This window comes from Triturus cristatus, chromosome 9 (assembly GCF_964204655.1).
Source record: "Triturus cristatus chromosome 9, aTriCri1.1, whole genome shotgun sequence".
Classification (NCBI taxonomy): domain Eukaryota; kingdom Metazoa; phylum Chordata; class Amphibia; order Caudata; family Salamandridae; genus Triturus; species Triturus cristatus.
In genome coordinates, this window is record NC_140592.1 from 1116288990 (window position 1) to 1116433168 (window position 144179).

Consider the following 144179-nt stretch of genomic DNA (forward strand, 5'->3'; position numbering starts at 1 on the left):
ATTATTATATTTCAAAATATACTTACATGTATCTTATTTTGTTTTTCTTGTTGGATATTTTTTGATGTTTGTGGTTAATTCACTGGTTTCTTTTTTCTGTTGCTTATAAAGGAAAATGTTATTTTTATTGAAGTGTTACATTTAGGGGCTGATTACGATCTCACTCAGAAGGGCTCCGAACATGATCCGGCCGTAAAAAGTGCGAGCCATCTGCATGTTTACCGACCGACTCGTACAGCTGTACGGACGAGCAAGTACGATGCGAGAAACGCGAAATCGCCGACCGACTCGTTTCCGGGTCCGAACCGCTCTATACGCTTCATCCGTAAGCAAGCGAATTCCGACCAAGCCAGTACAATGCACGCATCGGACAGCCGGATCGAGCCGAAGTCTCGGGCTCGCAAAACATCCATTAAACTGCCTTTGGCGGTCCGCTTGTGCAGAACCGGCCCAGAAGCAGTGTTTTCCCCTGACACCTCCGCGCCAGGCCACAAAAGGCAGGCCAATGGGGGTGTGGATACAAGGGCCTTCATTCCACCTCGTACCTCAAATGGAGAGTGCTAATACCAGGTCCCCCCGTCACCCGCAGCCTAATGACTCGGACACAGGGGGAGACCCAAGGGTGTCTCCAACACAGGCATGTACGGTACGGATGGCACTGACGCATACCCACTGTAGGGGGCGTCTTGTGCGAGACGTACCCATTCAGTCAATGAGAGCCCATGTATGCATCGTACGACTGGCTCCTATTGACTTCTATGGGAGTCCGGCTGAACCGAGTCTGGCAGCATGCGGCCACATCCTACTCGCTCGGTCGGACTGCAGGAGTCCGGCTCGGTTGGAAAACACTCCGGATCCAGCTCGGTCGGAGACCTTTCCGACCCAGATCAGAATCAGTCCCTTAGTTTGTTTATTTTGTTTGTTTAGTGTCTATTTGTATTTAGTTGTTAAAAAACTACTTACTATTTTTAGTTGATGTAGTATAATTCGTTGATGTTGTTATTTTGTTGAAGTCTGTAGAAGCTATTAAAATAAAAGTATTTGTAAAGTTAGGTTTAGCTTTTTAAATACATTTTTTAGTTTTCATCAGTTAACTCTATTTGTTGGTTAAAATATATAGTAGTAGTTGTAGTTGTATTTATTCTGGAAGTAAATCTTTTTTTGAATTTTCTAGGTGGACTTTTAGTGAAGTTTAGTCTGTGAAATATAAAGGGAAACATAGAGGGGTCGAGTAGGATGGCGATGGGATTTTAGTCCTGCCGCCACCCTAGCGGTAAAAGGACCGCCCGCCTGCCAAGCTGCGGTCCTGCCTCCCCAATTTTGATGCGACCGCCACCACGGCGTTCGCATCTGGCATTTTATCGTTGCGGCAGGTGCTGCTGGCTGAAGCACCTGCCGCAATGGTAAAATGCCATGTTGTGCATTGCCATGCACAATGTGGTAGGCACCGCACGGTGCCTGCCACCTTGTGCATGGTAATGTAGGGAAGTGCAGCCCACCACCCCCCTGGGAGCCCGCAACGGGCCCCCAAAGCAAATTCCCGCCAGTCCTTCCATGGCAGCATCGCCGCCATGGAAAGGCCTGCAAATGCTCTACATCCTAATATGGATGGCGGTGCCTGCTAGGAACCGCCACCATATATTGTACCCCTGCACCACCCGGCCGGCAATCGTAACGAGTGCCAACCGGCAGAAAAGTGGCAAATGGGCTTTCCGTCCACTGCGATACCCACCGCCATCGTAATATGGCGGTGGGTAATTCAGGTTACGATGGCGTGACGGTCGCCACCGCCGGCACTGCGGTGGCGAACGTTACTCCATCGTAATCAGCCCCATAGTTTTAGTTCATTTGTTTATAATTTTTTCCTTTTAAGCTAATTTTCTTTTTTTATTTAAAAAGTTTTGTTCTTACCTTTAATGAGAGTTTTTCTGATTAGTTGTTTGTGTAGATCTTTTCTATTCTGTTTTCCGTCTTGCAAACTTTCATGCTTCTTGAGTGTTTTTCGTTTTACGTAAAATTTTGTGTTAATTAATTAATTGCTTTTATAGTGTTTATTTAATTAGTTAGAGTTTACTATTGGTTTGTGTTGGTGTAGTTTAAATTCATTAATTGAGATCGCTTTTATTGAATTTTTAGGCAGTTATAATCTAATTTGTTTAATGTTGATTATGTTTATTTAATGATTGTTTTTATTTTGTTTAGTAATTTACTTAAAATGTATGCGTAAATAAATATTATATTTTTTTATATATGTAATAAATATATGTTTGTTAATTTTTGATAGTTGTGATATTTTTTATAATTTATTGTTTATTTATTTGTATTTGATTTTGAAGTGTATTTATTTTTGCTTTAGTTACATTAATTTTGTATTTTTTTGTGTGTTTTTAATGATTGATATATGTTCTGTATTTATATTATTAAAAGTAGTTTATATTTATGTTTACATGTTATTTTTCAGTATAGTTTATAGATACTTTATCGATGTTTGTGTTGTCGATATTATGTATATCAATGTTTTTGTTGGGATATCTGTTATTTTAATTTTATCGATATTTTTGTATTCTTTTTTTGTTGGCGATATTTTTGTCATCGAAATGTTTTACTATTTTCTTTAAATGATTAAAATGCTACCTCAATTCCCCCCTTTGATGGTTACACAAATTCTTTCACAAATGAAGCTTTAGATTCAACTCTCATATTCAGTTGAGTCTTTCTCTAATTTTTCAGTATGAAAATAATATTTACACAAGGTCAATATGCAAAGCCCTACAATTACTATTGACAATAGGATTTTCCTAATAATTCCCTTTCCATCTTTTGCAAACCAATTGCCAATAACAGAACCCCCGTTCCTAAACTGTCTAACATCCCAGGAGTTTCTAAAGAGTCTAATTCAGATTTCAGAGAAGAAATGTTCTTCATGAATTTTAGAATGTTCTTACTTTTGTCAGTTATGTATGCACAGCAATGCTGAGCTATAAGCATCTTGCAACTCTGCCTTAGTTTGCAAGCAAAATATCTAATACTAAACAATTTTGTAAAACCATATAGTTACTAATTCTGTATTTACAACTAATAAAGCTCCAGAAGTACTGGTTTCCAACTTGTCCATACCCGTGGAAAGCTTTCTAATGTTTTCATAATTTTAAAATACCACCTGCTGGTGGCATGATTGCTCCAAAAATATCTCCAACTAATTATGTTCTATCACCTATGCTGTGTGTGTCTGTGTGAAGTCATTGTTAAAGCATCTATGCTATATACTTGATACATCTTAATAAACAGCAAAGCTAATAAACGAATGCCCTCCCAATCAGCTGGCAATTGGAAATAAGCATCCTGTCCACAAATAAAATAAACTTGTGGTATGACTGTTTCTTCTCCGTGTAACATTTGCCATGTATCCTCCATCATTTTGAAAGTGTATATGCAACTACTCACCCCTATATGCCTATTTCTATTCTGGTTACTTCTTTTTTAAATACATATTTTCCCCTTTTCTCTTTTAATTTTGGATGGATAATTTTTGCTTGCATTCAACTTCTTTCTTTTAAACTTGTTCTCTTCTGTCTACTTTTAATTTTAGATAGATCCTTTTCTTTTTGTATTCAACTTAAGTTCTAAGCTAAGTTCTTGCTTCTTTTCAGAAATATTTTTCAAACAGCTTTGTCTCAGTTTCTTTCTAGTGATATGTCATGGGGACTCAAAAGGTTTGGATCTCAGATGAAGCAAGTCTTCCACCAATACATTTAACACCTGATATGTGTAATACTTTCATTCAGGGACAGAATACCTTTTTGGATTAACAAAGATAGAGCCCAGAAAACACACAACAGTAGCAATGCATTTCCTAGTGGAGAGGACAGACAACACGGAAGGCAGGGTGCATTCAATGGACTGAAAAGGAATCACAGTGGTACAGGTTTCTGGCTCCGGCTGAAGAGAGGTGCAAAAACAGGGTAATACCTGTGGAGGAGGAGCGGCGTCTCATTGAGCGAGCAAGCGACGCGCTGAGTATTGGCAGATGAGGAGAGAGGGAGCAGAGTGGTGCCAAGTAAAGTCAAGAAACCAAAACCCCTTGCATAAAGTGTATTTTTTAGACTAAATGAGTTCCTTGTGAACACTGTTTTCGGTTTGATTAGCAATACCCAGTTCGCAAGGAAATACGGGTTGCTCTTGTTTTTTGACAGAGGTATAAGTGATCCCTTACTAACACCTAGGGACGAGGCGAACCCAGTTCCATGCCCACGGTCAGGCTAACCCTTACTAACACCCAGGGATGAGGCGTACCTTGTGCTCACGCCTAAGGTCAAGTAGCTACCTTTGTCTTCTTCCAGTGTGCTGACTAGGGGGAAAACAAAAGTGATCTACACGTTTGTCCTAGTTTGCCATAAGCCACATGATGGGCCTAAGGATCAGATGTAGTCTCTTGCCCTATGGCCGCTGTCTCCAGATGGACCTCTGCCCCATGGATTTATCAGAACTTCTAATCAATTATGGCATCTGATCACCAATCTTTTTCCACAGATGTGATTTGATTTGGGCTGGGGTCCTCCTTCAACAGCAGTCGGGTTTGATGAACCAGTCTCTCCTATCTGATTGCTAAAATGTTTCTCGGATATGAGTTTACGTTGAACAAATGCAAAGACAAGTAACATTTGGCAAAAGAGGAGCAAGTTGCTTAAATTAAACGCTGAAGCCAGGAGAGCCTAGACAGAGGGTGTTTACTCAAAGTCTCTTGGTGTACAAAGTTTTGTCCGTTGTTATCTAAAGTTCATGAGGTACCATAATGTAATTTTCTACATTCCAAAAAGCATCTCAGTCTTAAATAAACCTGGGCGTAGTTCGCGTAGTAGCGCTACGCATAGCTACCCGTAGTACACTTTGCACTACGTGAGATACGGGTAGCGCTATGCGAATTTCGTAGTTCGCTGTTCGCGATGATTGCACAGTGCCGGATGCTTGTCCACACTGTTCAATCATTGCAAACGGCATCTTGCACAGTGAAAGCGGTCGTTTTCTGCCGCTCGAGTAGATTTTTACTCAAGCGGCAGCTTTCTCAACATGGACTGGTAGTTTCTCATCGCGAGCGGTCACGAGCATACGCGACCACTCGCAATGAGAAACCTGACCTCCCCGCATTGAGAATCTTGCCGGGAGGTTTATTTTCCACGCTTGCGATCGGCAACTTGATGTTGCTGATTGCGAACGAGTAAAAAGTCTCGCCGGGATGTCATTTTACTCACTCGCGGTCGCCAACTTGACGTTGAGGACTGCGAGCGAGCAAAAAATGCCAGCTACGCTATGTTACGTGATTTTGCACTGTGCTATGTGCAATTCGCGTAGCGCGAAGTAGCACAAACTACGCAAACTTCACGAGTGTAGCGTAGTTGTCCGCCCAGGGTTAGTCATAGATCAATAAATGCGAGCATCTGAGAAAGAAACAGATAGCTCTCGACCTCTTAGAGAGCTATTGTGGGCCATTGTGTATGTTTCTAGATGTCCGGCATGAGGAACACATGATGTTATGTTATGTTATTTTAATTTATTCAGCGCACAGCTACTCGGAAGTGTCCCGGCACTATAGACCGCTGGGGAACCCGTCCTGGCTATCCCTGTGAGATGGTCCCTTTCTGGGTATCTCCAAGGTGAAACCAGGCATCCCCGGCATCTGTGGGGGTCCATTGTAGAGATGAGGCAAGCTTAATGCCCAGAGTTGCCGAGTGTGTTCCTGGTTAGAGTAGGTACTGAGGCGAGAATGATCAAGTCTGTTTTGACCCTGGTCCACGACCCTGCCGCGTCGGGAATTGAACCCTGGTCCCTGGCCAATTCTCTGCTTACGGGTCTGCCGCCTCTAACCAGTGAGCCACACCTCTCCACATGATCACTGCTTATGGTGTCCATGTCGTGTCCTGATTGGTTGAGTGTTTCTATTTACATGGGGTATCTAGTTTTGTGTTTTTTTGGGGAACGTGAGCCCTTGCCCAAATGTGTTTTGTTGGTGTCAATTACCTCAGACCTGTTTATGGTGGAACTATCTATCTCTGGGATCCATCAGTGTTTTCCATCGGTGTACGTTTGTCTTTAGGTTCAGAGAGACCTCACCTGTGATCAGGCATGGGTGTGGATCATAGGACTTGTCTAACCACTCTGGGTTGATGGAGAGGTCCCTTAGGTTAATCCGACAGCAATGATACAAGTTCATTGGAACTCCTTAAAAAATATGGCAGTCACTGGTATGGTTTTTATTGACATCCTTAGCACTGTATATTCAGGTGTCATAGCATACATTGACATTGTTCTCACTGATATTGACACGGTTAAGTTTGCTTAAGTCATAACGTACCTTGACATTCTTGTTACAAGTAACAGTATTGTCATTTGAGCATGGATTATGAAATACATTAACATTGCATTGAAGGGTACTGGCGTGGTTGTGCAGGTACAGGTTATGGCATATATTAGTATTGCATTTTTTGGTATTGCCGTTGTCAGGCCTGCACATGTCACGGCAATCATTGACATCGGATTCACCCATTCCAGCAATCAAAACTCCCATTTCACACTCCACATGCCCAAGTGCATCTGAATTAGGCCTAATAAAACATAGCTGGGCTATTTAAAGTGCCTTCCTTAAATCCTTAAAATGTGTCACATGTTCCATCAGGCCCACCCCAACACAGTGTTTGCCCGGGTCTGACAAGAAATAGACACACCCAACTCTAAGTCGGGACACAACAACCTCCTCAAAGATGCAATTCAATCCCTTCACATAGTAAATCTGTGGAGCCTGCAAACAGCATGTAATGAGTTTAAAAAACACGTCAACCAAACTGCAAAATCTCTTTCTTTACAGGAGGATAAAGCGATCCTGGCTAAAAGGCATATGCCTGGCAAGTAATTAACTCTTTCAAACACCTAAAACCTCAGTCATAGCTTTATAATGGATACCCATTGCATCTGAAAAAAACATTCATCCATCTTCCCCTTGGAGTACATCCAACTCTGGACTGGATTCCATCTTGGTCCAGATCCGCTGAAATGTCATAAGTGCCGGCTCTGTTGGAAGGGTATGGAGAAAATGACCCACATACCTTGTGTTTATCTGGTGCTACTTCTGGTAAAAAGGAAATTGCTTAGTTGCCCATTTAGCCAAACTCGAATAAGAACCTGTAGACAAGCAATTATACAGGGATGCAACACTAAGCATACACACCTGAACATATGGGGCATTAAATTTGTGCCATTATTTGCGGCCAAAATGGGTGCTCACATTCAGTGAATAGAAGACTGAATAAAAAAATTAAATTAAGTAACCTGATGCCGGTTATTGGACATTCTACATAACAATTACATTTATATTGTTATTCAGTGACTGTATTTAAACTTTTTAAATTGCTGTTGGAAAATAACCCTTTCTGAAGGCTCACCCCAAACGTATTGCCTTCCTCCTCCTCTTTGTCTGACCTTTTTGTTGGCTGTAGGACTCTAGGCACTTTACCACTTCTAAAGTGCATGTGCTCTCTCCTCTAAACATGGTATAATCAGTTTACACCTGTTTGGCAGATTTGATTTACTTGTAAGCCCCTTGTAAAGCAGTATAACTTATACCCAGGGCCTGTAAATTAAATGCTACTAGTGGACCTGCAGCACTAATTGTGGAACCCACAGAAGTAGCCTTTTAAACCTGTCTCAGGCCTACCATTGGGGAGACTGAGCATGCAGTTTTTCTGCCATGTCGACTTGGCGTTTAAAACTACTTGCCAAGCCTTAAACTCCCCTTTTATTACACATACGTCACCCCTACGGTAGGCCCTATGTAGCCCATAGTGCAGGGTGCTGTGTAAGTAAAAGGTAGGACATGTACTGTTACGTTTTACCAGTCCTAGTAGTGGCAAGCACAGACATTCATTTTCCTGTTAGACCTACTCCTCTTATAGGTTATCAGTGGAAATTACATAATATACTTCTAAGTTGTAGTTCCTGATCAGAGAAGAAGAGCATTTTCATGTTTCATATGTTGGGAATGGTAATGATAAATACTTTTTAGTGACAAAGTTGGATTTAACATTACTGTTTTAGAAATGCAACTTTTAGAAAGTGACATTTCTCTGTCCTTATAACTCTGTGTGCTTTGCAGCTTGTCACCAAAACATGTCTGGGATGGGTGACAGCTACACTTTGTGCATTTCCTGTAGACAGCCACAACACAGGAGGATATGTGTGCCTGAGTACCCATCTACATAAATCTGCAGACTGCTGCCTTTCCTGGGCAGGATGGAAGGGAGGGGCTAACACTTCACTTGGATAGGCTATGTCCTATTCCCACCCAAAGGACTGATTATCTCCCATAGAGGGCTGCTTTGAAATCACCCCTTACATCAAAGGCACACTTGTGGGTAAGTACTGGGTGTCCGCCCCCGTAAAATCAGACACTTTTAGATCTTGAACTGAACCTCTGTCAGAAGGACTGCTGTGCTGCTTAAAGGACTCATCTTTAGATTGCGGACTTTGAAGGCCTGCTTTTCTCTTGCGCTGCCCAGCTGCCTGCTGCTCTTTAACTCTGCTGAATGAGAGCTGGACTAGGCCTTCCCTCCAAGTGATCACCAAGGGCTTGTTGGCTTAAGACTCAGGGATATCGAAGTCTCTACCCCTGTGCATGGCTCAATAGAAGTGACCCAGCTACTTGCAACATGAATTTTGATGCTATTTCTTTCTGTGTGTAGCCAAACCGGCGCATTGACCCGCATGCAGGAGTAACATCAGCGCACTGCATTTGAACCAGAGCTTTGCCTCCAGAGATTGATGCATCGGACAGTGTATTGTCACTTCTGCACCTTAGTGAAATTGCTGCATCACCACAACTGCATGGCAGAATCCAGTGCACCGCTCAATGCCTCTTGACTCCGGCACCCGTCTTCGGAACTGACACATTGTCCTCCCTGTGTAGAGAAGATTAAAGCATCTAGTGGCTTGTGATGAGGAAAGTTACTTTGTTAACCGGGGCCTGTGTGGGTCCTGTCCAGGCCTGAGCTTCCTCAAGGTTGGCCTGAACTTTGACTATGCCCTGATCCAGCATGACCTAAAGGAACACTTTTAGTGCTATTTGCTTCTAAGCGCTGTACTGCATTTATTTCTTTAAACTTCAATATCTCAACTGCTAAACATTGGATTTTTATTGTTTTAGTCTTGTTTTGTTTATAATATAATAATCTATTCTTATAAACCTGTGTGGAGTATTAAAGGTATGAGTTCAGACATTTAAGATTTTATGTATTTTAAATTTTGATGGTAGCTGGAATAAAAATAGTTATATAAAGTTACCGGTGGAGCGTAAATTATACATTTAAGGGACAACTATAACTGAATAATTTCTAATGTTTGTGTATGTTAAATTCATTTTGTAAATAAAGAGTAAATAAAGTTGTCAAACCTATACCAATGGCTTAACCTTTTCAATTTCAATGGTTTTTCATTTTTATAGAAACATGTTTTGAAATTGTAGAGTTTACTGTCATTAGATGGAGTATGTTATACTAGAGTGGAGGAAAGTTTTGAAAAGTGTACTGTTTTAGACTATCATGTCGTAGAGTGGATTAGAGTGGAATGTGGTCCAGTGGAGTAGGATAGAGTGGAATAGCATACAGTGGAATTGTGTAAAGTGGAGTGGCGCAAAGTGGAGTGTTGTACTGTGCAGTTTGGAACAGTGGAGTGGTTTATGGTGGAGTGGCATAGAGTGGAATAGCGTAGAGTGTAATGTTACAGAGTGGCAAAAAGTAGAATAGCGTACAGTTGAGTGGGGAAAAGTGGAGGGGAGTGGTGGAGAGTGCAGTGTGGTAGAGTGTAATAGCATACAGTGGAGTAGAATAGAGTGCAGTTGGGTAGAGTGAAGCAGCATATAGTGGGGTAACCTACAGTGTAGCAGCGTAGAGTGGAGTGTCACTCAGTGGAATGGTATAGAGTGGAATACTGTATACTGGAGTGTCAAACAGTGTAGTGTTGTAGAGTGTAGTGGTATAAGCCAGAGTGGATTGGCACAGAGTGGAGTGGCCTAGAGTGGAGGAGAGAAAATTGGAATAGCATAGAGTGGAGTAGCCTAGAGGGGACTAGCGTAGAGTGCAGTGGCATAGACTGGAATTGTGTACAGTGGAGTGGCATAGAGTGGGATAGCATAGAGTACAGTGCCGTACAGTGGAGTTGTGCACAGTGGGATAGTGTAAGGTGGATTAGGGTATAGTGTAGTAGTGTACAGTGCAGTGACATACAATAGAGTGTGTTAAATTGGATTAGTATACAGTGGAAAAGCATAGGGTGCAGTGGCTTATGGTGGAGGGGCATACAGTGGAGTGGCGTACAGTGGAGTGTTGTAAAGTTGACTGGCATAGAGTGGAGTGAGGTACAGTGTGGAGATGTACAGTGGAATAGCGTACTGTGGTGTTGCATAGAGTGGCATGGGTTAGTGTGGAGTGGCACACAGGGGAATGGAGAAGAGTGCAGTGGCATAAAGTAGAGTAACATACAGAGGAGTAGCATACGGTGAAATAATGTAGAATGGAATAACATTGAGTGTTACTGGTGTAAAGTTTTAGTGACATAGAGTAGAATAGCGTACAGTAGAGTGGCATAGAATTAACTTCTCAACACCCGCTCTGCCCACAAACACGCTGTCGAACTCTGGAACCTTCTCGACTCCACCTCCCCAGACGTCGCCTTCCTGACAGAGACCTGGATGAACCCCTCCTCGGCACCCGACATCGCCATAGCCATCCCTGACGGCTACAAGATCACCCGCAGGGACCTCACCAACAGCACAGGAGGAGGAATCGCCATCGTCCACAGAAACACCCTAAGAATCTCGACCAGCACCGATGACACGCTTATCATGGCAGAACACCTGCATTTCCAGATCCACACCGACCCCAACACCACCCTCGGAGGAACCCTCATCGACAGACCACCCGGCCCCTAGCTGCAGTTCAGCGACTCCATCGCCGACCTCGTCAGCATGCACGCCCTTGCGTCCATGGACCACATCCTTCTCGGAGACCTGAACTTCCACCTCGAGAACACCAACAACAGCAACTCCACCACCCTGCTCGACAACCTTGCCAATGTCACGACTCCCACCCAATCCACCGGACACACGCTTGACCTCATCTTCTCAGCCAGCAACCACGTCACCTGCAGCCACACCACTGAACTCCACTGAACCGACCACCGCTGCATCCACTTCACCTTCGAGAAACCCACCACTACCACTGCACACAACGGGCCCCCCACAGCAGCTGGAGCAAAGTCACCGAAGACCAGCTAGTCACCACCCTCGCCCAAAACCCACCAACGGACACTACCAACACCGACACTGCCACCCTGAACCTCAGGCAATGGTTAGACGACTGCGCCAACAATCTCGCCCTGATCAAGAAACCCTCAAACAGACGCACCGACAGAAAGCCATTTGGTTCACTGCCGACCTCCAGGCATCCAAGCAGGCCTGCCCTAGGCTCGAGAAGAAGTGGCATCTCAAACAAACACCAGACAGCAACACAGCCTACAAGAGCGCCATCTGCAGACACCACCAACTCATCCAAACCGCCAAAAGGACCTCCTTCAATGAACGCATTGACAACAACACACACAACAGCAAAGAGCTCTTCAACATCGTGAAGGAACTCTCCAACCCCAGCTCCAACTCCAACGATATCCGGCCATCACAAGACCACAGCGACTCCCTAGCCACCTTCTTCCACCGCAAGATCACAGACATCCACGACAGCTTCAGCAACCAGGCCCCCCGACAGACACAGACACCTCAGACTCACCGCCCCCCAGCCCCATCGACATCGACCCCCTGCTGTCCTGGACCCACGTCAATGACGAAGACACCATCAAAACCATGAACAGCATCCACTCTGTTTCACTGACCCCTGCCCGCACCACATCTTCAACAAAGCAAGCTCCACCATCGCACCCCCTCTCCACAAGATCATCAACAGTTCCTTCGAGACCGCCACCTTCCCGGAGAACTGGAAACACGCCGAGATCAACGCCCTACTCAAGAAACCCAAAGCTGACCCCAAGGACCTCAAGAACTTCTGGCCCATCTCCCTCCTCCCGTTCCTGGCGAAAGTCATCGAGGAGATCGTCAACAAGCAACTGACCTCCTTCCTCGAAAAGAACAACATCATAGACCCGTCCCAATCGGGATTCCGCAGCAACCACAGCACCGAAACAGCCCTCATCGCTGCAACCGACGACATCAGGGCCATGATGGACAACGGAGAAACCACGGCCCTCATCCTCCTGGATCTCTCGGCGGCCACCACACCCTCCACAACGCAGGGATCTGCAACAGAGCACTGGACTGGACCACCCCCTTCCTCACCAGCAGAACCCAGAGTGTCCGCCTCCCTCCTTTCCATTCTAAAGACACCAAGATCATCTGCGGCGTACCCCAAGGATCGTCCCTCAGCCTGACACTCTTCAACATCTACATGGCACCGCTCGCTAACATTGCCAGATCGCACAACCTCAACATCGTCTCATACGCCGACGACACCCAGCTGATCCTCTCCCTCACCAAGGCCCCCATCGCCGCCAAATCTAACCTCCACAAAGGAATGAAGGCCATCGCCGAATGGATGACGCTCAGCTGCCTGAAACTGAACTCGGACAAGACAGAGGTCCACCATCCCACGCATCCGTTGAGCGACCGCTGGTGGCAGATCATTCTCTCACCTCACCGCAAAAACCCTGGAACGCCCTCCCCATCAGCTTACGACAGACCCAGGACCTGCTGGCCTTCAGGAGACTCCTCAAGACCTGGCTGTTCAAGCAGTAGCAGCACCCCCCCCCTAGCGCCTTGAGACCTTCACGGGTAAGTTGTGCACTCTACAAATGTATTAATTGATTGATTGATTGATTGATTTTATTGATTGATTGATTGATTGAAACAGGGTTGAGTGAGTAGAGTGGATTGAAGTAGAGTGGCGTATAGTGAGTGGTGGAAAATAGAGTGATAAACAGTGTAATAGCATACAGTGGATTGTCGTAGAGTGGAGTGGCGTATATTGCAGTGGTGTACAGTGGAGTGGCATACAGTGGAGTAGTGTACAGTCAAGTAGTATATATTACAGTGGTTTAGAGTGGTGTGGCAGATTGTGGAATAGAGTGTAGTGTTGTATAGTGGAGTTGCATACATTGGAATGGTGTAGAGTGTATTGGCATATAGTGTAGTAGCGTAGAGTGGAGTGGCATAACGTGGGATGTCATACAGTTGAGCAGCATGTAATGGAATAGTGTCCAGTGGAGTGGTGTACAATGCAGTGCAGTATTCTGGATTGTGTTAGAGTGGAGTGGCATACAGTGGAATAGTCTAGAGTAGAGTGGAGAAGAGTGGAGTGTCATAGAGTAGAGTGGCTTTCAATGGAATGGTGTAAAGTGAACTGGCATAGAATGGAGTGAGGTAAAGTGTTGTGACATACATTGGAATAGCTCAGAGTGGGATGGAGTAGAGTAGAATGGCATACTCTAGAGTGACATGCACTGGAATAGTGTACACTGGAGTGGGGTAAGTGGACTGGCATAGATCAATGAGGTGTAGAATGTAACCACGTAGGGTGGAATAGTGTAAAGTGGAGTAGTGTACAGTGGAGTAGAATACATTTGAGTGATGTAAATTGGATTGAGGTACTTTGCAGTGGTTTACAGTGGAATAGCATAGACTGGAGTAGCGCACAGTGGTGTGGCATACAGTGTAGTGGTGTAATGTGAAGTGTTGCAGATTGGAATACCGTAGAGTGGAGAGTTGTAGAGTGGAGTGGGGCACAGTGTAGTGAGGTAGAGTGAAGTGGTATACAGTTTAATAGAGTACTGTAGAGTGGCGTAGAGTGGAGTATTGTAGAGTGTTGGTCAGTGAACTCTGCTCTCTCCTTGGGCAGCTCCGTCATTGCACCGCTGCCCCCAGCACCTCTCCATTCTCTTGTAGGTGTTTGAGACCGTCCTCCACCCGCGGGCTTCTGCCTACGCCTCATCCCTGGTGGCCCAGTGGGAGAGCCTTGCTCTTCTGCTGGTCCACTCAGCCTGCCCTCTGTTGCTCTGTTTGTCATTTTTTGTTCTCTGTTTTGTTCTCTGTCTATTTGTCTATGTGTGTCTTTCTGTTTTGCCTTTTTGTTTTTGTGCCTTCTTGTATTGTTTCTTTTGTTGCTGCTTTTCGGTTTTCCCTTCTGCTCCCTTTCCTGTGCCACTGCTGCCCCCGTGGCCCCTCCCCCCTGCCAGTTCCCACTCCCACCTCCCAGCTGCGTTTCCTCCCCTGTTCCCTATTTAATGGCGGCCGCTGTGCAGCCGCGCCGCTGGTGCGCCAAGCCCGTCTGCGCCTGTCTGTGACCCGACCGTGCCCAGCGCCAGGAATCCTGTTCCTCCGACCACCCACCCCTATGACGCAGCTACCCTCCAAGCACTCACCCCTGGGAGAAACAAAAACTGCCAGCTGTCGACGCTGAACACCACCCACAGCCAGTTTTCCTGCAGACACTGTTGCTGAACCCTCTCCATCTTCCACACCCACATGGTCACTGCCCTCCCTCCAGATGCAAGAGCACCTGAACCCCTGAAGTGCATCTTCCTCAATGTATGGTCCCTGCAGAGACACACAGTAGAGCTTTGGGACCTCCTCATCACCCTTTCTCCAAACGTCGCCTTCCTGGACCATCTCCGTCTCTGCCCCCGACATCGCCACCACCATCCCCAACTGATAGAAGATCTAGAGGAAGGCACGCCCCAACCACCCAGCAGGAGGGCTCGCCATGGTGCACAAGAACATGCTCCTACTCACAATCTCCAGCACAAACGACTCCTTGTCCGCCACGGAACACCTTCATTTCCTGATCCAGCCAGCCCCAGAACAACCCTACATGGCACCCTCACCTACAGACCTCCTGGACCATGAACCATGTTCACCACAACCATCACGGACCTCATTGCGCCCCACGCCAATGCCTCCTTGGACTACATATTGCTCGGAGACCTGAACGTCCACCTCGACAACCTCAGTGACTCCACCTCCAACCCCCTCCTGTACAACCACGCCAGCATTGGACTGAAGCAGCACATTACCACACCTACCCACAAGGCAGGATACACCCTTGACCCCATCTTCACAGGAGGAAACAGCATTTGCTTCAGCCATAAAGGCCCCCTGGATGGCCCACCACAGTGTACATTTCTCCTTCGAAAGAAATACTGCTCACAAACATATACCACGCCCTCCACTAAGGAATTGGAGCAAGGTCACCGAGGAGCACTTCAGCTCCACCCTCAACCACAATCCCCCTCTCACCATGACCAACATCAACCCTGCAACCAGCGAACCCCAGATGGATCACCAACTGTGCAGAGAAGCTCACCCCCCTCTGTAACTCCATTAGACAGCACCCCATGAAAGTCACCTGGTACACCACTGACCTCCGAGATTCCAGATGCACCTTCAGATGTCTCGAGAAAGTATGGAGAAATACCAAAACCCCAGAAGCTCAGACGACCTACAAGAACGCCCTGATAGAATACCACCAATGCATCAGATCCACCAAAAAGACCTTCATCCAGGACAAAATCCTCACCAACTCCCGCAACTCGAAGGAACTCTTCAGCATCATTCAGGAATTCACCAAATCCCCTAGGGAAGCCACGGACGTCACACCTTCCCATGACCTCTGCAACAAACTCGGATACAACTTCCATCTTAAGATCAAGTCCCACTACGACAATTTCAACAAACAGACACCCGATGCCGAAACCGCACCCATCCCCAGCAATGCCAGCCAGCCAACCGCCTCAACCTGGACCCTAGTCACCACCAAATACACTGCCTTGACCATGAGGAGCATTCACTCAGGAGCCCCCATGGACCCCTGCCCGCTGCACATCTTCCATAGAGCTGCCGCCACCATAGCTCCCGAGCTATGACGCACCATCAATGCCTCCTTCGAATCGGGTACTTTCCCTGACAACTGGAAACACGCAGAAGTGAAGCCCCTATTCAAGAAGCCCTCCGCAGACCCCACGGACCTCAAAAACTACAGACCCATCTCTCTCCTCCCTTTCGCAGCTAAAGTCTCCAAGAAGATCGTAAATAGCCAACTCACAAATTTCATGGAAGCCAACTCCTTCCTCAACTCTTCCCAAACCAGATTCCGCAGTAACCAGAGCACCGAGACCGCCCTTCTCGCCACCACAGGCGACATCATCACCCTCCTCGACCAGAGCCACATGGCAGCCCTCATCTTACTTGACAACTCTGCAGCCTTTGACACTATCTTCCACTACACTCTTACCTCCAGACTCCATGATGCCAGCATACAGGGAACTGCCGTCAACTGGATCTGATCTTTCCTCACCGGCCAAACCCAAAGAATCAGATTCCTGCCCTTCCTCTCCGCACCCACAGAGATCAACTGTAGAGTACCCCAAGGATCGTCACTCAGCCCAATGCTCTTCAACATCTACATCCCCCCTCGCCGACATCTTCAGAAAACATGGACTCAGCAAAGTATCCTACGCTAATGACACCCAGCTCATCCTCTCCCTCACAAGGCAACCGGATATCACCAGACTCAGCCTCCAGGAAGGAATGAAAGGCGTTGCATCCTGGATGAACAGCAGCAGTCCAAAGCTCAACTCGGAGAACACAGAAGTCCTCATCTTCGGACCCACTCCCTCAGCATGGGACAACACCTGGTGGCCCTCCGCTGTCGGCATCCCCCCTCTCCCATGGACCACGCTTGCAAACTCGGTATCATACTCAACTCCTCCCTCAAAATGCCCAGACCGATCAACGCTGTCTATTCCTTGTGCTACAACACCCTCTTCATCTTTCGCAAGACCTTCAATTGGATCCCCGCCGAATCCAGAAAGACCATCACCCACTCATTACCAGCAGACTGGACTACAGAAACGGCCTCCACACCAGAATCCAGAAGGACCATCACCCACTTATTACCAGCAGACTAGACTACAGAAACGGCCTCTACACCAGAATCAACAAATCCCTGCTCTGGAAACTCCAGAATATCGCTGCCAGGCCCGTCCTCGGCATCCCACAACATGGACACATCACCCAGCACCTTCAACACCTACACTGGCTCCCTTTTGAGAAGAGAGAAACCTTCAAGCTACTCACTCACACCTACAAATCCCTCCACAACACTGTACCCCAATACATCAATGTAAGAGTCTCCTTTCACGCACCCAAGAGAAACCTCCACTCCGCCGACCTCGCCAAAACACCACACATACGCAGAGCCAGAACGGGTGGAAGAGCCTACTCCTACATCGCAACAAAGACCTGGAACAAACTTCCGCTCAACATCAAAAGTTTCCACACTCTGCACACATCAAGGAAGAACCTCAAGACCTGGCTCTTAGGTTGAATCAAAGAGGCACAACCTCCCCCACGCAGCGCCTTGAGACCCTCACAGGTGAGTAGCACGCTTCAAAAATCCCTGATTGATTGATCGATTGAATAGAAGAGAGGGTAGTGGTGTAGAGTGGACTAGCATACAGTGGAGTAGAGTACAATGGAGTGGTGTACAGTGGAATAACATTGAGTGTTACTGATGTACAGTGAAGTGACGTACTGTGGAGTGGCATATAGTGGAATAGAGTAGAGTGGGGTGGTGTAGAGTGTAGTATAGTGTAGTACATTGGAATTGCATAGAGTGCAGTACAGTGGTAGAGCGGATAGGCATATTTTCTAGTGGCTTGGAGTGTAGTTCCATGAAATTGAAAAAGTGTACAGAGGAACAGCATACAGTGCAAGTGGCATAGAGTGAAATAGCATAAAGTGTAATGTTGTAGGGTGGAGTTACATACAGTGAATTAGAGTAAAGTGAAGTAGCATACAGTGGAAGGGCATACAGTGTATTGGCGTACACTGAAGTGTCATAAACTTGAGCGCCATAGGGTGTGATAGTATACAGTGCAGCCGTGTATAATGGAGTGGCGTACAGTGGATTAGCGTAGTGTGGAGTGGCGTATAGTGGAGTAATGTAAAGTGAAGTGGCATATTGTGAAGTGTAATAATTAAAGCGTGAACAGGTAGAGATATGTATTGTACATTTTCTATATATTTTTACAGCAATTTAGGGAAAACAGTGCATTTAAGAACAAAAAAAGTTAAGTAGCGCATTCATTTGTAAGTATTACAGGAGTGGCCTTTAGACATTTTAATGAAGATTTAAATAGGCTAAAAATGGATGATACACTGCAGTACACTCTAGTTGTAAAATATATGGTCCTACCGTGTATTTATAAATTTTGTAGCTATTTACAATATGTATTTCCATGAGGCCATTATTCCACCATGGCACCATTTAAATGCTAATTTCTAACTATAACATGCCTGAAACCTATGATTTTTTCAGTGAATTTCAAAGGTTTTTTAAATGCCAATTTCTAACTATAATGTGCCTGAAACCTATGGTTTTTTCAGTGAATTTCTAAGGTTTTTTAAATGCTAGTTTCTAACAATGCCTACAGAAGTATGACATGTGAAGAAAGAAGAAAAAACGCGCAGAAAGAAGCAAAAGAAATGTAGAAAGAAACAACAGAAGTCCACAAAGAAGAAGAAAAATGCAGGAAGAAGCAAGACGTGCAGAAAGAACTAACAGAGGAGCAGAAAGAGGCCTTGTTGCAAAATCATCCTGTGCCCACAACTTTTTCAGACGGGTACTGGTGGTAACTGACTCTTACTAACCAGGCCTAGAGCCAGTGCAATGCTATAAGACACTTAGAATACAGTGAAAACATGTACATACACTAGGGAACACTGTGTGTTGGGGTACCTCCGTGATTAGCATGACCTCCTCTGTAAGTCCCTAGTACATAATAGGGCAGGGGGATTAAAACTACCTCTCAAAACGCGCCACGGGGCGCGTTTGCACAGTGGTGAAGGGATGGAGGACCTGAGGTGACATGTGTGCAAACATGCCCTGTGGCTGTTTTAAGTTGGGAGATTAAGTCCCCTTGAATCCTGATGGTCCATGGGGTCCAACTAGCCCACTAAGTACCTCCAGTAAGCGCCACAGAGCTGCGTTGCACAGAGGTGTAAAAAGGGGCATGGCCTGGACCACCTATCTGCAATGCAGGCCTGTGGCGCTTACTGGTGGTACCTGGTGGCCTAGTTGGCCCCCAGGGGCCCTCAGGATTGAATGGGGCTTAATTACCCAACTTAAATCACCACGGCGTGTTTGCACTTGTCACCTCTGGCCCCGCCCCCTCCCTTTACCACTGTGAAAAAGGCGCTCTGTGGCACGTTTTAAGTTGGGGGTTAATTACCCAACTTAAAACGCGCCACAGGGTGCGTTTGCACACTTGTGACATAGGGCCATGACCCCTCCCTGCACCACTGCGCAAACGCACCCCCTGGTGTATTGTAAATTGGGGGATTACATCCCCTTGAGTCCTGAGGGCCCCGGGGGGCCAACTAGCCCACCACTTACCTCCAGTAAGCACCACAGAGCTACGTTGCAGGGTGGTGTAAAAAGGGGCATGGCCTGGGCCACATCCCTGCAACGCAGTGCAGTGGCGCTTACTGGAGGTAAGTGGTGGGCTAGTTGGCCCACAGGGACCCTCAGGATTGAAGAGAAATTAATTCCCCAATTTAAAACGCTCCACAGGGTGTGTTTGCACACATGTCACCTCAGGCCCCGCCCCCTCCCTTCACCACTGAGCAAAAACGCACCCGGGGCGTGTTTTGGGTTGGGAAATAAAGTCCCCTTGAATCCTGATGGTCCCTGGGATCCAACTAGCTCACCAGGTACCTCCAGTAAGCGCCACAGAGCTGTGTTGCAGAGGGGTGTAAAAAGGGGCGTGGCTTCTGAACACCTCTCTGCAACGCAGCTCCCTGGTGCATCCTGGAGGTACCTGGTAGGCTAGTTGCCCCCTAGGGACCCTCAGTATTCAAGGGGAATTAATTCCCCAACTTACAACTCACCAGGGGGCACATTTGCACAGTGGTGAAGGAAGGGGGCGGGGCCTGAGGTGACATGTGTGCAAACACACCCTGTCACGCATTTTAAGTTGGGGAATTAATTCCTCTTCAATCCTGAGGGTCCCTGAGGGCCAACTAGCCCACCAGGTACCTCCAGTATGCACCAGGGAGCTGCGTTGTAGACTGGTGTTCAGAGGCCACGCCCCTTTTTACACCTCTCTGCAACGCAGCTCTGTGGCACTTACTGGAGGTACCCGGTGGGCTAGTTGGCCCCCAGGGACCCTCAGGATTGAAGAGGAATTAATTCCCCAACTTCAAATGCGCCACAGGGCATGTTTGCACACATGTCACCTCAGGCCCCTCCCCCTCCCTTCACCACTGTGCAAACACACCCCGTGGCACGTTTTAAGTTGGGGGATTAAGCCCCTTTGAATCCTGAGGGTCCCTGGGGTCCAACAAGTAGAGTGGTACAGGGAGGGGGCGGGTCCTCCGGCGCGATGATTGTCTTTTTTTATTCATTTATTTTTTAAAGAAGGGGGCTGTGTGGCCCCCCTTTCTTTTATATTTTATGGGCCCTAGGCACCCCATCCCCCAGGGCCTGACCCCCATTTAAAAAAAATATATATAAATATTCCGGGAAGGCGGCCGCGTGGGCCCCCCTCCTGTGGCCAATTCTGGCCCCAGGGACCCCATCCCCCAGGGCATGGCCAAATATTTTTTTTTTTATTATGGAGGGGGCTGTGTGGCCCCCCTCCTAATGCCTCTATTGGCCCTGGGGCTGGCCATTATTTATTTATTATTATTTTTTTCTTTGGGAGGGGGGCTGCTTGGCCCCCCTCCCGGACCACTTCTGGCTCCGGGGACCCTATACCCCGGGGCCAGGCCATTGTTTTTTTTGTTTTGTTTTTTCAGAGGGGGGCCGCGTGGCCCCCTTCCTCAGGCCCAATATGGCCCCGGGGACCCCATCTCCCGGGGCCTGGCCTCTGCTTTTTTTTTTTTTAAATGCACAGGGTAGGGGGGCCGTGTGGCCCCCTTCCCGAGCCACTCCTAGCCCCGGGGACCCCATCCCCCAGGGCTGGCCCTCTCCTTTGGGGACCGTGGGGGGCCCCAATGCCCCCACAGTCCCTGCCTGCTCCCTGCGTCCTGCGGGAGCCGGAATTGCTTTTCCACAAGGGGAGCAGCTAACATGCAGCTCCCCATGTGGAAAAGCAATCTGCTTTGCTTCATTGAAGCGAGAACAGGTTTCCCTGCTCTTGCTTCAATGAAGCAAAGCAGTTTACAATGACAGGACGGGAGCCGCGAGGCTCCCGCCCTGTCATTGCAAACAGCAGTGTCAAGCAGTGTCCCCTTTTTTCTCGGCCCCCGCTTAACGAATCACCCCCAAACTTTCAGGCTAGGAGCTGACTGGAGCGCCCCACCAGTTTTGAAAATTTCAAGGCGATTCGTCTTCCGGCGCCAAAGTTAAATGGAAAGGAATGTTACGAATTTCCTATTAATAATAATTACTAACTATAACTACCTACTGGCAACCGCCAGTAGGTAATATACATATATATATAACCATTTTGCTACTGTTTAGCAATCATTGACAACCTACCTGCTTGTGCTATTTATTAAATGTAATAGCAACAAGGAGTTTGGCCCTAGGTGGCTGGACAGGGACATAGTAAACTAAGAGAATGGGGGGGTTTGTCCTAGCTGTCACATTCAAATGTTGCTAAACCAATTTAACAGACTAAAGGCCATCAATTCAATTGATATGGACTATAAGCATTTATTTGCTACTTTGTTCTGTGCACTTTACTCCACATTTAATCATGGGTCAGGTAAGTGCGGGTACGTTTCAATCAAGAACAAATTATACATATTAAGGCAACAAATTAAACAAAAACATGCAAACTTTGTGATGAAACAATATGATGTAAGAAACAATACATGAAGCATGATACATTTATCTAAACATTATAACACCAGTCTTAATTCACAAACGGAACAGCTACTGGGACAACCTTTAGTATCCACATTGTGTAGCAAATTCAAGGAGCTGCTCCCCACAGGAAAAAGAGAAACATTAGGCCCAGTAGTGAGACACTTCCGATTACATTTCTACTGAGGGAAACTTAATTAAAAGCGAAAGTCCCCGCGATGTGTAATGCGCGACAACAAGAAAAGATGGGCATGATAATGTTCCCGAAACATTCTCACCACACCCATAAAATCAAAAAGCAACATCATCTACAACAAATAGAAACCAGGTAAAATCATTTGTTGTCAAGCTCAATGTATAAAGGCTCCCTGATATCATTATCAAATGCTAGCAATGAAGATGGGTGTGCGTGCTGATATCTACCAAAGCACGGCAAGCACAGAGGGTGTTAGCTGCCTGTAAAGTAAATGACAGTTCAAAGACAGCTTATCAAATAAAGTGACAAACTTTATTTCAACACTGTCACAAAATCAAATTGAAAGTGAACAATCACCCAATAGTTTCCATCATAGACACTGGAGAGTCGATTAACATCATGCCAATAGAAAGGTTTAACATTGTATGCCTGTGCCTGGCCTTATACCATCAGGCACAAAGATGTATACCCGGGCCCTTTCTGAGCCACTACAAAGCCAAGGGCTGTTCACAGTGACAATGAGACACAAAAAGACATTGGTGTGAGACACTAATCATGTTCAACAGAGACTTTGTTGAGTGCCTGGTTGCTCCACTGCTGACATGGGTTTGATATCCCTTAACTACAACCTCTTAGATCAGGAGCCGATTCGCGTCGTTGTTCCATGCCCTGGGAAAACTCAAGAAAATGAAAGTACAGCTTCATATCAATCAAGACATTCACCCTGTTGCTCAGCACCGTAGAGTTGCTTTTCATCTACAAGAAGCTGCAGAGAAAGAGTTGGAAGCACTCTTTAAACATAACATCATTGAACGCTTCACAGGGCCCACGCCACGGGTTTCACCCATAGTAGTAGTACCAAAAAAGGACAATAGCAGAGCGGTGTGCATTTGCGTTGATATGCACCAGGCAAACAAAGACATTGAGAGGGAGTGACACCCTGGCCCGCACATAGCGGAAATGATCATGCAATCAAATGGCGCTAAAGTGTTTTCCTGTCTTGACCTGAATAAAGGATACCTTTAACTCAAGCGGGAGGAGAACTGCAGTTCCATTACTACCTTTATGACTCATGTTGGTTTGTTCAGATATAAGAGACTGAGTTTTGGAGTGTCTTTGGCTGCTGAGATAGTTCAGGATGTTATTCGCCGAATAATCCAACCTGTTATGCATGCTTTCAATTACAATGATGACATACTGATTTGTGGGAAAACACAGAGAGAACATAACAAAGCCCTTACCCAAGTGTGCCAGTTACGTGCTGATGCAGGTTTCACTCTAAACGTTGCGAAGTGTGAGTTTCACGAAACGAAACTCAAGTTTTTGGTGCACATTTTCTCTGATGGGAAAAGGACCTCGATTAGGTGGAAGCACTGCCATCCACTTGCCTTCCCCAGAATGTTACCATACTGGGATCCTTTCTAGGCATTGCCAGTTATATTGTTCAAGGTAATTCACAACTTTGCTACAGTGAGTAGCCCATTGACAGACTTGACAAAGCGAAATATACTATTTTAGTGGTCTCTGGAACATGATCAGAATTTGATAGACATGTCACATATGATTGAGAATGCAACTGAAATGGCCAACTTTGACCCCAAATTACATACCAGTGCCTGTCTGTGGAACAGATCATTGCTGCCACCAATGCAGAGAAAGACATGACCATAATCATAGAACTTACTATCACACAATAATAGAGAAGTACCAGGACCCTTGCCATTGATATTGAATTCTAAACGTTCAAAAAGGTAGAGGATGAGTTATCAGTCACCTAAGAAGGTGTAATACTGCGAGGCTTGAGAATTGTCCTACCTGAAAGCCTAAGACAGCGGGTCATTGAGCTGCCCCATGAAGGACACCATGGTATCGTAACCACCAAAAGTGCCTTAAGAGATCAAGTGTGGTTCCCTCAGCTAAATGAGTGAGTCGAGAAAGAGTTGAGAATGTGCCACATTTGCAAATGTTTGTCCCTCAAGGTTAGGCAGCACCCAGTGACAAAGTCTGAACTTCCTGCTTGGGAGAGGTTTGCAGTTTACTTATTTGGGCCTCTAGGAAATGGACACCATCTCAAGGTAGCCTAGAAGAATATTCACATTTTCCTTTGGCGGGAGACCTATCTGTGACAACCCATGACAGTCATAGAACAGCTTGGTGACATCTTTAATTACAACATGCCCCCCCCAAAAAAGAAAAATCCTCAAATTTGATAATGGCCTGCCCTTTAACAGCAAAGAGTTCAAAGAATGTCTTATCCAACTCAATGTAAAACTTCAAAAGAGTACACCCATCTGGCCCCGGGCCAATGGTGTAGTTGAACGATTCACGGGCACCCTCAAGAGGATCATTCAAAGAGCATCCATGGAGGGAATTGATCTAAAATAAGCCCTGTGCCAACCCCACCGGACCTATCAATCAACTCCTCAGTGCATAAATGGTGAGGGTTCAGCCACCTTGCTGTATGAGAGAGCCATCAGAACAAAAATATCTGAATGGACCCCTGATCAATCAGTGAACTTTGCCAAGGTTCAACACACCGACCCGACTCGGAAAAGAAAAATGGAAGTGTGTACAGATCAGTGTTCCCATGCCAAGGAGACAATCTTTGACAAAGGAGACTGGGTGCTGGTTAAGCAGAGACAAAGAGAGTGAATGGACACTTCTTTTGCCGCTGATCGATTGCAGGTAGTGACATGTAAGGGACATATGGTGACAGCACAAGATCATTGAGAATAGAAAACATTTGGGACACATCACATTTTAAACAACTACCACACCATTTGTCGAGTCCTGAAACCATACGTGAGGGGACCCCGCCAGCAGGTCCAGCTCAAGCGCCAGAGCCTATGTCACCGTTAATCAATCAGGGTGGACCTTGATCATCTTGGATGACCCAAGCCAGCAGATAAGTGTAAGCACCCTGACAAATAATTGAGGAAATGTAATTTCAGTGATGTCTGTCACTTTTTATCTAACAAAGGGGGAGATGTAGCATATTGATGTTATGCGTTCTAGGACCCTCGTGGTTCTGGGTGGTCTTTGAAGGTGAAACATGTAATATGCGAGGAGGAGTCAGGGTGTAGTTAACGTGAAGTATTATGTAATGCACAGTGTGTGAGTCTATGCTGAGGAATAAAGTAATGCGTGATAGCAGCTCCTGTCCTGTGCGGTATAATTCATCTGCATGATCCTGGGCTGGGGAAGGCGCGACAATAGTCCCAAGCGAGCTATGCAAATAAAAGGAAGCAAACCTCGAAACCCTTTTTGAGAACTGACATTTTTTTTCTAGAAATCAATTTAGGATTAACAGTTTATGAAAACTAAGGGTATACCTGATGCAAAAACTACAGTTTATCAAGAATCAATCAAAAGTAAATGTATCAGAAACGAAAAGGCTACTAAAAATTAAATAGAGCCGCATGAAACAATGCTGGTAAAATGCACGACAGATAACGAATATTTTGAGTTTGTAGGCTCTACCTGCTAAAGGCTGTTTATTGAAAAAAGCATTTATATGCATTCTTAAATGTGATTGTGTGTATTGTGCGGAAATGAAGAAGCTCGGAGATGTTCTTGTTCACAGATGACCATAGCTCACAATATCCCCAGGTCAGCAATATCAAAGCGTGCAACCTAATTGTGAGAAAAGACCTACACGTAGGATAACATGCTGCTCTTTTCAGGCTGATCAATTCCTTCTACTCTTCGTTGTTCATTTCTTGAGGGCTCTAAATGCTGCCAGAGGAAAATGGTGTCCTTGAAGAGTAATAATGTTTTTATGGGATAATTATAGCCAGACCTAACAATGATCATCATAGGTACCTTGGGAAATAAAAAGCTTTAATGGAGCCCCGTTAATGTATTTTGCTTACACTAACAACGATTTGAGGATGTCAGCTTTACATCTCACCATTTTTACAGCAGTTAAACACATGCTGCGCGCTCACAAAAGGAAAGTGCAGGAAGTGTGGTTATTTGGCAACAGGGCGCAATAGGGAATCAGATATATCTGGTTATTTGGTGGGTGATCCATTACATGGCAACAACGTTTCAGTGACCGCTCTTTACATTAACTGTGTATCGCTCACATTGGGCCAACAGATGCTGCCAAATTGCTGTATTACAATTTAAAGGATGCATTTCTATACATGTGCACTTGCTTGTTAGAGGAATGTCTAAATCTCAAGGTCCTTTTCAAAGCCGAAGGAATGCATTTGTGCCTCGTCCTATTGCTCACTGACACCGAGGAGATTTAGGCCCTCACCTCACAGGTCCCTCATCCCACTCACGTGGTCCACACCCACACTCCCAGCACAAGCGTAAGGAAAGTTGAGGGGGCCCCCCCTTCAGGGTACATAAAGGGGCCCCCACTCTGTATTTACAATGGAACTCTCAGGACTGTGTACGGTGCGGAGGGGGCCCCTGCAGCTCGGAGCCCCCCTCCCGCACCGCGGGGGCTGCGGGGGCCTGTGTTATGCTCCTGACTCCCAGTGCCCCCCTTTACAGGGCTGCCAGATGCCAGCAAATGACTTCCTCTGACTGGCACAGTTCCTAGCCTGCACAGCCCGAACCTAAACCCGAGGATTTCTATATTTCCCATTCTGCTCGCTCACCTCTGGTAACTGATATTAGGCGTCCAAGGCATGATGGCTGCCATACACTGACCTTCATATGGTCACCACACATCGCCATGCATGGTACACCAGCACTCCTTGTGCAGTCAACAACATACGGTCGAGCCCACCAGTGAACATGTGACCACCTTGAGGGGTCTTGAACGGCCTCGTGTACCAGATCACTATCGTAGCTCAACCACAAACAAATTATCACTACCCAGTATTAATTTAGATTATTTGTAAAGCGCTAAAATGCCCCACGGCCACTTCGCAGCTCTGGATAAGCAGATGAAGGTTGAGTCTCGGATTCAGCAAGAGATATATAGGACTCTTCAATGGACAAAGACGCTTGGCCCTCAAACATACCCAGAGCACGAGGAATTAAATGGCAAAAGACAGAGGGGCATATTTACAATAACTGGCGCATCCCTGCATATCAGCAAAATACAGAGTATCCCTGAAATGTACTCAGAGACATATTGCCCAAAGACACAATAACTTTATATTGCCAAGAGAGACAGCCACAGAGACACAAGATATCCTAAATGACAATCAAACATAAATGACAAAAAGCACGCAGTCGGCCAATACACCGTTATCACCGATGACTCATATTTTGCCTAATGACCAAGAATAGCGTTTTCAGGTGACTGAGACATAGAGCATCATTTACAGTACAGCGAAACCCTTGAAACACAATAAATTGAGCGATCACTTGCCCCATCAGACTTGCGGTGCTGGGCCCTGATTAAAGGGTGGAAGAACTACAGGGAAATCAAACAATGTATCACTCAATCAACCAATCAAATCAAAACAATCAAGGACTTCACAAACTCCATGCATGTCCGGCCATTGTTTGTTTGTTTTCAATAAACAACTCCTTTCTTTGATAAACAAAAGGGGCATATTTACAAGCCCCCATTGCCACAGGAACCTCACTTTTATATGGGCTTCTCCTTAGTCACAAGGCAGCTTACAAGGTGGCTTAACGCTGCCTTGTAAGTCAGGCACCCTTACACGCTATACTTAGCATGAAAGGGGTGGGCAATGGGTGTTGTGATTGGTGTTCCACAGCAACATCCATTGATTCTGATGCTGCCCCATATTTACAAGGGTGGCATAAATATGGGCAGCGCAAAAATTAAGACCAGGGAAAACCTGTTTTTACCCTGGCAAAACGAGGAGAAATGCTTTATTTCTCCTCGTTTTTCTATGCAGCACACATAGAAACCACAAAATGCCTTTGATTGTTTATATGCAGGAAGGTATCCCTTCCTGCACATAAACAATCACTTAAAAAATGACGAGTTGCAACTTCTATGTGTGAGGCACAAAGCAGTAGAAGTTATAAAACGCCATTTCAGATTGCTTATGTAAATAATCCTTCTCCTCTACGCAGGCACTCTTGGCCTAGCCTGCATTGGCACTAGGCTGCTAAATTTAGCACAGTGCAGGGAGAAACATAGGGCTGCACTGTATTCTTATAAATACAGTGCAGCCCTGCATTTCAGAAGCGGCGGAGCCCAGCATTAAGCCAACAAGGCTAACGCTGCGCTCCGTCACTTCTTTTGTAAATATGCCCCAAAGTTTGCTGAGCTGGGCCCAAACAACATGGCACCCACTCAGCAAGCTCTTCTACTTTCAGAGCAATCACTGCATCAGCTGTTTCTCTGAAGTTGTTGACATTTCTGAGAGAAAGGTAGCAATAGGGTGGCCAGCCAAAGTCTCTGCTGACATGGGGGGCGGGTCGCCCAACTTTAAATTAACTCTCATGTCTTTGAACCTCAATACAGACTCACTGTGAAAATTTGCAAACTGTTTCAACAATATGCATCTCTAGAGGTTCACTCCAAATTACTGACCTTGGTGTGACCTGCAATCCAGATGTACCACAGCAAACATTACAAAATGAAACGGTGCCAATATGTGTGACCTCACACTTACACCTGTCAAAAAAAATAACACTGCTTGACAACACCCATTTCTACCTCTTGATCCACCCAAAATAGTGGACGCCATGAGGGTTATGTTGCTCATATTTCACAACAGATACAGCATCTTGACCAAGCTGGAATGGCATGGTGAGCAACAAAATGACGGATTTAGGCCCAGATCTCTGTACTGGGGTGAATGTATGACATTGTTCTGCATTCTGTCCATCAATTGTTCTTTTTTCATTTGTCACCCCGAGTGGGACGGGTATGCTCAGACGTGAGTCCCGTGCTCTCCATGCCACTGGAGTCAAGCTATGCTGGCTGATGAGGGCTGAAAGCCCGAAACCGGTCCTAGGATGCTTGTTTCCAGTCCAGGGAGGACATGGCTTGGCAGTTCGGGCTGGACTGTTCCCATTGGGCGCAGGGTCAAGACTAATTTGCATATGGCTGGGTCCAAACTGGAATGGCATGGTGAGCAAAAAAACGATGGATTTAGGCCCAGATCTCTGTACTGGGGTGAATGAATGACATTGTTCTGCATTCTGTCCATCAATTGTTCTTTGTGCAGTGGCCCCTTTTGCAGGGTCATTGTTTGCCTTCCTCCTAGCCTTTTTTCTGACATAGTGTTGGTGGTTTTAGGATTCTGGGCACTTTAGCACTGCTGTCCAGTGTGAAGTACGTGTGCTCTGTGGTGCTCTCTGTGGTAAACATTGTAAGATTGGCCTAGACCTGTTTGGCGTATTTAATTTACCTGTCATTCCCTTGTAAAGTGGTATCTAAGATACCCAGGGCCAGTAAATTAAATGCTACTGGTGGGCTTGCAGCGCTGATTGCGCCACCCACCAAAGTAGCCTTTCAAACCTGTCTCAGGCCTCTGCCATTGCAGGGCCTCTGCGCGCAGTGTTACTGCCGCTGTGATGTGACACCTAAAGTGTGTGCCACGTCTGTGACTCCCCTTTTACTGCATGTCAGTCCCCTCTAAGATAGGCCCTTGCTAGCCCTATGGGCAGGGTGCATTGTAGGTAAAAGGTAGGACATGTACCTTAAGTGCGTGACATGTCCTGGTAGTGACAAACAGCCATGTTGGTTTCTCACTGCTGTGAGGCTGCCCTCTCATAGGAATTCATTGGCGATTTCCTGATAATTGTTTCAGTGGTAATTCCTGATATGAGAGGAGCAACGTGGTCAAGTTGGGTATGTTTAGAATAGTGATAATAAATTGCTACGCAATGGTGTGCGCAGATTTATTATCACTATTTTAGAAATGCCACTTTTAGAAGTTGGCATTTCTGTGTGCTATGTGTCTACTTGCCTGATGTGTATTACATGTCTGGCTCTCGAGTGACAGGGGCTGGTGAGGTGTGTGGCTCCAGGGAGGGCAGGGTGAGTTAGCACTAGGCTGAATGGAAGGTCTGCATTTGGAGTATTGAAAGGAGTAGTCCCCTGACCCTGAATAGGTCTGTGCCTGTCTAGGTGAATGCTGGCTCCGCCCCCCTGTGGTGTGTCTTATGACCAAGCCCAATCTGGTACAGGAGGGTGGAAGCCTGGTATACAGATTACTTTAACACCCCCCAGAACCAGTTGAGACGGGTTCCCCCAAGCCCTGTGCCAGGGCAGACAAAGAGAAATGCTGTGTATATACTGGGGCTGTGACCCCATGAAAGTGTGCTTCCTTGTGCTGTTTTTGAGGTGTTGCTTGCTGGGCCCCAGGAAGAACTGCCACGAGGGACTGCCCCTCTGCTATAGGGCCCTGTGAGCTGGCCTGCCTGGGCCCAGCAGTGCTCCTCTAAACCTTTGGGACTGAGCACCTCGTGAGCTCTATATCTTCTCCAAGGACAGGGAGAGTGCAGCGCGAGGGGAGCCTATCCCGCATTTTTGTTGTGCTTCCCAGAAGGAGCGGGAGCCCACCCCGCATTTTGGTGCAGCAGGAGTTCACCCTGCGTTTATGCTCCTTTTGAGGCAGGAGCCTACCCGGCACTGTGGCCAAGCGGGAGCCCACCCCACATTGTGGTGGAGCGGAAATCCACCCCACATTGCTGCTTTTCTTTCGTGCCAAGAGGCCGCCACACCAAGAGCAGCGACCCGGAAGCCAGGCGGCTGTGCCTGGTTGGGGCCATGGCCGGCCGGCAGGAAGGAAGTCGCCGGAAGCCAGTCCGGGTGTCCCTGGAGGAAGGAGGGGCCCCCATGTGTGCCGGTGGAAGCGCCACCTGTGTCAAAAGAATCGGAGCCTTGCGGGTTCCATTCCATGAAGCAGAAGCCAGGCGGGAGTCTACCCCATGCTGGCGATCGGCCAAGAGACGGCAGAGACCTCACCCCATGAGTAGAGGGCCGGGGGTGGAGCACCGTTGGTGCCTACGAAGGCATATCCACCAATTCTATGTGTCAAAATTTCATCTCGTCACCGTAGTCTGACACCGGCGTGCTCCAAGTATATTCTTGTAGGATGGCGTTGTTAGACTACGGTGATGAGATGAAATCTTGACACATAGAATTGGTGGATATGCCCCTACACTTTCTATCAGATCGAGACACTAACAACACAATAGGAACTTTGATGTATGGATAATATCCCAATATTGGATAGACTGCTTTTGCAAGATGCTTTTGAACGCTATGTGTATTTTGCCCTGAGGTATTTTGTGGCTCACACCACATAGAGACGAAACACGTGTTGGTGGCTAGGACTTTTTATGAAGGAATATGAAAGAATAAAGAAGACTAAGAAGATCCTCTGTGTCCACACTTATTTAAGAACTGTGCTTGATTATTGTGAATTTTTGCTCAGGACATATCCCTCTTTGTTGTGTTCAATGGAATAGACTCGGTTTACATTGCTGGTAATTGGTGGATGGCCAATACCTTATCCTTGGAGCAAACAAATATATTCAAATAGATTTTACCACAACTTTGCGCAACTGATACCCAACCATCCTTTCTCTTTGTTGTATTCTTTACCACTTCAATGGGTTAGGAGCCGATTTTTTTGGCGAATTTAAAGAGAGCCCCAATATTTTTTTTCCATCTGTAAACCCCTATGAGAAACCATGCTTCGCCAATTATTATGTCGATCAAACATGACCTCCAAATAGTTAAGAGTCCACAACAGCTAGCTTCCCCCCTACAATATGAATTTGTGACTGTTTCCGTTGTTTTGGGCCTGCAACAAGAACAAAAGACTTAGAATAATTGATTTTCATGTCCAGATTATTCATCAAAATTTGTATATTTCGTTACCAGTCGGTGCAGCTCTATACTAATATGTGCCAAAATCACTGTGTCGTTTGCGTAAAGGAGTATCTGTACTTGTGTTGAATTAATGTAGGGGACATCTGGAGTGGATCCTAATAAGGCAGATTCTACACCATTTGTGTATAGTGCAAATAAAAAGTGGGCAAGGACACACCCCTGCCTCACACCTCTAGTAATTTTAAAGTGCCTAGTGCATTCTCCTCCCTTGCCAAAGCGAACACAGGCAGTAGCGCCAGTATAAAGGTCACGGATTATATTACTAATCTGTATATCAATCCCCATTACCTCCATGATCTGCCACAGTCTAGACTGTGCCACGCAGTCAAAGGCTGACGACAGATCCATGAAGGCAAGGTATAGGTGACCGTTCTTAGCTGCTGTATATTCGGCCATTATTAGATTCAGATTCAAGCACTGATCCACTGTGCCTTTTCCTTTTCTAAAACCATATTGACATGGAATCATATGGTTCTTTTCCAAAGCCCATTCCTCAAGCCTGTTCAAAAGTAGCCAGCCCATTCATTTAGTGGTAGAATCTATCAGAGATATGGGCCTATAGTTTTTTGGAATTGATCTATCCCCCTTTTTATAAATAGGCACAATTACAGTTGTCTTCCATGAGGGAGGAACACCTATTTGAGTTATTTAATACAAAACATTTGTTAGAAGCGGGGCTCAGAGATCTTGGTTATCTAGGAAAAGATCAATTGGGACACCGTTGGGTCCAGGTGCCTTCCCTCTTTTACACTGGTTAATGGCGTATTTTATATCTTCTAGTGTAAACAGTACATTACTTCCTGTATCAGCTAGACTTGGTTACCTCCTCGGTAATTCCAAATAGGCCTTCAAAGTGTGTAACTCATGCCTCCTGATCTACGTGACTGTCTGTTGTCAACCTCTGCTCATCCCTTAAAAATGGTGCATTGATTAATGACCAAAACATCTGTGAGCTATTTAAAAAGGCAGCCTTTTCCAGGCTTTCCCACCAGTCTTCTTTTAGAGGTTTTAGCCTTGATAACCTTGCTTTCTTGTAAAGCTGACGTAAATACTTGACCAAAATTTGGTCTCGAGGTTTGGACTTTAGGGCCATATCAAACCACGTGGGCTTCTTTTGATACCCATTACGTATAAAACATATTAAATTATTTTTAATTTCCACTAGGATTAGCTCAAACGTTGTAATTATGCCATCATCAAATTTTGGATCTAAACATGTCATTATCTGTGAGGTTCCTTTGGGGACTATGTTACACAGAAACTTCACAAAATCAACTCTCTCCCACTTCAAGGCAATCCCATTCTCCCTTGCAATCACTGGATTAATATGGAGTTTAACAGGACATTCCCTTTTTGGTAGAGAATGGATAAGAAACGTGATTGCAGCATGATCGCTAAAAGCATAGAAGTTAATCTTTAATTGCGATAAAAACTTCCTTATAGGGTCAGAGACCAAAACATAACCAAGCGTCGAGGAGTGGTAGCGACTAGAAAATGTAATGCTTAATTGGCCAGGTAAGGTTTCAAAAGTATTTAAGAATACAAGATTATTTATAATGAATAGCCTATTTAATCCATTACCATAGTCATTATGGCTGAAATGGGGAACAGAATCCCCATCATCGTCTACTATCCCACACGCTAGTGTTTTAATCATATTGCATGGATGAGCGTTGAAATCCCCGAGCCAGATTATATCGCAGGGTTTGTTACATGCTTTCTCCAAGTCAGTGATATCTCTTCCCAGAGGGCCCAGAATCGCTGGTTGATTACTACCAAATATGTTATTATAAAAATGTGTAAGTATTTATCGCTATGAAACTCTAAAAGGATGATATGATAGTATGGAGATGTGCTTAAAAAGATTTCACCTTCAAGTGAAAAGTATTGAAAAGTAATGTCAATAGACCACTGTTAGAAATGGGGGTCTCTATTTGGCAGAGGTAGGTAACTTTGTCCAAGTAGGGGCCCTTGCTTCTAGTCAGGGTAAGGGGGATACAATCCTAAAATAATCCCTGCTTACCCCCCTTGGTAGCTTGGCACGAGCAGACCGGCTTATCTCAGAGGCAGTGTGTAAAGAATTTGTGAACACATCATACAGTAACACAGTGAAGCCACTACAAATGGACACCACACTTGTTTAGAAAAATAAGTAATCTTTATCTAAACAAGACCAAACAACAAAAATCCACAATACATTATTAAAAATAAGGCTTTCAAAATGGTAGAAATAGTTCAGTTCAATGCAAGTTGTAAATGCAACACTTTTCCAACAAAGTACCTTAGATGCGTCACGCAAAACAAACAAGGGTCGCAGGGAAGGTGATGCGTCAGTTCCTTGCTTCCGGGGAGGTGATGCGTCGGTTCCTTAGTGCAGCGCAGGGGAGGTGATGTGTGGGTTCCTTACAGGAGAGGAGGGGACGCATCTGTTTCTTACTGCGTTCTGGGCACGATGCGACAAGATGGTGCCTCGATATGTGGCGACAATCCGGTGCGACAAAATGGCGGCTTGATGTCAAACGATGGTTCAGTATGATGCGTGATCTTTGGCAGTCGCATGGCAGGTGCTGCAATGGTCTTCTCGGTGATGCGTCGGGACCCGGTGTAGATGCGGCGCACTTCTTCCTGGTTGCTCAGCGAGGCGTCGGAACCAAGTGCGGATGCGGCACGCTTCTTCCCCGTGGCTCAGCGATGCGTCGGGAATCGGCGCGGATGCAACATGCTTCTTTTCATTGAGTCGATCTTCCAGCTCCCGGCGACAAGCAGTCTCTAGAGGTCCTAAACAGCAGCAGGCTCCTCTTTGCAGGTTAGAACTCCCAGCAAGGAAATTCAGGGGAGCAGGTGGCGAAGTCTTTGTGTCCCTGAGACTTCAGACAGGAGGCAAGCTCAGTTTCAAGCCCTTGGAGATCATTTCTTCAAGCAGGTGACAAAGTAAACAGCAAAGTCCTTATTTTCCTTTCCTTGGCAGCAAGTAGCCACTGCAGGCCAACTCCAGACAGCAAACAGCACAGGGGCAGTATTACTCCTCATCTTATCCGGTTCTTCTCCTTGGCAAAGGTTTTCTCTTGATTTCCCAAAAGTGATCTAAAGTTCTGGGGTCTGGGTCCCCCTTTTTATACACACAAATTCTTTGTTCTCTGAAGGCAGATAGTGTCTATACCTAGCCAAAACCAGTTGTGTCCTCACTGGTGCAGCTTCCTGGCAGGAGGTGGAGACAGCATTGTTGAAAGCAGACCTGGCCCAGGCAGGTGAAAAGAAATCTCCTCCCTCTACTCTAAATTCAATCCAGGTCCCATTCAACCCAGCCCTGACTCATCAGACTGCCAGAGCCACAGCCCTCACCCAGCTCCAGTCACTCACAAGCCAGACATGCAATACACAAACCTAGCAGAGGCACACTGGATGGTTAGCAAGTAAATACCTACTTTATAAAAGTGCTATTTTCAAACACAGAATGTAAAAATCACCCACACTGAAAGATGCACTTTACCATTCTGAGCTCAAGCATACTAAACTTTATTATCCTATCTTGTTCCTAGGGCAAGTTATGTTTATAAGATTCTATAAACTAACTGCCCATTCTGGCCCATGGGAACAGATAGCCTTGCAATCGTGAAAAACAAAATTGGCAGTATTTCACTATCAGGACATGCCACACACATCAGGGCATGTCCTACCTTTCACATAAAATGAACCCTGCCCACAGGGGTACCTTGGGCCTACCTTAGGGGTGACTAACATGTAGAAAAGTGAAGGTTTAGGGACTGGCAAGAGTGTGCACTTGCCAAGTCAATACAGCAGTCCCAGACTGCACACAGGCTCTGTAATGGCAGGCCTGAGCCACATTTTACAAGCTGTTTCTGTGGGTGGCACAATCAGTGCTGCAAGCCCACCAGCAGCATTTGATTTACAGGCCCTGGGAACACATGGTGCACTGTACTAGGGTCTGACAAGTAACTCAAATCAGCCAATCATGGAATCCCTAATCCAATACATCAATTTACAAAAGAGAGCACTTGCACTTTGGCACTGAACAGCAGTGTCAAAGTGCCCAAAGCACCTAGACCAGCAAAAACAGATGAGGCAACAGGAAAAAATGGAAGGGAGACCCACGCCAATGGTGCCAAGTCTAACAACCACCTTTTGCACGACCATCTGGTGAGAGTATAGCAGGCGTGTGAAATGAACGATACCCATTCAGGTGGATCGAGTCAACCTCCCATGTCTCCTAAAGGCACAATATGTCATTAGCCATTAACAAGACAACAACTCCAAGTTGGACTTTTTTTTATCAGAACCAGCGATGTTCCAAGAAATCACTAAAACAGACTCTGGGGTTCTCTCTAAAAGTATCGAGCACTGAGGCAAGGTTGAGCCACCTGTCTGCCGACTTAGATTTTGTTGAGAGTTTACAGGGGGAAGACACAACAGGAGACACATTATGAGAAGCAGAATATATAGGCGGTGGAACACAAGCAATGTCAGTTACCGGAGGAGCAGAGGGGTGTAAAGCTGAGGGATAACATGAGGAGAGGCATGTGTTCAAGGTGATGTTAGCTGATTATCTTAATGAATTGGCTGGGGCACCTAGGTCTGTTTGGTTCATAATCTGATGCTGATTAGATAAATGGATCTCGTCCTATTGGGAGATTTTTGACCATAGCCCACCGAGTGAGCGGACAACCCTACTACCTGTTGGAAAACATGGGGAACAAAGGGTCCCGTATCGTCAGTTGACTGGAGAGCTACCCCATCTGGCTGAGGAAACATCCTAACTTCCTCATTTAGATGGGCTATATTTGGAGGAGTTTGGTTCATTGAGCACAGGGTCTCCATAGATATTAACCTTTCTTCAATTTGGGATACTTTATGCAAAACGAGATTTAAAAGCACAGTCACCATAGTTTCTATCCTCTTTAAGATGTCAGAGTCATGATCAGTTTCCAAATTGGTTTGTATGATAGTGTCCTTAGACCTTGTTGGTGCAGGAAGCCCTGAGTACAAATCACCTGTCCCAATGATTTTCTTTAGGCGTGTCCCTTTCAATATTGTTGCTTCGGGGCTCCACCTCCCCTTCTTTTCCTAACTGGAGGCTATGAATTACTGATCTCAAGATGAAAGGACGCTACCTGTCTCAGCTTCGCTACACGACATCCAGATGAGAGATTAGTAGGCGAAGATGGGCTCGACACTATACTGGTATCAGATGCAGGTATAGGTTGCACAAAAAAAGGTGGGTTCATCCTCCAGAGATCGTCCTCCAAGGGAGGAACGTTTTTGAGCAATAAGTGTGTCCAGGGAGAGCCTTCTCTCTGTTATCTCAATTTCATGAGTAAGTACAGTCGTAGCCCTTGTTAAAAAGGCATTGAGGGTCCCAACAACCCCACCCCGCCTTTTCCATATGACCTTTTCTTTTGTTCATTTTAATAATGGTTGAGAATTTTCCCAGATATTCTCAAACAAACAAGCTGTGACTACAGAATATAATCTACAGGAGATGAAGGGAGATGACAGTACCTTTTAGATGCTCTATGCTGCAAAACCAGTTCTTAGAGGGTTGGCCCACGGAGTCATTGGCCAAAGGAGCCCCAGTGAGGGGGGCTGAATTGAAAGCATTGTGGTGCAGAGAGGAGGCACCGGAAGAGCCCCGGTAAAGGGGGCTCACGAGGCACAGTGGTGCCAGTGCTGGTTGTTCTTCACAGCTGCACAGCAGGAGCACGGGCAGCTGCAACGTGGGGGCAATTTTGTTTTAGGAGTCCCAGAGGGGGGCTCCAGAGGCACAGTGGTGGCACAGCCAATTTCCTTAGCTGCACCGCGAGAGTGCAGGCTGCAATGACGGGGCATTTATTTTGGTGATGATGAGGAAGGGGTGAGTTGCACCCCCTGCCCCCAGTGCGCTACGCACATTGCTTTTGCTACCAAGGAAGCCAGAGGGCCAGTGGAAGGCCCTACATTTAGAGCCCTGACATTTGGGACAGAGGGCATTTGGGGCCCCCAGGAAGGCCAGTTGGCTGGGGTCGCTTTTGGGTACTGGAAGGGCGCAAAGCCCTAATGTGGTTATGCTGAAGGTGATGTATGCACCGGAGGGGTGTTACTACGGTGCACTCCTAAATGTGATTTATGCATAATGTGTTTATGCCTAATGTGATGCAGACATAATACATTTATGTTGCTAGTGATAATGCTGAGTACAGATTTTGCCAGTAGTTACTAGGTGTTTTATATTTGCTACTGGTGCTTTCTAAAGGTTCTGACAGTGGCTCGATCGGCCCTGTCATGTATATAATCCCCTGTAATTTATTACCTGGTTCCAGCTGGCACAGTGTATATGTGTGATCATGATTCTAATGTGTTTTGGATAATACTAAGGCTATTTTTGATATAACCTTCTGTAGAGTTTCTTTTGTAGTGTGCCTAGTGTGTTGCTACTGTGTGTGTGTGTTGAACAAACACTTTACACATTGCCTCTGGGATAAGCCTGACTGCTCATGCCAAGCTACCAAGGGGTGAGCAGGGATTATCTTCAGCATGTAACTCCCTTGCCCTGACTAGAGTGGTGGTTTCTGCCTGGCTTTGGCTCATGCCCTAGCCAACCAGAAATCCCATTTCTAACATTTGTGAATAGCAAACAATAAGTAAACTTACACAAAAGTTTAAGTTTAACTTTGTGAATCTGGCCCAAAATATCGAACATACAGATATATTCCGAGGGCCCCTTGACCAGGCCAAAGTTAACCATAACCCCACCTGAGATAAACTACACTTTTGAAGGGATTAATCCTGTGGATAGATCCTCTAGAAATAATCTACGACCTGTGAAATTTGTTGGATGGAATGTATATCATACAGTGGAAAGACATCTCAACACTTCGTCCAGGATATAGATGCTATATTTTGATCAATCATAAAACACCATATTAGAACACCCAATAAACAGTTTTCTGTGCACTTCGCATGTTCTCCATGCAGGCTGAATTACAGCCTGTGTGGAGAACATGCCCAGGCCTAAATTCCCTGGCTGAGCGCCGATCCACGGTGCTCAGACCAATCACAGCGCTGCATTGCAGCATTGTGATTTGCTTTGTGGAGGGAGCTTGGCTGCTTCCCGTTCCGGCCCCGGAGATGAGAGACTGAGACGATCCAGGAGAGAGTAGGAGAGCGGCGAGCAGGTATGTTTTTTTCATTTTTTTTTCTCCCCCGAATCCCCCCGGATCCCCCCCCCCCCACTTGCCTTGACACTCCCGATCCGTGATTGCCACTTCTGGATTTCTTTCAAGATGTTGTAGAAGTGTTTAACTTATTTCACAAAACACTTAGGGCCTCATTTATGAAAAGTGACGCATCACTGCGTGAAACCAGTGATGCGTCACTTTTCACTGCGCCCTCCCTGCGACTCCAATGATGCGTCATATTTACAGTATGACGCATCATGTCGCAAGGAGTCACAGATACGTCAGTATTTCTGACGTATCTGTAGGCGCAAAAGTGACGCATTGCTGGAGTGTGTCACAAAAGTGACGCAACTCCAGCAATGTGTCCTTTTACATGGGGCAAGCCCCATGTGAAAGGGCCTGCGTCAGTCTTACGCCTGCTGTGAGGCAGGCGCAAGATATTGACGCATTTGCACCCTAGAAGTGGCGCAGTGAAATCTCGTAGATTTCACTGCGTTACTTCTACGATGCTTACTTACGTGGGAACGCCCACCCTGCATACATTATACCTGACGCAGGTATAATGTAGCGCAGGGGTTTACAAAGTGATGCATCTACCTAGATGCGTCACTTTGTAAATATGGTGCAACAAGGTCCAGTTTTTACGCCGCTGATGCATCACAAAAAGTGACGCACCGGCGGCGCAAAAGTGACGCAAGGACTCATAAATGAGCCCCACAGAGAAGTGACAGTACAGGATAATTTCCCCTCCATGACATGCCAGTAACTTCCATATGCCCAAAGCGGAATGGGGATAGAAATTGTCTTGTTTTAATCCGTCATGACTAATATATTCAACCATAAATACCATCACTAGATTGCCTTGTTTTAATCCAGCAAGACTAATATATTCAACCATAAATACTGTCACTAGATTCAGTGACAGTCAAAGAAAACAGAACTCAAAAAACAGTGACAAAGGAATAAAGTGAGGGACCTTCCTATGGGAATTGCTGCACTGAATGATGCCTCTACGAGAAGCTTTAGATGTCAAACTACTTACTCCACTCTGTGGGCAGCCTTTCAAATGTCCAGCTTTCATCCTCTGTGCACTTTTCAGGAGGATGTCGATCTTGCCACCATAATTTGCTGCTGCCCACTCTATGCGACAGGCTTTTTTGCTGCCTCAAGGTTTTGTTTTGCACTCTTATGGGGAGTCAGGTGTCTGCTGCCCTCTTGCAGAGCTGAAGAACTAGAAACCATGCTGCAACACAGATAATTAGAGTGACAACATAACATGAATATGGACCTGCAAGCAGGAGGCCCCTGCCAGCAATGTCTCTAGCAAGAGGCACCTGCAGGGCTGAAGAGGTGGGGGTTTGGCCCATCATCAAGACTCGGAACGCAGAAGAGGCCTGACTGCCCAGGTTCCAGTCGGGCCCAAAAACACATGATTACCGCAAGCGCAGAAAGATAAAAAACCTATGCTGCCGCCTCCGCCTCAGTGTCTGGCAGCCTGCTGATTAAAATAATCTCCTTCCTGGGTGCGAGGACATAGGGCTAGAACACCCTCCCGTAGAAAACAAGGCAAGACAACTCTCGGATCCATGAGTGCCACAGGCAAAGAATAATTTAATTGACATGAGGCCCGCAGCCAAAGCACAAACATCCCTGACCAGTCTGCTTGCAGAAGCCATGCTTTATGAGAGGAAGTTTGGCGTAGCCTATTTCTGCTCCCTAAACCTCACTGCATTTCCTGATGGGCTGTACCTGTGTGCCTACTGCCAATAATGGTGTGCATGTCTGCTGGGAGACCATACATATTGCGTTCATCTTGCTCCTCATCTGATTTCGCGATAATTTCACGAATTGCAGAATGCTGAAGGGTCTGCTTAGTGGTTCTTCGATGCATATTTCTTCTGTTGAAAACAAAAGCAGAGGAAGTACTCTCCAACGAGAATTGAACTTAAGTGATGGCCTTTCAGGGAGATGTTTGTTCTGCCACCATGATCCCCTGGTAGTAAACTGCCTCTGAATACTCTCACAGTGCCATGATCCATGAGAGACATTGCAAAGCAGTAAGAGCGGGGAAAGAGGAATGAAAGCTGTAGAGGACTCACAAGGGGGAAAATAAACACAACACTAATAAGAAGCTGAACCATTGATATGCCCATCAAATAATTTCCTGTCACATAGAAGTGCTCGAGCCCCATAGAGGGCTGCCTTGTTTGGTTGGGCATGGCCTAGGATTATGATGTTCCAGGGCTTTCTATACACTGCATCTTTTCTTTTCCTGTAAATCAGGAATAGAAAGGTACGTAAAGGAAATGGGATAATTTCAGAACTATGTACCCTATAAATTAAACAATTACCTGTTACATTTTGCATTGAAGGGCGGTGGAAGCTGGACTGTGGGAACACCTTCTATGTCAGGGTCAACAAAATACTCACCAGAAGTCTGCAGACCATCCAGAAATTGGCTGCCAGAACTGCTCTCCACCTCCCACACTGCACTCACATCCCACCACATCTAAGAGAGCTCCACTGGCTCCCTATTCACAAAATGGGCACAATTCAAACTCTTCACTCATACTTTCAAGTCACTACATGACACTTGGGCAGCATACCTGCAAAAATTGCATCTTCTTTCAACAAACCTTCCAGACACCTCTGCTCATTCGGACTCCTACATGCATAAAACCCACGGTTGGACCAGGCCCTTTCTGCAGGGTAATCCCCAAACGTTTTGCTTTCAGACCACCTTCTTTTGCTGACTTCATGTTTTGCTGGCCTTAGGACTCTGCACATTTTACCAACGCTTAACAGTGCTAAAGTGCTTGTTTTCTCTGCTCAAAACATGGGAACATTGGCTTATATCCAATTGGCATATTTAATTTACTTATAGGTCCTTAGTGTAGTGCACTACTTGTGCCCAGGGCTTGTAAATTAAACGCTACTAGTGGCCTGCAGCACTGATTGTGCCTCCCATGTAAGTAGCCCTTTAAACATTGCTCAGGTCTACCATTGCAGAGCCTGTGTGTGCAATTTTAAAATACAATTTTGACTCAGCAAAATAAACGTTCTTTTTTAATATTATATAAGTCACCCCTAAGGTAGGTCCTGGACAGCCTCAAGAGTAGGGTGCAGTGTATTTAAAAAGTTGAACATGTCCCACCCTACTCTTCAGCACCATAGATCCCTAGAACAGGCTTGGATGGCTCTAAATGGCCTCTTTACCTCTAAAGCGAATATACTTTGCAATGGATGAAAGGGTGACATATTGAACAAGGGGAAATATAGGGATGACTGATGGCAGCACAGCTCTGTCAAAGGGAAGCAAACATGGGCATCCCTGCTATAAAATCGGCAGGGGGAGAAACCCTCACCCATCCCCAAGACATTGTGAACGAATTAGCCTCATTCTACAAATCCCTATATACTCCTGGAGAACCAGCCAGGGGGGATCGAATGACTACTTTCTTGAGAGGTGGACCTTCCCCATCTCTCCGAGAAGGGCAGAAACCTTGTGTAGGGGTAGTTCAGCAAAGAGGAGATAGCACTCGTAATAGCCAAACTAACCTTCCGTAAAGCCCCTGGGAAAATGGCTTTCCGGCAGATTTCTATAGGAGGTTGGGGAGGAGAAAGTTGACACCCTGCAGGTCGCCTTTCAGGAGGCAGAACGGACGTCCTCCCTGGGTCCCCTGTCCAACAAGCTGGTGATTGCTGTCCTACCCAAACCTGGGAAAGATCCCCTATTATGCTGTAGCTACCGGCCTATCTCCTTGCTAAACTGTGACATCAAAATCCTGGCCAGCCTTTTAGCATTCCGCCTGCGCAATGTCCTCCTCACTCTAATGCACCACACACAAGTAGGTTTCATTACAGGCCAGTCTTCCCGAAAGCACCTTAGCATCTTGGCACACACTCTTTGGTCATCCAAGGATCTCCAGACTGATGCATTGGCCCTCTCCCATGACGCATAAAAGTCACTTAACTGCATCAAATAGAGTTACCTCTTTGAGGTGATGGAGCGCTACGGCTTGGGAGATTTATCGCTCTGGTGCAACTGTTGTATGAATGTACCCACTGCCCAGGTTAACTGCGGGGCTTCCTATCCGAACCTTTCCTGATCAATCGGGGAACACATCAGGGCTGCCCCCTTTCCCCACTCCGTCTTTCTTCTGGCCATGGAACCCCTAGCTTCTACCATTTGCAGTTCTGCCAGCATCATAGGCATTCCTCTCCCTACGGACCACTCCAATCTCTATCTTTATGCAGATGATGTTCTGCTCACCCTCACTGATTTGCAATGCTCCCTACTGTCCTTGCTCGATATCATCGACGATTTCTCGTCCCATCTCGACCGGCACTACCAAAGCAGCCATACATGGATATCCTTCCCACTGCAATGGGTACACATAGAGCGGAACCTACTATCAGCAGACCCAGGCCTCTCTACCTTACACGGGGCCTGGATCTGTCAACATAACCCTATCCATCCGGTGTTGCACGCTATGCATAGGGCCTGGCAGCGCATGCATGGCATACTAAGGATGAACCAAAGACTCCATGAGAAAGCCCCCTTGTGGAGGAATGCCAGCATACCCATTGACGGACAGGCACTGTCCTGGACCCAATGGAAGGAAGAGGATAAACACACTCTTGATCAGCTCCTCCTCAATGGGGACTTCAAATCTTTTGAGCAGCAGAAGGAACAATTCAGCCTTTATATAAACCAATCCTGGCATTACATGCAACTGCAACACTGCCTGAGGGGATGCCTGGGTCCCCGTTCGTTGTCTCTACAGTCCTCACCAGTAGTAGCCTATCTACATGTATGGGGGAAATACAAAGGGGTGATGTTAGGACTGTACGGTACACTTTCATCCCATCTCTTCTCCCAGCCCCTACTGCAAGCTGTATATGCCAGATTGCAAGCCCATCTGCTAGTCACATACGAAGAAGACAAGTGGGCAGATTCCCTAGTGGCCTTGGATAGGGGCACCAGAGAGGCCCAACTGAAGTTCTGCCTTTTTAAGACACTACATGATTTTCATTGGACACCAATGAAATTGAACAGAGCAGGCCTCCTCCAGCCCACAAACTGTTGGAGATGTGCAAGCACCCACTGCGATACAACCCATATAATATGTGACTGCCCTTCAATACAACCCTTATGGTCCAATGTCAGACTAGTTCCGATTATCTCCATGCCTCTTCACCTACCACTCACCCCCTCAGCTATTCTCCTCCATGATACACGGAACTCACTGGAGCTCTCGCGGACACAGCGTTGACTTCTCCACACAGCCTTGGCCACAGCCAAGATTTGCATCCTCTGACAATGGAGATCCAGTGGCGGCCGCTCCATTAGGGCGTTGGGGTGCCGCCCTACCGCTTTCTCGCTGCGCCAGAAAATAAAACGGTATTTAAAAATACCATTTTATTTCCTGCTTCTCGCGCTGCGAGAAAGCAGATGTCAGGGGTATGCCTGGTAGGGGGTGGGTGGGAGGGATTGCCTGGTTGGGGCGGGCATGTGGGCGGGTCAGAGAGGAGTGGCTTGCACCACTCTAAGTGCCCAGACTGCTTGGTCAGCCCTGAGGGCCGACCAAAGCAGTCATGCGTCATGTGCCTTTTCTCTATGTAATGTAACCGTAGGGAAACAGACCCAATATACCCTTGAGGGCTTGGGCAGGTTAAATGAAGAGGTAATATGCAAACAAGGGATTTTATTTGAAAAAATTCTATCGTTGTTGTTTTTGGGAAATTAATTTGGTGGGTGAGTTCTAGACAAATACCAACCCATATGTCAATTGACTGAACCAATCATCAAATATATGAAATACACACACGGGAAATCTTTTTGTGAAATAATCACAGATCTTTTTATATATCAATTCAATTTAAAAGGAGTACAAATGAACAATTGAATGCGCAATGAATCATGAAAAAGGAAAAAATAAATATTATCCACATTTCATGACAAAACATCTATTCCACAAGGAAAAACTGGGCTCTATCTCATTTTGAGAGAATAGTAATCAACTGTACAAAATTAATGTTATGGAAATAGATGATGAAGTCGAGGTTTCGGTCTTAGATGGCATCAATCCGTCAGACCATCTTCAGGACAGTAGATATTGCATTAAAAAGGAATACCCTTAGATGTTTATGCTTAATGCGAGAAAATGTTTCTTTTCGTAACCTGATGGTTTACGCTGGTTCAGATCCTGGTCCAGTTGCTGACTACAAATTAACGCCAGTCCACATCTGTTCCTTCATGTGGACTGGCGTTAGCTTTCCTTACTCTCGGTCAGAAATTGTCACTGCAGAGTTCCGAAAAAAGAACAATAAATTAGGAAGGATAGTCTCCTCCTTTTCGACACACAAGAGTGCCACATTCATGGTGTTACCCCACGGTGTTGTCATGTCTTTCCAAAAATAAGAGGAAGGATCATCCCCTCTACATTAATTTGTAGTCAGCAACTGGACCAGGATCTGAACCAGCGTAAACCATCAGGTTACGAAAAGAAACATTTTCTCGCATTAAGCATAAACATCTAAGAGTCTTCCTTTTTAACCCCTTCAGCGCGCGCGGATTTCCGCGCCGCGCTGAAGGTTCAGTGCGCGGGCGGGGCCATGACGGAACGGTTCCGTCATGCGCACAGCGCAACCGACGTGCATGACGGAACCGTTCCGGCATGCGCGTCGAAGGGGTTAATGCAATATCTACTGTCCTGAAGATGGTCTGACGGATTGATGCCATCTAAGACCGAAACGTCGACTTCATCCCTGTTTTTCCTTGTGGAATAGATGTTTTGTTATGAAATGTGGATAATATTTATTTTCTCCTTTTTCATGATTCATTGCGCATTCAATTGTTCATTTGTACTCCTTTTAAATTGAATTGATATATAAAAAGATCTGTGATTATTTCACAAAAAGATTTCCCGTGTGTGTATTTCATATATTTGTTGATTGGTTCAGTCAATTGACATATGGGTTGGTATTTGTTTAGAACTCACCCACCAAATTAATTTCCCAAAAACAACAACAATAGAATTTTTTCAAATAAAATCCCTTGTTGGCATATTACCTCTTCATTTTCTCTATGTAGTCTGCATGCAGCCTACATAGAGAAAATGGCGTCCCTACTGGTGCCCGGCTGGGCGCCGCCCGGGGCTCAGCGCCAATCACAAGGCTGCCTTCACAGGAGGGGAGGGAGCAGCATGCCTGTTCCTGTGTTTGAAAGCAGCAGAGGCGGCGCGGGAGGCGGCGCGAGACCCGGCCGAGCAGCAGAGGCAGACCCGGTCAGCTAAGTTACTTTTCACATATCCCCCCTCCCCCCTCCAACACCCACGCGACCCCCACCACAACACCCGCGCGACCCCCCCCCCAAATATTAAGTGCCGCGAGTCACGACTGCCTCTTTGAACCGTAGACTGTAAATCTAGCAATGCCGCATTTCCTCATATCGAGGACTGTGGGCAAGACGTTGTCCTTTGCTGCTCTCATGTGTAGGCAGACGAATGGCCTTCTTCTGTCGCTGGAAGAGTTTCATAGTTTAGCACTTCAAGACAATCCCATTCTCCCTTGCAATCACTGGATTAATATGGAGTTTAACAGGACATTCCCTTTTTGGTAGAGAATGGATAAGAAACGAGATTGCAGCATGATCGCTAAAAGCATAGAAGTTAATCTTTAATTGCGAGAAAAACTTCCTTATAGGGTCAGAGACCAAAACATAACCAAGCGTCGAGGAGTGGGAGCGACTAGAAAATGTAATGCTTAATTGGCCAGGTAAGGTTTCAAAAGTATTTAAGAAAACAAGATTATTTATAATGAATAGCCTATTGAATCCATTACCATAGTCATTATGGCTGAAATGGGGAACTGAATCCCCATCATCGTCTTCTAACCCACACGCTAGTGTCTTAATCATATTGCATGGATGAGCGTTGAAATCCCCGAGGCAGATTATATCTCAGGGTTTGTTACATGCTTTCTCCAAGTCAGTGATATCTCTTCCCAGAGGGCCCAGAATCGCTGGTTGATTACTACCAAATATGTTATTATAAAAATGTATAAGTATTTATCGCTATGAAACTCTAAAAGGATGATATGATAGTATGGAGATGTGTTTAAAAAAGATTTCACCTTCAAGTGAAAAGTATTGGAAAGTAATGTCAATAGACTACTGTTAGAAATGGGGGTCTCTAGTTGGCAGAGGTAGGTACCTTTGTCCAAGTAGGGGCCCTTGCTTCTAGTCAGGGTAAGAGGGATACAATCCTAAAATAACCCCTGCTTACCCCCCTTGGTAGCTTGGCACGAGCAGACCGGCTTATCTCAGAGACAGTGTGTAAAGCATTTGGGAACACATCATACAGTAACACAGTGAAGCCACTACAAATGGACACCACACTTGTTTAGAAAAATAAGTAATCTTTATCTAAACAAGACCAAACAACAAAAATCCACAATACATTATTAAAAATAAGGCTTTCAAAATGTTAGAAATAGTTCAGTTCAATGCAAGTTGTAAATGCAACACTTTTCCAACAAAGTACCTTAGATGCGTCACGCAAATCAAACAAAAGGGTTGCAGGGAAGGTGATGCGTCAGTTCCTTGCTTCTGGGGAGGTGATGCGTGGGTTCCTTACTGCAGCGCAGGGGAGGTGATGCGTGGGTTCCTTACAGGAGAGGAGGGGACGCGTCTGTTTCTTACTGCGTTCTGGGCACGATGCGACAAGATGGTGCCTCGATATGTGGCGACAATCCGGTGCGACAAAATGGCGGCTTGATGTCAAACGACGGTTCAGTATGATGCGTGATCTTTGGCAGTCGCATGGCAGGTGCTGCAATGGTCTTCTCGGTGATGCGTCGGGACCCGGTGTAGATGCGGCGCACTTCTTCCTGGTTGCTCAGCGAGGCGTTGGAACCAAGTGCGGATGCGGCACGCTTCTTCCCCGTGGCTCAGCGATGCGTCGGGAATAGGCGCGGATGCAACATGCTTCTTTTCATTGAGTCGATCTTCCAGCTCTCAGCGACAAGCAGTCTCCAGAGGTCCTAAACAGCAGCAGGCACCTCTTTGCAGGTTAGAACTCCCAGCAAGGAAATTCAGGGGAGCTGGTGGCGAAGTCTTTGTGTCCCTGAGATTTCAGACAGGAGGCAAGCTCAGTTTCAAGCCCTTGGAGATCATTTCTTCAAGCAGGTGACAAAGTAAACAGCAAAGTCCTTATTTTCATTTCCTTGGCAGCAAGTAGCCACTGCAGGCCAACCCCAGACAGCAAACAGCACAGGGGCAGTATTACTCCTCATCTTATCCGGTTCTTCTCCTTGGCAAAGGTTTTCTCTTGATTTCCCAAAAGTGATCTAAAGTTCTGGGGTCTGGGTCCCCCTTTTTATACACACAAATTCTTTGTTCTCTGAAGGCAGATAGTGTCTATACCCAGCCAAAACCAGTTGTATCCTCACTGGTGCAGCTTCCTGGCAGGAGGTGGAGACAGCATTGTTGAAAGCAGACCTGGCCCAGGCAGGTGAAAAGAAATCTCCTCCCCCTACTCTAAATTCAACCCAGGTCCCATTCAGCCCAGCCCTGACTCATCAGACTGCCAGAGCCACAGCCCTCACCCAGCTCCAGTCACTCACAAGCCAGACATGCAATACACAAACCTAGCAGAGGCACACTGGATGGTTAGCAAGTAAATACCCACTTTATAAAAGTGCTATTTTCAAACACAGAATGTAAAAATCACCCACACTGAAAGATGCACTTTACCATTCTGAGCTGAGGCATACTAAACTTTATTTTCCTATCTTGTTCCTAGGGCAATTTATGTTTATAAGATTCTATAAACTAACTGCCCATTCTTGCCCCTGGGAACAGATAGCCTTGCAATCGTGAAAAACAAAATTGGCAGTATTTCACTATCAGGACATGCCACACACATCAGGGCATGTCCTACCTTTCACATACAATGAACCCTGCCCACAGGGGTACCTTGGGCCTACCTTAGGGGTGACTAACATGTAGAAAAGTGAAGGTTTAGGGACTGGCAAGAGGATGTATGATGTTACAACGCATGCTTTTACAACGCATGCTGTTACAACAAATTTTTACAACGCAAATGCTGTGACAACGCAAGTCTTTACAACGCAAGTCTTTACATCGACTTGCAGTAGATGGCGTACTAACATTAAAAAAGGGTAATTTACTATTCTAACTCCAGTCCACGTTGCAGTAGGGAAGGTGTTTGGATAGTAAACTACACTATTTTTAATGTTAGCACGCCATCTAGTGCAAGTCGATGTAAAGACTTGCGTTGTAATGGCATGCGTTGTCACAGCATTTGCGTTGTAACAGTTTCGTTGTAATGGCAGTGCGTTGTAAAAGTTGCGTTGTAATGGTTGTTCACCCTGGCAAGAGTGTGCACTTGCCAAGTCAACACAGCAGTCCCAGACTGCACACAGGCTCTGCAATGGCAGGCCTGAGCCACATTTTACAAGCTGTTTCTGTGGGTGGCACAATCAGTGCTGCATGCCCACCAGCAGCATTTGATTTACAGGCCCTGGGCACACATGGTGCACTGTACTAGGGTCTGACAAGTAAATCAAATCAGCCAATCATGGAATCCCTAATCCATTACATCAATTTACAAAAGGGAGCACTTGCACTTTGGCACTGAACAGCAGTGTCAAATTGCCCAAAGCACCTAGACCAGCAAAAACAGATGAGGCAACAGGAAAAAATGGAAGGGAGACCCACGCCAATGGTGCCAAGTCTAACAACCACCTTTTGCACGACCATCTGGTGAGAGTATAGCAGGCGTGTGAAATGAACGATACCCTTTCAGGTGGATCGAGTCAACCTCCCATGTCTCCTAAATGCACAATATGTCATTAGCCATTAACAAGACAACCACTCCAAGTTGGATTTTTTTTATCATAACCAGAGATGTTCCAAGAAATCACTACAACAGACTCTGGGGTTCTCTCTAAAAGTATCGAGCACTGAGGCAAGGTTGAGCCACCTGTCTGCAGACTTAGATTTTGTTGAGAGTTTACAGGGGGGAAGACACTACAGGAGACACTTTATGAGAAGCAGAATATATAGGCAGTTGAACACAAGCAATGTCAGTTACCGGAGGAGCAGATGGATGTAAAGCTGAGGGATAACATGAGGAGAGGCATGTGTTGAAGATGATGTTAGCTGATTATCTTAACGAATTGGCTGGGGCACCTAGATCTGTTTGGTTCATAATCTGATGCTGATTAGATACAATGGGTCTCGTCCTATTGGGAGATTTATTACCATAGCCCACCGAGTGAGCGGACAACCCTACTACCTGTTGGAAAACATGCGGAACAAAGGGTCCCGTCCCGTCAGTTGACTGGAGAGCTACCCCATCTGGCTGAGGAAACATCCTAACTTCCTCATTTAGTTGGGCTATATTTGGAGGAGTTTGGTTCATTGAGCACAGGGTCTCCATAGATATTAACCTTTCTTCAATTTGGGATAATTTATGCCAAATGGGATTTAAAAGCACAGTCACCATAGTTTCTATCCTCTTTAAGAGGTCAGAGTCATGATCAGTTGCCAAATTGGTTTGCATGATAGTGTCCTTAGACCTTGTTGGTGCAGGAAGCCCTGAGTACAAATCACCTGTCCCAATGATTTTCTTTAGGTGTGTCCCTTTCAATATTTTTGCTTCGGGGCTCCACCTCCCCTTCTTTTCTTAACTGGAGGCTATGAATTACTGATCTCAAGATGAAAGGACGCTACCTGTCTCAGCTTCACTACACGACATCCAGATGAGAGATTAGTAGGCGAGGATGGGCTCGACACTATACTGGTATCAGATGCAGGTATAGGTTGCACAAAAAAAGGTGGGTTCATCCTCCAGAGATCGTCCTCCGAGGGAGGAAAGATTTTGAGCAATAAGTGTGTCCAGGGAGAGCCTTCTCTCTGTTATCTCAATTTCATGAGTAAGTACAGTCGTAGCCCTTGTTAAAAAGGCATTGAGGGTCCCAACAACCCCACCCCGCCTTTTCCATATGACCTTTTCTTTTGTTCATTTTAATAATGGTTGAGAATTTTCCCAGATATTCTCAAACAAACAAGGTGTGACTACAGACTATAATCTACAGGAGATGAAGGGAGATGACAGTACCTTTTAGATGCTCTATGCTGCAAAACCAGTTCTTAGAGGGTTGGCCCACGGAGTCATTGGCCAAAGGAGCCCCAGTGAGGGGGGCTGAATTGAAAGCATTGTGGTGCAGAGAGGAGGCACCGGAAGAGCCCCGGTAAAGGGGGCTCACGAGGCACAGTGGTGCCAGTGCTGGTTGTTCTTCACAGCTGCAAGGCAGGAGCACGGGGAGCTGCAACGTGGGGGCAATTTTGTTTTAGGAATCCCAGAGGGGGGCTCCAGAGGCACAGTGGTGCCACAGACAATTTCATTAGCTGCACCGCGAGAGTTCAGGCTGCAATGACGGGGCATTTATTTTGGTGATGATGAGGAAGGGGTGAGTTGCACCCCCTGCCCCCAGTGCACTACGCATATTGCTTTCGCTACCAAGGAAGCCAGAGGGCCAGTGGAAGGCCCTACATTTAGAGCCCTGACATTTTGGACAGAGGGCATTTGGGGCCCCCAGGAAGGCCAGTTGGCCGGGTCGCTTTTGGGTACTGGAAGGGCGCAAAGCCCTAATGTGATTATGCTGAAGGTGATGTATGCATCGGAGGGGTGTTACTACGGTGCACTCCTAAATGTGATTTATGCATAATGATGATGATGAAAAAGCTTTATTCGGTAAGGCATTTACAGACCATAAAAGCATTTGCATAAAAAAAAGCAATTACAATTATACATTAGACAACAGTTTAAAATACATTTTTTATTTTAAAAAGTATTGAAAGAGTTGATCATTAAAAGAAATAATTTTGTTTTTTTGCCTAACTGGAGAGGAAATATGTGCAAATTAGCAAAGAAGTATTCATATGCCTTTCGTGACTATTAATCAGTGAGTAGAATTGTGTAGGTGTTAAAAATTAAAAAAAGACGGAACGAAAACAAACCCCCCAATAGCTGATTTAAGATGCGTAGGGGGGTGATCCCAATTCTTCGTAGGGTATGTTTTAAGTAATTCTTGAGGACCGTCTTTTTAGATGTTTAGAGGGGGAACAAGTTTCCGTTTAGAGGTTTGTTCTGTGTCGCACACAGAATTTTAAAAACGTTGTGATGTTTTTTGCCAATAGTTCTGTTTCTAACATTTGGAGAACCATTAGGGCCGGTCGACATTGATTTGGGCCCATCTGTTTCAATAAAGGGATCAGATATAACTTTCTTGGTTCGGTATAGTATTTGCAAAACATGATTACGTGCAAAGTCAATTGGGCAGAAAGATCGTCACACGGACATAGGGTCAGTTGAGGTGCCCAATCGTTTATCGTTGGAAAAGTGATTAGCCGATGGAACATATTAAATCGCAATCTTGTCAGTAAGAATTTCTCAAAATTACTTGAACTTGAATTCAGGTAAGGCTCCATTTGGTCTGTGGTCTGAATGGGAAGAAAGAGCTGTACAGTGTTTTTACTTGATTCAAGGACCAGACGCAGGTCTGCTAGGTGGCTTAAGCACATGTCTCGTAATTTCTTTCTCGGAATTAAATTTAATTTATAAGGGTTAGAGAAAAAATGATCGAGTCCCAAATCAAATAAAACGTTTTTAACATAAGATAGCCAGGTGATTTGGGACCCGTGATCCAGATTCATGCAATCAGAGATAAGTGCCTGCGTGAATTTTAATTCCGGCGTAGACCAGACGCGGTGCCATAAAAGAATTGGCTGCATTCGTATCACGTCTGTGATATATGGGAGGCCCAGTTCGCTGTGGATGTTAAAAGTTGAAGTGGACGATGGGACTGCCAGCAAAAATTTCAAAAAAGTGTTTTCTACCTTTTGGATTGAATCGACTCGTACGTTACCCCAGATCCCTGCCCCATAAATTGCCTTGCTGAGGCATTTTGAGTTATAAATGTCAAGCATTTCTTTGGAGGCTCTCTTGCCCAGTCTCCGGGCGAAAGCTGTCAGGGCCGTTGTTGCTTTAAAAAATTGTAATTTTCTATTTTCTGTTGCGCTTTTCCAAGTGCCTTTCTTGTCTATTACAACTCCCAGGTAAGGGAAGGTGGTAGTGTGTTCTATTCTTATGTCATTTAGGTAAATGCTTTTTGTTTTTCTAGATTGATCACCTGATGTCATTATAAAGGTCTTTTTGACATTGATATTTAAATCCAAAAGGTTCATGAAGTTTTTGTATCTGTCCAGGGCCCGTTGTAGCTCCAGGGGGGTGCGGGCGACTATGACTGCGTCGTCCGCATAAAGGAGGGCGGGGATCGGGCGCGATTGAACGTATGGTTGGTCCTGGCTACCCTTTAACAAGGCTGCTTCTAGGCCGTTTGTGTACAGATTGAAAAGGAAAGGAGCCAGGACACAACCCTGCCTGACTCCCCGCTCGACTCCAAATGATGACGTTAGCTGCCCCCCTAAGCCGTATCTTACTCTTGTGGTCGTATTGGAGTAAATTTCCCTGATATAATTTACCAGGTTAGTGTCAATTCCCATTTGTGTCATTATACTCCACAGCTTATTGTGGGCTACGCAGTCGAAGGCTGCGGATAGATCAACGTATGCCATGCAGAGGCTGCCACCCTTTGCATGGACATACTTCCCTCTCAGAAGTGTGAGGTTAAGGACCTCTTCGATGGTGCCTCTTCCTTCCCTGAAGCCAAATTGAAGGTCAGATAAAATATTGTTTGCCTCTGCCCAGTTTTGTAGGCGTGCCAAAAGGATTCTTCCCACTGCTTTTCCTAAAGAATCCAGTAGGGATATGGGTCGGTAGCACGCAGGGCTATTCCTGTTTCCCTTTTTAAAAATGGGGACTAGAATCGAGTCTGACCAGGAAGTTGGTAATCCTACCTTTCCCATTGCCTCTAGAACGTTAAGTAGCAGAGGGGCCCAAAGATCGATATTCGATTTATAGAGGTCCATAGGGACACCGTCGGGTCCCGGGGCCTTTCCTGATCTACTTACGTTCAGGGCCATCTTCACCTCGGCGAGGTTGAAGTCCATATCTAGTGGGATGATTCGGTCCATTGGAGGAATGTGGGTCTGTCGACTTATCCCATCTGGGATAGAATTTTTTTTAGAGAAGTGGGTGACCCACTCTTGTTCAGTGATAGTTGTTTCGAGTGTGCCACTTTCTTTAGGACCTGCGAGAAAGGACAAATTCACGATCTCCCAGAAGGTGACCGAATCTTTGTTGTAACAACTATCATGTAGGGCAGTCCAATGTGCCTCTTTTAGTTATTTTTTCCTGGATGTAATTGTTTTGTTATAAATTTTCCTGGCTTGTGAGACCTCTGAAACGTTTCTTGGGGATTTTTTAAAGGTTTTTTTAAGGGATTTGTAAGCTATAGTGCAGGCTGGATTAAACCACCGAAACTTAGGTGTATCCTTTGGGATTTTCTGCCCGTTGGGCAGCACTGTCAAGGCATTCTTTACTTCAGAAATTATTTTCTCGTGATTGGCTACAATCTCACTGGGAGATGACGTCTCCGTTAAGCAAACTGCAAAGGCTGGACGCGCCGTGTTAAATATGGTTTCTAAAATAACGGTGGGATCGATATGAGACCATTTGAGTGCGTAACCATTTGAACGGGGCATTGAGATGTTGTCTTCGTGATATAATGTTTGAGCCTTTTTTTGTGGAGCGGTAGTTTGAATGGTGATGGACAATGGGAAATGATCACTGAATACACAATCATGAGTAGTGACTGCAGTGATCAGATCTGAGGAAATGTTTCCTGCCAAGATAAAATCAATGCAAGAAGATAATCCTCTGCCATTAAAGGTTGGGGCAAAGACAGCTGAGGGCTCAATAAGTTCGTTTGCGAAGGCTAATTGAAGGAGGGTCATAGTCTCATTCAAAAAAGACCCCTTTTGAGAGTGCGAGAAATGAGTGGTATTATTATTTAGATGGTCTATATAGCCACAGTTACCATTATGTCTGCTCTTGCATAGTGTAAGGTTAAAGTCACCTCCCCAGATTATTATTGGTTCTTTCCCTTTGCTATGGATAGTTTGTTTTTGTAGAAAGTGTCGGATTTCTTTCGTAACCTCCATGAATCTGGGGTCTGTCAGATTATTGTAAATATTGACTATCAGGATTGGTGGCATTCTACTTACGGTTATTCGTGATATCTGATAATGTATCTCGTTTTTGAGAGCATGAGCTTCCAAAGTTGGGATTAGATTTGAAACGTAGGTGGCTAATCCGCCCTTTGCTCTGCCTGATGTTGAGGCTAAGGCTGGACTGAAAAATGTTTTGTAACCGTTTATGTGAATAGGGGTGGTTGCCCATGTCTCCTGGAAGGCGACGATTTCATTTTCTTTAATGAAATTTATCCACCCTTCATTGTGGATCTTTGATCGAAGGCCCGATATTTTCCAGAAAGTTATGTTTAGATCTGAATTCTTCGGAGAAGTTTTATTAAGACTAATGGGGATCCTTGGAGCGTTTGATTTGGCTACTAAGGGGTCCACAGGTGGGCTGATGTCGTCCTCCCTGCGTGATCTGTCTATCAAAAGGGCTATGTTTTCAGGGACGCTGATGGATTTAGAGATGGGGGAAAGCCCTGTTTGAACTGAAAGCACTGGGGGGCTAAAAATGGAAGGTGCCGTTTTCTTGCCGTGATCGTAGTTGGACTCAGGGTGTCCGTTTGATGTGGAAAGAGTCAGGATAACGTTTGGGGGAACGGGATTATCTGGGGGTGTTAGTTGTCAGTCCACCTCCTCTAGTGTGGCAAGTTGTTCAAATCTGTTTTGTAAGAAGATGCACCCATTCCTTCTGTGGTAATTTGTTTGCTCGGTAAGGTAGAAAAAATCGAGTGACACCAAATTGATTGTTTGTGTTTTCGTGTATTGTTCCCCTATTAATCCTGAGGAGGGAGCGCACTAGACCTGGTGATTTAAAATTAATAACTATGCAATCTCCGGAACACTTTTTCTGGGAGTCCCCGATCCAAGCCACTCTTCTGACCTTTCAAAATCTGATGTATGTGGTTTGGGTGAAAGTAGGTGTTTTTGGTGAGCCAGTCCGTAACCTTATTTCTAAGTGAAACCCAAGTTTCGGTTGAGTCTTTATTTAAGGGTGGGACACCTGTTAAGACTAGGACATAAGGGCGAGCAGCCGGTGGTAAGTTTAGGCGGTCTTTATTTACGGATGGAAAGGTTTTAGGAGCGGGCGTTTTATTTTGGTTGGAACTTACGGGAGCTCTTGGGGATTGTTCCACTATTACATTTGGTCTAATCTCCCCCTTAGTACCCTGTTTATTTACCGGTATAGCTGTAGAGGGGAGGATAAGAGTGTTTGCGATAGGGTTGTTAGAGTGTTCAGTTACAGAAGATGAAGAATGTACCTCATGAGAGGTAGATTGACTATTTACAGCCTGTGTTCTGGGCGGATTTAGTCGTGTTATGCCCTCAAGTAACGTTTTCTTTAGTTGAACGAATTTGTCTTCAAAGACAGCAGAGAGTATGGAGATCATTTCGCCCAATTTCTCTTTTAAGCCTTGGTTTACTGCTATTTGGATTGCCTTTTCGCTATGGTGAGCTGTCCTCTCTATCATTGCACCAAGGGTGTCCAGTTGGACAGAGGTTATTTGATTGTTATCCTCTGTCTGTGTGCCTATGTCACAGGAGACTGGATGGATTAAGGTCTTCCCCGCTTTGTGGGGGCGACCTTTTGTGTGTGCCCCCCTTCCGGCATTCGGTTTAATTTTGGTTTTCCCTCGTTGTGGGGGGGGTAGGTTTTGGCGATGCTCCTGTGCACCCCGGAGATTTTAGAAGGAGATAGGCCGAGGAGTCAGAGGTAGGTATCAGAGTAGGTGATTTAATCGATGAGGGTGGATTTGAAGCATCATAGATTCTAATTACTCTGGTGGTTGGTTCTAACGAGAGCCTCCTTTCAGTGGTTTAGATTTCCTGATTGATTAAGGATTCTGCTCTTAGTAAATAGGCGTCTAAAGTGCCCACAGCGCTTTTACGTTTTTCCATGTTTGGAGCAGAGATTAAAATACAAACAAGTCACACAGACCACACAGTCCGACTCAGTTATGTTAACTAGTAAATGTCTTTTCCAGTCCATGTGAGGCGGTGAGGTGGCAGAAATCTTAGTCCCTGGGGTATAACGTACCTATTTCTCACTGGTTCTGTTCGTAGCTGCAAAGGGGGGTGTCGCTGCCCTGCCTCTGTCTGCCCCTGACGGCCACAGACGGCCCGCCCTCTGCCCGGACTCAGCCCGCGCGCGGACCCGCGACACGGAGAGTGAGATGGTTTATATTGCGCCTCCAGGCGCGGGTAGTGGGCGGGAACTTCCGCCCTTGAGACCAGGTGTGCCGGGAGATGTAGTCCCCCTCCTGGCCGCGAGGGTGTCAAACGCGGCGGCGGGAGGGAGACACAGACAAGGGCAAGCTGGTGAGTGAAGTCGGTGTCACAAAAGGCTGCAAGGAACGCACACAACCCTCTACGCTGCGTCACAGGTAAATGATAGTCCCTCGCTCCACCGAGGGTTAGATGGTTTATATTGCGCCTCCATGCGTGGGTAGTGGGCGGGAACTTCCACCCTTGAGAACAGGTGTGCTGGGAGATGTAGTCCCCCTCTTGACCGCGGCCGCGACGGTGTCAAACGTGGCGGCGGGAGGGAGACACAGACAAGGGCAAGCTGGTGAGTGAAGTCGGTGTCCAAAAAGGCTGCAAGGAACACACACAAGCCTCCACGCTGCGGCACAGGTAAATGATAGTCCCCCATAATGTGTTTATGCCTAATGTGATGCAGACATAATACATTTATGTTGCTAGTGATAATGCTGAGTACAGTTTTTTGCCAGTAATTACTAGGTGTTTTATATTTGCTACTGGTGCTTTCTAAAGGTTCTGACAGTGGCTCGATCGGCCCTGTCATGTATATAATCCCCTGTAATTTACTACCTGGTTCCAGCTGGCACTGTGTATATGTGTTGATGTTCCGTGAGAATCGTAAAGACATTTTTGGGTTGTTTGAATATGGACGAGTTTGGTATCTACGAACCGCAAATGACGAGTTTAGTGGGTGTACGCGTTTTAGCTACGCTACTATGTACGGTTCGTCTCATTCCTGGGTGTGTCCATCTGGACCCTCGGGTTCCATTTTAGATACGGCATCCATTTTGTCTCTTGCCCTCAAGTAGCCAGCGAACGGACACTGTCCGCTTCGTGACCCTGGGATTCCCAAGCTTTCGCGGAGGACACATGTTCCTTTGAAGGTGTTTTTATGATGAGGGGGATGACACGGCAAGGGCAGATGGCTCCGCTCGAGGCTCATCTTGCCATGTTAGTCTATTGTTTCAGTCGTGCATGCGTTAGGCACGAGTCCTTTGATCCTGCAATCAAGTTTCCGATATTGCTCTCTACACTCTTTTCCAATCTGTTGTGCATCCTTGTTTTTCCTTTGCACCTGTTTCTGTCCCTTCTCCTAATTCGTTTACAGTCAGAATGGAATGTGCTTAATGTGGGGATAATGTGCTTTTACAGTTGGGAACCAGCAATGCTGCTGTAATTATGTTCCGGGTTTCTGAAAACATGAATGCGACCCTTTTGAAGTTTACTGTGGGAACTGAGTTGTAACCTTTTTGTTTGCCATGTTGTTCAATGACGAAAATGTGTATAAAAGGAGCGATCCACTGTTGCAATTTGAAGCAGTCTCTCAGAACCTACACGTTGTGTACTTCTTGCGATTTCTGTATCCCTGCAGTAAATAAATACTGATCTTTGACGCCACAGGAAGTGTCCCGTGTCTCTGTGTTTTGTACGCCGGAACAGGTAACCCACGAAGGTTTTAGGTGTTGTCCCCTGGCACCGCTGGGCCTTAGAATAGCCCAGTCCTTCAGTTGGCGCCCAATGTGGGGCCACATCAGCGGTACCGGTCCAAAGCCCGACGATCGTGAGGAACTTCGTGTGAAATCTTTGAGGGAAGGTGCACCCCGCTTTATCGATCCAGTTGTCGAAATAAGTGGTCCGAAGACTTTTCCCGCGAAGATTCCCGCCTCCTGACGGCTGCGACGGACTGATGCCCTGACTGTCGACCTGTTTTGGCGCCTGGCGTAGACCTTTGTATGGCGAGACGATAGACGGGCCTTCCTGGTGACGCCATTGCTCTTTCAGTTAAGTATTTGTGGGTCTCTAAACCTGGTTGTTTGCATGGTTCCATTGCATTTGTGGTTCTTAGTTGTTGGTTCTTAGTTGTTGGGTTTTATTTGACAATTGCAATTGCCAAAAACCGAGGGTCTTGCATTTTTTTTGCGAGGACATCGTAATTCGATAGCCCTTGAAGTTTGTAAACTAGTGTGCACGATGCCTGGCCGTAGTACTTTGTTTGGTTTCCTTAAATGTTGCAGCACGGATTCCCGACTGGAGGATTCATGTCCGATACCTCCAGTTGGAACTCCAATTTATGAGCTCTATAGTCGCCATGGAGTAGGTCCTATCATATATAATGAATATTGGATTTGTTACACTAAAAATGATGGTGTTCTTAGTTGGCCATCACATGGTAGTTTCGAAACTTCAATATTAGATAATCTTGAAGCTAAATTGTTTAAAAAGAAGGCTAGGCCGGCCATGTTTGATTCCTTTCGGTTATGGCGTAAAGAGGCCAAGCAGAAAGAAATCAAACAGATTAAGAAAAATAAGAGTGAAGGTGTTATTACGGTAATGCGAAATGCAGAACAGTATCAGCGAGACATAGACGAGAAGGAGCAGGAAGTTTTTGCTAGACTGCATCATATGGCGGTGGATAAATGTTATCCGGTTTTACCGTCTAGTTCTGATAAGACGGGAGAAGAAGCGGTAGAGGATCCATTATTGTCTTATCTATTGAAATCACCACCTCCCTATGCACCAGATACTGTGGGTCCTGTGATTCCTCCTGTTCCTCAACCTGTTGTTCTGGCGGCTGCTGGTCAGCCTGTCGTTCCTCCTGTTCTTCCGAATCCCCTTGTGCCGCAAATTGTCCATCCTCCTCTACCTGCTCTTCTTCCTACTGCTCCTTTGCCAGTACCTCATCAGCCTATTGTTACTACTACTCCTGTTATCCCGACTACTGCTACTGTTTCTACGTTTACTCCTAATGTTGTTGCTCCTGTACTTCCTTCTTCTTCCCCTTCTGTTTGTAGTCGTATATTTAATGCTGTCGCTAATCTCTATTCTCCACTTTTTGGACCGATACTCGGGTCCGATCTTTCTGATGTTTCTCAGAGGCGCAGTCAAATTCCTGATGGTAGAGAACGTGAGTCGTTAGTGAAAATGGCGCGTAAATGGATTAGGCATCCTGCGAAGTACACTTCGCGTATAGTTTTCGAGACGTTTTCTCAGTTTAATGAGCCCACACAAAGATTTGTGTACGAGGAAATGTGTAAATCTTTGAGAGAAGAGTGGGATAATGATGCGGTAGACAATGTACCGCCCGAGATCACTGAACTTCAGAATCAGTTTTCGAATGGTATGATTGTGGGTGCTAATGTCCGCCGTGCTTTAGAGCGTCTGTTATCTTTTCGATCTACCGTACAACCTCGAGCATTGTTTACGGACGACACTGAGGAGCGGACGGCACAACCTGGTCAGTATCCTATGCGGGAAGTTCCCCCAGTATGGATGCCAGGTGATCCTGCTGCTAATCCTATTGTTCTACCACACTTTCAGAGAGTTTGGATACACCTCCCGTGGAAGCGATCGGAAGTTTTGCAGGTAAAGCAAACTTTGCCTGACCCCCGCAAAAATCCTGCAGGTTATTATAAGGAGTTATCCCAATTAGTGGATGCTACTGTTATGAACCTTGCCGATATCGACATGTTGTTTGGTAACGTAGTACCTCAACCGATTTGGGCGAAAATCCGTCAAGAGAATCACGCAGCTGAGTTAGGCGGTGATTGTGCTGCTTTTGTGGCGGCTGACGGACGGCAAGTTGGTGGGGCTAAACCTGAACAGATCATTGAGAATCTGCCCCAGAGGATAATTACACTTATGAAGACACTTATGCCAGCAATGAGAGTTAACTGGGACAAATTGTCTGCGTGCAAACAAAAGAAGGGCGAGAGTGTCTCCGATTTCTTTACGAGATTTGAGGAGGCATTCATCGATCATAGTGGTCAGGATATGAGCTCTGAGGGAGGTCAGCGATTGTTTGTTGATAAATTTGTATCGAATTTGTTGCCTGAACTAAGCAACAAATTGAAGAATTCTGAAAGTTCGTGGGCCGTTTCCACCACTGCTCAAATATTAGCCACGGCCCAATACTACCGAATAGAGAGAAAGAACAAAACGAACGCGCAGATAAGAAAACGAAGGATCTTAAAACTAAGGTCTTATTGCAGCAAGCGTATCCTCCGCGCTCGAATCAAAATGACTCGCAACAGCAAAATCAATTACACTCACAGTTTTCTCGATCGCAGCTGCGTACTGACTCCTCTACACCTCGATCTATGCTGGGGTATAATCAATGCGCATATTGTAGGGGTGAGGGCCATCTGAAGTTTAATTGTCCAGTTTTGCGTGACCGAAACAATGGTGTCTCGGCTCGAGGAGGTCGTAGTGGTCCTCAACAAGCGTCACGTGGTAGAGGTCGTGGTTTTACTCAGAATCAGAATGAGCGCTTTGCCACTTCTTCAGACTCGCAAAATTGCTTTGATCGGCGCGATTCATCGTCTGGTAGATCTGCACAGTATCATGTGAAGGACTATTATGTCGAGCATGATGTTGATCCTGACGGTAATTACTAGGACAGCCATAGACAAAGAAAGGGAGTAGTATCAGTTCCAGTTAATCAGAGAGGGCCTTATGTCGCAGTTGCCACATTGGGCGTAGTTGAGCCTTTTCTGTTGGACACTGGTGCAGCGAAAAGTTCCATCATGCATTCGAAACTCCCTGGCGCGCCTTTGTCTGGCTTAACTAATGTTTCCGTTGGATTCTCTGGCGCCCCTGTTAGCAATCCAGTTTCTAGCCCTTTGCCTCTTACAATTGGGTCTCGTGAGTTAGAAGCTCCTTTGATTTTGACTACTGGTTGTGGTGAGAATCTTTTGGGCCTGGATTTGTTGAAGCGGTTATATGCGACTCTGTACTGTTCTCCTGCGGGAGTGGAGCTTACGTTAGGTCAGAGAGTGATCTCTCCTATGTATTTGTCGACTGATAAGCTCCCACCGGAATTGAGTTCTCTTCCTGAGTCTTTGTGGGCGACAGGTCCCAACGACGTGGGCCTGCTGGATATACCACCTTATGTTGTTCAATTGAAATCCAACGTGCGACTGCCACGCATTCCCCAGTACCGTATCTCTCTTGATGGAGACTATTAGCGATCATTTACGATTTGATCGATAAAAATGTCATTGAGGAAACTCGGGGTAACGTGTGTAATAGTCCTGTGTTACCTATTTTGAAACGAACTGATCCATCCAAGCCTCCTGTGTATCGTTTTGTTATTGATTTAAGGGAGGTAAATAAAATTGTTATTCCACAGTTTCCCGTGGTGTCTGACATTACAGCTTTGCTGACTCTGATTCCAGCTTCTGCGTCATGGTTTTCGGTAATCGATCTAAAGAATGCTTTCTTTAGCATTCCGATTGCTGAGGAAAGCAGAGATCTATTCGGTTTCTCATTAGGTGGTCGCAGCTTCAGGTTTAAACGCGCACCTCAGGGCTACTGTGAGAGTCCATCGATCTACAGCCAAGCTCTTAAGAGTCACCTTGATGCGTTTGTGTTACCGGCTGGTGCGGCCTTGATTCAGTACGTTGATGATCTGCTGGTTGCTGCTGACACTGAACAGATTTGCAGAACTGCTACAGTATCACTGTTACAGCATCTATGTGACTTACATCACAAAGTGTCACCTTCTAAATTACAATATTGTTGTCAAGAAGTAACCTATCTAGGTCACTTATTGTCAAAGGAGGGAAGAAGGTTGACCCCAGAAAGAATTGCAGCGATCGCTCGAATGACTGTGCCAACAACTCAGAGAGATGTGCGTGCCTTTCTAGGTATCACGTCATACTGCAGACAGTGGATTCCGAACTTTTCACTGTTAGCGAAACCATTGATAGCTCTCACGTGCAAGGATGTTTCGACTCCTTTGCCATGGACGGAGAAATGTCAGAAAAGTTTTTCTGAACTGCGTGATGCGCTGTGTTCGGCTCCTGTGTTAGGTACTCCTGATTACAGTAAACCATTTACACTATACGTTCACGAGAGAGAAGGTTGTGCGTTGAGTGTTTTGACGCAACAATTTGGTGGTAAGCAGCGTCCATGTGCATATTTTTCCTCGACCTTAGACCCGGTAGCTAGAGCGTTGCCAAGTTGCTTGAGAGCGGCAGCTGCGGTGTCTATTCGACAATCCGCAGGTCTGGTCATGGATAATATGCTCACAGTGATGGTTCCGCATGCAGTTGACACTCTCCTGAATCGTACAAAAACTCAACATCTGACGAGTGCAAGGTTGTCCGGTTATGAGTTGACACTTTTGGCAAGTCATATACAGATCAAGCGTTGTAGTGTGCTGAATCCGGCGACATTGTTGCCGACTAATATGGAATCAAATGATGTACCACCACATGATTGCTATTTACGAACTGAGGAAGAAACGAAGGGTCGTGTTGACCTGAAGAACACTCCATTGATAGACCCCGATGGCACTTTGTATGTTGATGGTTCATGTTTTAAGTTGCCGAATGGTGATGTGACGACTGCGTATGCTGTAGTGACGTTGAGTACGGTTGTGGAAACTGCGAGATTGAGTCAGAATTCAGCGCAAGCGGCAGAGTTGATTGCGTTGACAAGAGCGTGGGTTTTGTCTAAGGGAAAGTGAGTGAATGTGTTTACCGATAGTCAATATGCGTTTGGTGTTGCACATAGCTTTGGTCGATTGTGGAGAGAAAGAGGATTTATGACATCGCATGGTACGAAGATCCAACACGGACAGCTCGTGAACGATCTTTTGGATGCACTTACATTGCCTAAACAGGTGGCGATCATTAAATGTAGTGCGCATCGAAAGGTTACGGATGATGTTGGTCGTGGTAATGCATTTGCGGATGAGATTGCTAAGGAAACGACTAAGAATCTTGCAACCCGAATGTATGTTACGAGTTCAGTGAGGTGGTCGACGGAGACTGGTATGTGTGAAGACACTGTTGAGAGCGTGAAAGCAATTCAGAATGAGGCCACTGAAACTGAGAAGACCAAGTGGAAAGAAAGCACGGGAAAGTTAGACATGCATGGATGTTGGGTCGACTTGTCGGAATGTCAGAGGTGGATGTTACCGGATACATATGTGCTAGCCGTTGTGACTATGGCTCACGGTTTGTCACACATTAGCGCGAAAGGTATATGTAAGTTGTTGTCCCCTGTATGGAAGAATGATGGTATTGCTAAATGTGCTGAGAGAGTGGTTAAGAATTGTATGGTGTGTTTGATGCATAATCCTGGCAAGGGCACCCCCACTCCACCCGGCCATTTTGCTCCTCCTGCCTGTCCCTTTGAGGTTATCCAACTCCACTTCATCCATATGGAGAGATGCAATAATCTGAAGTACGTTTTAGTTGTGGTTTGTGCGTTTTCCAGATGGATCGAGGCCTATCCTCTTAAGGATAATACTGCCCTGTCCACAGCGAAAGTCCTACTGAAGGAATACTTTCCTCGGTATGGAATGCCACGGATTGTGTGGTCAGATAACGGAAGCGAGTTTATGGGAAGCGTGATGCAGAGTGTGTGTAAGGGCCTTGGAATTCGACAGAAATTCCATAGCGCCAATCATCCCTAGGCAGCGGGTTTGGTTGAAGGGTACAATGGTACTCTGAAGCTGAAACTTGCGAAGATACAAGCTACGACTGGTTTGTCATAGCCTGATGCCTTGCCTCTGGCTCTCTTATCGACCAGGGCGACTGTGCACTCTCGAGTAGGGCTCAGCCCATATGAGATTGTGTTCGGCCGCCCTGCAAACATTTGGGGAGTCCCGAGGCCTAAGGCCTTTGATAGTCTTGAGTATCCAATGTTAATTGATTATCTTCATGATCTGACTGCTAAACTGAGGTTAATTCATCAACAGGTCTTTGAAGCTTTACCGGCACAGACAGAGGGTCCTGGACATCGGCTCCAACCGGGTGACTGGGTTGTTACCCGCAATTTTGGCAGAAAACGCAACTTGGAGCCGAGATTTGTGGGTCCTTTCCAAGTATTGCTGGCTACAAGGACTGCAGTTCGGTTGGAAGGCAGAAAGAACTGGGTGCATGCCACCCATACCAAAAAGGTTCCGATCCCTTCACCAGCAGACAATTGGGTGAGAACTAGTATTGTGGCAACGGAAACCGAGACCCCTCTATGTTTTGTGCCGTTTAGTGATGCTCAACCTATAGGAGACAATTCATTGCAGCCAGACACATCTGTTGAGTCGTCAGTTTTGGAGAACTCAAGGTCTGAATTGTCATCTGATCGACTGAACACTGTTTCACAAGCTGAACAATTATTTAAAGAGCAGACTCGACCTGGAAGAAGTCGATATTTTCTTCGTTCACATGACAAAGACTAATAACATTTTTCTTATATTGTCCTTTACTGTCGCCATGAACATTAAGAACAATTGCATCCTTTACTGATTTTCGAGTTCCTTTCTACGTGTGTTTTTTTCAGCTAAGAGATTTTTTATTAAGTTGGGTGTTTGTTTAGGGCTGTGCGGGTACTTCCTTCTGTTTAGCAGGTTCCTGACACTAGGTCGGTTCCTTTTGTCGATTCCTGGGAACTCCTGGGAATTGATAATCGCTACTCAGAACGAAGTGCGTCAAGGACGTCACGGACGGTTTTTAGAGGATGGCGTTCTCTAAGCTGTTGGAAGTAGAAAGGATGTCGGCGCAAAGATCAAAATTGCATAAGATTGTACGAACAAAATGCTTCTTGTTACAGGTATTCCTGCTGTTTCTGACTGTTTCTATGCTATTGGTGGGTGGAGTGTATTTTGGAATACAGTCGTTATTGCCTTCCATTTCACCTACTGTTTCTCCTAAACTAAGTTCTATTACCACTGTTTCCCCACATTCCTTTCATCCTCTGCCCCAACATGAACAGGTTAGACGTGCGGAATTCATGAATAACTCCTTCGTTCAACTCCTACATCAGCATCAGTTGGTGATGAATACTAACAACTGTTGGGTGTGTGGGTTAATGCCACATACCATGGATAGGGGTATTCCGTATTTGGTTCTTCCTTACAGCTCCCAGGGCTCAGCTCGAGCATTTCAAACTATGTTCCGTAGTGCACTAGATGCCTACCCCAGTCGAGGGCCACGTTCTGCAAACTTCGGTCCTGGTCCGTACCACAAGCCTTTGGCGATAGCGATTGCTGATTTAGATAGAGATATTTTTGATGCATCGCTTATTCCAGATGAAGAGGTGCAAGCATATAAAGATCTGAGTGAGGCTGAGTATAGTATGTCAGTGGGTGATAGACAGCTTAAGAGCTCGTCTCCAATATGGATCGTACCTCACCTCGGTAATTTCTGCTTGAAAGGTCTTGGTCGAAATCCGAGAGCCCAACTTGGGAAGAGTGCTTGTACTGATACGTATGTTCTACCGATGCTCTCTTCCCCTGTTTTCTTGACTGCCAAGGGTACCTATTTCGTATGTTATGAACGTGCATATACATGGTTGCCCCGTGACTTCTCGGGTACCTGTTATATTGCGAATCTTTTGCCACCGACTTTTACGGTTGCCTCAGACTATCACAAGACTAGAGTTGTGAGAGGCGTTATTAGCGAAGAGGACACTGCCGGTCAAGAAGCAGGAGATTTCTTTAAGGGTTTCCTGCCGTTTTGGGGACCTATGGTTAATAGTAGGAACCTGAGACAATTGACCCATGTGGTAGAATTGACTGCTAACATAACTGCGAGTGCTCTTGGTAATTTAACAGCAGAACTTCAGGCGGATAGACTCATGACGTTTTTAATTTACTTATAGGTCCTTAGTGAAGTGCACTACTTGTGCCCAGGGCTTGTAAATTAAACGCTACTAGTGGCCTACAGCACTGATTGTGCCTCCCATGTAAGTAGCCCTTTAAACATTGCTCAGGTCTACCATTGCAGAGCCTGTGTGTGCAATTTTAAAATGCAATTTTGACTCAGCAAAATAAACCTTCTTTTTTAATAATATATAAGTCACCCCTAAGGTAGGTCCTGGACAGCCTCAAGAGTAGGGTGCAGTGTATTTAAAAAGTTGAACATGTCCCACCCTACTCTTCAGCACCATAGATCCCTAGAACAGGCTTGGCCTGGCTCTAAACAGCCTCTTTACCTCTAAAGCTAATATACTTTGCAATGGATGAAAGGGTGACCCTATGAACAAGGGGAAATATAGGGATGACTGATGGCAGCACAGCTCTGTCAAAGGGAAGCAAACATGGGCATCCCTGCTATACAATCGGCAGGGGGCGAAACCCTCACCCATCCCCAAGACATTGTGAACGAATTAGCCTCATTCTACAAATCCCTATATACTCCTGGAGAACCAGCCAGGGGTGATCGAATGACTACTTTCTTGAGAGGTGGACCTTCCCCATCTCTCCGAGAAGGGCAGAAACCTCGTGTAGGGGTAGTTCAGCAAAGAGGAGATAGCACTCGTAATAGCCAAACTAACCTTCCGTAAAGCCCCTGGGAAAATGGCTTTCCGGCAGATTTCTATAGGTGGTTGGGGAGGAGAAAGTTGACACCCTGCAGGTCGCCTTTCAGGAGGCAGAACGGACGTCCTCCCTGGGTCCCCTGTCCAACAAGCTGGTGATTGCTGTCCTACCCAAACCTGGGAAAGATCCCCTATTATGCAGTAGCTACCGGCTTATCTCCTTGCTAAACTGTGCAATCAAAATCCTGGCCAGCCTGTTAGCATTCCGCCTGCGCAATGTCCTCCTCACTCTAATGCACCACACACAAGTAGGTTTCATTACAGGCCAGTCTTCCCGAAAGCACCTTAGCATCTTGGCACACACTCTTTGGTTATCCAAGGATCTCCAGACTGATGCATTGGCCCTCTCCCGTGACGCATAAAAGTCACTTAACTGCTTCAAATAGAGTTACCTCTTTGAGGTGATGGAGCGCTACGGCTTGGGAGATTTATCGCTCTGGTGCAACTGTTGTATGTATGTACCCACTGCCCAGGTTAACTGCGGGGCTTCCTATCGAACCTTTCCTGATCCATCGGGGAACACATCAGGGCTGCCCCCTTTCCCCACTCCGTCTTTCTTCTGGCCATGGAACCCCTAGCTTCTACCATTTGCAGTTCTGCCAGCATCACAGGCATTCCCCTCCCTATGGACCACTCCAATCTCTATCTTTATGCAGATGATGTTCTGCTCACCCTCACTGATTTGCAATGCTCCCTACTGTCCTTGCTGGATATCATCGACGATTTCTCGTCCCATCTCGACCGGCACTACCAAAGCAGCCATACATGGATATCCTTTCCACTGCAATGGGTACACATAGAGCGGAACCTACTATCAGCAGACCCAGGCCTCTCTACCTTACACGGGGCCTGGATCTGTCAACATAACCCTATCCATCCGGTGTTTCACGCTATGCATAGGGCCTGGCAGCGCATGCATGGCCTACTAAGGATGAACCAATGACTCCATGAGAAAGCCCCCTTGTGGAGGAATGCCAGCATACCCATTGATGGACAGGCACTGTCCTGGACCCAATGGAAGGAAGAGGATATACACACTCTTGATTAGCTCCTCCTCAATGGGGACTTCAAATCTTTTGAGCAGCTGAGGGAAGAATTCAGCCTTTATACAAACCAATCCTAGCATTACATGCAACTGCAACACTGCCTGAGGGGATGCCTGGGTCCCCGTTCGTTGTCTCTACAGTCCTCACCAGTAGTAGCCTATCTACATGTATGGGGGAAATACAAAGGGGTGATGTTAGGACTGTACGGTACACTTTCATCCCATCTCTTCTCCCAGCCCCTATTGCAAGCTGTATATGCCAGATGGCAAGCCCATCTGCTTGTCACATACGAAGAAGACAAGTGGGCAGATTCCCTAGTGGCCTTGGATAGGGGCACCAGAGAGGCCCGACTGAAGTTCTGCCTTTTTAAGACACTACATGATTTGCATTGGACACCAATGAAATTGAATAGAGCAGGCCTCCTCCAGCCCACAAACTGTTGGAGATGCGCAAGCACCCACTGCGATACAACCCATATAATATGTGACTGCCCTTCAATATAACCCTTATGGTCCAATGTCAGACTAGTTCCGATTATCTCCATGCCTCTTCACCTACCACTCACCCCCTCAGCTATTCTCCTCCATGATTCACGGAACTCACTGGAGCTCTCGCGGACACAGGGTCGACTTCTCCACACAGCCTTGGCCACAGCCAAGATTTGCATCCTCTGATAATGGAGATCCAGTGGCGGCTGCTCCATTAGGGCGTTGGGGCGCCGCCCTACTGCTTTCTCGCTGCGCCAGAAACAGAAAATAAAACGGTATTTAAAATATCATTTTATTTCCTGCTTCTCGCGCTGCGAGAAAGCAGATGTCAGCGGTATGCCTGGTAGGGGGTGGGTGGGAGGGATTGCCTGGTTGGGGTGGGCGTGTGGGCGGGTCAGAGAGAAGTGGCTTGCACCACTCTAAGTGCCCAGACTGCTTGGTCGGCCCTGGGGGCCGACCAAAGCAGTCTTGCGTCATGTGCCTTTTCTCTATGTAGGCTGCATGCAGCCTACATAGAGAAAATGGCGTCCCTACTGGTGCCCGGCTGGGCGCCGCCCGTGGCTCAGCGCCAATCACAATGCTGCCTTCACAGGAGGGGAGGGAGCAGCATGCCTGTTCCTGTGTTTGAAAGCAGCAGTGGCGGCACGGGAGGTGGCACGAGACCCGGCCGAGCAGCAGAGGCAGACCTGGACCCGGCCGAGCAGCAGAGGCAGACCCGGTCAGGTAAGTTATTTTTCACATCTCCCCCCCTCCCCCCTCCAACACCCATGCGACCTTCACCCCAACACCCGCGCGACCCCCCCCACGAATATTAAGTGCCGCGAGTCGCGACTGCTTCTTTGAACCGTAGACTGTAAATCTAGTTATGCCACATTTCCTCATATCGAGGACTGTGGGCAAGACGTTGTCCTGTGCTGCTCTCATGTGTAGGCAGACGAATGGCCTTCTTCTTTTAAAAAAAAAAAAAATTATTATTTGAATTATCATCATAGTTACAGCGCTAATTCATACAAGTTTCAAAAGAGGAAAGACAGAAATAAATAATTACAAAAAACAAAAAATATATAAAAAACCTTAAAGAGAGACTAATAAAAAAAACATAAAGAGTATGAAACAGATAATACATCATATGGGCTCGGCTGATGAACCTATCAAGCATTCAGAATCTAGTTATCCCTCAGTTCTTAACTTCCATTCAACAATTGGTGCCCAGATTAGATTTCCCATTTGCTTTAGCTTCCATCCCCTTTTATCATAAAGAGCCTTTATGATAAGGTATATATGGCCAGCAGCCGCGAAAGCCACTGCTGAAACACAGGCGGATTCGGACCTTTCCATAAGGACGCTATACACAACCGACTTAAAGTAATCGCCAGGAATATAAACTCTTGCGAGACTGCTTCGGTGCCTTCCCTTACCACCCCTAGAACCATAACCTCATTTGTTAAGTTGATAGAGATCCCGAGTGCTCTATCCATAAACTGTTCTATGGATCGTTTAAAAAGATCTAGTTTGGGGCAAGCAGCGAACATGTGTATTGTATCTGCCTGTGTGCTCTGACATCTCGGGCAAGTTGGCCCGCTTCTTCCCCCTCCACTGAGCTATCCTAAAAGGGGAATGGTACAGTTCGAAAAAGGTCTTAAAGTATTGGGTTTGCAGATTTGCTACTCTTAATATTGTATTTGCTAGTTTTAGCGATTTTTCAGGCTCCTTCCTGTTAGATTTAGCTTTATTCTCCATTTCTCGAATACTTTTGCTCGGTCATCATCTTTATACAGGCACATTACTTCATATAGCTGGGTTATTGTGCAGCCCCCGCCATTTCTCATCAGCTCCATTATTTCCTCTCTCTTATAGTGCGTATTACCTGCTTGTTTTTTAGATAGTGCAGATCTAATCTGCAGATATTTAAAAAAATCTTTGCTCTCTATGTTATATACTGATTGTACTTTGTCGAAAGCCATCATGCCTGTACTATCAATGAGATCTCCAACAATTTTGACCCCTGAGCAATCCCAGCGTTTCATTGCTAGATCATGAAATACTCCTGGTAGAGCCGGGTTCTTATACAGGGGAGTGTAGAAATGTATTCTTCCCATATCAATCTTTTTCCGAACCATGGACCATACTGACCCTGCTCCCCCCAGTGTTTTAAATCTCGTTTTTTTATAGTAGTTTGGGTCCTAACGCATTAGCGATCCTTTAGAACCTTCCGATATTAGCTCGTATATATCTGGGATATTATCGTTATCTCTCCACCTATCTTTTATGTTCCCACCCAGCAATCCTCTAATAAACTGTAAGACAGCGGCCAGATAGTATACCTTAAAATCAGGGGTTGCTAAGCCTCCCCGTTGTCTAGATAGTGAGAGAAATGTTATGGCTCTACGTGTTTTACCTTTTGCCCATATAAAACGGTTGGTAATGCCATCAAGTTCTTTGAACCAATTATTACTGAATTTTAAAGGGATGGTGCGAAATAGATACAATACTTTGGGCAAGAATAACATTTTTATTACATTGGACCGGCCTATTGTTGTTAAATGTAAATTATTCATTCTATCTAGATTTTCCTTAGCTTTCTTGATCACTGGGCCTAAGTTTTTTTCGACAATCTTCGTTATTTCTGCTGTTATAGTGATTCCAAGATAGGTTGCTCCCTCTGTTACTCTGCTGTCTGCTATCGATACATATTTGTTTATAACTATCTGGGTTTTTCCCCCATTTAATTTATACCCCGACAGAGGCCCAAAAAATGTGGCTTCGCTCTCTATTTCTGCTATTGCGGTGATGGGATCGGATGTGGTGATAGCTAGATCGTCCGCATAACCCAGTATTTTTGTAGCATATCCATTTAAAATTATTGGAAGAATTCTTCTATTTAACTCGATTCTCCTTATGAATGGATCGATATATATAGCACAGAGTAGCGGGGAACAGGGACACCCTTGTCTAGTCCCACACTTAATCTTGATCATTTCGCTCTGTTCCCCCATAACTCTAAGTCTAATCGTGGGTTTTCTATACAAGACTTTCAAGGCCTCTATACAGCCTCTCCCGATATTAACTTTCTGTAATGCTATCCATAGGAAACCCCACGAGACCCTATCAAATGCTTTTTCAGCGTCAATTAATATCAGAGCCATAGGGTCTCGTGAGGATGTCGTGCCATCAAACAGTGTGCAGACCCTCCTTATGAGATCTTTAACAGCTGTCTGTATTTCTTCAGATGTGCAACATAGTTCCAGATCATTTTTGTCCTCTGGTGCAAGTCTCTCAACTAAGGATGTCTCTATATATTGCTCGTTCTCAGCACTGTCCGGCCCAGGATCGGTAGAATATATTGTTTGATAGAAGTCATGAAAGATGGTACAGATCTCTTTGGGCGTTGTAGCAATGACATCTACACCTGAAATCAGTTTTTTGATATCTCCCTTCGTAGCCGCTTGTCGAGTTCTAATTGCCAAGAGGCGTCCAATTTGTTCACTGAACTCATATTGATCTTGTCTCCAAGCGAGATACTTCCCCGAGGCCCTTGATGCAAAATTTTTGCCAACAGCTGCCTTGGCTATAAATAGTCTCTGTTCAATCTCTCCCAATTCATTTTTAGTGCTAATTGTTTTAGTTAATTCCTCTTCTAGAGCAGCAACAGCTCTGATCTTTCTGTTGATCTCTTCCCTTTCAATTCTGTTACGCTTAACGGAATAGCTGATAGTCTCCCCCCTGATGCCCGCTTTCATGGCATCCCAAACAACAGCTAATAAAGCAGAACCCCTGTTTACCTCAAGAAACTCCCTAAGCCAGCCTTCCATATGTTTAATGTATCTGGCATCTAATAACAATGCCCTCTCGAAGGTCCATCTCCTTCCTTCCCTTTGGACGTTAAGCCCTGCGATATCAAGGATCAGGGGGTTGTGATCTGACATCACCCTTGGTAATCTAGATATTTTAGTTATAGAAATTAGTGAGGGTGATATAAAAAAAATAATCAAGCCTTGCTACCCTTTTATGTGGTGCTGAGTAATAGGTGATGCCTCCACCCAGAGGATTGTCCTGTTCCCACCTATCGATCAACCCATTATCTAACATTAATTGTACCAAAGCTTTATGGCTTTTTCTCTTTCTTCCTATAAACTTATCGGGATCGTTTAACCATAGGCCGTTTAATCCATTTATGTTCAAGTCCCCACACAAAATTATTGGGAGAGATCAACTAGTTAACTGAGTGTTAATGTAATTTATCATCTCAGGATCATCTTCTGTTGGTGCGTAAACAGAGCATAACGAATGGCCTTCTTCTGTCGCTGGAAGAGTTTCATAGTTTAACACTCAGGGCACGTGCTTTCTACAAACCTAACCGCCCCTTTCTGGTGCAACAAAGCACATCACTGCTGCACTCATTTTTCTACGGCACGGGGAGATTAAGTGATTTGCCTCATAATCACAGGATGTTGAACCGAAACCGTGACTTGGTTCCATAGCTCAAAAGTCGGCAGGCCCGCCCCATCCTCTCTCTCGCAACAAAGCGAAAAAGAAAGTTATTTGGGAAGGAATGTTTCTCCTTCCTGAGGAATTAGTGGTAGGAGGTCAAAGTTAAAATGCGTCACAGCAGAAGTGCATACTTGTGTGGGGGAATGCCTGCTGAGTTGAATGTCTAATGTGTGTCTTAATGGTGTGGTAGTCCTCTAATTCGCTTTCCGCACTCAGTAATTCCCTTTGGAGCCTCAGGAGGTTAATCAAGTGCGATGCTTGTTGCCACATGACTAAAGTCAACAGACACCTGCGACCTAAACATACTGTAAAACCACCTTGCTAAAGAAATTGAAGTACAGTCATGTGAATTTGGCAGATATAAAAATAGAAGCCGTCAGTACTCATGGGGTTTGCCGGCACCCTGCTGAGCGTTTCCCCTTAAACTGTTGGTGGATGTGTCTCCGTGCTCCCCTGGCAACTGAAATCTGGCTGTATTTTGGACTCATGTATTTCATTTACACGTTCACTGAGTGCCAGCACTGGGCCAAGCTTCAGAAACATAACGATAGAAACGTTTCTGACGCTAAGCCCTGCTGGATGGTATATTGCTTAGAGGTTCGTGGCACTGGCAGGGCCTAGCTTCAGAAACATTTCTATCTTCATGTTGTTATATGACATCCCTTTATTAATGTAATAGCTGCACTTTCACAATTGCTTTATTAACCTTCTTGCTTCTCAAATTTGCTTAAAAATGCACCAATTACCCACTCTTTTTTCAAAATTTTTGAGGGGAAAACCCCCCGAACCCTCCTTAAGTTGTTTGGGCTCACTTGCTGCGCTCACTTGCCGCTGTGTACTCAGACAGAACGTTTACGGCCCACCACTTTTAAATGTCACCAGCCACCACTGTGGAGATCACCAGCACCCCCACTGCAGGGGGCCAGGCTCGTGGCCTTGATCCACGCAGCTTCACATGAACGCGTTATTTACAATCTTCAAGACCAGTCTGAACTGTTCATCCAAACATGGGCACCTTTCCTGCATGATGGTGAGGGCATTGGTGGACACCCTACATTAGGTGCCTCAAGCCCTTCTCCCCCGCCTTCCCCACAATCCCCTCCCACCATTTGGATTAAACTGGGTCACATTGCTCTGTACAACTGCCTTACTCTATGGCGCAGGATGCTTACTCACTCCTTCCCTCCCCCTTTTTAATTTTTCCATTTTTCATATTTCATATTTCAAGTGCTATTTACGTACTAATAGAACTCTTACCCATGCCCCTTTCCCTCCCATATACTCTCTCCACCCCACCCCCATCTCTGTCCTCTCTCGTCTCCACATCTCCCCTACAGCCCTCTTGAAGGTTCCTCCCTCCACAACCCCTCTCCTACCCTCCCCTCCCTACCCCTCTCCTCCCCTTCCCTTCCCCCCCCTTACCGCCTGGACTCGCAGTCTCACACAATGATACAGATGCCCATCCCTTCCACCCTGACAACAGCAGATGAGCCCCCGATACCATCAATCCAGCCCCTTCATCTCCCTCCCCACTACAGCTCACAATTATCTCTGCAATGACATTTGGCCATACCACTGATACCAGAATTGGTGTGAAATTCCCCAACAATCCTCAGTAATCCTCAATCCCTACCTCCTGCACGTTCTACAAACCACTTTGTTCTCCACTCTGCAAGCACATTAAGACACTCGGCCCCAGTCGCACTACCTATTCATCAACCCCTTTGCTACCTTACAAAAAAGTTAACTCTTCTCCAGGATACTCATCTCCTGCCACACATATCCGCTATCAGGCTACACTACAGACATCACAGACAGTGCCCACTAGGGAGCTGGCTCCCCATCAGCAATGTGGGCACATAACATCCCACCACCTGCAGGCCATCGCCCGAATTCCTTGACCATTGGAATTATGTATAATTATCTCAGGGCACTCCCAGCAAGCACCTAGCCCTTATCCCCTCACCTGCCCCTCCCCCCATAGCTACCCTCTCATCCCTCTCTCCCTTCCCTACTATCATCTCTATGTTCTATGTACCATCTCATTCTAATTACCATTGTATCCAGTTGCTGTACCTGACTCTTGGATGATGAGAATCCGTGCTATGTATCCATATATTTTTCTTCAATAAATATTGCTACACAAAAAAAAAGTTGAACATATACTTTTAAGTTTTACATATCCTGGAAGTGAAAAACTCCTAAATCCGTTTTCACTACTGAAAGCCCTATCTCTCCCATAGGATGACATTGGAGTTGCCTTATTGCATTTTATAAGTGTACTTTTCAAAATGGGAAGAGATAACTGGTTCGTATTTGGTGTCTCTAGAATCCCAATTCGAAATCCTACCTGATGGTGAAGACAGATTTAAATTACAATTTAAAAATTTGATATCTTTAGAAAGTTAAACAGATAAGGGTATCTATAAATTTATTAATTTGCTATGTCATGGTGAGACATCTTATATAAGATATAGACTAATAAACAACTCTTTGTGTAAAACAAATCCCTAGTAGTCACCCTTACCTTTTTAACTTTAATTACCCAAGCCCACAAGGGTGTATTGGGCTGCCCAAATCTATTTGAATACTTTTAGAAAGTTGGCATTTACTTGCCTTAGCCATTTGGTGTCAGCAGCTGGTCTTTGGGTTACATGACTAGGTGTAGTTGACAGTTGGACTTTTTGTATTCATCTTAGAAAACCACACACAATGTGGAGCCTTGATGTACCTGGATGGGCCATCACTGGCTGGTTGGGGGGGGGGGGGAGCTGGGCCCAGCCTCACTTACCCCTTAAAAGGTTGTGTCTTGTCACCCTGCAAACGGTGCATACTCCCTGTAGTTAGTCTGGAGCCCTGCTGCATGGCGCAACTGTGAGTAGAACCAATGCATCTCTGCTGCTACATGGATTGGATCGGTCGCATCCCGCATCACCTTTGGAACCGCCAATGCGCAGGCTCTCGCATCTCTTGCAGATGGCAGCCTCAATGTTAACGCCACCGTTTGCATTGTAGCCTCGCAGCCCTTCAGAACTCAAGCATTGCCTCAACTGCGCACCGCATCTCCAATGCTGGACTTTACATCACACGTCCCGTCAACTGCATCCTCAGCATTGTTCAACAGAACAGAACCACCGCAGCCTTGCTGCATCTCGAAACTGACGCATCACATCAGCTGCGTAAAGGATCTTCGATGCAGATCCACGGAACTGTTTGCAAACTAGGATTTGAGGCACTCTGTTAAGGGGGCCTTACTGGATCCCTCTAGCCGGCCCGCACTCCATCGCAGTCGGCCTGAACTTGTGATTTTGTCCCAGTCCGGCACAGCCAGATATCTATAGCTGGCGCTTTACAACTTTTGGAGATATTTTCTCTAAAAATACAATATCCTGGATTCTACTAAGTGGATTTTTGTCGTTTTAGTCTTGTTTTATTTATTACATTTTTCTCTATCTTTCTGCTGTGGGGCATATTTTTGTGGTGTTTTCACTGTTTTACTGTTTGAAGTGTTGCACAAATGCTTTACACATTGACTCTAATTTCCGCCTGACTACTATTTGCCAAACTATCAGGGAGTTGTGCACAGGTTAATTTTGGGTTTGCTTGTGCCGTACCCTGACTAGGAATGTGATTGAGGCTTGACCAGGGCTCACACCCCAGTCAACCAATAACCCAATTTCTAACACCATAGAAACCTGCAAGACACTACCAGCAAAAGTGCAGAAAACATGGAGTTATCCACAGGGCCTCTTTACGAGTTTGCCAAATAGGCACGTAAAGACCACTATCTTGTGTTTATGTCTGCATGTGCTCTCTAGGACGCAAAACCAGTTTTGTCCTAAACTGAACAGAGTATTACAAGAAAATTGAAGTTTCTTTTAGGAAACTTTCTATTCCCTTAAACTGGACCATACAGGTTCTACAGATCCCTGAAACAACAAAAATAGAGGTATTAAGTTCTTAGAAACCTAATGACAGTCAGTCCCTTATTGACCCATGAAGATTCTGGCAACTCGAGAATAGTTAATAAACTTTCCTATCATGGAACCACCTTACTTCCTAACTAATGGTGACATATTCTCCAAGAGCAGAGAAACTGGAGTAAGCTACATCTTGGATTATGCCCCCGTTACGCTACAAGATACTCTGAGATACAGACTGCCTAAAAAAAAAAAAAAACTGCGAAGTCACTTCAAGGTATTCTTGGACCTGAGAATTCAGTCAGTTCTTCGTAAAACCTCAGACCAACTCGGAAATCACTTAAAGGGGCCAACGGATGAGGGACCCCACAATAGCACACCAAGCAGCGCTTGAAAAGAAGCTGATACTGGAATTGGAAATTTTCCATCTCCATCAATATATCTCATTGTACCAAATGATGCTAACCTGAAACCTTTTAATCTAAAAAAATACGAATTGAATAACAGCCTTCCACTGAAGGCTGAAAAAGCTTTATACCGCATTAAATGGCGACATTAGGAACTATGGGGCATATGTATCAAATACCGTTATTGCGATTCTCAAATTGCGATTTTTAGGGAATCGCTATTTGAGAAACGCAAAAGGTGATGTAATAAAAAATTCACAAATCTTTTGCAATTACTTGGAATTCCTTAATTGCTATTAGCAAATTGCGAATCGCAACTAAGGAATACCTTCCCATTCATTCCTTTTGGCTAGGAGGCCCACAGGAATGAATGGGAAGACATTCTCAATTTGCGATTCGGAATTTGAGAATCGCAAAATGAGAATGCAATTTCAAGGGTGCCAGGGTGTCAAAAGGACACCCTGTTGCACCCTTGAAATATGTATGTGTGCACATGTTGCGCACATACATGCCCTAAGGGCATGTATGTGCGCCACATGGCACTTTGAAAAATGCAAAAAAGTGCTTTTTTCAAAGAAATCGCAAATTACCACCAACTTGAAGTTGGTGGTAATTTGCGATTCCTTACGGCCAAATCGCACTTTTTCTGTGCTTCATACATTGCATTTAAGGAATCGCAATTTTCCTTTAATGTATCTTTCATATGATTGGTTTGTGAGAGTCTGTTCCAGACATTTTCCAGAGAATTTTTATGTTTCATGCTGCATCAAGATCAAAAGAGGACCTCACATATGGGAAATGGGAGGGTGTCGCTGAGATTATTTGCAGTACTATTAGTGAGCTGCTGCTGTGTTACAGTAATGAAAACACACGTCAGTATGCCTGAATATTAGATGCAAACACATTTAGATTTTTGCACCAGTGGGCCTGTACACTGTCAGTGACCTGGCCAAAGAGTGCATGAAAGAGCTGAAATTCGATCATAAATTCAAAGCTGTTCCGAACAGGGGCCCCTAAAATACTTTTGGCTCAAGCCTCCCAAAATCCTTAAGATGTCCCTGCTGCAAAGCATAATGCGCTAGCATGTGGTTATAAAAAATGATCGAGCAAATAATGCTCTCTGTGCTGTGATCATTGGGCCTAATTTTTCATACAGTTAAGATCCATTTACCTCTCATCCACTGTTTCCATTTTTAGTATCAGATGCAGTCCTACTCTCACCCTTCCATTAGTGTTATTTTGCTGCTGCAGTTTTGTCACCATACATGCTGTCTCCTACTTCAACTGCTATTTTGTTGGTTGGTTAGCCACTCATTTCCTGTTGTGTTTCCTGGTGCATTGCTCTTGCCACTGCACTTTCTCTTTATCAGTTAGGTCTGCTGCCATGGGGGGCCCCTGTGCTCTGAACCAAGCTCTTGCTTCTGAAGCTGAAGAGACAAAAATGTGACTATCACAACCAGTTACAATGAATAGAATAGCACAAATTTAGGGTTAAATAAGCGCAGGTGTTTTTTAGGTCGAGCCTAGAGGCAGCGCGCATGCGCTGCACTGCGAGACTTGCTGTACTAAAGTATAGAATAGAAGTCCTGCCCACTTTCCACCCATATTTTTCATTGGCTTGTGTCTTCGTCCTTCGTAAATGCTGGCTTCTGATTCAGTAAATTAGCTTGTTAGTCCCTCTTTAGTACTGCCTTGTCTTTATTTGTAACCTCTAATGGCTACTGGCTCTTTTACTTCTGTTGTTACACAGTACAAGTTATTTAGTCTGTCAGCACTACTTTCTTTAATGAGTTTTTCCTACTGCAGGCACGACATGCTTCCCTGCAACATTCAGTGTGCCATGCGGGCATTCACTATCAGAGCAGCTCCTCACTTGTTTTTTTAACTTGTGCAGCTCGCCTAACTCGTTTTATCTTTTCTCACCCCGGCCCTTCCAAGATGATGTTTATTTATTTATTTTTAATGTAAAGTGCTGGATCCGGATTTGCTAATAATTACAGATGTTGAGCCGACGACAAGGCTCGAACACTGGTCCCCAGCTCTTCCAAAGTGGACTTATCTTTTCCCCAGTGAGCACCATGCTTCATCTGACCCCCCCCGCACCACCCCATTGATTTCTTCTCACACTCACTTCTTTCCATGTGTGAGACTGCTTTGGCGCTCTTCCAAAGTGAGCCTTCCTATTCCCCAGCAAGCTCAGTGCTCATCTGACCTCCCCACAGGTTTCTTCACACATGGCACCTGTTTCCCTGCACAAGGCTATCAAACCCTCTCCTCCATGCCTGTATGAACCTGCCTGAGTCTGCCAGAGTACAGGACAATGTGCTGCCTACAACTAAATAACCAAATGTGAGTTGAGTTTTTTATGGTTAATGTTGTACGTCGCATATTCTTCTTTTTAAACCCTTTTCCAGGAAGATTATCGGGCTTCGGTTTCTTTTGGGATCTTTTAGTAGCCCCTGATGATGCGTGGGCTTCTTTTCTAAGGGGTTGTGCTTATTTCAGTCACACTCCCACCAAGCACCCACCCTTAACCCCTTTCTTCCTTTTGTTAGTTTCAGCGTCATCCCCTGAGTGTTGTGGCGATGTGAATATCGCTTTTCCCCATGCGACTTACAATACAGGTAAAATGTACTTTTTAATCCACTCCTAAGCCACGGGTTTTCAGATTGCACACAGCTTTGCAGCGGAGGTTAGCTCCGTGCGACAGCTCCCGTGCTGCTAATGACCATACCTTTATTGCTGTAGCCCGACAATGCGCACTACAACAGCAGCTTGACATTATTAGTTGATTAGGTGTTCGCGCAATAACTACACTCCATGTTGTTACTTTGAAGTGTAAAAGGCCATTTTATTAGGACAAGGTTGCCTCATTTAAACTTTATTAACAGTACATAATTTCAAGAATATAACTTTTCATCCCATACTGACTCATTCTCCCTTCACCACTCTCAAAACCATCTCACCCGTTTGACTCTCCCCCTTTCACTCAGTGACCTCTTTCATCTCCCCATTCTCACCTTCATTTGCCCTCCAACCATCCTCTGTTGACTTTCCTTCGTTGCTCATTGCCTCCCGCGCCCTGCTATCAGTCACCTGTGTACCCCCCTGAGGAGTGGATCCATCCGTATGTGACTCACCACCCCTCCAAAGTATCGCTGACCAGGAAACCCCCGTAGGGCGGTTACCTGCCCCAGTACCTGTGCACCTTTCGCCTCCCTTCAGCTGACCTTGCGGCCCCATGTGGATGTCCTTCCACCACTTACCAACTGTGTCCCACGATCCAATCCTATCTTGTGCCCTTCTGCGACCGCGAAAGGTGCACACCATCTTTTTATGTATTTATTTATTTTCTTAAACAAACCACTTGCTTTTCCGTCAACCCTCCTGTGCAAGAACCTCCATGTCTCTTGCCTGGCAAAAAAACCCCACCATGCTCTTGTCCCATTACCTGCAGGCATTTTCCTTTTGCCGCATGCTCGGTACCTCCCCCAAACTCCGCAAGGCACACCCCCTTCAGATTACCAGATTTCCCGCACATTCCTCCTTATTGCCACCTAATCCCTTTGCCTGTGGGTGGCGTAGTGTCAACCCTGACAGACACACTAGGTTGCTCTCTTCCACGCATACCAAAAACATGTCTGGACAGTCCGTTCGATTCTGGCCACAACGCCACTCATTGCGTTTCCCTTTATTCCACCATGTCACTTCCTGGTGGCCACTTATCCAGCCTGGCTACGTCCGTACACCGGCTCCTCCACATACAGGGCTGCCCAATGCACGAGAGAATGTCCACCTATCCGGATAACCGTCCTGGTTCCCGGTCTGCCCCTGCTTCTTGTTGTATAAAAGAAAAAACAATTAGGCCTGGAATAGATTATTCCCCCCTTTTCATAACCCCTTTGCGCCCTTTGTTCTAACCCCAATACTGCAAAACCCCATGAATACCTATATCTTCCCACAACCAACTGCTTGGCCCCCCTCTCCCTTTCCGTCACATTCTGCCACACCCATGGTCCATCCTGAACTGTTGCAGCCTGTGACAGGTCAGACAAGAACTCTTACCTGTAGGGTGCTTGATTGGAGTTTCGCAGAGACGCTATGAGCCAACTTCCCAAAGCCCTACCTTTTAACCTGTGTAATGCTTAGAACCACGAAGGCTAAGGGATAAGGCGTAGGGAGAAGGGCCGGGTATGGATGCTGGCTTCTTCCTATTGTCGACCTGCGAGGCAACATGTAAGACTTTAGACTCTGACCTTCAGTGCTTAGAATGTTGCAGCCACTATCTTACTTTTACGTTTCTTGATTAGTGTACTAGATATGTGTCCTACCTTCGATTGTCAGGAGTATTGTGTAGCATCCATTGAGTCTTGTGACGGAGGTTGGTTGTGATGCTGGGGGGGGTGTTGTTGTCTGGTAATGCAGTTCAGTCTGATAGTATTTCCTGAGACCAAGAAAAGAAAGCAATGAAAAAGTTACTGGCTTTCTTTACATTCCCATTAGAAACTAGCACCTATTAGCATTATGCTACCCTATAACTTACTGCTGTATTCTCCAAGTGGTTTGATACATCACGTGTTGCTTTAAAATAAACTATATTTTAACACACATAACTAAAGATAAAACATGTCCTTTTAAATCTTTCGCAGAAGTTTCTATGTCCTTTAATGCTTTTCTGTAGAAAAACGTTCTAAAAATTTGGTCTCTAAAGTTCCTTATTAACGCTGTCTTGTGATGGGTGCCATTAAGTAAAGAAACTGTTCACTTAGCTTACATGATGTTCTTGCATTTCAGGATCAAGGATCGGCGAGGAGACCAGGAAATGCTTTCCGTGATGTCTGTTGCTAAGCAGCAATGCCGAGAAGATTCCTGCCCGGAGTTGCGACGAAGATCAGGTATCCCGGTTGCTCCTTTGTGCGCTGATGGATGGCTAAGCACCTTCTAGAACATGGGTGTGGCTATTTATAGCCTGGCCACACCCGAGCATGAATGCGCACATTGCACGCCCTTCGCGTGCAGCGTCAAAGTTCACACAGCGGAGCTTGTGTGTAAACGAAGTGCAGGCAAGCCGCGTGCAGAGTCAAAATACTTACATTGACTTCATCCTGACCACGGAGAAGTCTAGCGGGTGTTGCTGTGTTCTAACCTAATACTTTGGCATATATAACATGCATTAAAGCCTACTAAATGTATTAAAACATACATAACATTTGAAGCACAACGAATACACAATAATTCCCTATAGTCATTATTTATTACAGTAATTGCACCATGTTCTTAACTCAAATTATCAAGACACATACATAATTCTTATACACTCTTTGGTGTGCAGGATGCATGGGACGGGGGGGTTAACAGGGGTAAATATATCTGACGCCATTCTACTGTATGTGACATGCAGTTGTGGGTGGTGACTAAGGAGTGATGTTAATAGGATTGCCTAGTGGAATCGTGACAGTACACCCCTTGCAAAATCCCCCCTAAGACCAAAGGAATGGGTTTGGGTTTATCAGGGTCGCGTGCATGAAAAGATTTCACCATTCTTGGTGCATTTTCTAAGTTAGCTAGGGATTCCCATGTTCGTTCTTCCAGGCTGGAACCCTTCCAATCTACTAAGTATAACTTGCCTCAAATTCGTTCAACGATAGCTTTCACTTCAAATTCAGGGGCACCATCAACATCTATGGCGGATGGAGCTAGTTTCATACGAGTATCTGGATTGAATGGTTTCACTAACATGGAAAACAGGATGAAATCGGTACATAGGTGGTAGCGTTTACTTGACACTTACTGGGTTGATGATTTTTTTCTATGGTAAGTGGACCAATAAACATGGGGCAGAATTTTCTATTACCTCCGATGTGTACATTTTGGTAGATAACCATACTTTATCTCCTACAGCATAAGAGGGCTGAGTCGATCTATGCATATCAGTTGTAATGTTCTGTCTTTCCTTTGCTTTTGCCAAATGGAAATGTGCTTGTTCTTTAATGGACACCACATTTTTTACATAATCACATACAGATGGTGATAACAAAGGAGTGCTATGTTGGCCCAGAATATTCTTGGGGTGATAGCCATTTGCACAAAAGAATGGGGACATTTCTATGGATGAATGTTCCATGTTAATATAAGCGAATTCTAAATTCCACAAAATATCTACCCATTCTTGATTACAGTCTGATAATGTGCAATGCAAATATTGTTCTATGGTTTGATTTGTGTGTTCAGTTAAACCATCCGTCTGAGGGTGATAGCTAGAAGAGGTGCGGAATTCCATGTTTAAGATTTTGACCAAATGTTGCCAAAAATGGGAAATAAATTGAGAACCCTTATCTGAAATAACCACTGACGGGATTCCATGTAGTTGTATGATTTCTTTAGCAAAAATCTGAGTCACTTCTTTTGCAGAAGGCAATTTCTTTAGGGGTATAAAATGTGCCATTCCAGTAAAATGATCAACAACAGTGAGTATTGTGGTGAACCCTGCTTTTGTACGAGGTAATTCCACTACAAAATCAAGTGACACAGTATGCCACGGTTGTGGGGGTATTGGTAAGGGAAGTAATAGACCACAGGGGGCTTGATGTGATGACTTGTTTCGAATACAAACTGTACAAGTATCAACATAACTTTGTTTATCATTAAACATGGAAGACCACCAAAATTGTCTCTTAATTAAGTGATAAGTTTTAGTAACCCCAGGGTGCACTGACATAGGAGTATCATCATGGAACTGAATTACTTGTTTGTGCAAAAAGGGAGTTGGTACAAACATTTGTTCGTTCATGAATACCATATTGTTTCTCCATTGAAGTAAGGGATACTGATTGTGCCAATATTCTTTTTCTTTGTTTTGTAGTTCTATTTGAACATCTTCTTCCACATTTTTATACGTAATTCCAACCTGAAAGCATTGCAATGGAAAAATTGCTTGTGAACTGTTCATATCTTCGCTGAATCCTATTTGTGATAAAGCATCTGCTTTGTTATTGTCTTTTTCAGGAAAATATGTAATTATAAAATTATAATCATTGAAAAAGAGTGTCCATCTAAGTTGACGAGCTGAAAGAACCTTCACAGAACATAATGCTTGTAAATTACAATGATCCGTGTATATAGTAACAGGTGTCGAGCTCCTAACAAGTAGTGTCGCCATTCTTCGAACACAGCTTTTATGGCTAAAAGTTCCCTATCGGCTATGGCATAGTTTTGTTCCACAGAGGATCATTTCCTAGAATAGTATGCTATGGGATGCATCTGACGCGTATCTCAATGTCTTTTTGACAACATGCCTCCGATAGCGAATTGTGAGGCATCAGCTTCTACAATGAATGGGGAAGATGGATCCGGATGCATTAGAATCTGGGCTGACGTAAATTGATTCTTTAAAGTTTGAAAAGCTTGTTTGGTTGAATCATTCCACTTAAAATTTTGTATTTTTGCATGATAGTTTTGTGATGGGGGTTATAATTTGAGAGAAATTTTGAATAAAACATCTATAAAAATTGGCATACCCTCTAAAACTTTGAATTTGTTTCACAGGAGAAGGGCTGGGCCAAGTAAGTACTGCTTGAATCTTTTTGGGGTCCATTTCGATGCCTGCAGGACTGATGGTATAACCTAAAAAGTCTACCTTGGTGGTGTGGAACATGCTTTTTTCTAATTTCACATACAAAGAATTTTTTAAAAGCTGGTGAAGAGTGGCTCTCACTTGTACATGTTCTGATACAGTTTTTGAATAAATAAGGATGTCATCAATATATACTACACAGATTATCTCCCAAAATTCTCTGAGCACTTCATTAATAAAAAACTGGAATGCTGCTGGAGCGTTGCAGAGTCCGAAGGGCATGACCTGATATTCATAAAGGCCAAATTTAGTACGAAATGCTGTCTTCCATTCGTCGCCCTTCGGATGCTTACAAGTTGGTATGCTCCGCGCAAATCCAGTTTTGTATAAATAGTGGCATCCTTTATTTGGTCTAATAATGTTGGTATTAAGGGAAGGGGGTACCTCTTTTTGACAGTCACATTATTAAGTGTGCGATAGTCTATGCACAAGCACAGCTCTCCCCCCTTCTTTGGTATAAAAAAAAGAGGCGAGGAGAATGGAGACTTAGAGTGTCATATAAATCCATTCGGAAGGTATTCATCTAGATACTCTTGTAAATGTTTGTTCTCTTATTCTGTGTGAGCATAGATTCGGCTACATGGTAAGGTTGCCCCTGGTACTAAATCAATACGGCAATCAAAATCCCTATGTGGTGGTAATGTAGTAGCCTTTTTTTTATTGAACACGTCCACTAAATCCGAATATTCAGCAGGTACTCCTTCTGGCAGTAAAATATTTTTGGATTCTTTAGGAAAGTCATAACCTTGTATGAGATGTTCAGTCAAGTGTTGAGGGAGGCAGTTGGTATGGCAATAATCTGAGTCAAACAGAATGGTTTTTTGTACCCAATCTTTTTTTGGGTTGTGTTGGATTAACCAAGGAACCCCCAGGATAAGGCGGAATTGTCGAGCATCTATAACGTCAAAGGTGATATGTTCTCTATGATTAGTGGAACCCGTCATGATGAGAGTTTCTGTGTGGTACTGTATCAACCCTGATGTTAACTGTCCACTGCTCTCACTATTTCAGGTTTAGATTTTGGTTCTGTCTTTAGTCCTAATGTGTGTAAGATTTGAGTATCAATAAAATTGCTTGTGGCTCCTGAATCAATAAGAGCGTCCACTGACCATGACCGCTCTTTGTCACTCTGTGACTGTAACACTACTCTGATGCTAAGATGATGGTGGCTTCTGGGGCTGTGGAGTCCGATCTAATATGCTCACTCAATAAACTGACCTCATCTTTCATTGAGCTACTTAGTTTTCCGAATGCTGGGTCACTGCTACCTCATTGGTTTTTACCTTAGGTTTGTTAGGTCGGTTAGGACATTCTTTTACAAAATGTTTGTTTTTTCCGCAATAGAGACACTGGTTTAATTTCCTTCTTTTCTCTTTTTCCTCTTTGGAAAGGGGGCCTCTAATAGTTCCGATTTGCATGGGTTCCCCCATATCTGTATTGGATGCAGTCTTTGGACTGGTTTTTTTCCCTAAACATAATCACTTTATGTTCATTTCGTCCTTTTTCATTTTTACGCTCTGACAATCTGTGATTAAGATTGACTACCAGATCAAGAAAGTCTTCTTTATCCTCTGGGGGATCCAGAATTTGAGTTACCATGTCTTCTAACTCTTCTCTAAGATCTTTATAGAAAAGAAAAACATGTTTCTCTTCTGGCCTTGCGGCTTCAATAACTAGTCTTTTAAATTGGGAAATATAATGCAACAGATCTGAAGACCAATGCTTTAAGTGTAATAATTTGTGATCTGCTGACTGTACAAAAACATGTTTGGCAAAGAGTTTTTTCATAGTATTTTTGAACCTTCTTAAATCATAAAGGCTCGGATTGTCTCTTTTGACTATCGGTACTGACCATAAGGCCGCGTCTCCTCCTAAATAGGAGAGGATAAAGTGTATTTTGGAGGAATCATCTGGAAATACGGCCGGTTTTGCAATAAAATCCAAATGGCATTGGTTTAAGAAGATCGTAAACTTATTACTGTCATCGTAGAAGCGTTCTGGAGCTGCTAAAGGGATAGTTTCAGGAGTTACTACTTGAATCTGAGTAAGGGTCGAGGAAGAAGAAGTACTACTGTGCCGCGTTTGCATAGCGGATTTAAATGAAGGTGGTTTGTGAATGGGTTTCTGGGAGGCAGCATAACTCCAGGTAGAAGTCTGTGGAACATTGGCGGTTTGCGCATTGGAAGCTTGCATTGTGGTTTGGAGAGCCGATACGTCTCTTCGAAGTGCAGCATTTTCTGCCTGTATGTTTGCTAAGATTGCAGCTATATCCTGCAAGGATACTTCCGAAGTTTGATTCATAGCGTCTGGGCGAAACAATATGCATGGGCGTAGCCTTCTGTCAAGGTCAGACAAACAATCTTACCTGTGGGGTGCTTGATTGGAGTTTTGCAGAGACGCTATGAGCCAACTTCCCAAAGCCCTACCTTTTAACCTGTGTAATGCTTAGAGCTACGAAGGCTAAGGGATAAGGCGTAGGGAGGAGGGCCGGATATGGACGCTGGATTCTTCCTGTTGTCGAACTGCAAGGCAACAGGTAAGACTTTAGACTCTGACCTTCAGTGCTTAAAATGGTGCAGCCACGATCTTACTTTTACGTTTCTTGATTAGTGTATTAGATAAGTGTCCTGCCTGCGATTGTCAGGAGTCTTGCGTAGCGTCCGTGGAGTCTTGTGACGGAGATTGGTTGTGATGCTTGGGGGGGGTTTGTTGTCTGGTAATGCAGCTCAGTCTGGTAATATTTCCTGAGACCAAGAAAAGCAAACAATGAATAAGTTACTGGCTTTCTTTACATTCCCATTAGACACTAGCACCTGTCAGCATTGTGCTACCCTGTTACTTACTGCTGTATTCTCCAAGTGGTTTGATACATCACGTGTTGCTTTAAAATAAACTATATTTTAACACACATAACTAAGGATAAAACATGTCCTTTTAAATCTTTCAGCAAAGTTTCTATGTCCTTTAATGCTTTGCTGTAGAAAAACGTTCCAAAAATGTGGTCTCTAAATTTCCTTATTAACGCTGCCTTGTGATGGGCACCATTAAGTAAAGAAACTGTTCACCTAGCTTTCGTGATGTTCTTGCATTTCAGGATCGAGGATCGGCAAGGAGACCAGGAAATGCTTTCCGTGACGTCCGTTGCTAAGCAGCAATGCCGAGAAGATTCCTGCCCGGAGTTGCGACGAAGATCAGGTAAGCCGGTTGCTCCTCTGCGCGCTGATGGATGGCTAAGCGCCTTCTAGAACAAGGGTTTGGCTATTTATACCCTGGCCACACCCGAGCACGAATGCACACGTTGCTCGCCCTTCGCGTGCAGAGTCAAAGTTCACACAGCGGAGCTTGTGTGTAAACGAAGTGCAGGCAAGCTGCATGCAGAGTAAAAATACTGACATTGACTTCATCCTGACCACGGAGAAGTCAAGCGGGTGTTGCTGTGTTCTAACCTAATAATTTGGCATATAACATGCATTAAAGCCTACTAAATGTATTCAAGCATACATAACATTTGAGGCACAATGAGTATACAATAATTCTCTATAGTCATTATTCATTACAATAATTACACCGTGTTCTTAACTCAAATTATCAAGACAAATACATAATTCCTATACACTCTTTGGCGTGAAGGATTCACGGAACAGGGGTGGGTTTTAACAGGGGTAAATATATCTGATGCCATTCTACTGTATGTGACATGCAGTTGTGGATGGTCACCGAGGAGTGGTGTTAATAGGATTGCGTAGCAGAATCATGACAGCCTGTTAGAACTGGGGGTCTCTAGTTGGCAGAGGTAGGTATCTTTGACCAAATAGGGACCCTTGCTTCTAGTCAGGGTAAGGGGGTGCACTCCTAAAATAACCCCTGCTCACCCCCTTGGTAGCTTGGCACGATCAGACAGGCTTATCTCAGAGGCAGTGTGTAAAGCATTGACCAAATGACAAAAATACACAATACTGTAATCAGAAATAGTCTCTAAAATGGTGGAAATAGCTTAGATCAATGTAGATGGTAAGTGAGAAACTTTACTCTCAAAGTACCTTGGATGCATCACGCAATACAGACAAAAGGGTCGCAGGGAAGGTGATGCGTCGGTTCCTTGCTTTGGGGGAGGTGATGCGTTTGTTCCTTACTGCAGTGCAGGGGAGGTGATGCGTCAGTTCCTTACCGGAGAGGAGGTGATGCATCAGTTTCTTATAGTGATCCAGGGCGATGCGACAAGATGGTGCCTCAATGCGATGCGACGATGCGGTGTGATGCGAGAAAATGGCATCTTGATGCGATGCGACAATGTTGGATGCGATGCGTGCACGCCCGATGGCCATGCGGTGAACTCTGTAACTTCTGAGCCGCAACAGGCCCTGCGACACGCTTCTCATGTGATGTGCTGGCGACCCCTGTGGCAGCAACATGCTTCTCCGATGCTGCGACGCGCTTTGCCAATGATGCAACGGCAAACAGCTGCAGCGGCAGCACGCTTCTTTGGTGATGCGACATCAACTGCTGCGGCGGCGAAATGCTTCTCCTCGTTGCGTCGCTGTTCCAGCTCCCAGCGACTTACAGTCTTCTCAGAGTGCCCAAACAACAGCAGGCACCCTCTGCAGGCAGAATTCCACAGCAAGGGAATTCAGGGGAGCTGGTGGTGAAGTCTTGTATCCCTGAGACTTCAGGCAGGAGGCAAGCTCAGTTCAACTCCTTGGAGATTCTTCTTCAAGATTGCAAAAGTACACACAAAGTCCCTTTTCTCCTTTCCTTGGCAATAAAGTAACAACTGCAGGCCAATCCCAACAGCAAAGCACAGGGGCAGTCTCCTCCTTCCACTTCCTTGGTCCTTCTCCTTGGCAAAGGGTTGTCTTGATTCCCAGAAGTGATCTAAAGTTCTGGGGTCAGGGTCCCCCTTTTTAAACACACAAATCCTTTGTCTCTGAAGGCAGAGAGTGTCACTCTGTACCTAGTCCAAACCAGTTCTGTGCAGATCTGTGTGCGTCCCCCTACTGTAAGAAGTCCAGATGCAACTAACCCATAACGTCAGACTGTCCTGTGGCCAGTCGTTTCTTCTGGCTCCAAGGTCACCCCAACCTGCATTAATTTTCTGAAGAGTTGTCCTGTCTCTTCACACTCCCATAAGCTCTCTTTCTTTTGAACCAAATGTCATCCCCACTACCGAGGCGTCTCCAGAACCCGCTATTTCCTGAGTGAAATAACCTCCACTAAGTGTGCTAAAACTTCCAAACGGGGGCCCCCTTCACATGTCCTGGCCTGCCCTCGTCCACGTATATGCCCCATTAACGTGCACACCAAGTGAAAAAACACTGTGGGTATAGTCATTACCAGAAATGGGGGAGTAGGGAGGTGACTTAACCCCATAAGGCACCATTTTGCTCCCTTTCACACATTCGCCCCCCCACTCAGGTGGATGGCATCAGCCACCGAGGCATACCGTAGCCTTTGGGGCCTACCGCTACACCAATTCATTGACCGCCCCCCTTTTCCTTGCCAGTATGTTGTCCCTATCCCTAAATCCCCTACTCCTTTTATTAGGCACCGCCCTCCAAGTTGACTTGATCAAGTATTCTCCAAAAGGAGCTGGCTGTGCCTGACTGGCATGTCATGCCTTCCCTGTCATCTTCCTACATGGTGCCAGCCCTTGTGGCAATTCTCAAGCTTCCTTCAGGTTTACTGCCTTTCCACTCCCCGTGGACTTGCTGTCCTACCTGACACCCTTTAGGAAAACTCCCCCTGAGAGCCAGACCACTGGCTTCCTGTCGGGATTCATTGAGTGCCACAGGCCCATGGCCTCAAACAAACTGGGAAAGGGCCCCTTGTTCCGGCTGCCCCATCCCTTAGTGGCCTTCCCCCACTCTTCCAGGGTGGCCAGACGGGAAACCTTGTGTGGGTGGATGTCCCCCATGTCCTTCGTACCCTTCCTTCCTAAGTTACTTGATTGCGCTTCCCATTAAGTGGTTCCCTTGCTAGGGCCGACCAGTCCCTTGCTCGCCCTGGCTTTTTGTGTGGATGCAGAGTATTGTGCCGATGCCACCCCCTGCATTTATCGCTCCTGCTCCCCTTCCCCCTTGGACTAGCTGAGTTGGCACTACCCTGGTCTTTATTCCACATCATAATTTTGCCAAGCGCAACAATCCCCCATTTGCCATACCTTATGGCCACTAGCCATTTGTTTCCACTGGGCATTTGCCCTAGCCCCATGCCGCACAAAGTAAAAATGCTGGCATAACTTCGGAAGATCGATGTCCAATTTACGTTTTAAAGGGCGCCCTCGACCCATTTGACAACTCCCCATCTCTCGCATGTCACTTTGTGATGCATATCCCCCATTGTTGTCCTCTTTCCCCCATGCGTTCACCTTGTCCGTTTGGACCCCCACCAAGCACGTGGCACCAGCTTACCCTCTGGTCCACGCAGGTGCCGCAGCTGCACCTCCTTTGTGTCCAAATCTCTCAAAGCTCCCCACACACCTCCAATGATCGGTAGGAATTCCGTTTAAAACCTTTGGTTCCCTCATTCCATGTCTTCGCTCTCTCCATTACCTGAGTGTCCACCCAGGACCTCCTTGTCTTTGTCCGGCGCTACTGTTTCACCTTGCTCCACGCCCTCCGGTTTGTCTTTTGCTGTTTTTGCCTCCTGCAAAACACCAATCTTCTGGTTGCCACTATTTCCTTCCCGAGCCACCCGCAGCGCCACCCCCACATCCCTCACCATTTCAGCTCACAAACCACGATCCTTGAAGCACCAGGATTTGCAAGCACATAGCCACAAGAGTAGTAATCAGAGACTTTAACCACTAGTCACGATCACTCATTTGCACTTTACCTTTCCCATTCATCACTCTCATCCCACAGTACCCGGCATCAACTCTTTCTCGCATCTTCTTGTGCCCCACACAGCATCACATCCCCGTTCTTCATACCCTTAGCCTCCATGCCATTCTTCCCAATCATACGTCTATACTGTTGGATTCTCTGCGCAATCCCTCGTTGGAGGATAGGCCACCACGGACCCCCTGCTGCTTCAGGCCAGCACCCTGGGGCCGTCGTGCTCCCCACCGGCTGCGCCCTATTACTACCAGCCTCACCACCAGTCCTGATTCCAACCCCACTAGGCTGCTCCAACCTGGTGGGTCCTGTTCACCACCAGGCCTCAATGCCGTGCTGTTGGTCCCTCCCCTCACTGCATGTCTGGCAATCTGCAACCCAGCCCCCCCTGCAGTCCCACCCACCTGCCTCAGTCCCCCATTCCTGCCGCACTGATTGGAGTGTCACCCAACTCCCCCAACCAAGACAACTGGTGCTTGGCACTCTCTGTCCTCACACTTGTTGCCCCCCTCCTCCTCCTAGAGCAAGCCCCCACTGTTCCTAGCTCCCACCTCGCCCTACAATGCCAAAGCCCTGCCCCTCCCCTCAAGGCCTCTGAATTGCGGGGACCAGGCTGCCTGATACCTTCTCAACCTATTCCCTGTAAGGTGTCTCAGAGGAGGGGCCGGAGGCCCACCCTCCTCAAAGGCTTTGAAGTTGTTTGCCTCACGCCAGTGGGGTGCTTAAACATACCTGCATTGGAAAGCAACCTGCACATGCGTTTGCTGATAAGCAGGTGCATTACGAGGGGGGGAGCACATCCAGACAGTAAGCTGGACATGACGGAACACCGGCTCCTAATGCAGTGCCCTTCCCACGCTTACACCCTCGGATGCCTACCGCATCGAGGAGCCACGCAGGCAGGCACTTAACCCCGCCTCCGCACGGAGCTTCGGCTACATCTCGTCTCCAGTCCCCAGCTAAGCCCCCAATCACCCAAACAGCCCGTGGTGGCTTATCATTGCATGCCGCCGCCGCGGCCTAACTTGTGCACGTGCCCTGTTAAACAAAACTTTTTTGGTTAAAACTCTTGAAATTGTTTTGGAAGAGAACTTCTTTGAGTTTGACGGGCAGCTATACCAACAAGTGAAAGGTGTCAGCATGGGGGCAGCATGCGCACCGAGCATTGCCTGCCTATACATGGGGAACTTTGAGAGACTCAACATCTTTAATGAGGTCGCGCCATTTTTTGAAAATGTGCGACACTGGTCGCGGTACATCGATGATGTCTTTTTCATTTGGGCTGGCGACCAAGACTCCCTGGAGGTATATATCGAATGGCTGAATGCGGCAGATTGTAACATCAAGTTTACTGCCCACTTCAGTACTATGAGACTCAAGTTTCTGGATGTCTGGGTGGAACACCATGATTCCAAACTGGCGGTGTCTCTTTACACCAAACCAACCGCCAGAAACACCCTCTTGCATTTTGAAAGCTTCCACCCGAGGAGCCAGAAAGATGGGATTCCTTTCAGTCAGTTTCTGCGTCTTCGCAGAAACTGTACTTCCATCAAGGACTATCTCGCCAATGCTGAAAGCATGAAACAAAAGTTCATTGACAGGGGGTATCCTCCAAGATTAGTCAGGAACGCCATGAAACGGGCTCGTTTCTACAACAGAGAATCAATGTTCCAGAGCAAAAACCAGGAACCTATGGACAAACTTGTTTGTGTTACCAAACATTCCACATTTAACAACAAGATTAGACAGATCATTAATTCGGAGTGGCATCTCCTGAATCTGGGCGAACAACCAGCGGCCATGCCCAAACCGGTTTTTGCTTTCCGCAGGAACAAGAACCTTAGGAACCATCTGATCAGAGCTAAGATCCCTAGTCAGGGAACATGGCTACAACGGTCTATTGAGGGAACCACCCCTGTAAGAGGAAACCACAAGTGTGGCACTTGCCATGCCTGTGCTAATGCCATTGTTGGCACCTCTTTTTACACGAATGGTTTTACTGCTGCCCTTAAAGGAATTACCAACTGCAGAACATCGAACTGTGTTTATGCGATCCAGTGTCCCTGCCCATTGACCTATGTTGGCGAAACCTCGAGAGAGGTTAGAGTACGCATTGGTGAGCATAAGTCCAGCATCAGACGTCTCAAGCATCCTGCCCCTTTGGTAGGACATTGGGCGGAGAAGATGCACACTGAGGAAGATCTACGGTGGACAATACTGGAGAAAGTACAAGCCCAAAAGGGAACGAATCCAGACAACCTACGTAAAAAGCGCGAAGTTTTTTGGATTTTTGTTCTTGACACTAAGACCAGAGGGCTTAATGAATCCCTACCATGGGAGAATGCCATAATTTAAGAACCTTTATGTGCCTCTTTGTGTCTGTTTGACCTACCTGTATTTTTGAACTTCTCAGTTTATATTTAGATATGCACATTCCTTTTCATGTATATATTTAATTCTTTCTTATTTATGTTACCATTTAGTTTCTTTTTTACGTTTATTTATTCTCCTTCGAATACTTTTTGAGTGCTCTTATTCGTCGTTTTTCTATTTAGCATTCATACGCCACTCTTTTCGCCTTAGTTTTATTTTATTTTTTGAGAACATTTTTATCTTGGATGCCGTCTCGGCTGTTATGTTGTTGCTATTTCTTTATTCCGTGTATCTGTCGTTGTTTTCGTACAGCCCCGCCTATTGGTTTATCCATTAATTCCGACACATCTAGTTGGTTGACAGTCTTTGTGCCTCGCCAGTTGATTGGCTGATCAGCTGGGAAGGGTTCTGACTCGTAGAGCTTAAATATCCGCTCTCCAATAGGATCTCCTCTTGTGCGATTATCCCCGCGAAAAGTTTTTGCCGCTTTGACCGCCGTCATCCAGAACGCTGACATTGGATATATCATCTAGGTAAACTTTTTGAGTTCGCTTGTGCGACGCTTTTGTTTTTATTTTTTCGATATTTTGCTGGCTGTGTGCTGACATTTTGCGTGACACCTTCATTATTATCTTTCTATTTCGTTTTTATTTCTTTATGTTTCAGCATTCCGAGTTCTCGGCCCTCCATCTTGAAAGAATCTCAGCGAATTCGTTTACATTTTTGACAGCTGCAGTGTGCTCTAGGAAAGGTCCGTTTGGACCCAGGTGAGCTTATTTTTCTTTATTAGGTATCCCCCTGTTTGATAGCGGCTTTTAATTGGTATTCTTGCAGTTTTTGACTGCCCAGTCTTTTGACTGAATACCCGGCTATGCTTTCTAATCCTGCACTTATATTACATCTCACTATGATGCTCATAGCCTGACCGCTTTCTTTCCTTGTGGTTTCTTGTTTTCTTAGACTCCATGTTAGCCTCCTGGGGAGTTCTTTTCGGCCTAAGTGTATTTGCAACAAACACGGGAGCTTTTTAGCCGGATCCTTTTCTTCACAACGCATGAATGTCTTTGCCGCTGCACGGTCGACTGTCCTGAAATTTAGGTAAACGCCTTGGATAGTTTCTCTACCTATCTTCATTTCTATTAGTATTCTTGTGAAATGATTTTGGGCCGCTAAATCTTGAACGGAGTGTTGTAACCGCCTTTTTTTGACTTTGAACAGTTTTTCCTTGTTATTCTCAATTATTTTTCATTGTCTGTTTTGTTCTCATCCTTTTTTTTTCCTTTCTGCATTTTTTTAAGGTTTTTTCATTCATTTATTTTTTCTATTATCCAGATTTAGAGAGCCCTACCAAAGAGGTCTTTCACTAGCAAACATTTGCCTTTTTCTTCCTTGATTTCCACTTTTCATTTACGCAGGTAAACGCATTTATATATATATATTTTTCTGTAGTCTTCTTTTGGCTTTGACTCTGTATTCTTCTTATTATTTTTTCTTTGTGTCCAGATATGGATCGTTTGTAGAAAATCTATAAATGAGTTTTTTCGTTTTACTGGCGCACTTGGCTTGTATTTATATTCTGTTTCTCCTTTGTTAAACTCTTCCCCATTTGTTTTCCTAGGTGCAAATATTTGTGTATGTTTGTATATTTGCCGTTTTCAGCATTATAGCTTCTTAATAAAATAGAATATATATACCTGAATATTCACGGTTTTCCTCCTTAGGGATTTTGGCACTTAGTCTGTGAATTTGTTTGTTTGTCAAAAGTATTATTTCACTTTTATTTTTTTCTTTATTTCCATTTTCATTATTTTTTCTTATCCTTTTAGGTCCCAGCCTGTGGGGGTCTGTCTGTTACGCCCTGAGGAAGGTGGTGCTCCTGGTTAGGAGTGGTTTCACCGAAACGCGCGTCGGCGTTGTTCGTTGGGCCTGCCATTCCCGCCCCTGAAACTCTCTATATAGCTTGATGAATAGTTCTCTCTTACCATCTTGACTTATTGTTAGAGTCCCTTGTGATCACTTCCTTGGGAATGGGCCCTTGAAAGGTTGTTTGGCTTTTGTTGAATGATTCTTTGTGATGCTGTATGTATGCGAGCTGTTTGAAGTTGAATGTATGCCTGTTTGATTGGGAATCGTCCCCTTATTTCATACCTTCTGTCTTCTCCCCCCTGCCTGGGAACTTGTTTTTTGTTTATACTTGTATCATATTTCTGTTTTTGTACAGCTTTTGAGTATGTTTTGCATGTTATTGAATTTTTGCAAAACAACATAAACGGATCATCAAATTCCCATATTTATTTATTTCCAAATAAAAGGAAACTATTTTCTATCTTCTGTGATCGTCTTGTGTTTTGCTGCACTTGCATTTGTTTCTTTTGTTATTTTTTGCACCTCTATGTTACACCGTTCTTTTCCTATCTGAGTGCCATACCTTTTGGAGTCTAATTTATGATACCTTGTACTTTTCAAACATAGGGGTAGAGTTTCTTGTGTTTTTTGCTTGGTTGTTTATTCCCCTACATCTCTACCCATATTTTGTTATTTGGGGGTGCCCCTTGTTCTTTGGATACGATTTCCCGGCCCTGTGCCGTGGGGTGTCTTTTGTTGTTATCTTTTTGGTTTGTTTGTATATTTTTGTTTGGTTCTTATACACCTAGGATCTCTTTTACCTTGTATCTGTCTTTCTCTTATTTTTCTCTCTTTTCGTCATCGCTCTGATTCTTTTTTCTTTTTTGTCTTTGTATTCTTCCTCATTTGGACACATTGAGCTAGTGTGGTTCGTTTCATTCTAGTTGATTTTTCCTATGGATAGCATCAAAACATTCGTTTTTACCGATGAAGACTTTGCCCGTCTTTTAGGTCAGACTACTGATGGTGACCGTCCTTTTGCTTTGTCGAAAGGCCTAAATGACGACTGGTTGAAACTATTGGATTTAAAAAAGAAGACTAAGCGGACCGACTCACATGCAAACTTTATGCTAGAATATCTGAGGGCAGGTACAATCCCTATCGGCCTTCGGGTGAGAAACATACCGGGCCTTTTTGTTGACATCAGAACGTTTTTGGAGAAATGGGCTCTTATTTCAAACAGATGCTCTAGGGATTGGATGATCCTCATTATAGAAACGGCTAGAGAGGTCATCCAACTCCTTAATAAAGAGATTTTAGAGCTAGAGGAAAAATTAAAACAGTCCAACCCCATTGACGAGTGTAAAAAGAGGCTTGAAGATATCGCCGCTGAACTTGATTCCTTTAGTGAATATCTCCTAAAAAGGAAGACGGACAAACTGCGGAAGGATATCAGGAACTTCTCTCAAGAACGCATCTATCCATTTCTAGGAGAAAATTTCTACACCTATAACAACGAGGGTAAACCCAACGTAAATCACCCCAACTGGGGCAATAAACGGGTTATTACCTTTTCGGACACAACAGATTCGGACAGTGAGGGATCTCCCTACAGCAATCCCCCACAGGGCCACATCTCTGAGCGGTTTGCCACAGAGAACCGTTTTTTAGGGAACCGCCGGGGCAATTATCGTCCAAGGTTTCAAAATCGTTTTCAAAACCGGTCCCAGGGCTTCCAACAGAGGGGTCAGTACCAGGACCCAGCACAACCTCAGAGATACATACAAACCCGCCAACAGCAGTACTGGAGAACCTGAACACTATCCCTATTTTTAATCTATCCTCCCATACCATGGACCAAACCGTTGTTTCACTCCTTTCGAAGGGCCTATCATTCGTTCCATCAACAAGGTTAAACAAATTCGAGTTACTTCGGGATATACATGCCTTCTTCCGCAAAGTTAGGCTAAAAAAGTTCTTTTTGAATAAAGACTCAATTGATTCTAACGATAATCGCTCGGATTTAAAACCCCCCTCGAATTTTACCCCGGGGTTGGAAATGCTGGGCACGGAAGTACAACTATTTGAGAAAGCTGTTATCAGCAAGATTGTAAAATCTATCAAGTTCGTTCCTGCTCCCTGTTTTAACACCTCCAAAGATGAGAATTCTACTCTCCTGTCCTTGAAAAACGACAGCAGTCTCACCATAAAACCGTGCGACAAGGGTGGCGGCATTGTTCTCTTTGACACTAAAAGATATAAGGAGAAGATGCTTGAACTACTGAGCTCCGCTAGACACTACTGCAAAATCGCTCTCAACCCTGAATCGAGAATCAAGAAACGTATCCTACAGGAGGTAGAACAAGGAATAGAAAGAGGTGACATCTGCACGTCGGAAGCTCTCTTCCTTACACCTACCTACACCCGCATTCCCATTATCTATGGCCTACCAAAGACCCACAAGAACCAGTTTGATCCCCCACTGAGACCAATTGTCTCAACGATTGGTTCAGCTACGGAGCCGCTCTCGAAATATCTTGACAGGTTTCTCCAGCCCTTGGTGGGCAGTCTGCCGTCTTATGTCAAAGACACAGGACATTTTATTTCCAAAATTGAGGGACTTGACTACAACTGTGAACATGAATTCCTTGTTACTCTGGATGTGGAATCCTTATATTCTAACATTCCCCAGGTTGAGGCAGCCAGAGTAGTCAGTAACATCATCCAATCTGACCCCTTTTTGTTAAACAAAACTTTTTTGGTTAAAACTCTTGAAATTGTTTTGGAAGAGAACTTCTTTGAGTTTGACGGGCAGCTATACCAACAAGTGAAAGGTGTCAGCATGGGGGCAGCATGCGCACCGAGCATTGCCTGCCTATACATGGGGAACTTTGAGAGACTCAACATCTTTAATGAGGTCGCGCCATTTTTTGAAAATGTGCGACACTGGTCGCGGTACATCGATGATGTCTTTTTCATTTGGGCTGGCGACCAAGACTCCCTGGAGGTATATATCGAATGGCTGAATGCGGCAGATTGTAACATCAAGTTTACTGCCCACTTCAGTACTATGAGACTCGAGTTTCTGGATGTCTGGGTGGAACACCATGATTCCAAACTGGCGGTGTCTCTTTACACCAAACCAACCGCCAGAAACACCCTCTTGCATTTTGAAAGCTTCCACCCGAGGAGCCAGAAAGATGGGATTCCTTTCAGTCAGTTTCTGCGTCTTCGCAGAAACTGTACTTCCATCAAGGACTATCTCGCCAATGCTGAAAGCATGAAACAAAAGTTCATTGACAGGGGGTATCCTCCAAGATTAGTCAGGAACGCCATGAAACGGGCTCGTTTCTACAACAGAGAATCAATGTTCCAGAGCAAAAACCAGGAACCTATGGACAAACTTGTTTGTGTTACCAAACATTCCACATTTAACAACAAGATTAGACAGATCATTAATTCGGAGTGGCATCTCCTGAATCTGGGCGAACAACCAGCGGCCATGCCCAAACCGGTTTTTGCTTTCCGCAGGAACAAGAACCTTAGGAACCATCTGATCAGAGCTAAGATCCCTAGTCAGGGAACATGGCTACAACGGTCTATTGAGGGAACCACCCCTGTAAGAGGAAACCACAAGTGTGGCACTTGCCATGCCTGTGCTAATGCCATTGTTGGCACCTCTTTTTACACGAATGGTTTTACTGCTGCCCTTAAAGGAATTACCAACTGCAGAACATCGAACTGTGTTTATGCGATCCAGTGTCCCTGCCCATTGACCTATGTTGGCGAAACCTCGAGAGAGGTTAGAGTACGCATTGGTGAGCATAAGTCCAGCATCAGACGTCTCAAGCATCCTGCCCCTTTGGTAGGACATTGGGCGGAGAAGATGCACACTGAGGAAGATCTACGGTGGACAATACTGGAGAAAGTACAAGCCCAAAAGGGAACGAATCCAGACAACCTACGTAAAAAGCGCGAAGTTTTTTGGATTTTTGTTCTTGACACTAAGACCAGAGGGCTTAATGAATCCCTACCATGGGAGAATGCCATAATTTAAGAACCTTTATGTGCCTCTTTGTGTCTGTTTGACCTACCTGTATTTTTGAACTTCTCAGTTTATATTTAGATATGCACATTCCTTTTCATGTATATATTTAATTCTTTCTTATTTATGTTACCATTTAGTTTCTTTTTTACGTTTATATATTCTCCTTCGAATACTTTTTGAGTGCTCTTATTCGTCGTTTTTCTATTTAGCATTCATACGCCACTCTTTTCGCCTTAGTTTTATTTTATTTTTTGAGAACATTTTTATCTTGGATGCCGTCTCGGCTGTTATGTTGTTGCTATTTCTTTATTCCGTGTATCTGTCGTTGTTTTCGTACAGCCCCGCCTATTGGTTTATCCATTAATTCCGACACATCTAGTTGGTTGACAGTCTTTGTGCCTCGCCAGTTGATTGGCTGATCAGCTGGGAAGGGTTCTGACTCGTAGAGCTTAAATATCCGCTCTCCAATAGGATCTCCTCTTGTGCGATTATCCCCGCGAAAAGTTTTTGCCGCTTTGACCGCCGTCATCCAGAACGCTGACATTGGATATATCATCTAGGTAAACTTTTTGAGTTCGCTTGTGCGACGCTTTTGTTTTTATTTTTTCGATATTTTGCTGGCTGTGTGCTGACATTTTGCGCGACACCTTCATTATTATCTTTCTATTTCGTTTTTATTTCTTTATGTTTCAGCATTCCGAGTTCTCGGCCCTCCATCTTGAAAGAATCTCAGCGAATTCGTTTACATTTTTGACAGCTGCAGTGTGCTCTAGGAAAGGTCCGTTTGGACCCAGGTGAGCTTATTTTTCTTTATTAGGTATCCCCCTGTTTGATAGCGGCTTTTAATTGGTATTCTTGCAGTTTTTGACTGCCCAGTCTTTTGACTGAATACCCGGCTATGCTTTCTAATCCTGCACTTATATTACATCTCACTATGATGCTCATAGCCTGACCGCTTTCTTTCCTTGTGGTTTCTTGTTTTCTTAGACTCCATGTTAGCCTCCTGGGGAGTTCTTTTCGGCCTAAGTGTATTTGCAACAAACACGGGAGCTTTTTAGCCGGATCCTTTTCTTCACAACGCATGAATGTCTTTGCCGCTGCACGGTCGACTGTCCTGAAATTTAGGTAAACGCCTTGGATAGTTTCTCTACCTATCTTCATTTCTATTAGTATTCTTGTGAAATGATTTTGGGCCGCTAAATCTTGAACGGAGTGTTGTAACCGCCTTTTTTTGACTTTGAACAGTTTTTCCTTGTTATTCTCAATTATTTTTCATTGTCTGTTTTGTTCTCATCCTTTTTTTTTCCTTTCTGCATTTTTTTAAGGTTTTTTCATTCATTTATTTTTTCTATTATCCAGATTTAGAGAGCCCTACCAAAGAGGTCTTTCACTAGCAAACATTTGCCTTTTTCTTCCTTGATTTCCACTTTTCATTTACGCAGGTAAACGCATTTATATATATATATTTTTCTGTAGTCTTCTTTTGGCTTTGACTCTGTATTCTTCTTATTATTTTTTCTTTGTGTCCAGATATGGATCGTTTGTAGAAAATCTATAAATGAGTTTTTTCGTTTTACTGGCGCACTTGGCTTGTATTTATATTCTGTTTCTCCTTTGTTAAACTCTTCCCCATTTGTTTTCCTAGGTGCAAATATTTGTGTATGTTTGTATATTTGCCGTTTTCAGCATTATAGCTTCTTAATAAAATAGAATATATATACCTGAATATTCACGGTTTTCCTCCTTAGGGATTTTGGCACTTAGTCTGTGAATTTGTTTGTTTGTCAAAAGTATTATTTCACTTTTATTTTTTTCTTTATTTCCATTTTCATTATTTTTTCTTATCCTTTTAGGTCCCAGCCTGTGGGGGTCTGTCTGTTACGCCCTGAGGAAGGTGGTGCTCCTGGTTAGGAGTGGTTTCACCGAAACGCGCGTCGGCGTTGTTCGTTGGGCCTGCCATTCCCGCCCCTGAAACTCTCTATATAGCTTGATGAATAGTTCTCTCTTACCATCTTGACTTATTGTTAGAGTCCCTTGTGATCACTTCCTTGGGAATGGGCCCTTGAAAGGTTGTTTGGCTTTTGTTGAATGATTCTTTGTGATGCTGTATGTATGCGAGCTGTTTGAAGTTGAATGTATGCCTGTTTGATTGGGAATCGTCCCCTTATTTCATACCTTCTGTCTTCTCCCCCCTGCCTGGGAACTTGTTTTTTGTTTATACTTGTATCATATTTCTGTTTTTGTACAGCTTTTGAGTATGTTTTGCATGTTATTGAATTTTTGCAAAACAACATAAACGGATCATCAAATTCCCATATTTATTTATTTCCAAATAAAAGGAAACTATTTTCTATCTTCTGTGATCGTCTTGTGTTTTGCTGCACTTGCATTTGTTTCTTTTGTTATTTTTTGCACCTCTATGTTACACCGTTCTTTTCCTATCTGAGTGCCATACCTTTTGGAGTCTAATTTATGATACCTTGTACTTTTCAAACATAGGGGTAGAGTTTCTTGTGTTTTTTGCTGGGGAGCTTAAACATACCTGCATTGGAAAGCAACCTGCACATGCGTTTGCTGATAAGCAGGTGCATTACGAGGGGGGGAGCACATCCAGACAGTAAGCTGGACATGACGGAACACCGGCTCCTAATGCAGTGCCCTTCCCACGCTTACACCCTCGGATGCCTACCGCATCGAGGAGCCACGCAGGCAGGCACTTAACCCCGCCTCCGCACGGAGCTTCGGCTACATCTCGTCTCCAGTCCCCAGCTAAGCCCCCAATCACCCAAACAGCCCGTGGTGGCTTATCATTGCATGCCGCCGCCGCGGCCTAACTTGTGCACGTGCCCTGCATGGGTCGGCTCATGCCGACCCCTCACCTGGTCTAATCAGGCCTCGGGGCATCCGGCCAGCCCGCACTGCATGACTCGATCAGCACGGCGCTCTGAAGCATGCACCAGAACACCTCAGCTCTGCGAAGTAGGCTCCCAGCAGCTCACTAACCGGGGGAGGTCATAAAGCCTACATGCAAAACCCCTTGTCTGACCCAGCTACTGGGTCTACAGGAAAAACCCCCATCCCTTTACTAACTTTTTCTCCCCTGCCCTCTCGGTGGTGCCAGGTGTCAGGAAGAGACCGGAAACTCTCCCCTGACACCTTTATAATAGGCCTGGGCTAAATTTCCGTTCCGCTCGCGGAAATTGCGATAATTTGACATTTTCGCGTTCCGCGGAGAGCACGAAAATGTCAAAATGTCCGCATTCCGCAGCTTAGCGATAATTTGTTTCTTGCTCGCGCTGTAAAGTAATACATTCTCGCGCGCGATCGCCTTACCTGACTCCCCGCCTTCGCCGACAAGTTTTCCCGATCCGGTCGCGTTCTCCACGAGATGTTGGATTGTTGGTAGCTATTTGCGCTGTCTCGCGACAGTTCGCGCCCGCAGTAATGTCATTGGTCGCGCGATCACGTCTTTCTTCTCGCGATCATGCACCGCGAGAAGAGTGAAAACAAGATGGCCGTGCCCGCGAGCAACCGCATGGGTAAGTTGGCGAGCCGCGACCATGCAGAAAATACCGCGAACAGGCGGGAAAAAAACTTCCGCATCTTCGCGATATTTCCGCGTGTTTGCGGAGATTTTTAACATTTTCGTGATAATTTGCGAAAGTCACTTTCGCAAATTCCGCCCACCCCTACTTTATAAACCTTTCAACTCCTGCCCCTTCCCCTCTCTTCTAATCCCTCCCCACCTTGCCCTTATGTTTATCCCGCGAAGTGCACTCGTGAGAAGACTGGTCTGTGACCTTCACTTCCCCCGGGGACTGTCATAGTCTTCATTTTAAATGTAGCCAACCTACAAAACCAGGCAGATCAGGTTGCAGCCTCTACTTTCCTGCTGTCAGTGTAGCCTAATGGAATGAGGACAACACTGCTTGCACAAATGTATGAAGCCTGCAAGTAAAACATGACTGGAACATGATGTAACTAGCGGCCTCGCGTTCCTTAAATGTGCATGTTTTTAAGGATTTATTAATATGATACATTTTGGAATCTTTGGTTTAATTTAAATAATAGCAAATAGCAGCTTGTCTCAAAAACGGATTATCGCACATAGAAAACAAAAGCAAGACGAATCCAGCTTTGGAAAGGAAGTTGCCTTTCTGCAACTGTGTTCCAGTGGAATGTAACCTACAACAAGATGTAAACACGGTGGGGCATATTATCAAGGGCCCATCGCCGCTTTAGCGGCACTTTTTTGCGGCTAAAGCGGCGATCTTTTTATCGCCCTATTAGCAAGCTGTCGCTAACAGTCATTAAAGGCAGCTTACTGGCGATAGTGGCCGGTTTTATTATCGCCTTGCATGCCAGCAATATTTATCGGTAATGACATGCAAGGTAGGCGTTCTGTCTCTAAACTTCACAAAAACGCCCGCTAACTGCACTTTGCTCTATTAGCAAGGATGGCCCAGACCCGCGAAGCGATAAAAAAAGTGTTGCTAAAGCTTGTAAGCTGCAAGAATTTAAGACCAGAAAAAAAGAGGTCTTAAAAATGTGGATAAGACTTGGGCCCACACTCATGCATGTTTTTGGTGCTGGACTGTGCTGAAGCAATGCTGCAGCACTGCCCTGCAACAAAAATATAGGGGCCGATTTATAATCCCCTTGCGACATCTTTACGACACCATTACGCCACTTATGTGATGCAGTGGCATCACAAACAATGCGTCACTATGCGACAGATGTACAACGTGACGCATCTAGTGAGATGCGTCACGTCTTAAAGCCCTGCGCTACATTATACCTGCGTCAGGTATAATGTATGCAGGGTGGGCGTTCCGTCACAAGGAAGCCCCATAAACGTGACGCAGTAAAATCTACACGATTTCTCTGAGTCACTTTTACGTCCGCGCTGCATCAAAACCTTACGCCTGCTTGTAGCAGGCGTAAGGAGGGAAGCAGCATTCCAAGTATAGGATGCCCCTGAGCAGTGCTGGAGTAGCGTCGTGCTTTCAACACGACTCCAGCACTGCGTCACTTATATGCTGACAGATCCTTGCACCACGGTACCCTGCATTGTAAAGGCAGTGCATCGATGTTGGTGCAAGGGGTTCCTAACGTCACGCAAAATAACTGGCACATCCCTGCTGATCTGCAGGGATGCGCCAGTTATTGTAAATCTGCCCCATTGTGCAGGAAGGTTCACCATCACTAAGATAGTGCAGATTCCGGTGCCCCAGTCATGAAAAGTGTTTAAGCGCTGCGACAAGACAGCGTTGCAACAATTCTCATCACGCCCCCCCTTGCAACAGCATGGATGCCCTGTACTCACTGAACAGCGTTCCATGACGCAAGTAACGACAGAAACGTCAGGAGTCCTGATGTATCTGTTTGCGCTAAAGTCCTGCAGTCCACAACCATGACGCGACTCCAGCAATGCCTTGGGCCAGCCCATCCTTGTGGCACAGCATCACCCTCATGCCTGACATCAGGCAGGTGGAAGGTACTGACTTAGTGCCGTTAATGAGGGGTGCCCGAATGTCTGCGATGTTGGAGATCCATCAGTGGTGGTTGCGTGCTGTGGTGTCATTGTATGGAAGCATTGGTGGAGGGTTGGTGCGGAGGGAGTTGAAGAGATGTTCTGCGGTGGCCTGGATCCAGCTGCAACTGGGGTGCGATGTTGGTGCTGGCGTCCGGTGGGCAAGGTGAAGACGTCATTCATCCAATGATGGTAGTGCAGGTGTTGTGGCTATAGTTGAAGTACCCACTGGCGGAGGTGACGTGCACAACCGTGTACCTTGCTATGTGGCCTGCTGAGATGACTTGCTGCTTGCGTCTGATGTTGGTGACCTTCCACAGGAGGGGGTGGTGCTCTAGTCACTGGGGTTGCCCAGGTGGAATTTGAGTGCTCAGAGTTGGATGCTATTGGAGGATAGGAGACCCTGGGGTGCAATGAGGTCCTAAATGGGATTGGAGAATGGGGGCTACAGCCCGGTGGGCCTGCACATGAGGGTGCCACAGAGAATGTTCTTGGCTTGGTTCGGATTTTGGAGTTGATGTGGTCCATGGTCACCCTTGGCACATTAGAGTGCGTGATCAGTCGGAGTGTGCCCCTGTAGGTGACAGCAATGCCTCCTCCTTGACTGTCGGGGTGCTCCTTGCGGGTGATACTGCAGCCGTCTGTGATGGTGAAGGTGAAGTCCGGTACGGAGCAGAGGTAGGACCTGGCAGGCGAGCTGGAGTACAGGGTTGGTGAGGAGGGTGCAGGCATCGTAGCGGTGGAGTGGCCAAGAGGAATGCTCCTTTGTGCTGAGCGCGGTCCAGGGGCTGACGGACGCAAACGGCATAGCCTATGGGTTGCCTTAGGTACGGGAGATGACCATAACAACGCAACTCCGACAATGCGGGTGCCTTAACATCGCATTCGATTACAACGCATTGTGAGGTCAGTTATGGGGTAATTTTTACTTTTCCAAGTGTGAATGTGTTTTAGATGTCAGAAATGAAAATTGTTGCTTTTCTGGGGGTCAGATTTGAAGAATGGTGTGTGCTTTCGGGGTAAAATATGAAATTTGGGGTGTATTGGGGTAAAATATGAAATTTGGGTTGTATTGGGGTAAAATATGTAATTTGGGGTGTATTTGAGGGTAGAATAGGAAATATGTGTTGTGGGATGAAATATGAAAAATGGGTTGCGCATTTGTCTCAAATGTGATTTTCCGGTGTGTTCTGGGGGTTCTAAAAAAGGATTCAAGGGTTCATGTTAGGTTTTTGTTGTGCAAAGTTTAGTGTTGGGTTGCACTCACTAAAGTGGGAACAGTGATCTGGATGTCTCCGCCATGCAACACCTACCCTACTGTTGCAATGCACCTAGTATTACTATGCATTGAAATGCGAGGTCATGGCATGCGTCGCAACTACGTATGTGCCTGTGGCACACGAGTGGTACGCCCGCAGTGCATGGGCACACAGCGGACAACAGTGAGAGGTGCAGGGGTGTCTGGACAGCTGTGAGGTGGTAAACGCCAGAAAGAACACTGGGTGGTGCATGGGTGCGGGGATGTGTGTGCGAGCGGGTTTTGAGAAAATGTCTTGAGGAAAGTCTTACCTCCAAGCTGGGTCCCGTGTCTTCTTAGCTGCTGCCCTCCTGCGTCTGCTTCCAGGAATAGGAAGTAGCCAGCAAGGCTCCCTCTCCGGAGTCAATCACAATGCTGCAATGCAGTGGTGTGATTGATAATAGGCAACGGGACAAGTCATGCAGCCCGGGACTGGAGGGGTGGGCATGTTCTCCATGCAGGCTGTAATGCAGCCTGCATTGCAAAAAGTGAAGTGTGCACGGCTACATTGGGCAGCCTGAGTGGGCTGAACAAACAGTTGTTGCGCACTAGAGTGGGCATGCCAATCCGCACATGCCCTACTCCGTGTTTGGAGCAGTCCTACCCACCCTTCCCCCGATGATACCTAGCATGATTACATCAGTTAGTTAGACCTTGTGTTCCCCTTTATAAATGATTTTTTGGCTTCTCTGAGCCTGCACTTCCCACCGCTGCTGCCCCTGCTTCCCCGCACAGCTGTCCTTGTCCATTCCCACCTCCCAGCTGATTGATCCTCCACCGTCCCCTCATACATGGCGGACACTGCGCGATTGCGCTGCAGACACGTGCCGCTGATGCACAGACGGCGTGCCTAATACAAGCCTGTCTGCGCCCGTCTGCAACACAACCACGACCAGCGCCAGGGACCCTGGATCATGGGCCACCCACTGTTACAGCACAGCCACCCTCCATGCACTCAACCCTGGAAAAGTCAGAGACTGATAACAGGCCTTAGCTAACACAACCCATGGCCAGTTATCCTGCCTCCACTGCCTCCAGAGCATAATCACCACCCCGGACTCCAACACAGCTGACCCCACTGACCTCAAGAAATACTGGCCCATCTTGCACCTCCCATTCGCGCACAAAGTTGCAAAGTGAAAAGTCAACAGGGAACTGACACGATTCATTGATGGCAACACCATCCTTGACCCGACACAATCCAGACTGTGAACCAACCACAGCAATGAGGCCGTCCTACTCACCGCCACAGATGACATCTGCACCCTCCTGGACCAAGGCGACTCCACAGACCTCATCCCACTCGAGCTTTCAGCGGCCTTCTACACCATCTCCCACCGCACACCTGTCACAAGAATTCACGACACCGGCATACAAGGTACAGGCCTAGACTGGATCCAATCATTCCTCCCTGGAAGAAGCCAAAGGATCCGACTGCCACCCTTCCTCTCCAATTCCACGTAAATCACATGCAGACTCCCTCAGGGGTCATCTCTGAGCCTGACCCTATTCGACATCAACATGGCCCCCCTGGCCGCCACCGTCCAACAACAAGGCCCCAACATCGTATCCTACGCTGATGACACCCAGCTCATCCTCTCCCTTACCAAAGACCCCACCGCTGCCAGACTCAACTTCCAAGAAGGAATGCAGGACGTCACAGTCTGGATGACCAACAGCTGCCTGAAGCCCAATGCCGTGAAGACAGAAGTCCTTGTCCTTGGAACCACCGCTTCAGCATGGGACTACACCCGGTGGCATTCGCCCTCATAAGCCCACCTATGCACTCGGATCACGCCAGAAACCTCAGCATCCGACTCGACCCATCCCTCACCATGAGCAGACAGGTCTATGCCATCACCTCCAGCTGCTTCAACACCCTCCTCATCCTCCGCAAGCCCTTCAAATGGATGTCCCCAGAGTCAAGGAAGACAGTCACCCATGCACTTATCACCAGCAGAGTGGTCTATGGACACGCACTCTACGCCGCCATTTACAAGTCCCTACTCCTCAGAGTACGGACATTACAGTACACCGCCACCATGACTCGTCCTCGGCATTCCCCGCCACTAACACATCAGCCAATACCTACGTAGACTCCACTGTCTCCCCGTGGTGTAAACAGTGACCTTCAAAATCATCACTCAGGCCTACAAATTGCTACACATTAATGTAAACAGATACCTCAACAACAGAATCAAATTCCACGTACACAAAGGAGATATCCGATCTTCCAACCTTGCACTGTCTGAAACCCCGCACATTCACAGAGCCAGAGCAGGCAGGAGATCCTTCTCCCACATTGCATCCAATACCGGGATCGAGCTACCGGCAGACATCAGGGGTGCCCCCTCCCTCCCTGTACACCTTCATGTAGACCCTCAAGACCTGGCTCTTCAACTAACAGATCAGCGGCACCCCAGCTCAGTGCCTTGAGACCCTCACAGGTGAGTAGCGCGCTTACAATTCCCCTGAGTTATTGACTGATTGTGTTATCATCATGTGATGATTGTTCCTCTTCTGCACTGTTTTAGGTGGTGGGGCAACGCTCTTACAACATAGCGGGAGAGCCACCACTGGGGGTGCATCATCTACATGTGATAGGCATGAGCAACTTCCCCCCGGCCCTTCTGCGCTACGTGTCCCACCTTCTCCTTACCTTTACATTGAGACTGTGGCGCTGCCACTGCACTCTCTCCAAATCTGTGACTCAGCCAGTAGGAGCCTCAGTCAGGTGTGCTTTCACTGGGCTGGGTACAGCAGTCACTGCGTTGTCCGCTGGTGGACCACCCGAAGAAGTTGATGCAACAGGGCTCCCTTAGGCGTGTAGTTGCAGCGCTCAGACCACACAAGTGTGGTGTGGCACAGGGGTCTCACCCTCCAGAGCATCCGGCCTGCCCAATATTATCCGTCCTGAGATGCAGGGAGACAGCACCCACCATTGGTAATCCCCTCCGTGCACCCCGGTGTAGTGGTGGATTGTAGTATTTGAGGTGGACCCCACTAAGTTGGTGCGCATGGGCACCTCTACCATTAACTGCTCCAAGGTGAACAAGGCGGACCTCTCTCACAGGTCAGCAACGTTTCTCCATACGACCTGCCAGACTTCACCACCAGGTACGGGTGATCGTCACACATCAATGTCTCCAGGCACCAGACGCAGGTCCAGCAAGGCATCCAGGCACCAGACACAGGTCCAGCAAGGCATCCCGGCACCAGACGCAGGTCCAGCGAGGCATCCAGGCACCAGACGCAGGTCTAGCACGACATACAGGCACCATACACAGGTCCAGCGAGGCATTGGGGCACCGGACAAGAGTCCAACGAGGCATCCAGGCACCAGACGCAAATCCAGCAAGGCATGAAGGCACCTTATGTAGGTCCTGCGAGGCATCCAAGCACCAAACGTAAGTCCAGCGAGGCACTCAGGCACCAGATGCAAGTCCAGCAACGCATCCAGGCACCAGACGTAAGTCCAGCAAGGCATCCAGGCAACAGATGTAGGACCAGCGAGGCATCCAGGCACCAGACGCAGGTCCAGTGAGGCATCCAGGCACCAGACGCAGGTCCAGCGAGGCATCCAGGCGGTCATTCTGGTCATCTTGGATGTTGGGTGGCTAGGGTGGGTTGTTGATGTGTGCTGCACTTGGCCCTGGATGCTGTATTGAACTTTTTTTTGTGCATCTTTTGTATGGGGGGTGGACTGATTGGCTATTTTTTCCACACTTGCTGCTTAGCGTGCGTTTTTTTATCGCTGATTGGCTTCATCGCTAGATTCCGCCTGCTATCGCCTATTTCCCTATCGCCATCACACTGCGGTTAGTGGAAGTTTTCGCTGCTGATCCCTGAAGCTATCTCCTGTTAGTGACATATTGGTAATACGTCGCTAACATGGAGATAACTATCAGGGATCGACGGCTATAACAAAAATTTAACTAACCTGGGTTAGCGATCATTATCGCCTCTTCTTGCTAATATGCTCCGGAGTGGTTACTCAGCACACAAGAGAAGGCAATCTTTTACCCCATTCTGATTAGGCTGCCCACTAACCTGGGATCTGGGCTCTCCATAACTAAATGTGCCTTAACTTCACAAGTAATCCTTACCTCCCCCCAAACTCCACTCTTTCCCTTCGCTCCTCCTCTTTGGCTATCCCCCCACAGCCACTACTGATCTCAGAGAGTGTGAATGCTAGAAAACAAAAGCCATTGCTCACGTCATTAAAGTGATTTGCACCACGTTGTTAATTAAGGATACTCTATTTCATTTATACTCGCATGTCTGCAGACACCTTCCTTCACCAAGACTATTTTGTATTTTACAGTTCAGTGTTCGAATACGGAAGACTCTCCGGCTGCTTGCATACACTTACAGTTATCACAAGTCTGTTAAAAAATGCACACTTTGGAGCCCTTTCAGGGCAAAGCCCAAGGAGTTGAAAATTTAGAAAGGCTCCATTGAATTCAAGTTGGGTCAAGGAGCAAAAAAGAGTATGGGGGTCACTGCATCTTGATTATTGGTCAGCAGATAACATGGCATGCATGATGTAGTCTCCAACTGCTGTTAACAAGCATTTGCAATGCAATAGGTCTATAAGTCTCGCATTTGCAAGAGTTTGAGATATTGGCATTGTAAATGACAATGTCTTTTACCCATGTGTTTTGAAAACCTACAAGCGCTACGTAAACAAGCACTTTGTACTTCTAGTCATTGCATACAAGAAGAGAAGCAAGGCTGGCAGTAAAAGAGGTTCATTTTTAAACTTGGTAAGACAATCCACACAAGTACACTCAACACCATGTCACATAATTCCAATCATCATTATTTAATTCAGCGCCACATGGTTCTATGCCACACAATTCAGTTCTGCACAGTTCCATTCCACGCTGCTTTCTTCAACTCAACACAATTACACAACACACCACATACATTCAATCCACACCACAGAATTCCACATCATGCCACATAATTTAATAGCACACCACAGAATTAAACTCTACAAAATACCGCTCCACCACACAAAACGCCATTCCACATAATTACATTCTGACACACAATCCCACTCCACATAAAACTCAAAACCACATAATTACAATCTACATATATCTATTACACACCATGCCACATAGTTCCACTACACAAACCCACTCCAAACAATTCCACTACACACCATTCCACATGAAACAATTCCAAGGCACATAAATCCACTCCACACCACATACACCTGCTTCAATCCAAAACACATGGATAAAAGACTTTCTCATTTACAACACCAATACCTCTAACTCTCACAAATGCGAAACCAAAGTGCATTGCAAATGCTTGTTATATTTATAAGGGCACCCCGTTGTCTCTGTACCGCACTTGTGTACTCTAAGAAAATATTGCTTCCTTCAATGCTGCACGGGCCATGTGCTCCAGACATCACTAGAATATGGCCTCGGTCCCTAAAATTGAGGGATACGGCTACAAGGAACTCACCTGGTGTAGGTCGTCTGCGTGGTACCCTGTTGGTTGAAGGTATTTAAGGTTTTATTATTCAAAACTGTTTGTGAGTGCTAATATTTCACAAAGAGTTCAACCCTGGGGCCTTCTGTTGTTTCTGGAATGCAGAGAATGCAGATGCTATTGTATATGGATCATTGTCCAAGTTGTCACTCAGGAATTGAATGTCATTCTGCAGTGATTATGGCCCTGACTCCATTTCCAATAATGTGAATTACACTTTTGCCAGTTGACTTATTCTCGAAAACTCTCTCCAATAGTTTTCTGTGGTCGGCTCTAAGGATCTCAAAATCTAAGGCAACCACATTTATTTTGGGTTCAAGTGAACTCCTGGGTCTCAATGTCTGGGTGGAGAGCAAAGATGGCGTCTGACTAATTTGTCGCTCCTTTCACAGTGCCTCTCATGCCTCGGTACTGCGGTGCTCGATTACCCGGACTGAGCTGTGTGGCTTTGTTTTGTTGGTCCAATCCCCTCCGCCTCAAGTGAAAGCTATTGCGTTCTGAGCACTTTGAGTTATCTCATCGGTTTGCCACTGCTGCTGCTTGGCTCCCTTGGCTGTTTGTCCATGGCAGATTTTGGCTGCCACCGTCTTTGAGAACCCGTTCCCCCCAAGTCATGATGAGCTGTGGGCTGAAAAATACGAAGATACGTGCCGCAGGTTATCTGGCCTCCGGTGCTGCTGGCACAGCAGGAACCTCTTCTGTGGTGCCATGCGAATTCGCCAGGGGAAGCAAACCTTGAGAGGGCCCCAGCAAGAGCAAGCTGGAGACAGGGGGGAAGAAAACATCCCTGTGGACGAAACACAGCACGGTGCAGCTGGAAGGTGGGTCTTTGCAGCCCTCTATTGCAAGCTTGTTTACGCCCTCCAATCTAATGGGCCACCAAGGTGATGCCACAGAGGATGTGGTTTGTAGTGGGATAACAGACTCCTTGCCGGATTCTGGAAGTGCCAAGGAATAATTTTAACAGCTTCATCTAAAAGGAAATTCCTAAGTCTCTTCCCCCCCAGTACTGGTAGCCTCTTTGAGGGAAGGGTCTTTGAGTGTGGTGCAGGATGGTCTTGAAATTACTACAGAATCTATACCCAGTGATCTTCCACCACAGGAAACAGGGAGTGGAGACGCGGCGATGCTGTCAGCTCAAGGCTCCTCTCTGATGGTTAGCAGCAAGGAGGGGCTTTTTCTCATGAGATGACCTGGGAGAATTATTTTTCGTTAACTGATGGGTCTGATTTTTCTAATCATGGCAATATATCCTTAAGTGATGGTGATGTGTCTGATACAAACATCAGAAAGTAAAAGGGGAACTGGAGGAGGAATAGCCAGCAACTGAAATGACTATTCAGCCACTCAGCTTGCTTATCCCGATGGAGACAATCATGATCATCATGACCCAAATGATGTTGGCACTCCAGGTACTGGACCCAGTGCTGTACCTGGTGAGCCAGGGGATCCATCCCGCACCATTCTTTATTCTACTAAACAAATCCAGGAGCTATCCTGAATTGAAAGCCGTTGGGCGAGAGTTGCCTCTAAAAAGCTGCAGGGGGATTCAGATATTGAACAAAACTTGTGTAGAGATTGCAGACTAACTAACAATGGTGGAGGCCAGGACGGAGAACCTTCAGTCCTAGGTCAACTCCCTGAAAACTCAAAACACCTCTCAGGGAGCCCTGTTCTCTGTCATTATGTCAAAGCTGGAAAATCAAGAGGAACAGCAATGGAGGAAAAATTGGCGATTTCTCAGGATCCTGGAAAGAGTGGAGGGGCAAAGCCAGACAATTCATGGTGAATCTTTTAAAATGCACATTTCTTGATCAGATCAAATGGAACTGGGACCTGGTAATTCAACGAGAACACCGGTTCCCCTAATGCTGAAAAAGCACATGCCAGACAAAACTGAGAGACCTAGAGCAATGCTGGTGTATTGTGGCAATTTTTTGCTGAGGCAATTGGTTTATGATCAAGCTCACCCAAATGTAGAAAACTCTCATGAGGGGGTGTCTTTTTTGTCAAGCTCGATATAGCACATGCAACCGTGGATTTAAAAAGGTGGCGCCTTCGGCAATTGTTTGCACCTTTTGAGAAAGCTGGTGGTTCTGAGGTTTATCTTCAAAACCCTGCATGACTAAATATTGTTGTTAATTTTTATTATTTATTTATGTATGTGTTTTATAGAGCGCAAACTTGACCCGTTAGGGTATCAGAGCGCTTTACAGAGAAACATAAGCATGTACAGAGTAGGCATATCATCATCCAGTTACAGATCGAGTGGAAGAGGGCAGGGTGCAGGATACAGAAGGGAGATAGAGCACGTATTTACAGATTAAATATCCAAGTACTCAAGATGAGATAACATAATTATAAAATGTGTTAATCAATGTTCGTGAGAGGTCCCACGTTTCTGAAGGGGTGAGGTAGATAATCCAAAAGGAGGCAGTAGCTGGCCGTAGATCAAGGCAGTAGTGGTGGTAGATGCGAGTTTAAGCAAGAGATTTGCCCATAAGGAATGTTTTGGCTTCCATTTTGAAGTGCGACAGAGAGGGGATTCTTCTAATGTCAGGAGGGAGAGAGTTCCATATTCTAGGAGCAGCCCGAGAGAAAGCTTGGTTGTAAGGTTTTTTTTTTCGAAAGCGTGCGGGTTGGAGCAGGAGGTCTCTGGCAGATCGGGAGTTTCTGATTCCTCCGGAGATCACAAGTTTCTGCCTCAGAGATGCAGGGGAGTTAGGGTATAAGGCTTTGTGCCTGATGCATGCTACTTTGAGCTGTATTCTTGCCTCCAGGGGGAGTCAGTTGAGAGCTTTCAAGTGTGGGAAAATATGGTTGAATTTCCTTGTGCCGGTGAGTAGTTTGGCGGCCGAATTGAGGCAGGCTTTTAGAGGTGCCAGGGAGACCTTGGGTAGACCCGAGAGGGTAGAACAGCCATACTCCAGTCTAGATATGACAAGTGCTTGGACTGCAATTTTTAGGTCGGGAGCGTCGAGGAAGGGTTTCAATTTCCTAAGGTAGCACAGGTGGAATCTGGCTGATTTGGCCATTGAGTTGATGTGGTCATGCATGTTCAAGTTGCTGCTGAGAGTGATTCCCAGGGATTTGGCCGAGTCCACGATGGTCGGTGGGCAATTCAAGGCTCTGATAGCCTTAACCCATGATTTGATCTCAAGGTTGGTATTGGGCGGGGCGATGAGGAGAAATTCAGTTTTCTTTGCGTTCAGTTTGAGTTGATTGGATGCGAGCCATTGGACGGTGTGTTCCAAAGGATCGTTCAGGGAGAGGATCTCTTCGAGAGATTAGGTTTTGATGTAGATCTGAGTTTCTTCAACGTACATATGATAGGAGATATTAGCAGTGCGTAGAACTTCGGTAAGCGGTTCCAGGTCAAGGTTGAAGAGGGTGAGGGACAGTGTGGAACCTTGCGGGACTCCAACCGAGACCAGGGATGGTGCCGATAGGATGCCGTGGACGAGGAATCTCTGGGACCGGTTTTGGAGGAAGGATCTGAACCATTCTAGAAGAGTGCCATCCAAGCCCATCCTGAGTTTGAGGCATTCGAGTAGTTTTACATGGTTGACCGTGTCGAAGGCCGAGGATAGGTCCAGGAGGATGAGGATACAAGTTTTGCTTTGGTCGAGAGCTTGGAGAGCGTCATCCACGATGTGGAGCATAGTGGTTTCAGTACTGTGCCCTGGTCTGAATCCAGATTGGAAGTCATCGAGTAGGTGGAAGTTGTTGATGTGTTGACTTATCTGCTGTTGCACACATTTCTCCATCACTTTGGCTAAGATGGGGATGTTGGAGATGGGTCTGAAGTTTTCGGTGGAGGCTGGATCCAACTACGGCTTTTTCAGAATGGGAAGGACTTGACTGGCTTTTCAAGGGTCTGGCAATGTTCCCTGCCAGAGAGAGGCGTTAATTATTGTAGTCCAGCTAGGAATAATGGATTGGGCGACGGCAGCTATGCAGTTGGAAGGGAGCGGGTCATTAAAATTGTTATTGGGTTTTAGGGAAGATAGGATTTTGGACACTGAGTCGTCGTCGTAGAGTTTGAAGTCAGTCCAGTGAGCATGGTTTTTGGGTGAAGCCTGTAGGGGTGACGTGGCTGGAGGACGTGGGTCAAGAGGTGTTTGAGGGTATGTGATGGATTTGAGTTTTTTTCCAAGGGCTGAGATTTTATCAGCGAAGAAGAAGGAGAAATCCTCTGAGGATATAAGAAACTTAGGGGTTTCTTTTGAAGTTTTGGCCAATTTATTAGATTGGTGTTTGACCAGTTCGAAGAGCTTGTGGGGTCTGTTCTTGGCGTTCTCTAGTGCAGTTCTGAAGAACACTTTTATTGACTTGAGTATGTTCCTGTTGTAGGTATTTCTGGCCTGGCGGAGGAATTTTTGATGTGCGGTAGAGGGGTGTTGCCTCCAGGATCTTTCAGCTTGTCAGAGGGTTCTCCTCTCGTTGTTAAGGGATCCAGTGAACCAGAGGTTTCTGTCTTTGATTTGGGTTCTTTTCAGCTTTAGTGGGGCAAGGTCGTCCAGGATGTTCGAAATGGTTGCAGAGTAGTTCTCGTTGAGGCCGCTGACTGTTGTGATATGCGGGGGGGAGGTCTGATTTGCAGCGAGTTCCCTGCAGTGTAGATTCAAGGTATCTCTGATCCAGCATTTCGGAATCACCGGTTGCGGTGCCCAAGACTTTTGGGTGTCAGGTAGGAGGAAGGTGATGGCGTGGTAGTCAGACCAGTCGCATGGGTCTATAGAGATAATCTTGACTGTTGATTCTTAGGAGATAATCCAGTCCAGAGTTGACCCTTTTGCGTGAGTTGATTGTGAGCAGGCTTGGGTCAGGGCTTGATCGGCCGAGAGTTCCTTGATAGCGTTGACATGTCAGTCCTTTGGATCGTTCCAGTGCAGGTTAAAGTCACCGAGGAAAATGTCATTGGCATTATTGGAACACCTAGCTGTGATGATTTCCATGAGGTGGTCAGTGAAGGAGTCGTTCATGCCTGGGGCGTGGTAAAAGATGTGCAGGTTGCTGAAGATAGCATGGGCGAGGTATTCGCAGGATTCGGTGGTGTCCGCCAGAAGTTCCGTGACCAGAAGGTAGGAGCGGTAGATGCGGGCGATGCCTCCTCTTTTCTTGTCAGTTTGTCAGTCTAGCCTTGTGATGTTGTAGTTGGGAGGGACTAGGAGGTCCAGGTATGGAGATGAGGATTCGTTGAGCCATGATTCCATAAGGATCGCTAAGTCGAACTTTTTGAGAAGGATGAGAGCAGCAATATCCACGGCATGCTTAGCTGCCGACCGGCAATTAATTTATGTATGTGTGTTATAGAGCGCGAACTTGACCCAGTGCTAGATTACTCTTGACCATAGTTCTGTTGCGGAGGGTAGCTGGTCTGTTGGGGTTGATAGTGACCGTGCCGATGGCGTGTTCGGCCTTTGCGTCTAAGGGATGAAGGATAGCTGGGGTAGAGTTGTGGTCTCGGACGATGGCAAGGATTTCCCTTTCAGTGAGATCTAGTGGGCTTGGAGTGGCAGAGGAGGGGTTGTAGGAAATGACAAGGACATGTGTTTCTTCCTCTGAGAGGTGGCATGGGTGCTTACTGGGGCGACGATGTCTCAAGGATAGTGGAAGAGGTTGTTTAGTAAGTTCTGGCAATTGTGGGGGGTGGCATTTGGCGGGGGCATATGGTTGGCGAGGGAGAGTTTGGCAAGGTGGAGGAGGTTAATTAGCTCTAGGATGGAGATATGTATGCTCTGGGTTAGTTTGGCGGCTCTGGCGTGAAGAGAATCCATGTCCCTATGAAAACGGGGGTGCTAGAGGGCAGGAGGGCAGTGGTTCGGGAGCAGTTCTGACAGCGAGAGTAGGTGATAGGGGGAGAGGACTAGTAAGGCCTGTGTTGTAAGCCATAGGATCTATATTGGAGTCCCTTTGCGGGTTGGCTTGGGGACAGGAAGGGCAAGCGGGACTTGTATCGTAAGTCATTGGGGGCGTGCCGGTGACATAGTCTACTTGGGGAGCTAGTAGAGGTGGGACCCAAGGCCTAGGGGTGATTCTGTTGGCGAGGCCGGGAAACGTGCTGGAATGGTTCGGGTGGACAGTGAAGGGGGACCTAAGGGGGGTTCGAGAGTGGCTGGCCATGCAGGATGGGCTGGCTGAGGACTCAACGGTGCGGGAAAGGTAAACATGGCCTGTATCGTAGGTCGTTGGGGATTTACCAGTGACATGGTCTGCTTGGGGAGCTGGTAGGGAGGGGACCAAAGGTCTAGAGGTGATTCTGTTGACAGGACTGGGAGACGTGCTGGAGTGGTTAGGGTGGCTAGAGTTGGAAGATCTTAGAAGGGTTTGTGGGTGGCTAGACATGTTGGTTGGGCAGGAAGGGCTGGATGAGGGCTCATCAAGGCGGGAGTTAGTTACCCTACCAGTGTTGTGCATGTGGTGTCTGAGGAGGGTAAATAGGTCTGCAAATTTATTCAGGTTTTTGTTTGAGGCTTGGATCAGAACGATGCCATTTTTGTAGAGAGTGATGGTGAGGTCAGCTCGCAGGGTTAAGGAGGGTGCTATAGTTAGCTTAGTGCCATACGGAATGTTCTTAGTTAATGGGCAAACTCGTGGCTTCACTTCTGAAATTCAAGTCCAAGAATTTTTAACTGAGCTTACTCAGGGGAGAGGTAGTCACTGTTTTCCGAAGTGAAGCTCTCATAAGTACAGGCGTTTTTTGACTCCTGGATATAATGGTGGCAGCTCAATGGAAATATGTTTGTGGTAATCGGAAGTTATTTACTTTTTTGTCTATTCCTTTGGCATGGGTAGAATGTGCTTTTCATTTCAATCGAGAAGCTTAGAGCCCTGTTAAAACAACATAGGAAGGGTATTGAGATGAAGGGAACATGGCTGCTCTGATGTTAGGAAATGGGAAATTACGGAGCGCTACGCTGAATATCTGTGGGCTAAATGATCCCAGGAAAAGGCTAAGAGTTTCTCAATGGCTTCAGTTGTTACATGCAGACATTATTTGTCTACAAGAAACCCACATAGAGGAGGCTTGGAATGGTTTGCTAAGGAATTTAGGTTACAGATTAATCAGGGGACAACACAAAGGGCTTGTACCCGCGGGGTTGCAATTTTAGTCTGTCATAATATGCTGCAATTTAACCAAATATGGTAGGACCTGCATGGACAATGGGTTATTGCGAGATGACGGTCTTCATGTTGTACCCCTTTTACTTTATGTTCACTCTACAACAGTATAATCGATGACCCAGAGGTATTTGATGGGTTATCCAATTAGTTAGCATATTGGTCCTTGCCAATTATATTGTGTGGGGATTTGAATATTAATTCACTCGGTAATTGGGTCATAAGCCAGAGTTACACAGGGAGAAAACTGAAAGTATATCTCATGCAAGAATGGATTTTTTTTAATGTTCCTCTATAGTACAGGTAGGTAGGATTGAACGTTACTCCACATATCTAGCTGACCATAACCCTCTAATTTTTTTAATTCAAGGGGCTGGCTTTACTAAGAAGGGTTTTCCCTTGAGTTTTGATAGGGCCCTTTGTGCAATGATGAATACCGGGAACATACGAAAGAGGGGATTCCCGAATTTTTAAGAAAGAACGTAGGTAGCGCCCAATTAGGAATTGTTTGGGATACCCTGTACACCTGTATCCGGGGTAAAACGAATCACTTTTCTCTGAAGAGGGAGGAAAGATAAGGAACATATTCTACAGGATCATCAACTGAACCTGGCCTGGGCAGACGAAAGTCTAGTTACTGCACTGCAGCGGAGGACTGACGTAGAGGAGGCTCAAATGGCGATGGTGTCTGCCAAGATCGCAATTGGGAACATTTTTGCAAAAAAATCAGCTGCCAAATTAGCTATTTACAGGACAAAACCTTATGAATGTAGTTAAAATAGGACACTACTTAGTAATGAGAACCAGACAGGAATTTATACATAATGAAGTTGGTGTAATCAGGGACCCAGTACTTGGTCTGGTATCAGATCCAACTAATATTCAGGATTCCTTCCAGAATTATTACCAAGTATTATGCTCCGAGGGACCACGGAGGGAGGCCCACCAGATCATGGATTAAACCCGTAAATATTTAGATTCTACCTCATTGAAACAACTGACCAGGGAAGAGCAAGAGCAGCTCACCAGCCCTCTGTCCTGCGATGAGATTCTTTTAGCTTTTTCTAGCTTACCTGATGGGAAGGCCGCTAGTATAGATTTAATATCCACTGAATTCTATAAACTATTCTCAGATCAACTCAAAGACCTTATCACAGTCCTGTTCGAGCAAATTTTTAAAGGGGCTGAGCCCCCTAGGTCTTGTGTTCTGGCTAAAATTATATTGTTTTCCCTAAGAAGAACAAAACCATTCAAGAGCTTGGTTTCTACGTTCTCATCACTTTAATTAACGGGGACTCAAAAATGTATTCAAAACACTTGGCTACTCACTTTTCTCAAGTGATCCATAGGATAGTTTCCAAATGGCACCACAGATTTATCCCTGGGAGCAGAACGATAGAGCATATCAGAAGGATTATTTCTCTTTTTGACACAGGGCAATTGTCAGCAGACCATATGGCTGTGATCATGCTTGGTGCCGAAAAAGCATTCGATAGAGTCTCCTGGCATTTCCTCTGGGCCTCCATGCAAAGAAAGGGGATGGATCCAGATTTTATTTGGGCAGTCAAAGCACTGTATGTTGAACCAGTGCCAGCGTATACATTAATGACTGAGCAATTCAAGATCTTGAGGGGTACCCGGCAAGGCTGTCCCTATTCTCCTCTGTTATTCACACTATATATTGACGCCTTTTTAAGGAGTTAGGAAGGCAATATAATTATCCCCCCGGTTTATTTGCAAGTCCATTAAAATTTTACCCTATGTCTAGGACATTGCTCTGGTTACCCCGATCCAAAACGATCTATCAAGGCAGTTGAAGAAGAGGCTCAAATCTTTGGTCTTATGTCATGGTATTCTTTAAGTAAGGAAAAAACTCAAATTATTATCAACAAGCATATTTCACTGACAGACAGTATAGTGGTTAAAAGTGCAGGGTATCTAGGTTTTATCATAATGGCTAATTTAGATGAGATTATAAATGAAAATGTATCTCCTCTCGCAGAGAAGACTAAAAAATTGTTGTGTATCCTGAACAATTTGCATCTATCCCTGGTGGGTAGATGTAATATTATCAAGATGATCTTCTTCCCCAAAATTTTGTATTTAATGAGAGCTATCTCAATAGCATTTTCTAATCAGTGGTTGAAGAAATTAGATGGCATCTACTTACAATTTCTATGGGCTTACTCCAGCCAAGAAGATCCGTAAAGCTTCTGTCACTCCTGGGGGATTGGCTATCCCTAATCTTAAACTATATTATTGGGCTACTACCCTATTACATTGCGTGGTTCTCTTACAGGAACACCCTAGCAGATATGTGTTGGATCCTCTCTCTCCCTTTGAATTGCTAATTGATACAAAAGCTTGGGGATGCCTATGGTGGCAGATTGACTCTGGGTGCTATATAAGGGTGCTTTTTAAGACTCTTCAAACTGCCTTCAAGGTCTGGACTTCTGCATTTCAACTGTTGAGTATCGGCAGACTGAATTTCTATATGCCCCTTCAGGGCAATAAGAATTTACCAGAAATATTTGGAGATTCTTATATGAATATATGGCTTCATGCCGGGATTAAGAAATTAGGGGTCATTTACCTGTCTTCAGGTATTATTTCATATAATCACCTTAGATTAGATTTCAATTACCCAAAAGGAATTTTGTAGGTATCTCCAAATTAGGAATTTTTTACAGCATAAGGGGGGTCATGCAGTTTTTTTTTAATGTGATTTTATAGAGAAACTGATTGATGTGGAATCTCCCCAAATTAGTATTATGTAGAATATTTCGAATTATTTTAAGAAAGATGACTTTGAAAAATATTCCTTAAAGTGGCAAAGGAAATTAGGCATTTCGGATGCAGTTTTTTTTATCAAGCTTTTTCATTAACTCAAGCCGTGTTAATGTCTGCAAGTCTACATGTCCAGTTTTACAAGAGTTGCTGTCTGTACTATACCCCCCATATGATTGCTAAATGGGGGGAAGATAAAGGAATACACTGTCTACAGTGCTTTCTGAATGGGGCAGACACAGTGCATATGTTTGCTACATATGGCTCTCTCTGCCCTGTGATTGATGAAATGAATAATTTTTAGAGACAAGCTGTCTCTGAAAGCAGTCATGGCTCCTACTTCAATATTACTCGGAATACAAGACAGGGTGCGATCGGAAGAGGGAGGGGCTCTGCTTTGTCGATTTTTAGGCTATGTGACGCCTCAGCCTGGCTGGATGCTAATCCTTCCTCTTTTCAGCAATGTCTGGCTCGACCTTTTTCAGTGTATAATCTGGAAAAGGCAGTTTATGCAAGAAAGGGTCACATAGCTAGGAAGAAGGGACTGAGAATTTGGAAGCATTTGACTGAGTGGGTAAATCAATCAGCCGCATGAAAGAATTTATAAAAAGTGTTTGGGGTATTTTGGGCCTGTTCTCGGTTGTAAATGCACTTGTCACTCTGAGGGGTAACCTGGGTTAATCTTCTGGTTTGTGCAGTTTGTTACTGGAATGATTTCTGCAATATTCTAATCTTCTCTTTTACTTTAGATATAGGTAGTGTCTTTCATATGATGAATTATTTCGTCCTGCTATTGAACGGATGTAATTCTTGTGTTACAATAGGATTTGAAAAGCAATGTGTTTTGTTTGGTTGATGCTTTCTCTGTAAATTATTGAGTGGGGACGGTTGGGGCAGGTCGAGGCTCAATGATATAAAATTATGGGCCCAGATTTTAAAGTTACACAATGCCCAATGCTGTGTAGCAAACAAAGTTGCTGTGCTGAGTTGCATGATAGGAAGAGAGCAGGAACGCACCATATCTATCCTGCTCTCCCCCTTGCATTGGTGCACAATCAGGCTGCTGAGCAACACAAATATTTCTTTGCAGTACAGTGCAAAGGTGTCTGCATGAGGCTAGCATAGGCTTTGTTCTAGACGGATACTCTTCCACTACAAAATAATGGGCCTCATTTATGAGAAGGGACGCATTGCTGCGTGAAAGCAACGATGCGTCACTTCTCAGTGTGCCCTCCTTGCAACATGATGGATGCGTCATATTTACAGTATGACGCATCATGTCGCAAGAAGTTACAGATACGTCAGAATTTCTGCCGTATCTGTAAGTGCAAAAGTGACGCATTGCGGGAGTGTGTTAGAAAAGTGACGCAACTCCAGCAATGTGTCCTTTCACATGAGGCAAGCCCCATGTGAAAGGGCCTGCGTCAGTCTTACGCCTGCCAAGTGGCGCAGTGAAAGCTCGGAGATTTCACTGCGTCACTTCTACGAGTCTTACTTACGTGGGAACGCCCCCCCTGAATACATTATACCAGGCACAGGTATAATGTGACGCAGGGGTTTACAAAGTGACGCATCTAGGTAGGTGCCTCACTTTGTAAATATGGTGCAACAAGACTCACTTTTTACGCCACTGGTGCGTTACAAAAAGTGACGCACCGGCCGAGCAAAAGTGATGCAAGGGCTCATAAATAAGTCCCACTATACTTAGACTAACTTTGAAACGTTTCCCATTTCAGACGTGGGCTGTACAGTGCAGCAAACAAGCAAAGTGCAATACGTTGGTAGAAATAAAACTATTTTAATTTTTAACAGGTTTTAAAGCGGCATTAACGTTTGGTACAAAACTCCGTCTACTTTTGTTAGTAGATAGATATTTGCAGCAAAAACAATGGGTGATTGCATAGTGATGCCCATGTAATACCAATGGAACTCCCCTTTGCTGCAGAGTAACACAAAACAGTGATTTGCATTAATTTCATGCAATTTTCCAGCACAAAACAAGTTGTGCGCTGGGAAGTAAATCTAATGAAAAACATTTGTGCAGGTTTGCGTCACTTTTGTCATGTAAAGCCACCTCAAAATGTTTGGAAATTTGGCCTTAGTCTCGCTTATAGCTGTGAAGATTTCATCCAGATGCTCAAGCAATACCAGCCCTGTATTTCTTTCCCTCTTTCTCTTCTCCTTTAATAATAATAAGGTCTAGGTTCTCTTTGGTTGAAGGAGGCCTGTCCTTTTTGTCAATTTCTTTCACATTATTGTGGGTATCTCTGGAGAAAACCCCTGCCAATATTGCACTGAGTACATTGATGGACAGATGGTTCTGTGTGGTCTTCTGCCTCTCAGGGTGTGGAATTGGATTCTTTAAGATCCCCTTGAATATATGGGAAGAGCATTCAAATAAAATTAATAAATAATCCACACATGCAGCACTGTAATGTGATCCACCACACTCAGTATGGCCAATAAAGCCTTATTATGCCGGAAAAAAGACTGCAGTCTGTTTTACCCCTGGTGATTCCAGGGTTTCAACCAGCTATGTGGTATGCACAGAGTGGGTGACAAAATTAGAAATCATCCCAGACACTTGAATCCAGCACCTGTACTACTTGTGTTCCACAAGTGTACCACTTCTTTGCAGTAGCAGGACTGTGTGACTGCTTCTGTTGAATGTCTTATGCCCCTTTATGAAGCACACAATGAGCCAATGTCAGTCCAAGTTATGTCTCCAATGATGAATGGCAAGGCTGACCACCAATATTGTTGACATCGCCATTGCCTTAAGGAAAGAGGGGACCCCTGGTGCAGTAGAGCTCTTTTTGTATCCTAGAATACTAAAGGCAGAAGGCCAGGGACACTACCACCTTCCCTACATTTCTTGCTTCATTAAGGTGTGCACCTCACTGCTTCAACCCTCCTAATCTGACTCAGGCCTTTGCAATGATGTATGGCCCCCACTAGACCTTATGGGGCCCTCTCCATTGTCCCAGTCAGGGTTAAGGCTTCCAGTGGCAGGTATTTATTCCTGCCTCAATTCAGCGGGCGCCATCTTTGATCCAGTGCCCTGGTCACCAAAGGGAGCAAGAAATCTATCTGTTTCTGCTGGCCTCCCACGCCACTGTCCTTAATTATGGTGCGGTAGGGGTCAGAGCTGATTCTTACACCCCCTGGGCCATCTGACGATCCAGACGCCAGGATTCCTGATTATGGAACTTATGCCAATGGTGCTTAAAGAAGACACAGCATACGCCATTGCCATGTAAGCCATGCCCAATAACTGCTATGTACTTAAGTACCACTACAAAGAAGCTATATAGATGGAAGGCTTGCATACTTATTCAGCAGTACCTTTATATCATTAATCCCCAAACCAGGAAGAACCCATTATATAAAACATGATATATAAATATATCTATCATTATGAATATATTTATATATGAACTGTAACTTAGTGCCTTGATTTATTTCAATATCAAGATCCTATCTAAGGAATTAGCTACTGGATTAAAGAAGTCATTTCAATAGTAATACACAAGACTCAATGAGGGTTTGCTCCTGATTTTCAGCACAAAATCACATGAGAATCCTGCTATATTTATTGTGGGGCCTTAGTTGTGATACAGAGAAAGTAGTGGTCCTTTCCCTTGATGCTGAGAACGTTTTGGATCAAGTGCTTTGGGGGTTACCTTTTCCCTACAATGGCCAGGATGAGTGCAGGCCAAAAATGTATCACCATGATGAACTGTCTGTTCTGCAGTCCTATGAGGGTAGAACTCTAATGGCTTTTTGCTTGGCAAGATGAATATCAATAGAGGTACAGAAATAGATGTCTCCTGTCCCTCATATTTTTCCTTCTGGAATTAGAACTGCTGGCCATTAAAAATCATCTCTATATAGAGATTATAGGTGCACATGCATCAACATCCTGAAAAGCGATTCCTTAATAGCGAAAAATAAAGAATCGCTAATAAGGAATCGCATTTCGGAATGCATGAACAGATTCAGTAAATCTCAGCGATTGCTTAAAAATCGCTAATATTTACCGAATACTCAATAGCGATTTCTGAAAATAACGAATAGCAATTACCGAATTCGGTATTACCGAATTCGGTATTAGTGAGTTCGGAATTAGCGAATTCGCTAAAACCGGGTCGCTCTAGAAGCGGGCTGATGACATCACAACCAGGAAGTCAACCAGCCCCACCCTCATTCACTGCCCTGAGGAGCTCAGATGAGGAGGCAGGGCACACAGGCTGAGGCAAGAGAATTCACCCACTGAAACCATCCACCCTACCTTCATCCAGGATGGACAAGGATGCACCAGCCACTGCAGACACGCCCAGGAAGAGGAAGAGAAAGTTCTCTGACAGGGAACTTGAGCAGTTGATCGAGGGGGTGAGCAGCAAGCATGACAAGCTGTTTGGCAAGCTGTCACTCAAGGTGCCCGAAACTGAGATGAGGAAAATTTGGCTTCGCATCAGGAAGAGGGTGAATGCTGTGGGAGTGACGCACCGCAGCATCGACGACCTAAAGAAGAGGTGGTATGACCTCAGGAAGAGGGCAAAGGAAAGAATTGCCGAAAGGGTCAAGGAGGCAGCTGGCACAGGAGGGGGGCCATCCACAGTACCTGCAAACACTGCCCTGGAGGAGCTCGTCAAGGGGACCATTGAGCCAGAGGCAGTCGTCGGAGTAACGCAGATGGACACCTCCGGTGCAGCCACCACAGAACAAGGCAAGATGCATGCCTGCGCCCATATGCTGCGTATCGTATACCCATCCCCATCCCCCCAGGTCAATCACAGTGTGCAGGCAGAAGTGCATAACACATATGCCCTCACATCAGTATTGCATCATGGGATTCGTAGTCATGTCAGCAAAGTGTGCATGTATAGTCACAAATTCACAATAAATAAGATCAGCAGTACAGAGCCAACAGAGAGTCAAATTATGTAATTCATTGTAGTAAATAAATCCAGAATGACAAACAGATGTAGTCACAAAATAAACTAACAATGCACTGTTTCATAGACAGATGCATCTCCTGGGGATTCAGATGATAGTGAGCGCCTCATCATCTCCGAAACACCGGCAGATACCGATGGCGACACTCCGCAGGAAGGTCAATCCCCACCACCACCAGCGACAATACCACCACCACCACCACCAGCGACAATACCACCACCACCATCACCACTAGCGACAATACCACCAAGACGCAGGGCACATGTCCCCTCCCTGCAGGTGATGGATGCATGCCCGAGTCCTGCACCCACAAGTGGGCAAAGTCATACAGGTGTCACACCGCCAGCACCACCACCAGCACGTGGCAGAGTCACGCAGCGGCGCAGGTCCATGCGCAGTACTGCCGAGGGAGCCGACCAGCCAAGGAACATTTATGGTGGAGTCGAGGCCCAGATGCTGCGTGTTCAGCGCCTGCAGGGGAGACACATGGGGACAATGAACCTCAATATTTCACGACTCGCCAAACATATGTGCACTCTAACTGACGCTGTGTGGCACATGACCACAGTTGTGGCAGAGGGCATTAGGGACATTAGTCAGAACCTCCAGGAGCTCACCCGTGCCATCCGAGCAGGACAACACAGCGAGCGCCGGAGGCATAGGCAGAACTTGCTCCGTTCCACAGCATCGACCAGGGCCATCACAAAGCTCTGTAACAGCTCTGCTGTGTTGTCCCGCCGCTCCGTGTCACTGCAGGTGGACCTCAGACATTACTGTGGTGACGTGGCGAAGGCCTTAGGCCAGGTGACCACTGCAGTGGAACACTTGCAGTCAGGGACATTCAGTGGTAGCAACTTGGGAGGGGAGGATGGCAGTGAGGCTGCATCCAGTGTGAGCAGTGTGTCGGTGCTGGAGACCTGCACCAGGAGGCGCAGTTCGCGCTGCTCCACAGCCACAGAGACACAGCGTGGTGAGGTGGAGGAGACACGCGATAGGAGGCTGGGTGTTTGTGGGAAGCGCCACTAGACATTCAGTCCTGCATCCCTGACCATGGTGGGGTAACCATGGCCCACTTTAATTTTGCATTAGCACTCCCGTGATGCCAACGGTCATGTTTTTGCCCACAATGTGTGGGGGAACTCTAATTTGCATGTTAGTGTAACATTACCTACATAAGTGCTCATGTGAAGTAAACAGTAGCACTCCTAATGATATCGAGTTGGCTCATTCTTACCTGGCTCTGAAATGATGTTGTGTGATGTATGTCTGCCTCCTTTGACCTTCAGCTGTGTTTGGAACGTGTGACTGTCGGTGTTGTGCGGGTGGTTGATCATCCTGGTAGTTGTCATTCCGGTCCACCTCTATGGGTATCCCCCTTCTGGTTGCAATGTTGTGCAGCATGGCACATACTGCTACAATCCTGCAGCAGGTGTCTGGTTTATATTGCAAAGCACCACCAGTCTTATGTAAGATCCGGAAGCGACTCTTCAGGATCCCGAATGTCCTCTCAATCACATTTCCGGTGCTAATGTGGGCCGCGTTGTAGCGTTGTTCCTGTGGTGTAGCTGGGTTGATGTAGGGAGTGAGGATATATTCCCGCAGGGCGTATGCACTGTCACCTACAGGATGGAAGCAAAGGCTTAGCGTCAGTCATGATGATACATGTGTGATACAGATGTTATGAATAGGTATGTTTACGTACCAAGCAGGAGTCCCTCTCCAAATTCTCCATTGAGCAGACGCCTGTGGATGCCACTGTGTCTGAATATATATGAGTCGTGTGTGCTCCCTGGAAATTGTGCCACTATGTCCGTGATGATGTGCTTGGCATCGCATACGACCTGCACGTTGATGGAGTGATAGGAATTCCTGTTACGGAAGATGTACTCATTGGCTGAGGGTGGACAGATGGGGACATGCGTGCAGTCAATGCATCCTATGACATGGGGGAATTGTGCCACCTGGTAGAATTCCTGTTTGGTGTGGTACATCTCCTGTGGGGTTGTGGGGAAGCTGATGTGGGTATGTATCATTGTCAGCATGGCATCAATGAATTTACGGAAGAAGCGTGATAGTGCGCTTTGTGATACGCCTCCCGCTACCGCTATGACCCCCTGGAAACTTCCAGACGCCAGTAGGTGCAGGCTGCATAGGACCTGGACGTGCGCAGGAATGGCATTGGTCCGACGTGTCTGGTGCTGCAGTAGTGGTTCCAGGTCAGCAATTAGGCGCATTATCATTGCACAATTGAGACGGTACTTGTCGTATACCTCATCCTCATTTTGGCCAAGCAATGTAATGCGCCCTCTGAATACTCTCTCCTGGATCCTTCTCCTGCACTGTGCTGCAGCATTTATTCTCATCCTCCTTGCAAGCATGTAGAAGGCTGCCATTTTGTGAAAGGAAACAGGGTCTCCAGGCCCAATTTGTATGGCTTTCTGATTGATTGCATCTGTGGAACACTTGTGAATTTTTCCATATTTTTTTTTTTTCTGCAACTTTACCTCCTGGTTCTGATTCCCCTTAATCTGCTCATGCAAAATAGCGAATTTTGAGATGTTCGGTATTTGCAACTTTTGATGCATTCATTAGTGATTCTTTATTTGCGATTCGCTAATGCCAGGCGCTATTTGTATTTTCGGTATTACCGATTCTTTATTTTGCAATTCTTTATTTTTACGGGGATTTTTTTTGCTATTCTTTATTTTAACGGGGATTTTTTTTGCGATTCTTTATTTTTTCGCTATTGGTGTTGATGCATTGGGATTCGTTGTTTGCCACTCGCTAACGGGAGATTTTAGCAATTCGGTATTTTTGCGAGGTGATTTTTGCTTGATGCATGTGCCAGAAAGACAATAATAATCCAGCAGCCAATCTTAAACTCACATGCAGATAATATCTTGTTGACATTGGCCTCACCAGTCATATCCGTTCGAGTTCTTACAAAGAATATCTTTTCTTTTTCCTTATTCTTAGGATAACATTTACATGTTCAAATGCACAACCCTACCAATGACATCACACCTAATGCCCAATATAGGAGTTTTAGCGGTACAAATGCGAAGAAACTTCCAAAGTCGAACAAACTTCAGCTCTCTGTTGGGACAAATAGGCAGTAAAGATGGTTGTTAGACCTGTCAGCCTTAGTGTGGGGAGCTTCCCATAAATGTTTTGCCTTCACCATTGTGTTTTCCTGACTTCATTTTTGCTTGCCACAGGACGCTGTGCACTTAAACACTGCTAACCTTTGCTTATGCTCACGCCCTACACATGGTAAATGGGCTTTCTCCTGATTGACATATTTAATGTACTTATAAGTCCCTAGTAAAGTGGCATTTCATATACCCAGGGTCTGCACAATAAATGCTACTAATGGGCCTGCAGCACTTACTGCCCATGTACCCAGGGCCCGCAAATTAAATGCTACTAATGGACCTGCAGCACTTATTGTACCATTCTCTTAAGTACCCCTTTAAGTCTTCTCCTAGGCCTGCCATCAGTACTAAACTGCCAGTTTGACATGGCAATATAAGCTCTTTCGAGATCTATATCTCCCTGTTTATTACATATGTCACCCCTAAGGTACTTCTCAGACACCCCAAAGGGCAAGGTGCATTGTAGTTAAAATGTTGGACATATACTTGTAAGTTTCACATGTCCTCATAGTGCAAAACTCACAACTTTTTTTTCCTCTACCGTGAGATATACCTCTCCCATATGATAGCATTGGGTTACAATATTACACTTAAGAAGTGCTAAAGTTTGATTGGGAGCAGGTAGGAGAGTCATGTTTGGTATCTGAGGAATTGTATTTAAAAAACGTATTTAATAGTAAAGTCGGATTTTAAGTCACAAATCTGAAAATGCAACTTTTAAGAGAGTTGGCATTTTCTAGTCCCAACCATTTTGATGCCTTCAAGCCTGTTCCTGGGTCACATGTCTAGGTGTGAGTATATTCCTCCAAAACCACCACACAGTAGAGTGACTGAATGGGCCATCATTGGCAGGATGGGGTGCAGATCTTTGAACAGGCCCACTTACACATTAATAAACTGGGCCCTGTTCACACATGTTAGAAGTTGGGGTCTATAGTTGGCAGAGGTTGGTGCCTTTGACCAAATAGAGACCCTTGCTTCTAAGTCAGGGAAAGGGGATTACACTACCGGATAACCTCTGCAACCTTGGTAGCTTGACACGAGCAGACAGGCTTATCTCAGAGGCAGTGTGTTAAGCATTTTTGAACACATACAGTAATACAGTGAAAACACTACACATTGACACCACACAGGTTTTATAAAAATAAGTATTCTTTATATAGACTTAACACAAGACCACAAACGTCAAAAATCCGCAATACTGTACTCAAAATTGACTTAAAGATGGTAGAATTAACTTAGTTCAAGTTGATGGTAAATGAGACAAAGTTCTCACAAACGTACCTGGATGCGTAGAGCAAAATAAACAAAAGGCTGGCAGCGTTGGAGATGTGTCCATTCCTTGCTTCGGGGGAGACGATGCATCGCGCCTCAATGTTTGCACAGAGTAGGGGACGCGTCTTGATCCTTACCGGAGAGGAGGTGATGCGTAGATTCTCGCAATGCGGCCCGGTTGCAATGTGGCAAGATGGCATCTCGATGCGATGCGACAATCCGGTGCGATGCGATAAGGTGGCACCCTTGATGCGACGATGTGAAGACGATGCGTGCACTAAAGCCTTGGGGTCTGGGTTCCCATATTTATACTACTATTCTCTTTGTTCTCTGGAGGCAGAGAGGCCTCTGCCTAGTCCAAACCAGTTCTGGTCAGTCCTGGAGCACTTTGTTGACAAGACTCCTTCTTTCCTTTCACAGGGTAGGCCAGGGACATCAGACGCACCACAGAAGGTGAAGCCAGCATTGTGGAGGAAAGGCACAGCCCTATTCAGGTCCCAGGTGCAGCTCCTCCTACCCATCTACATGCAGCTCTCTCTATTCAGCCCTGTGCTGATTTACCCTGTCTCCTGGAATCCCCCAGCCCCTGTCACTCACAAAGCCAGACACACAATACACAACCTAGCAGACGCAGGCTTCGACAGTTAGGCAAGAAAATACCTACTTTCTAAAAGTGGTATTTCCAAACACAGAATGCTAAAACCAACTTCACTAAAAGATGTATTTTATCATTTTGAGTTTGGCATACTAAACTCGAATTTCTATCTAGTTCCCTGAGTCAGTTAGGATTATAAGATGTAATAATCAAACTGCCCATTTTGGCCTATGGGGAACAGGTAGCCTTGCAATAGTGAAAAACGAAAATGGCTGTAATTCACTATTAGGACATGCCACACACTCCAGAGAATGTCACACCTTATACTTACAATGCACCCTGCCCTTGGGCCTACCCTAGGGGTGGATGATGTGAAGATAAGGGAAGGTTTAGGGACTGGCAAGTGGGTGCACTTGCCTAGTCGACATGGCAGTCACAGACTGCACACAGGCCCTGCAATGGCAGGCCTGAGACACACTTTACAAGCTGCTTCTGTGGGTGGCACAACCAGTGCTGCAAGCCCACCAGCAGCATTTGATTTACAAGCCCTGGGCACACATGGTGCACTGTACTAGGGTCTGACAAGTAAATCAAATAACCCAATCATGGAGTCACTAATCAATACATTAATTTAACATAGGGAGCACTTGCACTGTGGCACTGAATATCAGTGGCAAAGTGCTCAAAGCATCTAAACCAGCAAAAACATATCAAAAACATAGGAGGCAATCAGTAAACAATGGAAGGGAGACTCACGCCAATGATACCAGGTCTAACAACACACAAAGAACTTCACACCATCTTTTTGTGCCTGTAGCAAAGCTGGATCTAGTGGGGGGAGGTATGACATTCTAGACACTTTTGTAGAGTGGAGCCTCAAGATGTTTCTCCCACTTTAAATAAGTCAACGGGGATATAAAGAGGACCCTTGGACCAACTTTTCATTACACTCCTAGACTTGTGTATTCTACAGATGAAGGGCACCCTCCTGCCCTGCAACTTTAGAACTGCCATGCTTTGTGAGAAGAAAGACTGATACTGTATCCTTCATCCCAGGCTAAAGTGACTCCAAGGGTCAGTTGACTAACCTCCTGTTAGAGCTCAAGGGCATACCAAGCTCCAGGGGCCTCCCAGCATCTAATCAGCTGACCCGCTACCTCGACCTGCAACTGGACCTGGTTGAACCCTGTTGGTCTCTGCTTTAGTGAGTTCCTGATCCCTAAGAAGGAACACTTCGCGCAAGACTGCAGAAGGTAACTTTTTCCAAGGGACTAACCTGGTCCCTGGATCTGGCCTCCACTCCATCATGATCGGCCTGAAATTGTGACTTTTACCGAATCTCGCATGACAAGTTAGCCATGAGTGCCGCTTCGTGCAGGCACTATACTTACCTTAAATCTTTGAAATTACATATTGCTGTTTCTATGGTTTGGATTTTTGTTGTTTTGGTGTCAAATAGTTTATTAAAATGTACTCTATTTTTCTTGTGTTTTGTTTTCACTTCATTACTGTTTGTGTGTTGTTCACAAATGCTCTATTCATTGCCTTTAGGTTAAGCTAACCTGCTTTTGTGTCATACTACCATAGGGTTAAACACAACTGAAGGTAGGGATATCACCATTCTGCCACAATCAATAAAAATGTGGACATCTGATTGTATGATACCCAAGCAGAATGTTTTTTGCAACCTAACACCATACTCATGGCCCAATGCTCACTGGTCATGATGGGTATAGAAAGGTTTTATAGCCTCAATAGTGTGCTTTAAATCAAGTTTTCAAAGTTTTAGGCACATGTGGATGCAATTTTGATTAGAACCTACTCAATCTTTGCACAAATTTAAACTCAAAAACTGTTAAACCAGTAAATTATGTAATCACCTGTCTAAACTGGCATGATACACTTTGCATGCTTATCTGGAGCATTGGTAATGGTACAAAAGGTTAGTTTGGGGACTCTATGAGATATTCATTGATGATGCATACTCTAAAATTACTGCAAAATACCTCTGAAATAATAATTAGTATAACTTGTCCAAAAATCTTATAATGAGGATGAAAAGTCTGACTGTTTTACTAACCATGTTGGACGTCTACAAGAAGCTTGATTGAATATGTAGTCATTTTAAAATTATTCAAGATTGGCATCGGTTGCTGTAAGAAATTGGGTTATTGGTTGACGGTGGTATTAACCATTTTAAATCAACAACCACAATCCTTGTCAGGGAGAACCACAAGTCACTATATCAACCTGTGCTTAACCCTCAGGTAATTTGGCACAAACAGTCAGGTTTAACTTAGGGGCAATGTGCAAAGAATTTAAGCAGCACATAGGCAGTAACAAAGTAAAAAAGCAACACATTACAAATTCCAACCAAATTAAAAAAAATAGATTTTGATTTATTAAATAATGTGAGACCAAAAGGACAAACATCCAATGGTAGAACTGTAGATATGCAATTGTAAGGGTTTAGATAAAAGTAGCACCAAAAGACGCAAAGTGCCAACTGAGGGTATCTGGTAGCACTGGACAGGGACAAAGTCATAGGTTCCAGCCAACTGTGATGGAGTGCAGGATGGGCACAGGACCAAGTTTGGCCTGCTGAGGATTGTACCTCATGTCCTTGGTGTGTGGTCTGCACAGCATTGCTTTGCTTGGTTTCACGTCGTCAGGCAATAGGTTCTGATGAGGCCATGCCATAAGGCTTTGCATCCCTCTGTTTCAGATTTGAAGAAACTTTTAGCTGTGATGCGAAGCTTTGCATCGCTCACTGTCCATTACAATTAAGCTTGCAGCTGTGGGACCAGGCTTTGAGAGGTTCTGCATCACTTCATGGCGGATTTGATGAGCCTTCAGTTAGGCCAGGAGTAGTTCTCTCTGATGCCAGACAGGTGTCCAGGACCTTGAGAGGCGCATCTTGGGGATCAGGTAGTTACTCCAGCAGAGGCCATAAGGGCTCAGGCAGGTCCAGTTGCAGATCAAGGCAGGCCCAGTATAGCAGGCCAACAGCGTAGGTGCAGGGAGGCATCTGGAGCTTTGTGTGTCCTTGTAGCTCAAAAGAGGTCAGCAAGCTGACCCTTGGAGTTACTCCCCTGGGATGTAGAGAGCAAGTCCAGTGTTCCTTCACAGAGGGCAAAGCAGGCCTCTAACATTAAGGCAGTCCTCTGAAAGCAGGACAGTCATTCTTCTGTAGCATCTACAGGTCCAGGAGTGTACTGACGAGTTGGTCTCACGTTCCAGTATTTATACATGGTGCCAGCTTTGAAGTGGGAGAAACTTCTAGGAGTTCTCCCATATATGGTTCTGGAATTTCCTTCCTTCCCCTGTCCTGGCTCCAAGTGGTCTTTGGTGACAAAAGACTAGTGTGAAGTTCTTTGTTAGTGTGCTGCAGCAGGCTCTTTGAAGTGCAAGTGTGGTAGGTAACATATCCGCCCCACTTATCCTGTCAGAATTGCTTATCCTGACAATACCTAATCTCCCCTTGTAATTCTGTCTGGGGGGAATAACTAAAGGCTGACTGACACCTACACCTAGTCATGTGACCCAAGAAACAGTTTAAGGCATCAAAAGGTTAGAACAAGAAAATGCAAACTTTCTAAAAGTCCTATAATTCTAATGGGGTGTCCCAGTGTCCCACAGACTCTGGGGGATTATTGCTTTTCAACAACAACAACTGGTTCTGTAGGAGAATACACAATTTATTTTATGCTAGGTTATTTTGGTCCTGATTTACTAGGACGTGCCAACCAATGGCGTGACATACCAATAAATTAGCAAATTAATAAACACCACTGCCACAGAAAAAAATATTCTCTCCTTATATTATTTTTTATGTCCCCACATTTTTTTGCATGGAACTGATTTATATTTATCATTATTATTTATGTTCCATAACACTCCTGTGTCTGTGAAGTGTAGCACATGTGTTTTTCTATGATACATGAATAGTTATATAAGGAGAGAATACGTTTTTCTGTGTCAGTGGTGTTTATTAATTTGCTTATTAATATGTGTGTCATGGCATTTATTCGCACTTCCTAGTTAATTGGGACCAAATTAACGTAGCTCAATTAAATTGTGCGTTCCTCTGCAGAACCAGTTGTTTTATAGCACCTTTGCTAAAAGTGGCATTTTTAACGACTTTACCACTAAATATGATTTTAAATTACAAATCTTGAGAGACCAAACATCACATTTCTACCTGTTTCCAAGCAAAGGGTATCACTTATTCATTGTAACAAGTGTCATCCTAAGTGTCATCCTATGGGAGGAGGAGATCTTATGGTAGTGAAAAAAGATTTCAACTACTGAGACTTGCAAAACTTAAAAGCACATGTCCAACGTTTATTTACACTGCACCCTCCCTTGTGGCAATTTTGGGCCTACCTTAGGAGTGACATATATAATACAAGCATTGGAAATGCAATAGGTCTCGCATTTGCTTGAGTTAGACCTATTGGCATTGTAAATGGCAATGTGTTTTACCCATGTATGTATGTGATGTGTAGTGGATTTTATATAGGTTGGATTTGAATGAGTTGTGGAATTGTGTGGAGTGGAATTGTGTGTTGTGGAGTGGATTTCTGTAGTGGAAATATGTGGTATGGTGTGCAGTGGAATTATGTGGCTAGTAATGTTGTGGTTTTGAGTGTTTTGGAGGTATGTGGAGTGGAATTGTGTGTTGTGGAGTGGAACTATGTGAAATGGGATTTTGTGTTGTGGAGTGTTATGTATGTAATTCAATTATGTGGTGTGTTGTTGAATTTTGGGTGCTGTGCCACTAGGGATTGAAGAGCTTTACCATTGCTACACACTATGGACCAAATCTATGACCCGTTGTTGCATGCGCAAACAGGTTTGCAGACCCGTTTGCGCATGCAAAAACCTTTTGGGACATTTACATAGCATATTTAGTGAGTCGCAATTTTTTTGCAACTCGCTAAATAGGTTTTGAGACTCGCTATTTGGAAGGGGCATTCCCTTCCAAATAGCGAGTCTCAAAACCATGTACAAATGTTTTGCTACCGCAATTGCGGTCACAAAACACTTGCAATTACCACCTACTTCAAGTAGGTGGTAATGCATTTGGAAATGGGAAGGGGTCCCCAGGGACCCCTTCCTCTTTGCAAATGCATGCAAAATTATTTTTTAAGGGCAGGCAGTGGTCACAGGGGCCACTGCCTACCCTTAACAAATGAAATTAAAATGTTTAATTTTCTTTTTTATTAATGCATCCCATTTTCCTTTAAGTTTAGAAATGGACAAAAAGACATACAATATCATGGTGCAGTTAAAGGTCAGCTTACCCTCTGTGATCATAAAAAATATCACGCAAACACAACATTGTACATGTTGTAGTTGTGTGAATGAAATGAAAGTTGACCGATACACAGTATGAAAAGATTTACATTTAGAAAATCTAATTAGCATGATGCAATGAACATTAAACTGTGTGCGTTCAAAATATAAAGGAAAACAGGTAACTAAATTAGCGTTTGCATGTTTGTACTAGAATTTAATATGTTATTAAGCGGAGCTTATAAAAATCACTCCAATATCTGTAGGTGCAGTTTTCTGTAAAAGCGCTGTTGTTAATAATTAAATGCTGTGGTGAGTTATGGGAGGCACTGCCTCAAATTAATCACTGCGCTTACAAAATACCAACAGCATATTAAACACTGCGGACAACAATAATGGGGTCCGGAATTAATAGGTATATTATAAATGACTAACTTGTGCAAGTTACAAAAGTGAACAAGCATGTTAAAGATAGGAGAGGGAGGGGTAAACAAAATGTAAAGGGAAAAGGAAGAGGATGGGAGAATGAGAAAAAGAGGAGAGAGTGGCTAAGAGGCAGAAGAAATTGATGAAGGAAGTGAGGGAGATGGAAAGAAATGAGTAGAGAAGGGGAAAAGATAATAAGGAAATGGTAAAAGAAAGCATGTAAGAGGGCTTAAAAGGGGAAGATGAGAAAGGGAGCTGAGGAGATAAGTGAATGGTGAGGAGAAACTACCAGAATCGGAGAGGTAAATGCAATTAGTTAAAGGATATTGCGCAACATGCATAGGTATTACACTGCGTACACCAGCAACGTGGTCAATAAATTTGATGAGGCAAATTCCATAATGGAAAAGCTATGGCATACCAGTGAAGGGGCCCATATTTAGAGTTGAGGAAGAAAGTTTGAGTCTTGGTAATGGGTGTAACACCCTGTGAGCTTGGGCAAAGAACGTAATTTGCACAATTGCACCCGAATTTGTATATTTCCTTAAGTGGAGTTGAAAAAAAGCAGTCTAAAACCTGTAGGAGTAGTTTGATGAAAAAGCGCCGGTGTTTATAACTAATTGCCGTGCTGAGTAATGGGAGCCTGCTTCCCATATTAAGCAGTGGCAATTGCAAAATACCAACAGCATATTAAACACTGCAGACATCAACAACAATGGGGCTGATAAACAGAAAGTATATTATAAATCAGTTTAAAAAGAAATATCAAAAAGCAGTGTTACTGATTTTATAAGGATGAAAGGCTAAGTGGACATATCAGGATTTGAATCTTTGGCCATGAAGTGGAGCACAGGCCACTACGGTGTATGCATGGGGAACAGCCATTAAAACGCGGTTATTACCATGCTGTGCAGTTACATCGCATGCGTTACAACGCATGCAATGTTACAACGCTATGCCATTACAACGCAAGTCTGTACATCGACTTGCGCTAGATGGCGTGCTAACATTACAAATAGTGTAGTTTACTATCCCAACACCTTCCCTACTGTTAAGTGGACTGGAGTTGGAATAGTAAATTACACTTTTTTAATGTCAGCACGCCATCTAGCGCAACTCGATATAAAGACTTGCGTTCTAATGGCATAGCGTTGTAACATCGCATGCGTTGTAACACATGCGATGTAACTGGACGCGTGGTAAAAACCCACGTTGTAATATCATACATCCGTATGCATTAGTCTAGTAAGCCACCAGACCTAGCTTATGTGGGTGGCAAACATAGTGTGATTAAAGTGGTCAATAATATATAGTTTTGTATAGGTGTGTAGATACAGAAAATATGGTCAGAATACAAGACAATACAAGATTGAATACAATGTACTTCTTAAAATAACATAAAAGGTCATGAAAAACAGTATACAAACAGTATAATAGGAAAACTTAATTTGAACACCGCATTAACCAGGCAAACTAATTTGCCTGGGACAGAGGAAAAAAACTGTGTGCATTCAAAATGTAAGAAACGAAAGCACATTGTAGTTGTATTTCTTTTTAGAAAATATAAATTATTTTGAAACAAAAGATGGCTTAAATAACATTTAGCGTGATACAGTGTAGAAAGAAGTACATCGAAGTTGGTGAATTTAAAAAAATAAAAGCTATTGTATCCGTGTACGGTTCAACTATCATGGTGCAGTTAAAGGTGACCTAACCCTTTCTGCTCACAAAAATATAGCGCAAAGACAACATCGTGTGCGTTGTGCTTTATAAGCAGAGTTAAATAACATCACCTATTGTGCCTCGTACATGGTGGAAGGGTTGCAGAAAGCGGACAGCCGACAGCACATCGTGCCTTCTTCAGCAGAGAGCCCGACATCGTATGCAATGTACTTCATTAAATAACATAAAGGGTCGCGAAAAAACACTGTACACACATTACAATAGGAAAACCTAATGTGGTCTTAAAAGAGACAGAAATAGACTGAGACTTCACTAAACAAGACGTGGCTTTTATTCAGAAAGACAGCGAGAGCTAAGTAACAACCAGCTTTGTGGTTGTTGAATACTTTGGCAAACACTGTTGAGCAACTGCTTTAGTGAGCTGCGCGGCACATACTTTTTACATAGTGACCCGAAATGTAAATATTTTCCACTGTTTACATTCCTTCAATTGGCTTCGCTAGAAGGTTAGGGTTATTACCACTGCGAGTCACAGAACGCACTATTTATGGGCTGAACATACGTTAACATTTGGAGCATGTGTTGGTCAGAGAAGCACGGAGAAGCAGCCTCCAGTTACCTGTGTGATAGGAGTGGAAGCTCAGCCATCTGTGGGATAAACAGGAGCAGTGACGCCGGTAACGGGGCTGCTTCACTGGCACATGCAGGTGCTGCAGATCGGAGCATATAAATTCTCCCTACTTCCACGGACAGAGTAATTCCACAGTCATACGCACATACACTCATCATACGCTAGGGCCCATCACGCTAACATTCATTCTATTACTCTATCCACACTGAATATACGAGAGAAATCCTAAATCAATCTGCATCTAAACTGAGGTCAATGCGACCTAATTGATCAGTCTTGAGTCATGATTTAAACATTAAGAACACATTTGGAAATAACCACCCGACACTGTGATTCAAACAAAAGGTTATTTTATCTAAATTAGTTCAAATGAAAGTCAATCAATAGCCAAAATCATTATTCTCATAGTTACCTATTCTAGCTAAATGTCGTAATTGGGTCAGGACAGGTCTCTCAGTAAAGTCTCCCGAGTCGCCGTCCTCTCAATCAGCGTCGATCCTCTCTAGTCTAACAATATTTATAGTAAAACTAACACGTTAAAAAGTTACAAACAAGCTCTAAACGTCCGTTGAGCCATTGAGCAGAGCGAGCAGGAAAGGATGTTGGCTCGCAACATTTAGAAAAACCTCCGCTCTCGAAAATCACAAAAATGAAAACATGGAAGAAGGAAGCACAAACAAAAAAATGTAACAACCATGAATGCTCTTCCTCGGAATCATAGTGAAGCCACCGCAAGTTTATCAGAGTTCATTGTGGCTTTTATTCTCTTCCAAGGGCAACTGGCATCAGGCCCGGAGCTGCTGTCCTCACGGAAACTTTTAATACAGTCAGAGGCCGTGGTCAGGTGGTTTTCAACCATATTCAGCGAGGCCTCTCTTCGTATTTCATCTACTCAAATGTAGGCTGTAAATATCGGCCATCTTTGACTAGGCCAAAACGGACCATCTTAATTAAAAGAAACACAAAACAACGTTACTACATCGTAATGATTATACTGTGTTAATTCCCACTAATACCCTTATGTGTATGTAATTATCTAGCCATCTGCAACATAAAGAAGCATTAAAAGCGTATTATTTCAAAGCGCAAACACATAACAAATAGCACTTTAGCCACACATATTTAATTAATTTGCTCACCAACTTAGTTCACGTATTAATAAAACAACACAAATGCATCCCCACGTGTATTTTTCATTAGTAAAGTTGATTAGTCAGGGACTTCAACAAAATTAATATTAGCAATTAATTACTAGTAATTTTAATTATGACATATAAAACATAAACTGGAGTTCAAATTTCAATTGAAAACCCTGCTCCAGCAATCCCCCCTTTGGTGATATATTATCACCACAAAAACCAACCCCAAAAAAAAAAAAATAGTCCCCATTTCTTTAGGATAAATTCAAATGTCTTTTTGAACAACATGCTACACACCAGTCTCTCTTTCATCCTCTTTTCTCGATTCTAGGTACACACTCTCCCTAAATTCTTCCAATTCTATTTCTTGTGGGTCTCTCTTTGAACTCTTTTGTTTCTTTTCAATATTTTCTCTTATTATTTTCTTTTTCCCTCCCCTGTTTGTACAACACAAACACCCTAATCTTAGTATCAATAAAGCAACAATCACACATGTCAAAGGAAACAATATCTTACCAAGTATGGTACTACCTATTTTAGCAATAAAGTTCCTAACAGCAATCATCTTATTAGCCATTTTAGTCCAGATACTTTCAGCTTCCAGTGGTACTAATTCTTCATGCAAATCAGTAATATTTTGATATAGACCTTTAGATCTTTGCTTTCGTCCGAAATGTAAGTGCAACAATGTTGAACCTTCAGCATTCCACAGACTCCACCCTCTTTGGCCAATAGAATATTAAGGGCAAGTCGATTTTGCATAGACATGGCGCGTAAGGCAACCATCTCCGTATCTACCAAAAGAAACCCTCCAGCGGTGCTTGTCGATAAGCGATCCACCACTGTTGACAGTTTCCGAATTCCATATGCATTTAAAGAAATTCCCACTGCTGGAATCAAAGCTCCAAAAATATCACCTACAATTTCTGACCAAGTTTCTCTTTTAAAGCGTGTTAGTAGATTAATCTGTTCTGCATCTTCTATCTTATCTATATGGAAAATCTTAGGGAAGACCAGGCCAACATAACATGTGCCATACCAATGGTCAGGCAACCTGTAATAAGCCTTATTCCCACAAATATAATACACTCCCGGGAACACTGGATCTTCTCCTCCCCCCTTGAATCCCCATCCTGTTGCAATAAAGTATGTATCATGACACTCACTAGTCCCAACAAAATAATTATCATATTGGGATTTCCTCCTGGTAATGCATAGTTTACCCTTCTGTGGTGCATCTAAACCCAAAGTTGGACTGGCCCCATTCTTCAACTCCTTTCCCATCTCAATATCCCATATTGTCTCACTCACTTTATATTCCCTGCCTTTTCATGCATGCTCACTCTTCTTTTCTCTACCATGTCTAGGAAAGCCTTTTCTTCTTCTTTCAAACTGCAAGTTAAATTGTTTCTAAAAATGTAATCTAATGTTAATTCTTCTGTTTCAATAAAAATCTCACCAAAAATGTTAGCTTCTTTAGCAGGGTTCAGTTTCTTATTCATAGGCAATTGCCCAAAAATGTTATCTTTGTTAGACATCTCATAATCTATTTTCCCTAACAAGTAAAAAACACTACTTAACACACTACATGAAATCCCATACGTAGCTGGAAGATGGTGATAAGTAACTCCCTCTGAAACGGATGCAGGCAATTGCATACAGACGTAGCAATCCCTTACTTCCATTGTCTTTACGTATTCATACAACAACTTTGAAAAAACATTGCTAGAAAAATCATTAATTGACCTATCCTTATGTATGTATATGTTACTAATTCTAGTAGGAACTACTTTCTGTGAACTCCTCTCTATATTAGTCATATTCTC